We start from the raw sequence: 144,179 nt of genomic DNA on the forward strand, positions 1-144,179 counted from the left end.
ACATAAACGTACTGTAAGAAAAAGAAAAAGAACAGAAAGAGAAGATGAAAATAGAAAAAGAAAGTGACAGATTAAAAACCCTCACTAAATTAAATTAAAAATTTGCCATCAGCCAGACAGAAATTGTAATCAAAATTATCATTAATTTAAGAAATGAAATTATCAAAATTATTAAATTATTATTCAGATATTAAATCATTAAACTATTATGCAAAATTATTATAATGAATTGTAACACTAAACTAAAATTTTTAAAAGTCTAGGATTTTTATTTCAGAGGTAAAGTTTAAAGAATATATGAGAGATTATGAAAGGAGATTACATCCAAGGTGTCTAAATTTGAGCTGGCAGGGAAAGAAGAAAAAAATAATGGGAAAATTAAAACAGAGATCGCAATTTGAACTGTACAAGGGAAAGTAATCATTGCTGAAACTATGATGGTAACATTGATAATCTGTAGGTGAATTAACTAAAGCAAAATCAAATGGAAAATAGCATAAAATTAAAATAATATTTAGAAAGAAAATGACAGATATGAAAATCAGATAATGGAAATCAATAAAATGAGAGTGTCACTGAAGAGTACTGAACAGAAAGAATAGGGAGATACATACATGATAAAAAGGCAGATGATAAACGTTAGATGAGTATAAAATATATTTAAGTAAACTATCTCAAGAAAATGTTTTCAGAAATATAAAACAACTTAAAACTATATGTGTACTGGATATAGTGTTGAAATTAAAATGGGAAAATGAACATCAATACCAAAATTATTCAAAATTGAAAGAAATTTTTGAGAAAGAATGTCTATTCCATTTTTCCCCCCTTTGAGACAGGGTCTTCCTCTGTGGCCCAGGCTGGATTGCAGTGATGTGAACACAACTCCCTTCAGCCTTGACTTCCTGGGCTCAAGAGATCCTCCTACCTCAGTCTCCCAAGTAGCTGGGACTACAAGTGCACACCACCATGCCCAACTAATTTCTTTATTTTTTTATAGAGATGACGTCTTGCCATGTTGCCCAGGCTGGTCTTCAACTCTTGTGCTCAAGTAATCCTTCTGCCTCAGCCTCCCAAAGTGCTGGAATTACAGGCATGAGCCACCCTGCCTGACCCAAATAATTTTAAACATAGATAAATTCTCATTCTAGTAAAAAAGAAACAAACATTTTCTTAACACACTATAATTTATAAAAGAGTTCCCAAGAACTCTTCTGGAAGAAACTTCTATAACAAAATCTTTTGGCAAGCAAGAGATAAATTAATAAATTATAGGAAAGAGACAGATTGTAAACATTGAGTTATGATTATCACATATAATGTATTTGTTTTATACCTGAAAATGTAGAAGTAACATAACAATTAAATTTGGAAATGAATGAAAGAGAGAAACAGGGGTAACATGCATCGATCAATTTTGATATCTTAATCTTTCATAGCAAAGGTTCAAAAGATGGTATTTATACCTGACAAATTGAATAATACAGATATAACTAAGTACACAGGTACAAGTAATCATTAAGAAAAACAATGTAACCAGTTAACAGTTGGCGGCAGAGAGAAGGGAAAGGAAGTTGAAATGTATACATTTTTATTGCCCTTACTTTGTAATTAGAGAACATAGTGGATTATTGTGTTAAAATATTGTCACAAGTGTGAAACATTGTATAAAAATACACTGCAGTGCTGTTTCTAATTACAAATGGACATCAGGCATCAAAGGAGGGTGATTTCCAGACAAATGGAAAGACAACAAGGTGAGTCCTATGATCGCACAAAGTTTCTACCTTGAAAAAGTTTCCAGGTCATAGTGCAGGGATGGTGAACCCAGGTGAAGCCTGTAGGATTCCTCTGAGGCAAGAGACAAAGTTGGGAAAGCAGGGAAGCTACTGTTCACAGGAGTAGCGGAAAGGAGAGAACTACACAGGGAGAAAACTCCAGAATCCTAAAACAAGAGAATAAGTATTTCTCAATTTATCCAAAAGAAGACAAAATTTTAAAAAGAGAAAAATAGGAACAAAAAATAGATGAGACAAATAGAAGCAAATAAGATGACAGATATAAGTCAAATGACATCAGTGATCACATTAAATAAAAAATGTTTTCAGTGTCCCCAAAAAGCAGAATATCAGATGATTTTAGAACTGTTTTTCCTCGGGTATTCTGCAGAGTACCAATCAGCACAAGCCTGTGAGAAAACTAACTGAGGGTGGGGACAGGATCTTACTAAAGGATTAACACTATGTGAGACACAGGACTGGGAATAGTGCTTGTGTCACTTTAATGGTCAGATTTGAAAACCTCTTAATTCACGGGAAAATGGGTAGTATTCTCAGAAGTGTTTTGCCTAGTAATGAAGAAAATTAGGAGGACAAAAGGTGAAAAATAAAAAAGGAAAACAATCAATCAATGGAGAGGGATCCAAATGAACACAGATGTTAGAAAGTACAATCAATAACATTAAAACATTTATTTAAACTGCATTGTATGTGTTCAAAAGGATAAGTATAGACATGGAAAATATTAAAAAGACCCAAATCAATCTTCTGGGGATAAAACAATACCTGAAATGAAAAATACACTGCATGGGATTAAATGTCAATTAGAATTTGCAAAAGAAAAAAAAAAACACATAGTGACCTTGAAGACCTAGCAATGAAAACTATCCACAATGGAATGTGAAGTGATAAAATAAAAAACAAATTCAACATCAGTAATTTGTGGAACAAATTACTAATATATGTGTAACTGGAGTTCAATAAATCAGCAGGAAGGACCAGAAACATTTTTTAAGATATAATTATTAAAATGTTTCTGAATTTGGTGAAACTGTAAATGTAAACAATCCAAGATTCTAAGACTAAGAACTATAAATAAAACTATACCTATGCACATAGTAATCAAATTTCTCAAAACAAGTGATCAAGTGACACTCTTGTAAGCATTTAGAAAAGACACATTGTATACAGAGGAACTTAAACAATAATCACAGCACATTTCTCATGGAAAATGGTACAACTGAGAAGACAGTGAAGCAATATCTTTAAAGTAATTTTTAAAAACTGTTAACCTAGATTTCTACTCTCAGCAGAATAATATTTCAAAACTGTTGGTGAAATAAAAAATATTTCAAAAATATGTATGCTGAAGGGATTTATCACCAGCATACTCACACTTCAAAAAATGAATGCAAAAATGTTTACACAGAAAGTGGTATCACGTGCAAATAAAGAGCTACACACACACACAAAAATGAGCACCAGAAATGGCAAACACGTTGGTATATTTATGTATACTTATGTATGTAAGTTTTTTATTATTTCAATTTCTTTAAAAATTATTAACAGGCTGGGTGCAGTGGCTCATGCCTATAATCCTTGTAATTTGGGAGGCCAAGGCCTGTAGATCAGTCGAGCCCAGGAGTCAAGACCAGCTTGGGGAACATGGCAGAACCCCATCTCTACAAAAAAAAAAAAAAAAAAAAAAAAAAAAAAAAAAAAAAAAAAAAAAAGAGCCAAGTGTAAAGTAACCACTAAAATGACAAAACAAAGAACTATAGCATACAAGTAAAATATGGACATAAAGTGGAATTTTAAAATTTACTCACTTTATTGAAAAGACAAAATAAAAAAGAGAAAGGAACAAAGAACAGATAACACAAACATTCACCAAAATATATTCTGGGGCACAAAGCACAACTTAATAATTTAAAAAATATACACATTATAAAATGGCTGTTCATATACAACAATGGAATTCAATTAGAAATCAATAACAGTAGATTGAAAGTCCGAAAATACTTGGAGACTACACAACACACTTCTAAATACATGAGTCAAAGAAAAACTCTCAAGAGAAATACAAAATTATGTTGAACTAAGTAAAATAAAAATACAACTTATTAAAATGTGTTGGATTCAGCAAAAACAGTCAGTAGAGTGAAACTTATATCATAGAATGCATATACTAAAACATGAAAGGAATAAAATCAGTCATCTACGTCTTGCCTTAGGCAACTAGAAAAAGGAGAACAAATTAGGTCTAAAGTTACCAGAAAAAAAAATACAAAACTTAGAGCAAAAGTCAATAAAATTGGAAACAGAAAATTAACAGTGAAAAATCAATGAAACCAAAAGCTGATACTTTTAAAAGGTAAATAAATTGATGAATTTCTAGTCAGACTAACAGAAAAAAGCAAGAAAAAAAGACACAGAATAGTAATATCACTAACGGAAGAGGGGCCATCACCACTTATTCAATGAACATTAAAAGAATAATGGAGTATGACAAACTGTATGCTCACCTATTTACTATCTTAGATGAAATAAACAAATTTAGTGAAAGATACAATCTAATCAAACTCACACAAGGAGATATAGACAAACAGACCATCTGAATAGGCCTAATAGTGAATCAGTTTCAAATAACCTTCTAAAGGGGATAACACCAGGCCTAGAAGATTTCCCTGTTAAATTCTACTAAATATTTAGGAAGAAATTACTCCAATTCTACACAATCTGTTCCAGGAAAGCAGAGGGAAGACTTCCTAACTCATTTTGAGGCTAGTATTATCCTAATACCAAAACCAGGCAAAGACATTAAAAGAAAGAAAAATTACAGACCAATATCTTTCTTGAAAATAAATGTAAGTATCCTCAACAAAATATTAGCAAATCAAACCTAATAATATAGTAAAGAATTATAATCACAGCTTAGTTGTGAGAGGATTGCTTGAGCCTGTGGAAGTCAAGGCTGCAGTGAGCAGCCAAGAATTGTCTTGGCATTTTTGTTGAAAGTAAGTTCATTTATGTAAGGCTCTCGTCTGAGCTCTTCATGCCACTCCATTTGTCTAATCATCTATGTTAATACTACATTGTCTTAATTTCTGTGGCTTTATAATAAGTCTTTAATCAGACAGAATTAGTTCTCCATCTCTATTTTTTAATTCAAAGCTGGTTCCAGGTATTCAAAGCTAGTTCAACATTCATCAATGAATATAATTAATCACATCAATAAGCTAAAGAACAAAAGTTATATGATAATATCAATAGATGTAGAAAAAGATTTGACATTTTTATAACAATCATTAGCAAAGTAGGAATAAACAGAAACTTCTGCAACAGAGAAAATCTGAAAAAAAGATATATTTAATGGTGAGAAAGAGATACTTTATCAAGAACAAAGTAGAGATGCCCCTGTTTTCTCTCTTATTCAACATCTTACTGGAAATTTCAGCTTATGCAGTAAGACAAGGAAAGAAGAAAAAACATACAGATTGGGAAAGGAAGAAATAAAACTGTTTTTGCTTGTAGATGACATGATTGCCTACATAGAAATTTCTAAAGACTATACAACAGCAATCCTGGGACTAGTAATCAATTATAGCAAAGTTGCAAGTTACTAGGTAATATAGAAAAGTCAATTGTGTTCTTGTATGTAAGCAACAAACAACTGAAATTTGAATTAAACTATGCTGCTATTTACATTAACACAAAAAAGAAATATGTATAATCTTATAAAATATGTGTAAGATTTACATGAGAAAAACTACAAAGCTCTCATGAAAGAAAGCAAAAAAATTTAAGTAAATGGAGAGATACTTATGTACACAGATACAAATACTCAATATTGTTATGATGTTAGTTCTTCCCAATATGGTCTACAGATTTGATACAATTCCAACAAATATCTCAGATTGGTTAAGAAGGCTATGGGACCTGGTATACAATTGACTGGACCAAGCTGAGCCAATAAGATATAATTACTCACTCATTGTCAGTATAGACAAAGACATGGAAATGACAGTCATGCAACATTGGAACCCTGACATATATGGTGGTAACAAAGCTGGCCACAGAGCTCAAACCATGGCAACTCAATGCTATTCTGTCCTGGGCAGAAAGAGTCACAAGGGAAGCAAAAAGAGATGACAGAGGAAATACAGATTTTTAAAGGGAAGAGAATGGAGCACATGTGCAGGGAGAAGCAGAGGTGCCAAGAGAGATATACACAATTGAACTATTTTGTTGATACCAAAATACTGACTCTAAAGTTTACATAGAAAAGCAATGGACTCACAATAGCCAACACAATACTGAAGGAGAACAAAATCAGGGGCTGATATCATCGAACTTTAGGTTTTACTATGAAGCTACAGTAATCAAAACAATGTAGTATTGTTGAGAGAATAGACAAACAGATCAATGAAACTTAACGGAGAGCCCAGAAATTGATATGTTACAAAGATGATCAACTGATGAAAGGAGCAAAGTCCAGTTACTTAGGCACAATTTCTTAAAAAGACTAAGTAATTGGACACCCACATGCAATAAAAATTAACCTAGACATACACTTTAAATCTTTTAACAAAAATAATTAAAAGAGATCATGGACTTTAAGACAGAAAATTAGAGAACTTCTAAAATATGGCTTAGGAAAAAATCTAGGTGACCTTGTGTTTGGCAACGACTTTCTATATACAATACCAAAACCACAACTCATGAAAAAAAATAAATAAGCTAGACTTTATTAAAATTAAAAATTTCTACTCTGTAGAAGAATTGTTAAGAGAACACAAAGACAAGACATCAACTGGGAGAAAACATTTGCAAAAGATATATCTGATAATGGCTATTATCCAAAATACAAGAAGAACTCTCAAACATATATGTCCACTATATATAGATGGTAAATAAGCACATGAAATAATGATCAACACCATATTTGCTTAGGGAATTACAAATTAAAACAATGAGATACTATTAGATACGTATTAGAATGACTAAAATCTAAAACACTAATACCAAATGAGAGCAATTATGTGGGTCAACAGGCACGCTTTTCATTGCTGGTGTGACTGTACAGCGATATAGCCACTTTGGACATTAGTTGTTTGTTCAGTTTTTTGTTTGCCTCTTTTTTGTTTCTTTTTTTGTTTGTTTTTGAGACGGAGTCTCACTCTGCTGCGAGGCTGGAGTGCAGTAGCGCGATCTCGGCTCACTGCCACCTCCGCCTCCCAGATTCAAGCGATTCTTCTGCCGCAGGCTCCCGAGTATCTGGGAATACAGGCACCCGCCACCACGTCCGGCTAATTTTTGTATTTTTAGTAGAGACAGGGTTTCACTATATTGGCCAGGCTGGTCTCGAATTCCTGACCTCGTGATCTGCCTGCCTTGGCCTCCCAAAGTGCTGGGATTATAGGCGTGAGCCACTGTACTCAGCCCAGTTTTTATCAAAGCCAAAGACAGCCTTGCCAAATAATTCAGCAATTGTACTACTAATAACCTACATAAGTAAGTTGAAAACTATGTCCACACAAATACCTGCAAATAAATGTTTATAGCAACTTTATTAATAATTGCCAAAACATGGAAGTAACCAAGATGTCCTTCAATAGGTAAATATATAAGTAAACTCTGATTCATCCAGACAATGAAATATTACTCTGCAACAAAAAAAAAAGAAATTAGCTATCAAGCCATAAAAAGATGTGGAAGAAATTTAAATATATATTTTTAAGTGAAAGAGGCCAATCTGGAAAAAACTATATACTGTATGATTTCAACTTTATGACAGTCTGGAAAAGGCAAAACTATAGAGAGAGTAAGCAGCTCAATGTTTGTCTGGGGAATGGAGGGAAAGATAAAAGGATAAATAAATTGGTGGAACACAGGGAATTTTCAGTGCAGTGAAACTATTCTGTATGAAACTATAACAGCAGAGACAGGACATTTTTCATTTCTCTAAACTGATAGAACAATACAACCCACAGACTGAACACTAAAGTATTGACCTTCATTAATAATAATGGATCTCTATTGGTTTACCAATTATAACAAATGTACCCCACTAGTGGAAGATGTTAATAATAGGGTAAACTGTGTGCTGGGGGAGAGCCAGCATATAAGGACTTTCTGTACATATTGCCCACTTTTGTAACAAGAAAACTTCTCCAAAGAACAAGGTATATTTTTAAGAAAGAGAATAATTCATTAGACCAACTAGAATTTACTACACAAATTCAAAGTGGGGCTTATCATTCAAAACCCAATGTAACTGACCATATTAAAAATGTTAATAAACCATATAATCATTTTAGTAGAAGCAGATAATCTCATCCACAAAATTCAGAATCCATTACTGATTTAAAATAAACACTTAGGAAGCTAGGAAACATCCTCAATTTGATAAACAGCATATATGAAAAACAGACAGATAATATCATACTTAATGTTGAAATACTGAATAATTTCATGCTAAAATCAGAAATAAGACAAGGATGTCTGCTTTCACCACTGTTCAGCATTTTAGTGGAGGTTCTAGACAGGGAAATAAAGCAAGAAAGAGAAATAAAAGGCTTCTCAATTGAAAAGGAACAAATCAAGTCTTTTTATTCCCAAATGATATGATCATGTATGTGTAAAATCAGATGGATTCTACTTGAACTAATAAGTGAGTTTAACCACTATTAGGATATAAAATCAATGTAAAACACAAACTATATTTCTATAGATTAATAAGGAATAATTGAAATTTGTGAAATATATTAACATAAAAATATAAAAAAATTAGTGATAAATTTGACAAAAGAGGTACAAGTCCTTTTACACTAAAAATCATAAAATATCTCAACAAAAATAAAAGACTTAAGTAAAGGGAGAATGTATTATATCCTATCAAGGTAATAGGCCAGAATACTCAATATTGAGTAAGATATCAATTCTTCTCAAATTATTTATAGTCTACTGGAACCCCAATAAAAATCATACATCTTTTTAATTGAAATTGATAAACAGAGTCTATAATTCATATGGAACTGCAAATTTCATATATTAGCTAGCCAGCTTTGAATTAAAAAATAGAGATGGAGAACTAATTCTATCTGATTAAAGACTTATTATAAAGCCACAGAAATTAAGACAATGTAGTATTAACATAGACGATTAGACAAATGGAGTGGCATGAAGAGCTCAGACGAGAGCCTTACATAAATGAACTTATTTTCAACAAAGATGCCAAGACAATTCATTGGGGAAACGTTAGTCTTTCCAACAAATGGTACTGAAACAATTCCATATTCGTATTTCTTAAAAAATCTTTGATTCATATCTTGTACCATAAAGGTTAACTCAAAATTGATCATAGAGCTAAGTATAAAATCTAAAACTCTCAAATTCCTAGAAGAAAACTTGGGAGCAAATCCTTGTGAACTTATTTTATGGGAGTATTATTTAGATATAACAATAAAATGTACTCTGTCAAAAAAGATTGACATACTGAACTTCAGCAAAACCAAGCACATAACCATAGCAAGTGTTGGTAAGGATGTGGAGTAGCTGGAGCTCTCAAATAGTTCTGGTGGAAATACTAAATTGGGAAATCACTTAAAAAAATTATTTGATGTTTCTTAAGAAGTTAGAGATAAACCTACTATATGATACAGTCATTCAAATCTTAGCTAATATAACATATGTCTATAGAAAGAGTTTTATGTAAATGTTCATAGAACACTTATCTGTAAGAGCCACAAACTGGAAACAGTTCAGATGTCCATTAATAAATGAATGGAAAAAAACATTGTGATAAAGCCATAACCATGGAATACTGACATCAAAAGAGTAAAGTATTGATAATTGCTAGGACATGAATGAATAGCTAAGTAAAAATGCTGAAGCAAAGAACATAGGCAAAAAATAGTATATACTGTCTGCTTCAGTTTATATGAAACCCTATACACTTCATACCAATCTATAGTAACATAAAGCAGAAGAGTGATTGACAAGTGGGAGTAAGAATACTCAGAGACTTGAAGGGAAAGATTATCAGAGAACAACAGAAAATTTTTTCAGTGATGAATAATTTCATTATCTTGATTGTGACAATAATTTCAAAGGTACATACAAATGTTAAAACTTATCAAATTGAACCCTTTAAGTAACTGCAGTTAATTGTTAATGTAGCTCAACGCAGCTGTTTGGTTTCTTTTTAAAGACAGGTAATTTAGATGACAATCAGGATTTAACTAGCTATCCTTTCTCCCAGAGCAAGGGATAAAACTAACAATACATATTTTTAAAATTAATACGAGCGCCTTCATTTAGATATAAACTCAGTTGCACAAATACTTAGTCTTCAAAGCTTTGCTTACAACAAATTTCAAAAAGATAGTTAATCGGTTTCTATTAGGTACCCTTTAGAAAGCTAAGAAAATTTTCTTCAACTCTTACTTTGCTAATCCTATATTTTAGGTGAAAAATAAATGTTAAATATTATGAAATATCCTTTCAGTATCTTTTAAAATTATCAACTGCATTTGTTTATTTATTTATTTTTAGACAGGGAGTCTGTCACCTGGAGTGCAGTGGCGTGACCACGGCTCACTGCAACTTTGACTTCCACAGGCTCAAGCAATCCTCTCACCTGAACCTCTCAAATAGATTGGACCACAGGTGTGCACCACTACCTCTGGCTAATTTTTCTTATTTTTTGTAGAGACAGGTTTTTGCCATTTGCCCAGGCTGGTCTTGAAATTCTGTGCTCAAGCAATCTGCCCACCAGCCTTCTGAAGTGCTGACACTACAGGTGTGAGCAACCACACGTGGCCATTAACTGCGTTTATTTAGTAAATCACATTAATAATTTCCAAATGTTAACAAGGTAAGATTTTGTTTTTTGCTTGTTTATATAAGGAGAGTCAAGAAAGAAAAGAATAAATTGATAAGGAGGAACACTACAGAGGAACAAAATTACACCATCTCAACAAGATTCTTCCCCCGTATTCTTCTCTGAATCTCCTGAACGTGCATGAAACATCAATACAAACCAAATACTTGATGACAAAATTGACATATAAAGACTAAATCTAAATCTGATGCCCAGAATATCCTAAGTATTCTAATAGACTAAGTAAAATTTATTTAACTATTCTATACTGCATTCCCCTTATCAGTAAAATAAAGATAATTGTATGTGTTTCACAGGTGATTTTAGCATGTAATTAATACATGTAAAATACTTAAAATGGCACATAATATGTAGTTAATCCTCACCAGTTTCAGATAGTTGGCACCTATGGAGTATATCCAGTTCTCAGGTTTTAAGAACAAGGTATTTTTGATATAGCTTTTCTCTCTGCTTCTGTGTCTGTCTCTTCCTCTTTCTCTCTCTTGCTCTCTCTCCATTTTCTCTCTCTCCATCTCTCTCTTTTCCTCTTTCTAACACACACACCACATACAGCAATGATAGAGATTTATCATTTTACACTGAAAAAAAGTGGACTATCAGAAATAAAATTTTTCCAAGGCTACTTTAACACAGAACTGAGCCAGGAATATAGTTAAACCTGCAGACTCCAAGTCTTTTACTTTTTGACTACAGTTTTGAAAAACAAATATTTTATTATATTTTTATAGGAAAAGAAAGGATGAACTCGGAAATCCCAACAGTCTCACTGCTTATTTGCCATTTGTATATTGTCTTTGGTAAAGCGTCTGCTCAAATTTTTCACAATTTTTCGTGGGTTTATTTTCTTGCTGTGGAGTTTTCAGGGTTCTTATGTTCTATATACAAGTCCTTGTGAGATATGAGATTTTTCACATGGTTTCTTCTGTTTTGTAACTTGTTTTTTCATTTTCTTAACAGTGTTTTTCACAGAGCAAAAGCCATTTTTTTTTTTTTTTTTTTTTTGGCGATGGAGTCTTTCTCTGTCTCCCAGGCTGCAGCTGCAGTGCAGTGGAGCTATCTTGGCTCACGGCAACCTCCGCCTCCCGAGTTCATGTGATTCTCCTGCCTCAGCCTCCTCAGTAGCTAGGCTTACAGGTGTGTGCCACCACAGCCGGCTAATTTTTTGTATTTTTAGTAGAGACAGGGTTTCACCATGTTGGCCAGGCTGGTCTTAAACTCCTGACCTCAAGCAATCCACCTCCCTCAGCCTCCCAAAGTGCTGGAATTACAGGCATGAGCCACCGCACTCAACCAAGACTTTCTGTCTATATACGTGTGCTCCTCAAAATTGAAAAAAAAAATGAACTAAATAACAAGAGGAATTTATAATCAATTATTACACAGTTATTTAAGACAAACAGCAAGAAAACATTGAAGCTTTAAAGAAATGGCAATGCCACAGAAAAATTATATTAAGTGTAAATATCTCAAAATACAAAATTTTACTTGCATGTTTATATTAAGTGAAACGATTTCTGTTCAAAAAAGTAAGCATCATATAAAAGTCCTGATGATGGCTAGTTATTTGATTTGAGTGGTTTTACATCTACTTTTAAAATGTGTTTACTTTTAAAATTTTATATTATGAACAATTATTCATTCTGCCAACCCAATCTGTTACAAAATTTCTTGTGAGAATTCCACAAATTTAACTGCTATAGAGGAATTCAAGTTCACTGAAGACAGAAATTCAGTAAGATGCATTTTTGAAATACAGTGCGTAAAAGAATGTCCCACACTTGAATGAAACTTGATAAATGTTTATGGAATTGAATTAGCTTTACGTTATGTGTGTTCTCATTGAATTTTATTTTCAATGCAACAATATTTGTTTTACTATACTTTATATTTTAATATGACCATTTTGCTCACAGACCACTATAGTCTAGAATGCAAGGAGCCTGCTATTTATAGATACTTCATGTCTCCAGCAAAACACATATATTTTATTTATTGTAGGTTCTCAATAAATAGAGTCAATTTTAAAGCACCATTTTAAAAATGATTTAAATAATGAAGTGATTTCAAAATTTCCATTGGATTCAAAAATGTACTCCAAAATACTATTTTATTTATATGTTTTAAAATTCATTTTTAGTCATTTTAACGTGTGGAACAAACATTTTCTCTGACTGGACATAGCTCATCTGCTACTATGCAAAAAGACTATTTTAACCTGCAAAACATAATATAAACATTTGTTATCACCTATTCTTATAACTGCGTGACTGTATAGTCTAATGACTGCTTCCTTTTACAAAAAACTCTTCCTCACTGTCCTAAGTCAGCAGCAAATTAAAAGAAAAGAAAGGTTGGAGGGAATAATTGGTGAGTATGCAATGTTGCTATTGCCCTCTGTAACAACAGAGAAGCTACTTAACTCAAATGTGTCGTAGTGCTATTAAACTATGGCGCATTCATTATTCTTCACAACAACAAAATCCCCTTGTAATCAGGTCAGAGTTGAGAGAATGTGGTTGTATTCTAAACATGAAGCATTTTTAATGTGGTTGACTTGGCCAGATTTACTATGCATTTCATCACTAGATGTTGTCATGCATATTAATTTTTCTTTTTTTCATATATCAGTTCACTCTTTTCTAATTAATTCACATTTAGAGCATCTGACTGATCACAGGAGACAACTTTGTAATTAATTCAGCCTGCTCATAGAGGCAAGTATTTTCAATTAAAAAAAAAAAGAAAGAAAAGAAAAGAAATACTATTGATGATTTTCTCAAGAACTATAATGGACCCAGTACTATCATTTTACCACTACACGAAATTGCCCTCTTCAAAGACACTAATGACCTCAGTGTTGCTGAATCCAATGTTAGTTCATCAACCAAAATTCTTTTGACTTTTTTGCAGTGTTCTGTATCATATCTCCCTTTTTGAAAATTCTTTCACCTTGGTTTCAATGTATACTTTCTTGGTATAGTTTCTTCTCACCTTGCTGTGTGTAACTTCCCCAAATATTTTTGGGATTCTTTCATTTATTTACCCATTTCTTATTATTTTTCTAATAGTTCTGCTATTAGCCATCTTCCCCTTTAACTCTAGTGGTTAGTCTTGCCCTCTCCCACGGCTTCATAACCATTTATACACAAATGATTCTGGAATCTACATTTACAGGCAGAACTGCAAAAAGCATGCATACCAACTAAGGAGAAGGCAAGCCCAACCCTTCAGAGTGAAAACTCACCATAAACAATAGGCAAGGCTAGGCTATTGAGTACTGAGAAGCAGCCTTGTCTGCAAACCAGATCCTTCTTCTGAGTTCCAACCCTGATCTTATACCTCTCAAGAATAGAACCTTCAAACTAAGTGTATCAGTGATCTATTGCAGTGTTACAAACCACTCCAAGACTTTGTGGTTTGAAGCAAACACTTATGAGTGTGCGGGCAATTATGCAGATTTACACCAGGCTCACCTTATCACAAGTGGACTTCCTCATGTGTCAGCATATGAGCCGGGATGGGGCCTGGCTGGACTAGGATAGGCTCACATGAAATAAGTCAAGTTGATCTGCTTTTCTCTCAAATCTCTCTAGCAGGCTAGTCCAGGTTTATTGCGATGGTAGCAGTGGGGATCCAAGAAAGGAAGTAGATTGCACAAATACATTGTCAAGCCTCCGCTTTTGCCACTATCCCAAAATGAATCACATCACCAAGCCCAAAGGGATTAATTGAGGACACTAATGTAATCTATCGACCCAACTCAACATGTCAATATCACTACTTACTATTTGTTGCTTTACCTCTTCTTCCACTCTGGACTGCCTATGTTATTTTCCAACTGGATCAACTGCCTACATTTAATAAGTCACAAAATTCTGTTGATTCTACCTCACAGACATTCACTGCTTTCTCAAGTTTCTTCCACATATACTGCTGCTATGGTGAGTTCCCATCTTTCACCTCAATACTCTAATTGGCCATGTCATCCCCAAACGTGACCCCCGAAATCTATCTTTTACATAGAAACCACTTTGGTTCAGATATTTCTGAAATATAAATGCTATCAGGAAACAGCATACAAGAAGCAGTTTTTTCTTACCCTTAGCATAAACTTCATATATGACTAATACGAACTTTGATGATTGGGTGCTTACATTCCCACCTTTATTTCTAGCTCCTTCTCTTCTCAAATTTTATGATCCAGCTATAATGAATTACATTTAGTTGTTTTGGATAAACCACACACTTATTTGCACGTGCTTTTTGGCTAGAACTCACCCTTACATGACTAATAAAGAAAAGAGGGGATTAGCTGTGTTCTGTATACATAGCCAAGAAGTTAATCCAGGATTTGAAATTTTCTGAATGTAAGCAAGAAATAAAGTAATTTTACCTAGAGTTAACTACTGTAGGTAAATGGTGTTCCACTATCAATTGTTGAGTAACAACCAATCCAAACTCAGTGGCATAAAATAATTTTAATTTATTATGCTAACAGAATCCATGGGTCAGATATTTGGACAGAATAAAACAGAGACGGCTTATTTCTGCTCTGGAACCTCAGCTGAAAGCTTCAAATGCATACAAAGCTCCCAAATCCTAGCTACTCTACCTTACTTGCCATATATATGCTGCAGCATGTATAAATGTCCCTGTCCGTGCGCCCAACTCCCTTTGTAGCCCTGCATAACAGCTTTCTCTCCTTTGTAGCTATAAATAGCAAAGGGTTCTGCCTTTCATCTCTCCCAGTATAATTGTGTTGTATTCCACCATCAAAATGATGGCAGTGTGACCCATCTAGAGTGGCTGCTGCCATGACACCCCTTCTGAATTAGCAGGGTGGGAGCCTCTTGCTCCCCAGCTACAGCTGTGGCTACCCAGTCATGGCTACAGACCGGGGCATCCCTGTGATCTTGGGGGCTGGGAGCAGGCAGGAGACCTACCCTTCTGGGTGCAGCTATAGCCATCCAGCTGCAGCTGTGGACCTAGGCATCTCTGCACTCTTGGGGGCCCAGGAAGGCCCCCTCCGCATGCAGGCTCAGAGGTGCCTGCTTCCACTGCCTGGCCTCTCCCCACTCTTGGCACCTGCTCCAATCTTGGAGCAGAATTGGGGCCCAGTCTAGGCACCGTTGCAACCTGGCCGGGTGTGTGCATACCTGGGGCAGCAGTAACATGCCACCCCTCTGCTTCCCCAGCCCCCTCCAGACTTTGGCCACCAATGAGCATGGAAGGGAGGTTAAGGGGGGCTGAGGGCAGCTCAGCCCTGACCTGCAGGTGCCCTCGACATGAACAGCCTGGGCACCATGAACACTGGCAAGATGCAGACAGACTCCTGGACAGAAGGAGTGGGTCCCCAGTAAAGCCCCACTCAGGCCCAGAGAAGGCCTGAAGCCTGCCTGGGGCCAGGCTTCCAGCCCCCATGGACTAAAGTGGAAACCTATGGTGCTTTTTCTGGGCCTACCCGTAGCCACCCATGGACTAATCAGCATGAGCTTTCTCCCCTCTAAAGCCTATAAAAACCCTGGACTCAGCCAAACTTGAGGAAGCAATGGGACAACCTGTCTATGGAGAGGAGTCCCCCTCCACAGGGTCCCCTCTCTGCTGAGAGCTGAGATGATGGATTGAACAGCTGCAAAGAGGACCAACTCACCCCAGGGTCTCTTCTATGCTGAGAGCTGAACACCCATCAGGACACCCTGGCCACGGAGAGGAGCTGCCATCTGCAGGTCTCCTCTGAGCTGTTCTATTGCTCAGTAAAGCTCCTCTTCACCTTGCTCACCCTCCACTTGTCCACTCACCTCATTCTTCCTGGACACAGGAAAATAACTCGGGACCCGCCGAATGGCAAGGCTGAAACAGCCATAATACAAACAAGGCTGAAATATGCCCCATGCTCGCCATGTTGTGGGTGACAAGAAGGAGAGAAGAGAGAAGGAGGGAAGAGCTGTGGCCCTCTGGGGAGCCCAGACCTAGGAGCTCCACAAGCTAGGGCTGTGATACCCTCTTTGGGGCTCTGTGGTTCCTGGCATCTCCAAGCTTCCAGGTGCCACCTCATTACCCAATGCCAGCCATGGAAGCTGCTTGTGGTACGCCTGGTGCAGCCAAAGACTCACAGGGTGCTGGCGTCCCTGCTGGCACTTGGAGCTGCCTGCCCTACGACAGCCAGTGTTCCTGGCTGTACACAGTGGTTGGACCCCACACTCACTCACTAACACACACGCTTCACTGCTCTGCTCTCCCTTGGAGGCATGGGATCCAGGCTGGTAGCACAAGCTGTGCACAGCCTGTTCAGGCTGAGTGAGCCTGAGAAAAACTCGGCAATGGTGCCACTGGCCACAGAGGTTTTCCAACCCGAAAAGCAACACCTCAAATATCCTGTAATGAAAAGCATCTTTAAATCATACAAAATACCAAGTCTTTCCTCATTTTCAACACAGTAAATATTAAATACACACACAAACACATATACACATATGCAAATATATACTATACTTAATTATATGTTAGCTTTCTCATATATGTTTAGATATATATGTTTAGAGATATATATATATATATATATATATATCTCTAAACATATAAGTATATAAGCACAGTTTTAAAATATGACTATTCCTCAATCAGTAGAATGGGCTTGACAGAGCAGAAGCACCATCATCTTGGACAAATACCACCACTTAAGGTTCCAGCTCCCTTTCTAATCTCATGCATTTCAAGGAAATCACTTCTCTTCTAACAACAAACAGCCAGAAAAAAACAGACAATAAAACAGTTAAGATAGTTCCAGCACAGAGGGAGGGGGGAAAGTCTCTTGGGTAACCATCAAACTTCACACTCATACAATGGGCCCCAGTAAAACAGCGGGCCCTAATAAGCACATTCCTTTCCCTTCAGGTGCAGTAAGATAGCGAAGCTAAAAGGAGACTTGGGGTATATGCCTGCAGCTGCAGGAAAATGTATGGAAAGAGACACAAAACTCTCCCTCCCAGATAAGTAAGACAAAGAGACACAAACATTCTGATCCTGTGATAAGCCCCCTGCCCTGAACCCTTAAAAACTCTTAGTCTGTAACACAGAGTACCTCTGACCTAACTCGGCCAGAAGCCCCTCTGAGGTTTATTCTCCAAAACAAACCTGTCTTTGACTGTTGAACCACTTTTTGTGTTTCTTTCCTCTTTCTTTCTTTAAGAATTCAAGAGAGTTCCTGAAAACCTATTTATTAAAGTTTGAGTAAAGAATTAGCATATTAATGCTTCAATTCAGCCATAAATAATAAAACTCGAGTGATAGTAGAATAAAATAATGAAAGTATGAACCCATTCCTGTTTATATTTTTACTTGAAAGTGGGAAATACAGACATAACAGTTTACTACATATTGTGAGATTATTAGAAAATACTTAAGTGACAATATTTTATTATTTTTTCAAAACTTAACTTTAAATATTGAAATCTATGTTTTGCCAGAATTTTTTTTTAAAGAATACTTTTTGTTTCTAGAAACCTCAATTCATGTAAGTTGTAACTTTGCTGAGCCTATGTTTTATCACTTCTAGATAAGGCTTAAATAAAAGATGACCTATAGGACCTCTGAAGTACCACTGAGCTATGAACTATTTTATTACATTTGATCAAAACTGGATGTATCATCTCATAACTAACCCACATGCTCTTCCACTGTTGGTATATGAAAATCTAGACCACACACATGAGCTTATTCTAGGCTAGTAATTTCCAAATTATGCTTTCTAAGGCTCTAGTGGTTCTTTCAGGAGGCCCACAGGCCTACTGGGGGAATGAATGTGTAGCACTTGAGGCTTGTCTATCAGTTATTTGTTGCTACAATAACATTGCATAAAAACCAGCCATAAAACTCAGTGGCATAAAATATTGTTTATTGCACATGTGTCTGGAGTCAGTTATAGTCAGTTAGGTAGATCTATTCATTAGTGCTGTGCCAGTTCATGTGTGTCCAGAATTACTGGTTGTTGACTGATCTGAGCTGGCCTTGTCTCTACTTTTTTGTATATTCCTCATCCTCCTCTAGTATTTAGCAAGCTACTTCAGATATATCCTGCTGTGATGACGTAAGTGTAGGCAGAACACCAAGCTTCACTGCATAAGCCCATTTCAATCATCTGCTATCATCCAGTTGGTCAATACAAATCATATGACTGACTGACATACAAAAGGTTGCTGCAGGTCACACCATCTAAGGTGGGAGGACATTGCAAAGTTCTATGACAACAAGTGCTGATAAATGGAGAAGAAAAATTAGAAGATCATCATTTCAACATCTCTATAGTGCCTTAATCCAAAGTACTTTTACTTTTATCTATTTCATATATTGGACTACATGGCAAAATGGCAATTGAAAGAGTAAGACATTCTCTTATTAAAAAAAATGAAAATATTGTACACAATTGTGCCAAATTCCTCAGACTCTCCCCACCTAACCTGAACCTGCTTGTGCTGATTTCACTTTACAGGTAATAATTTTGATAGCAAACTACATCTACCACATAGAGAGCTGGCACTTTGCCTGACGCCTATCCTATAATTTTGTAACTCTACACTTGCAAAAATGTCTGTTTGTTCTATTTTTTTCTTACTCATCTGCCTTCTTTAGGCTTTCAATGCCTGTACTATGATAGACTCCTCAAACCTAAATCCAAAAGGAAAACACCATTTTTTTGTATTTCTAAATCAATGCTGGGCTGGCCTCAATTCTCTCACAGTGGAATGAGCAGAAGAGATTAGGATGTTATGTTTCTTTAATTCTTTTCTTGTGTGTGAACTGGTCCCCATTTGTGCTATTTACTGCTTTGCCTTTAAACCGCTTGGGTCTATCAGTTGCTTCCATATGCTATAGGGTTTCAGTGGTACAACACATATTGCAACAACGAGGAACAAAGTGCTATTCTACTTGAGAAACCGAATTTGTATAGCCCACCACAGTGCCAATTACCATTTCTACTTCTTTCTAATTTCTTTGACTCGTCATTGATTCACATGTGCATTCAATAATAATTGATTGAACTACAGTAAGTAGTTCTACCTTGATGAGAATTTCAGTGCCCCACAAGAATGACATAGAAAACAACTGCAATTATATTGATTACCTACCATGTGCTGTTTTTCAATATCATTTCTCTATTCTTAAAATACTGTAAAACATGATTATTATTTTACCTTTTTGACAGATGATAAAATGGTGATTTTGGGGGATGAAATAACTGGGGCAATTTTATAGAAGTAGTAAATTTTGGAGATGAGAAACAAACATAATTTTGTTTTATTTCTTCCTTAGGCTTATGATTCAGATTTACAATAGAGTTGTCAAAAATTATCAGTTTCTTCCTGTGTGGCCAAGGGCAAGTACACAAATATAGTCAAGTATATACATTTGATCCAAAAAACTGTGTACGTTGGTTTCTGGTGGTGTGCCAAGTGTAGTCGGAGATGCTGGAGAGCAACACATGATAGAAGAATGGCCCTGCCACCCACAGCTTACAGACAACCTAAAAAACCTGTTGACATACACTTGCTCCAAGCTGGACCACCTACGAATATTCTGCTCATCCACAAACAGAGAAAATATTCACGAAAACTATAAAAATGTTACTGTTGCTGAGATGGCCAAAAGAAAGCTACTAGAAAAAGTAAGATAAAAATCCAATGTAACACCATACCCATGATGAAGAAGGATACCTACAATTGTTTTCTAATTTTCAGTGTTTTAAACTCTGCTTATTGCTCTAGTTTAAGAGTATTGTTTTTTCTTACTTAAACTTTACAAAGTGCCCCACGAAAGTCTTACTCTTTTCCCTAAAGGACTGAAATCTTAAACCTGGAGACACGATTCAAAAAGGCTGAAAACTATTGTTGTAGCAAGTCTTCAGGGATTCTCTGTTGTGCTGAAGCATAAACATTAAATATAATTTTTGCCCCATCACTACAAATGTTAACAATTTTTCTATAACTAGCATTTGATTTTCTCAATCTAGTATAAATTTGTATTATTTTTACATAAATGATATATAAATCAGTATATAAGAAGAGGATTGGCTAGTATTCTCAAAAAAAAAAAGAAAAAGAATGTGGGTGCTCTGATCTTTTGATAAACTATTTAAAATATTTCAAATGGCATTCAATTGAAGAGTTATCCATTATGTCACAACACATTACATGAAATGATTATCACAAAATTAAAAAAATAGAAAGCCAGACAAACACGCATAAAAACAAAGAAATCTGTGGGAAAAATCAATTTAAATCTTTGTGAGAAATATGGGGGAGGGGAGTCACACAAAAAGGAGGGAAAAAAACCATGCTGCTTTTCATTGACTTTAAACAGCTGCCATTGAGCGATTACAGTGTAGGCAGCCTTGAGCTGCAGATGAAAATTTCCACGTGTAAATTGGGTGGTTGCAAATTCTTTCAGTACTGCTACTGTTATTTTGTAACCTCAAACTCACATAGTCTAATTGTTTGCAGTATGATGTTAGGCAAATGATTGAGTTTTATTGGCGATAAAGTTCAGAAACAAAGAGGTCAAGGACTTACTGAGTTACTTAACAAAAAACAAGGAGAGCTCCAGAGAACCCCCCTCTTTAAATTGCACTTGAAGGTACTTCAAAGAAACATAAAAGGGGGAAAAAAGGGAACAAAAACATCGAGAGTAGAAGAGGAAGGCCTGCATCCACATGCCAATTATGTTCCACTTAAAATAACTATGCCTACTAATATCCTGAAAATGTAGCAAATTGTATTTGCTATTAAACACCTAATTTGGCTTAATATTATCCTCAGAAATGTAAAACACTTTCTTTCAAAGACAATGGTTTGTAAACTTTATACAATAATTGAAATCAACTCAAGAAGCTTTAAGGAAAACAGGCTTTATCCCCACTTTCATTCATTATTTCTTCCATTTGTTCATTCAGTAAACTGCAATTATTTGGGAGGAAACTTAGTAGGCACTCATAGTTTTTGAACCATTAAATTAATGAAAGGTAAATGCTTCAAAGAGACATCTCTAGGGAGTCATTTCCTAGACTTCACTGCAGCCACAATGAAATTTGAAACAGGAGACTAAAAATTATTCTCTTAAGCAAATCCAATATATAAAAATCCAAATGTTAGTAAGAATAAATAAATGGTGATTATTTGTGCTAGAAAGGAATTCTTCATTACACAAATGGTTTCCCATAGAAATCACTGTAATGGTGAACTGCTTGTCTATCTTAAATAATAAGAATTTATATAAATGAAAAAAAATTATTTTTTTCTTTGTGGCATAATTTCCCTAATCCCTTTCCCCAGAAGACTCATTTTGCTACGTTAATACTTAAATGGGACTGGACAACAAAATTTACCCACTCTTACCAGACTATTACTAATATCAGCAGCAAATCCACACGAGTCTACTACATCAACTCAATCCTTGCCTCTTTAGAAGAAAGAATTTGACTGAGGAGCATGGGGCAGATGTAGAGACCTAAGCAAGTTTTAGAACAGGGGTGAACGTTTGCTAAAAAGTTTTAGAGCAGGAACAAAACGAAGAAAGTACACTTGGAAGAGGGCCAAACAGCCGACTTGAAAGATCCAAATGCCTCTCCCAACCCTGGACTTAGGGTTTTTCATACCTTGGCATGACTCTGGGGTTTGCATTTCTTCTCTCCTGATTCTTCCCGTGGGTCCACATGTGCAGTGGCCTGCCAGCACTTGGGAGAGGCCGCATGTCCAGCGTGTTTGCTGGAGTTGTGCACATGCTCATTTGAGGCATTTTTCTCTTAAGCAGTCGAGCGTTCCAGAGGAAAGTCGGAAACCAGTTTAACTGCCATTTTGCCTCTCTTAGTGCGCATGCTTAAACTCACCCGCCCAACTCCTGAGATCTTATTGGGAAACTGCTCGTTACCAGCTTCAGGTGTTTTCTATCTGCTGGGAGACTGACTTTTCCTGGTACTGGCTGCAACTAATTATTATCTTAGAGAGACAGTTTAACAACTGCCTGACCATCACCTGATGGTTGCCTGATATTCTTGGAGTGAAGCCCTCTCCTGCTCTGATCATATCAACCTAGCTACATACTCTAACAAGACTATTTTAATAACTGCTTTTAAAAGATTCATCTTCTGAAGTCTTTGCTCTGCCGCCTGAGATAGGTATGAACAAAAGCAGAGCCAGATTACTTAACACAATATGAGGGATTAGAGAGGCTTTGGGAGAGAATAATATAGAGGATGAAAGAGAATGAAGAGTGGAAAATAATTGTTGAAATAGGAACCAAATGCCTACAATGGGGATTTAATGCAATGATTGTGCAGTGTGTCATTACTTCTAGGTCTTCTTTTGCGGATGCTGGAAACTAAACCCTGAGCCTGCCCCTCAATGTGGATACAGAAGAAAGTAGACTATTCACAGGGAGATTCAATGTAAAATGCGTACATTAGCCGTAATTAATGCTCTGATCAATTCATGAAATATTATTAAACACTAATGGCAGACATAGAGAGGTTTTACAATTACATAGGTAAATATAATAGAGCCCTTCCCTACCTTTGTATGAATAACAGGCATGAATATAACAGAGGGAGTTTAGGATACATGACCTCAAAATATTTTAAGCTGAAGGAATTTATGCAAAGGAGGAGATGTCTCTCTAACCTTCCCACTGCCCTTCCTTCCTGAAGCAGTTCATAAAAGCTGGGAAGGGTTTTCTAGCGTTCTCTTAAAATAGGTTATAAAAGCTTCATGTGAGAGGTGCTCTCCCTATATCCAGAGAAATGAGCATTTTTGTCTTTGAAGACTCAAGGGCATAGAGAAGCATCTGAGTCAGCAGACTCTGATATGTTTCCCTCAGTTTACTCCCACTAGATCATATTCCATTTTATCATATTTCTCCGTGACTCTGCATTTTACATCAAACATAGCATAAAAATATGCAGGTTTGACTGTTTCTTTTGGTCTTTCCTTACAAAGGCTCCAATGTCACTTAAAACTTATAATAAATACAATCATCCCTCAATATCCATGGGAGATTGGTTCCAGAACACCTAAGAATACCAAAACTTAAGGGTGCTCAAATCCCTGTTATAAAATGGCACATAATCTATGTACATCCTCTCATACACCTTAAATAATCTCTAGATTACTTATAGTTTCTAATACAATATAAATGCTATACAAATAGTTGTTATACTGTATTGTTTTTATATACATTATTTTTATTGTTGCATTGCTTTTTATGCATTTTGAATATTTTTGATTCATGGTTGATTCAATCTGTGGGTATGAAACCCACAGATATGGAGGGTAGACTGTAAATCTGCTTGCTTTTCTCTTGTTAACCTGTCTTTTGTTGTAGAAGCCTCAGTCATGAACCTAAAATCTTTTACCTGGGTAAAAGAAAAGCAATTGTCCTCCTTTATATCATCATAAACTGACCTGGTTTTGAAGATAGACAAATATACAAGGTTATGGAAAGACAGAAAAAAAGCAACTCAGACTTACTGAGGAGATCAGGAAAATATCATAGAAGGCTGCAGGGGAGGAACAAATTCCTCTATGCTTTTATTAATGGCTGGAGGATCAGTGTATTAAACTAACAAGCAGATAAACAAAAGAAAAGGCTTACATATTTAATTTTTAATTTTACATGCACTATGGCATCATTAAAAAAAAGTGAATACCAAAATGAGAAGCAAGATTTGGAAACTTGTATGCTACCTTAATAGCGGAAAGGGTAGGGGATAAAAGCCACTTATGGGAGAGAAAAATAAATTTTAGGAAATACAAATGGGCCCTTATGAGAATAAATGGGAGACAGAGTTTGTGGCAATGACTGTCTAGGTTTGGTGCAAACTTCTCATCTCTTTTCCTATGACAAGAGTCAATTTTCCCTGGTCAATGAAACTTCCAGGGAGGGAATTTGGACAGTTTAAATTTTTTTTTTTTTGGAGGATATATTTTCAGGCAGATAAGGGGAGTTCGCAGAAAGCCTCTTCCTGCGTTTGTTGATTCTCAAATGTCTTCAGCTCAAGATAATCCTTACGGCACTGTGGCATATTCTGTACCCTTTCAAGGTCAGATTAAGTTCACTTGTAGTAAGAGAACTGTAGACCAGATGAGTTAAAGAAACAAAGATAGAGAAATGGATATGGTGCATGTAGAAGGATTCCAAAAAATGAGAAAGACATAAGAATGAATGTGTGAAAGCCTTCACAAAGTTAAATTTCATAGAGTGATTATGCAAGCTTTGAGCACATAACACAAGCATCAAACTGTCAGAAGATGAGAAAAAGTCAAATAAGAATAGATTACTAAAGGCTTTGTGCAGCGTGCTTCACAGTCTGGACTTCAATTCTTCATAAACAGACATAATAATGAAACAAAATGAGTTGTGGATCATGGGCTAAACCTATGACCACAAACAGGAGAGAGAATCTTGAGCAATGCCCTCCTGCCAATGCATGTAGAAGAAGGAAGTATCTTGATGAGGTTCAGGACACACTGTTCCAAAAGATGGCACCTTGACATACTGAATAGGTGAAGGAATTTGAGGAAATCACAGAAGCAGGAAGGTGATTCAGATCTTTTCTTGTTCACCTTCCCTGCAGCCGGTCATAAAAAGTAGGGAGGATTTTCTGAGCTTCTCTTGAAACAGTTTATGAGACCCTCGTTTGAGAGGTGACCTCTCTATAACTGGATAAATGGGTATAGGCAGAAATACCCATTTTTGTCCTGTTACATTTTTCTGAGAGTCTCTGAGATTCTTCATCAAATTTAGCAAAAGAAAAAGAAATTCATCAAATTTAGCAAAAGAAATACTCAGATTTCACTGTTTCTTCAGGACTTTATTTCCTTACATAGGCTCTCATGCATGTAAAACATATTCAATAAATCTGTATGCTTTTCTTTTGTTAACTTGTGTTTTCTTATAGGGGCCTCACTCATGAACCTAACATGGGGAGAGGAAATTATATATTTCCTCCCTGCAGTTTTCCAACGTTCACAACTCAGTGGTTTCCATTTATATTTTTTCTTTATTGAAATGAGAAGAGTTGCTTCTTATCAAACATCCACATGAACAGAACTTCACATATATGAATCTTCACACACATCCAAAGCATGATAGACTATATTAGTAAAGAAACAGACCATGAGAGTTCACAGTATAGTATATTGAGTACTGCTGGATGAAAAAAATGCAGCTTATTCATTACTTCTCCTTTGAACAATTATTTAGTTTGATTATTACCTTCAAAGACCTATTTTAAGATGTTTAATTTTAAATTCTTTTTACTGTCATTTTAATAACCAAGCACTGTTAAAGAAAAAATTACTCTAATACTTTTTAAAACAGTAATGGTGACTTCATTAGAGACTATTGCAACAAGGCAGAGAGATCAGGCTCAACTCTGAATACAATAAGGACAAGTGGGGATTTATGACCAATGTGCAAAGTGAGGGATCTGTGGATGGAAAATTACTAAGAAGAGACATCAAGGGAAGGGGAATTCTTGCTAAAGTGACCCAGTAAGATTCTTGCTAAAGATAAGCCAAGTACTTATAAATCAATGATGGAGATGAGGAACTTGTTCAAATGTCAAGGGTGATTAGATATCAAAGGTAGAGGGACTATTACTAAGCTGATTTGGCAGGATTCTTTCTAAATTTGGGATATGCAGGCCTGGCAAAGACAGGATAAACATGAAAGGCCAAGACCAAGGCCAATTCAACAAGAGGGCTCGAGGGTCTTATCAGTGAGAGACTATTAGTGAAAGAGTCTTTGTCAGCATGCTATTTAAAAATTAAGAAAGGTAAAACGTATTAACAAGGGTGAACTATAATAAGCTTTGCTCTGCCTGTCTACAGAGATGGAATAGACATTGCAGATAAAATGAGATGGAATTTATGTATCTGCTAAAGTGCATGTGCCAGTAGGAATTTAGAAGTTTTTACACAAGACATGTCTTTGCACTTTGTGTAATATTCACAATCAAGCAAAGACAATATAGGATACCTCAACCTTTATGCTACAACTATACAAATATGTTTTTTCTCTTTTCATGTCTACAGTTATTTTTCTGCTTCTTCTTTTTAAATCTCATATTCCAGTTAACATAAAATAATGCTTTATACAAATAAAAACAATTCTTTTTAAGATACTGTGACTACCTGTTATGTTTCCTGACAAAATTAATTATGTCTTTGCTAATCTACTCAAGCTCCAAATAGCATTATGCAGTAACTTATCAATACTTACATCCTACAGGGAATATACTTTATCATCTAGGGTCTATAGACTACTTTTAAAAGAAAACAATCAATAAATTCTTTAGGCAGAAATTTACCATGCCATTCTCTCTTTACAACACAAATTGAAATGAAATCCACTAAACAAGCACAGAACAGTGACAAAGGCCCTATGCAGATTTTTAGATATTATTGGTATGTTCCCTCCTTTCTCTGGAAAAATTTCACTTTTTCCTTATATTCTTCAGGGCATCCTTTTCTAGATTAGCTCTTCGATGTATTTAAACCAGCCCCAGAGAGCTGAACTGAACAAATAATTAAAAGAAAACATAATTAGAGAATTTGGGGCCATATTACAAATATAAAAAGTATTTTAAGTAAATACTAAGTTTGAAGAAATGCAATAAAAAATTATATTAATATACTGCTAACAAAATATTAAATGATCAGTAAACATCAAACATGACGAAAGTATATTGTATTTTGCCTGTGAGGATAAAGAGAAAATGAATACTAAACTAAGCATCCAGCTCAATAATTTAAATAATTATAATCATCCAGAAGAATCCATGAGGAAGTGCATAATGAACATGAATGCATACAGACATTTGTCAGACATTTCTATGATATCCTTACATTAAGCTAAATACAGGTTATCATCGTCTTGGCAGTATTTATAAAAGTAATCCAATTCTGGACCAAATCCTGACAAAATGATTATAATGTTCATCAAGAAGATCAAACTCCTATTTTTTGCGACAGTCTCTTTTCTTAGCTCCCATGTAATAATGTTCTCTTCATTTTTCTTCTTCATCTAGAGGCTTCCTTTTAGTCTCCTTCATCAGATTTCTTCTTTGGTTTTAAATATTGGAGTTCCTCCAGTACATGTACTAGATACTTTCAAGACTCAATATGCAGTTCCTAGAAAATATCCAAATCATTATCCAACATTTTTAAAAAATTCTATGATTTGCTACTGTATTTTTGGGCTAGAACTATATTCTATATAGTCTGTGCGCTCACTATATTCCACAGTCTGCTCAACATCTACATAGACTGAAGAATAAATCACAAAGGCCCCTTAAAGCAATGGATCCGAAATTGAACTCATCTATTTTCTGAACAGGTGCTTCTCTATAGTCTCTTTTCTCCATAGAACTTACCATAATTCCATCCAGTTTCACAAGAGATCCTGAATCACCCATGATACCTCCATCACGTTCAACAGTGTTCAGAAATTCATCTTCAAAGCATTTGGCTTCACCTCCTGAATATATTTCAAATCTATTCAATTTTCTTAATTTTCTCAAAAAACAACTTAGATCAAGTCACTATAATCTTTCACCTGGACTCTGCCATGGTCTTCTGATGGTCTGGTCTCTTATCAGTTTTCTTCCTCTTCCAAAGAATTCTCTATGCCACAGTCCAGAGTGAGATCAGTCTCTAATATCCTCACATTACTTTTAGGAGAAATACAAAAAATTCTTACATTGGCATGTGTAGTTTTATATGGTCAACTTCCTGCCACCCTCTAATATTGTGTCTTAAACTGCATGCCCATGCTATCTGTTTTAGCCATGCTGGCCTTGAATCAGTGATTTGAACAACTCACGTTCCCTTCCATTGCATGGCTATTGCATGTACTCTTTGCTCTGCCCTAAGTATTTGAATGTGCTCTTCCATCATTTTTGCATAATTGACTTTGCATTTTGCTTATTCATAAACTCAATTATTACCACATCAGGAAGATTTCCATGATTATAAAGTGTAGATTTTGTCCATTGCCTAAGTGTTCCTATAAAAGTATAAATTAGTTTCTTCACAGCACTTATCATGATTTGAAATTATGTTTGTTTGATTGATAACTATCTTCTTCACAAGACTGTATAAGAGTCAAGTATTAGAATGCCCACGCCTATTTTGCTCACCATTTCATCCACAGCCTTCAACACAGGATGGGAAATGTGCAATAGGCAGTTTTACAATGAATGTGAGTGAATGGCAAATATATTTGTGGAAAAAAAACTATTGAAGTAAATTTTATGTGTATAAATACTAAAACACTATATTACTGACACGAAAACGGGTGAATATACCAGTGGAGTGAAATAGATATGAAGAAAATAATGTAATATCTGATGAGAAAGATATATTAGAGTAAGAAAGGAAGTTCTATTCAATACTTTTGAAACATCTACCAAACAATTTTTTAAATAAAAAGAGATGGGGTCTCACCTCTTTTTATTGTAAAAATTGTTTTGTAGATATTTCAAAAGTATTAAACATCTCACTGCATGAGTAAGTCAAAATAAATTTTTGATGACACAATTTTGAAAAATACGTAATTATTAAAACATTAAACATTTATTAAGCACTCTGGAAAGGATTGTTAAGATTCATAGTCATAATGGCATAGCAGAAATATTTGGAGTAAGATAGACCTATTTTTAATTCCTAATGGTGTTACTTAGACAAGTTGCTTGCTATTAAAAATAATTAATAAACTTTATTTTTATAGGGGTTTTAGGTTCGAAGGAAAATTTAACAAAAAGTACAGACAGTTTCCATATACTTCTTGTTCCTACACACATACAGTTTCCCACTATTGACATTCTGCACCATATGAATGCATTTGCTACAATCAAAGAATCTAGATTGACACATCCTTATCACTAAAAGTTCATCATTTACATTAGCGTTTACTTTGGGTACATCTGATGGATTTGGGGAAGTGTATAATGACATGTATCCACTATTCTACAGTCATACTGAATACTTTTATTACCCTAAAAATATTCTGTTCTCTACCTATGCATCCCAAACCACTAGCTACCACTAATCCTTTTAATGTCTCTATAGTTTTGCCCTTTTAAGAATGTCATACAGTTGGAATCATACAATATGTAGCTTTTTCAGATTGCTGTCTTTCACTTAGTAATATGCATTTATATTTCCTCTGTTTCTTTTCAGGGATTGATAACTCATTTCTGTTTAATGCTAAATAATATTCCAAACTCTAGCTGTTCCACAGTTTATTTATTTGGCTACTAAAAGACATTTTAGTTGCTTCCAACTTTTGGCATTTATGACTAAAGTTCCTAAAACATCTGTGTGCAGATTTTTGTGTAAATATAAGTTTTCAATTCATTTGGTAAGTAGGATGAAATGCAATTGCTGGACCGTAGGTAAGAGAATATTTTGTTTTGTAAGAAAATGCTGAACCGTCTTCCAAAATGGCTGTACCATTGTGCGTGTCCACCATCAATGAATGAGAATTCCTGTTATTCCACATCCTCATCAGCATTTGGTATTGACAGTGCTTTAGAATGGCCATTTTAATAGATGTGTAGCAGTATGTCCTTTTGATTTAATTTGCAATTTCCTAATGATGTATAATGTTAAACATCTTTCATATACTTAATCACCATCTATAGATCTTTGGTGAGATTTCTGTTCATTTATTTTATCAGGATTGTTCATTTTCTGATTGTTCAGTTTTAAGTAGTCTTTGTATATTTTGGGTAACAGTCCTTTATCAAATGTATCTTTTGCAAGTACTTTCTCCCAGTCTGTGTCTTGTCTTATTCTCTTGACATTGTTCTTTCCAGAGCAAAAGATTTTAATTTTAAGGAAGTCAGCTTAACTATTATTTCTTTCATTGATCTTGCCTTTGATGTTGCATCTAAAAATCATCATCATATGCAAGATGAATTAGGTTTTCTCCAGTTATCTCCTAGGAATTTTAGTGTATGGTGTTTAACATTTAGGTCTATAATTCATTTTGAGTTAATTTGGTGAAGGGTGTAAGGTGTGTATCTTGATTTTTTGCATATGGATGTCCATTTATTTTACCACTGTTAGTTGAAAATACTATCTTTGTTCTACTGCAGTTTTTATTCCTTGGTCTAATATCAGTTGATTATATTTACATGGTTTCTTTCTAGGTTCTCAGTTCTGTTCCACTGATTATTTGTCTGTTTTTTTTCCCCAATACCACATTGTTTTGATTACTGTAGCTTTATAACTAAGTCTTGATGTCTGTTAGTGTCATTCATTTAACTTTGTTCTTCTCTTTTAGTATTGGGTTGGCAATCCTGGGTCTTCATCCACTCTATGTAAATTTTACAATCAATTTGTCAATATCCACAAATTAACTTACTGGAATTTTAACTGAGATTGCACGGACTCTATAGATTAAGTTGGGAAGAAATGACATCGTGAAAATGTTGACTCTTTCTATTCATATGAGCAAGGAATATCTCTGTTATTTTTTCTTTGATAACATTCATCAGTTTTGTAATTTTTCTCATATACATCTTATAGATATTTGGTTAGATATATGAGTAAGTACTTAATTTTGGGGTGCTAATGTAAATAAAAATGTGTTTTGAATTTCAAATTCCAATTTTTTATTACTGCTACATAGGAAAGCAATTGACTTTATATATTAATCTTATATCATGTAACCTTGTAGTAATTGCTTATTAGTTTCAAGAGTTTTTTGGCAATTTTTGATTTTTTTATACAGATGATATTGTCGTCTGAGAACAAGAAATTTGATTCATTCCTTCATAATGTGTATACTTTGTATTTCTTTTTATTGTGTTATTACATAGCTAATGTATCTAGCACAATATTGAAAAGCAATGCTGACAGGGGACACCCTTGTCTTGTTCTTGATCTTCACAAGAAAATTTTGAGTTTCTCACCATTAAGTATGATATTAGCTGGAGAGTTTTCATAGATGCTCTTTATTAAGTTGAGTAAGTTTTTTCTATTTTTAATTTATTGATAATTTTTATCATGAATAAATATCGCATTTGATGAATTTTTTTGCATGTATTGATAAGATCATGTGATTTTTCTTCTTTAGCATGATGTGATGGATGACATTACTTAATTTTCAAAAGTTGAAACAAATTTGCATACCTGGCACAGATTCCACTTGGTCATGGTGCATACTTATCTTTATATATTGCTGGGTATAGTTTGCTAATATTTTGTTGAGGATTTTTGCATTTATGTTCAAGAGAGTTATCAGTCTATTATTTTTTTCTTTCTTCTAATGTATCAAAATCCCAGAAATTTTGGAAGTTGGATTCATTTCATTTTATTTAGTTCAATATATGTTTTAATTTCAAGATTTTTTCCTTAATCCATGTGTTATTTAGAAGCGTGTTATAATCTCCTAATATTTTGGAATTTTCCAGCTATCTTGCTGTTACTGAGTCTTAGTTTAATTCTATTGTGGCGTAACAGCAGAATAGTATAAGTTCAATTCCTTTACATTTGTTGAGTTCATTGAGGTGTATTTTATGTCCCAGAATATGGTCCATCTTGGTGAATGTTTCATGTAAGCTTGAAAAGAACATTTAAACTGATTTTGTTAGATTAAGTAGTCTGTAAATGTCAATAGGTTCAATTGATCAATGCTGCCTTTGAGTTCAACTAAGTTCTTACTGATTATCTGCCTGCTGGATCTCTCCATTTCTGATAGAGAAGGTTTAACATCTTCTACTATAAGAGTAGATTCATCTATTTCCCCTTGAAGTTCTATTAGTAAATTGACCTTTAGTAATGTAGTAGTAAGATGTAAGAGAAAAGAAGAGTTATATATTCCTATGATTAAGTTTCAGTGTTTGGTGAGGCTGTGTTCCTGGACTGTGAACCTTATCAGTGCTTCTGAGTACCCCATATCCCTCATAGATGGGACAGGATGGCTAGAGGAGGCTGGAGTTAGGTATTTCTTTCCTGTAGATAGGTTAGGCTTTGATAAAACCCCAGCATATTAGACTCTGATAAAATATTTTCTCCTGAAAGCAGGCCTTATTAAGAAGAACAGAATGCTTCAGTGTGTTTTGAAATAGTCACTTCCCATAAGTAAGAGAAAACTTTTATCTGATATTAACTATGAGAATCTGGTAGGGCTCCTAGGGGTACCATTAATAAAGCTGTGTGGGTGCGCTGATGACTGGGTCTCCCTGGAGTATTTTTTATTTCCAGACTTGTCTACATTTAACCTCCAGCAATTTTTCAATAACAGTTCAGATTTCCTATCCCTGGCACTGGTTCCTGCAGAAGTTTCTGCTTATGAGTTTCTGCTCTGGTAAATTGTGATTCTCTGTATTTGCCTGTCTGTCTCTCCAATCCGGGGGCAGTGGTTTGCCCTGTGACTTCACTTCTGGGATGGATTTAAAAAGATTTGTTGATTTTTCATTTTGTTTCCCTTTTTATTGTTAGGAGCTGATTTCTAAGTTCCTTACAGGCCTGCCAGACCAGAAACACAAAGACATTATTTGCTTACAAAACTGAGAGCCTCAATTTCCTGATTTTTAAAAGAGATAATTTTAATACTTAACTCATATAGATGAATTTAAGATTAAATTTTGAAATATTTTATATAAATGGATTTAGGTTAAATTATATGATATCTACCCTAATATAATGTCAGTTACATATTTTCTTAAATATTAAGAAACCAGATACCAAGTTCTACCACCTTAGGAATAGCTTTTATTTTTGATAGACCAACTGTGGCCCTGCATACTCCTCCTGGGTGACTGAAGTTTAAATATTCAAGGGTTTCGTTTTGCTTGTTGAACTCTTATAGCTATTGTAAACTTCCCAAGATGCCGATGACTGAACTTCAGATAGCAATTTTACGATTCCCAACTCATCGAAGGTCTTATTTATATTTTTCAGTTGTACTTTTTTTTCTAAGCCAAGGAAAACATTGGCCATCCAGGAAATTTCCTATAACCGAACTATAGTCAGGATGTTCAACATCACTTTACTTGGAGCTGGAAAAATGTGTTTTTGAAGTTGTATATAGTTATGTCCTTGCACATATTGAAAGCTTTCTATAGTACTAAAAGTTTGTTTTATTTAATCAAACATTAAACATTTTTAAGAAAATAATCAGACAGTAAAGCAAACTTATCTTCTTGAAAAAAAATAATACCTTGCATCACAAAATAATATGCAATGCAGAAAGTTAAGCCATATAAAATTTTACATTATGGGTGTTTTAAAAAAAGACATAATATGAAAACAACAAACAGGAAAACTGTAGCATATATAATACATATTTCCTGTCTTTTTTTTTTCTAGGTTTCATTTGTGTTTTTTTATTTTTTTATTTTATTATTATTATACTTTAAGTTTTAGGGTACATGTGCACAATGTGCAGATTAGTTACATATGTATACATGTGCAATGCTGGTGCGCTGCACTCATTAACTCGTCATTTAGCATTAGGTATATAAAGTGTTAATTTTACCCTAAGAATGGAGTGAAAAACCCTTTCAATAGATAAGGTAAAAAAAATCTGAATCTTAGTTTTAAAAAGACCTATTAAGTATATCGAAAAGTATTCAAAATAATAAATAAAAACTTTTTAAAAAACAATAAATATAATACTTTTTGCTCATAAACTTATTAAAATATAAAAAAGTCCAATGTTGATGGATATATGGTAAAACAGGAATTCTAATACAGGACTATTATTTGAAAAGCCATTTGTTTTGGTATCAAAAGTCTTAAAATATTTACTCTTTTTGATTCAACAGTTTTCAGTTTGGAAGCCCTCCTGAATGATATCGTATACTGAAATATATTTGTGCCCGTATTTGTTATTCAAAGTGGCATTTAAGATAACACATTTAGAAATGATTCACATACTCAACAATAATAAACTTTATTATAACATGTTTATATAATAAATATGTATTATAAAACAGAAATTTAATGTTTATCTTCAAGCAATAATTTACAAAAATTTCTATGTTTATTTAAAATGCAAAAGGCAGGATGGGAAAGTGTTTTCATCAAATGATTTAATCTATTTAAGCCATCATCACTAAACCACCAGACACATAAACATCTTTATACAATGCATTGTTTCAGTATGCCACAATTTCTAGTCTTTGCATTGGATTAGAAAATTAGATATAATTTTATTTTTATTTATACGAATTCCCAAAAGAATGAGAGGAATTTCTTCTTTGCATAGAAATTATTATATTTTTGATCACTATGTACTCATATTGGGTGTACGGCAAGTCTACCATAGATTCTATCCAAGAGGTCTTTCAGTTATATATGAGGAAATTGCTTTTGTTTCTGTAAACTAGATACTGGTCCCACATGAGAAAATCATGTTAATTTTAACTTAGTGATGAAGTATCTAGGGACACATATCATAATTTATAGATAATATTATTAATAATTAAAGTGTGTTGAAACTATTGTGCTACATTCCTTCCATGCATTCACTCATTGAATCTGCATACAACCATAAGAGATAGATACTATTATAATCCCCATCTTGTCAATGAAGATACTAAGCCATAGAAAAATTAGGTAACTTATACAGAGTCACGAAACTGGTTCCTGAAATAAATATCTATGATACATCGGAGATGTTCAGCTTTCAGAGCTCATACTTATAAAAATGTTAGTTTTTATTACTTCATGAATGATTTACTTTCAGTTATCAACATCCGCTTAAAACAGATAAATATTCTTGGATTTATTACTGCCTAGAGTGCGAAAATTGGGACCATCAACGTATTTCCTGACGCCTGGTTCTATACTTTACTCACTAGGCTCTGACGAGCTATACAAGCTCTCTTGCAGACTAAGACAAATCCTGCCACGCTGCACAGCTGGTACTTGAAAATGTCACTGTTGATTAGACATTTTTAGTCATTTAATTTTTGCTCTATAAGCTGGATTTCAGTTCTCCTTCATGACTGACACATATTGTTTTTGTCTTTTACTTCTGTCCATATTTTTCTTTAGGGCATTCATTAAAAGAAACAAGACATTATTTTTAATAAGATATCACCTGCAGAAAGGAAGCAATGGGAATAAAGTAGAGTCCTTCCCATGAAAAATATTGCTCCAGTTAACTAGTCTAAATTGAGTTAATTTTGGAAATTGTCTGCTCCAGAATTAAAACAATAAAATCCCTACATTTGAATTCTAAATAGCAATATGGAATAAATGTATTATAACGAAACAGAACCACATGGGAAAGTGTAAAGAAATTCTCAAAATAAGTCTTACAAGAGAATGTTCTATTTTTCAACAAAGAATAGGCACTGTGTGTCAAAGTCATAGCTGAGAGTTTTACTTGTGAGAATATGTGATAGTTTGGGTAGAAGAGGGCACAATTTGGACTTTGATATCAATTTTATTGGAGAAAAAAATCAGTACTTACAATTCTATAATCAAATTTAATATGCATCATACTATAAAACAAGATACTTCTATAAATAGCTATCATAAAGAAGATGACAGAAACTAAATAAAATTTTTGTCCTCTTGAACTGAGTCTTATGTTTTTATACAATGAATATTTACAAATGAATTGTTTTGTAGAAATGACTTAACAACAATCAGTACATTTTTAGAAGGTATTTATAATAGCCAGAAATAATTACTACTCTTGGCTAATCATGGTCATTTTTATATGTAATCTTAAACTATTTTTTAGATAATAAAATAATAAATGCTTTTTGTAAATAAATCAAACATGTATTAACATAGGATATAAAGCTTGTTAGTATCTTAAGACCAAAATAAACCCACTTTTATACTATTATTTGTATATGTGTTTATTTCCATGTATAATATAAATATATAAACATTTGTTTTATAAGGATATGGCAGATACTGAATTAAGAGTTTACATTCATTATCTATTTTAACCCTCACAAGAACCAAAAAACCCTATGAGTTTGGAAATATTACTTTCCACATTTTACAGACACATATATGAAATTATTAATTTTTTAAAAGAGAATGAGAGTTTATTAAAACTTTAGTTCATGCTGTGCATGCTGGTTCACACCTGTAATCCTAGCACTTTGGGAAGCCAAGGCGAGCGGATCACCTCAGGTTAGGAGTTCGAGACCAGCCTGGCCAACATGGTGAAACCCCGTCTCTACTAAAAATACAAAAATTAGCCAGGCATGGTGGCAGGTGCCAGTAATCCCAGCTACTTGGGAGTCTGAGGCAGGAGAATCTCTCGAACCTGGAAGGAGGAGGTTGCAGTCAGCCCAGATCACGCCACTGCACTTGAGTGTGGGTGACAGAGCGAGACTCCATTTCAAAAACAAAACAAAACAAAACAAAACTTCAGTTCATATAGCAAGGCAACCTGAGTTTCAATAGTGTTTCTGCTAATTACTAAATGTATGATTCCTGGCAAATTATCTAATCTGTTTTTACCTCAATTTCTTTTGTAAAATGAGAGCAATAATAGTACCTACCTTATAGGCATAATGTGAAGATTAAATATTTCCATGAATTTAAAATGCTTAGATGGTTACCTGAAACATAGAAAAGACTCCATAAATGTTAATAAACATTTATCTATTGATATCTATTGGTTCCTCAATGTTATCTATGTCTTTGTGAGTATATACAGAGCTATCCCATCTTTTGAAAGAGTTGTATAGTGTCTGTTTTTATTTTCTCTATCCCCTTCTGTTTGACTTTTTAGTTTTTTTTTTTAATTGCAAACTGCTACAGTAAATATAATTGTGGGGGTGAGTGTAAATATATATAGTCTTACAGTTGAATAAATATGTCTACATTGTATACATTTTTCAAGTGTAATTTCTGAATCAACAGCCATGAATATTTAAAATGTGTAGATAATGTTTGTTACCCACTGAAACACTGACACCAACTTATGTTCCTTCCTATAGGTAGTGTTAATTTCCTCTTGTGTCACTATTACTAGATTTATTCATTTGTTTGTCCACTAATTCAACAAAATTTATTTGCCAGTTATTATATTTCACATAATTTGTTAAGAACTGCAGACATCTTGTCCCTGTTCATGGAACTCACACTCTTTGGAGAAGACTGATTTTAAATATCTAATTGAACGTTGGGAAGATGTCCAGCTGAAATGATGTCAGTATTCCATAACAGATGAAAAAGATAGGTCGTGAAACAAAGCAGCATGTTCAGAACAAGTCAGAATAAGTAACTTAATACATTAATAAAATGAAATTATTTAATAAATATAATTTTCATAAATATTATATTTATTATATATATTTATAGGAAGGTTTTGATAAGTGAAGTCTCAAAGATGGGCTAAGAAATCTATAGATGGGGTCATCCATCATCTTTTTTCAGTCAAGATAGCAAATTATCTGAAACATTTCAGTGAATTTTATTCTATTGATATACTGAGCAGATAAAAATGAAAATTAAATGCTTATCATGCATTATGAGGTAAAAAAATTTGTTGCATTTTTTAGATATTTAAAAAATGGTTTATAATTTGTGATTTTCATTTTATACTTCAGTCTTCATCATAACCATCAGCAAGGAGTAAATGACAGCTCATAATTTAGCTGCTAGACTTTCAGTGTGGAGCAGGGAGTTGAGGCGGAAACTAGATGTTCTAGTATTTTACAACGAGGTATCTGAATATGCGTTTCCATTTATATTCAGTAAGTACCTTATCACAGAGAACATTGTCTCTTCCAGCTCCCACTCCTCCCAAAAGCCACTTAATCAAATTAAATATGCTCAAAGTCTAACCTTTTAAATCACACTGAAACCAAGCTAGATCCCATGGCGATTTCTCTTTAACACCAGTAATTATATGCTTCCATTGCCCTCTGACTCCTGCAGGATCCAGGGCAGTTCAGTGTGGAAATGAGCCTCTTTAATTCCCATTTCTGCAATTCAGTCCAAAAACTGTAGGGTGGGAACATTTTTTTCCCTCTCTTAACTAAAGCAAATGGTACAGAGGCTCTGATCCATTTCATCATTTAGACGATCTACTACTGCCAAAATAAATCAATTAGAGAAACATTCATCAATTGTATTCAGCACCACCACCTAATCTTCCGACAGTTTCCAGTCATAGAGATTCGTCTACTCCCTCTGGCTGGGTAGCAGAAAAATCTCAAAACTTAGGAGCATGGATACTCAGTCCTTGATCTAGATTTATCCAACACTGCACTGAACATTGTGCTTAGAATAAAGTACCTGAGCTACTCTTGCCAAAGAAATGTTTAATGATGTTACAAATGAAGTGTTAAATTTGATTCACTGCATTTTATATATCAGTGCTATGCAGTAGAAATATAACGTGACCCACCACATAATGTAATTTTTTATTTTCTAGTATCCACGTTAAAAATAGTAAAAGGAAAAAGGTGAAATTAATTTTCATAATATATTTTATTTAAATCAATATATCCAAAATACTAACATTTCAACATATAATCAATATAAAAATTGTTAATGAGATATTTTACAATTTTTTTATATAAAGTATTTGAAATATGATGCATATTTTACACTTACAGCACATGTCAATTCAGACTTGCCACATTTTAAGTACTCAATAGCCACATGTGGCCAATAGCTGCCATGTTACACTGTGTGTGTGTGTGTGTGTGTGTGTGTGTGTACATATATATGTAACTTTAAATTCTCTCTGAAATAGGATGGAACAAAATTTTAAAGTTAAAAAGAGCAATAGTTAACATTTTTATGGCAGTTAATAGTTTGCTAAGCACTCTAATACACAGAATTGTAGTTGACTTGCATATCAGACCCATTTTCTTCTGCTATATCAAAGCAATTCCTAAAGTAGAAAGCATGACATGTGTAAGAGAGAGAAAAATAAAAGTTTACTTAGAACTAAACTCACAGCAGCAATTTTTACATTCAAAGCTCAGGCCACAAAAGCAAAAATAAATACATGGGACTATATCAAACTGAAAAGCTTCTTCATAGCAAAGGAAACAATCAACAAAACGAAAGAGCAGCCTATGGATTGGAAAAAATATTTACAAACCATATATCTGATAACAGGTTAATATCTAACATGTGTAAATAACTCATATAACTCAAAAGTAGAAGAACAATCTGATTAAAAAATAGGTGAGAGACCTGAATAGGCATTTCTCCAAAGAAAACATAAAAATCACCAAAAAGTATAGGAAAATATGTTCGACATTATTAATCATCAGGGAAATGTAAATCAAAACCACTGTGAGATACCATCCCACACCTGTTAAAATAACTATTGACAGAAAGTCAAAAGGAAGCAAATGTTGGCAACGGTGTAGAGAAAAGGGAACTCCTGCACATTGTTAGTGGGAACATAGATTGGTACAGCCATGAGGGAAAAACAGTATGGAGGTTTCTAAAGTAATTACAAATAGAACTACGATATGACCCAGCAATCCCTCTGGGCTCCAAAGGAAATGAAGTTACTACCTAATAAATATATCTGCACTCTCATGTTCATTACAGCATTATTCACAATAGCCAAAATATGGAAACAATCTGTGTCTGTAAGTGGACAAATGAATAAAGAAATAATATGGAATATTATTTGGCCTTAAAATTAATGAGATCTTGCCATTTGCTACAACATAGATGAGGCTGGAAGATACTATGCTAAGTGAAATAAGCCAGACACAGAAGAAAAATATTGCAGAATCTTACTTATATGTATAATCTGGAAAAAAAATCAAATATACAGACACAGTGGTTACTGGTGGTAGGCACGGAGAGAAAATGGGGAGGTAGAACAGAGGATACAAAGTAGCAGATATAAGGCACTGTGGCTCATGCCTATAATCCCATCACTTTGCTGCCAAGAGGCCAAGATAGGACGATCACTTGGGCCCAGGAGTTTGAAACCAGACTGGGCAACAAAGCTAGACCCTCCCCTCTACAAAACATAAAAAATTAGCCAGGTGTGGTAGTACATGTCTGTGCTCCCAGCTACATGGGAGACTGAGGCAGAACAATTGCTTGAGGCCAGGAGCTTGAGGCTTCAGTGAGCATGACTATGCCATTAAACTCCAGCCTGGGTGACAGAGCAAGGTCCTGTCTCAAACAAACAAACAAATAAACAAAAGTGTTTAAAAGTAACAGATACATAGGATAAACAAGTCCAGAGATCTAACGTACAATATGAGGTCTATAGGTAATAAAATTGTACTGAATTTGGGATTCCTGCTAAAAAAGTAGATTTTAGCTGCTCTTGTCACAAAAAAAATCTAAATGAGTAACTATGAGAAATGATGAATGCATTAATTTGCTTCACTATCATAGCCTTTTTTATCTTTAAGTATGCCATAATATCATGTTGTATGCCTTAAATGTACACACTCAATTTTTTAAAGTAAGTTACATAAGGCACATTAGAAGGTAAATAAATGTAAATAAATCTTTATACCAAGCCCACCCCTTAGGAAATCTTATTAGGGAGACATAAAAATAAAATCTCAAGTAGATGTTTCTTTGTTCAGTGAGGCTGTATTGGTTCATTCTCACGCTGCTAATAAAGACATTCCTGAGACTGGGTAATTTGTAAAGGAAAGAGAATTAATTGACTCACAGTTCAGCATGGCTGGGAAGGCCTCAGGAAACTTACAATCATGGCAGAAGGGAAAGCAAACACATCCTTCTTCACATGGCAGCAGAAAGGAGAAGTGCCAAGCAAAAGGGGAAAAAGCCCCTTATAAAACCATCAAATCTCATGATAACTCACTCATTATCAGAGAACAGCATGAGGAAAACTGCCTCCATGATTAAAGTATCTCCCACTGAGTTCCTCCCGGGACATGTGGGGACAATAGGAACTGCAATTCAAGATGAGATTTCGATGAAGAAACAGTCAAACCATATCAGAAGCATAGGAAGAAGTTCGAGATCACACAAATAGACTCAGCTAAGTCTGGAGGCTGGAGTTAGAGAGGGATGGCTTGTTTCACATCAGAATGTGTATTTGTGGTTAGCTGACTTGGTTGAGGCAGGGTTTGAGAGAACTGCTCAGTAGAAGGGATAGGGGATAATGACATGGCCACAGGGTAAATTTCATTTTGTCAAAATTACCCAAGGGGATTCTCAGAACCAGCCCTTTTAGCCTTCTCTCCTTGACCTTATTAATAAAAGTAAATTTTTCCACCACTCTTACAAGAAATAAGTCCTTTTTATAAAATTTTAATTTCAACCAATATTAGAATGTCTCTGTATACTACTTGCCACATATCTTTCTGCCTTTATCCTCGCCTATTTTTCTGGCCTTTTTAAAAAAATATTTTTCTGTAGTCAGAACTGTAGAGTTAATATGCTTCACCAATTATTGGCCACTACTGTGCTGTTTACAATATTAATTTATAATCTATCTCATGAACTGTTCTAAGTATGGTTGTGTGGTTGCTTTGAGTATCCAACTTAAAAGCAGTTATTCATGTGGGCAGAAATAAAATATTTTAATAAAAAACTGTAACTGTGTTGTTGTCATCCCTTTTATAAATTTGTGTTGAGGATAAATCAGTTTTAGCAGTAGGGAACAGCAACTCAGCTCTGGAGCTTACTAGTCTTATGGAAGCCTCGCTGGTATTTCTTACTTCATCTCTTCCCTTTATTTAATGTCTTGCTTTTTACTATAATATCACCTCCTTTTTATATAGACAGGGTCTCGCTATGTTGCCCAGGCTCCACTCAAATTTCTGGGCTCAAGTGATCCGATCTTCCTTCCTCAGTCTCTCAAGTAGCTGGGACTGCACGCAAGCACCACAGTACCCAGCTGTTATCACTTCCTTCAGCTCTGCTCTTAACATCGGAACTATAGAGAAGCAGTGGTCTAGTTAAAAAAACAAACAGTTGTTTGCTATTTCTCCAGGCTGGGTGCCCAGTCCCACTTTCTCTGTGACAACCTAACAATCTTAAGACGGGTCTTTAAAACCAGGCAATATCCCAGCACTTTGGGAGGCTGAGGCGGGCGGATCACGAGGTCAGGAGATCGAGACCATCCTGGCTAACAAGGTGAAACCCCGTCTCTACTTAAAATACAAAAAATTAGCCGAGCATGGTGGCGGGCGCCTGTAGTCCCGGCTACCTGGGAGGCTGAGGCAGGAGAATGGCGTGAACCCGGGAGGCGGAGCTTGCAGTGAGCAGAGATCACGCCACTGCACTCCAGCCTGGGGGATAGAGCGAGACTCCGTCTCAAAAACAAAACAAAACAAAACAAAAAACAGACAACGCTAGCAAACTCTGTGAAGAAACAGGTAGATTTCAGATTGATCTTGCTGGGTTTTATTGCACAGTAGGGCTGGTTGGGAATTTAAGCCTTCCTCCTAATACCTCATTTTGGAAGGTGAAGGTATGACAGCACTATAATTCACCTTGGTTATTGATCCATCCCTTGAGAAACTATGCTAATTGTATCAAAAACACAGCTGTTGGCGAAGAAACACAAACTGGCTCTATGGGTTTAGGAGATAATTTGAAGTTAGAGCATCAGTCTTCAAAGTATAGGCTACCCTGTCCAGGGAAAGTGTAAGGCAAGTACTTGGGGAAAACAAAAGAACATCAGAACTTGGATTTTTAAAAATCTAAAATTAGAACAAAATTAGACTTTAGATTTAACACATAGAGAGACATACATGTATATAATAATATACATAAACATATATGTATAATTTATAAACAAATATGCATATTTTAAAAACATAGGCTCGAAATTTTTTAACTGATGCGATTCATAAAAATGTCTGAATTTTTTATGTTTCATAAAAAACATTTACAAGATTGGTAAAATTCAAGGCCAGTCCAATGTGACAGGCACAATGTACCCAAATTTTCAAAGCTGTGAAGGAGTGAATGAAAATATCCTTTTAGGACTGCTTAGGCCCAGTGTGGGCTGGAGATTTTTCTCAAACATAAGTAATTCAATTAAGACAAAAGCTTTATTTGGCCATTTGTTATTTTCCCATAAACATATAACTGAGTTGTCTAAATCATTAGCAATTTTTTGTCCTTATAAAATTAAGTCAACACACAACTTGGAGCAATATTTAAAGAAACAAAAAGAGCCAAAGATAAGTTAAGCAATCTAGTCTCAATAAAGTTAACTATTAATCTTTGACTCATTAAAGTTTGCTTTTCTTTCTACACGGGGAAAAACCTTCACTTTTTCTCACTTCTAAGCTGCTCTAGACCTTTACCTTCCTCTGTTTCCTAAGGAGCATTTTGTTTCTGATTTTAAGAAGTTCTATAACTTGTTTACCCTCCTGTATTAAAGAAAAGTCACTGATGATCTAATTTGGGTGAGTTAGTGTTTCCATCAAAAAGCATTTCATCTCCTTTAGGGGTGCAATTTTTCTAATCTCTGGGGGACTGAGGGGACACCTTATCACCTTTGCAAGAAATAGATTCCATGATCCTCCTTCAAGATCCATAAATTGGAAAAGGTACTTGGCTCGAATCACCCGAAATCATGAAAAACTATTATAATTTGTGATAAAATTCTAGTTCTGAAAAAAATCTTAAGCCAAAAAAAGGCTGTCTAGTTTTTATTTTCATTAAAACAAATGTATATATGTGGTATACAAAGACAATGAAATTGTTTGGTTTGATTGTTTTTAAGTATTATGAAATGGAATCATACTATGTATATCCTTTTACAAGGTGATGTTTTTCAATGGGCCATTAGGTTTCTAAGATTCACTCTTGTTTCTATGTGAAGCTGCTGATCATTGTTTCACTGCTGAATAGTATTTCATTGTGTCAGTATACCACAATTTATTTAGCTATTATCTCATTGTGTCAATTTATTTAGCTATTCTTCCTTCAACAGATATTTTTGTTATTTGTAGGTAATTTGATTGTTTTGCTCTTAATAGCAATGCTATCATGAACATTCCCGCTGCTGCATTTTGTTAACACATGTAATGACCTTAGTAGGCAGTAGATTTCAAATCTTTAGGCCACAATAGACAGTGAGGTACACATTTTAACACAGGTAACAGACACAGGCACACATATAAATAAAACTGAAGCAAATTCCTTCAATCTTTACCAATTTAAATGGCACTCTACCATCCATTTTCTAATTCCATATTTTGCTTTATTACATATATTAGTTATATGTATTGTTTTGTAGTCTATATTGTTCCATTTAATTTTTTAAAATGCTGGTAAGATCATTGAAACTGAGATTCATAGTTTAAAAATACAGCTTTCTATCCATCATACACCTGATAGAAAAATGCTGTTTCAAATATTTACTTTCTCAATAAGACAATAACAATTATTTTCAAAATATGATTGAGTCAAATCAAATTTCAACTACTACCATAAAACAATTCATTCCTCTCCACATTCCACAGACATTAGTATTATCAGACTTCCAGTTTTTTTAAAAAAATCAATGCAAATCACATAAAACAACATCTAGTTGTCATTTGTATTTTAATCCCTCTGATTAATAAGTTGAACATCATTTCCTCTTATTCAAAATACTATTTGAGTTTTTAATATGATTTCTAGTAGTGCTATTTACATATTGGTTTGTAAGAAAGTTTGTTATACCACTGATGCTAATTCAATTCTATTTAATTATAGTGTCCAGTGTCTTATCTCACTTTAGGCTTGCCTTTAATATTACATATTGTGTCTTTTAATGAAAATAAAATTTTCAGATTACCTGTATTCTTTTCTTTTTCTTTTCTTTTTTTTTTTGTTTGTTTGTTTGTTTGTTTGTTTGAGATGGAGTCTTGCTCTGTCACCTGTCACTAGGCTGGAGTGCAGTGGCACAATCACAGCTAACTGAATCCTCGACTTCCCAGGCTGAAGTGTATTTCCTTCCTCGCCTCCCGAGTAGCTGGGACAACAGGCTTGCACCACCACGCCTGGCTAATATTTTGGGTATTTTTTGTAGAGACAGGGTTTCACCATGTTGCCCATGCTGGTCTCAAACTCCTGGACTCAAGCAATCCTCCCTCCTTGGCCTTCCAAAGTGCAGGGCTTATGGGCATGAGCCACTATGCCCAGCCTGGATATTCTTTTGACTAGTGCTGCTGATTTTCCTTATGTGCTTACAGATCCTTGGTTGTTCATTTATATTAAAACAAAAGACCCAGGCATCTATTTTGCATTTCTTATGCTGTTGGGTTAGTATGTATATTCCCAACTGGATCTCTCTCTTGAGGGGATATTCTCACTACGATTTCTATATTAGGTAGGATGACGCTTTCTTAATAACAAGCTTCACTTCAGGGTGAACAGGCCTGGAATTCTCTAAGGGTACAATCCCAAACCTATGTGTGTATGTGTGTATCAGGGTGCACAGAGGAGTGAGTTTGGCATCAGTAACTTCCAAAGTTGTCATAGATAGAAGCTTTTCTTATTCCAAACCTTCACTAAATCAGTGCCTCTAAGCCCAGAATCTCTTTGAAATTTTGCTGGGCAAATTGCTCCAAGACTTTTCTGCAGATTCCTTAATAAATGCTACTATCTCTTCACCTCTCTCATTTTCAACCCGTACATTAACACTTCCTATCTTCAAGAAACTTTAGAAATCTTTTATTCTGTTGTAATTTTCCTCTGTTCTTCTGCTATGGTCTTATTATCTTATTTATTACACTTTTTATTTCTAGTTCAGTTTTAACTTTAGAAGGACATGAAACAAATCCGTAAACTGATCTTTCATCTTGAACTAGATGACACATGAGTCATGTAGCTTTACCCCTTCCTCAGTGGTTGGTTAGTATGCAGTTGTGTTAGCTTGAAATAAGGGAAGGAATGAAAAGCAAAATCTCATGGGAGATCCATTTCTTCATTCAGCAAATACAGAGCATCTTATAGAAAACCTGGTTGAGAAAGAATGGCCAGATTATAAAAAGAAACAGGAGAAAGCAAAGTCAGTTATGTAAAGGCAGGGAGTAGTTTCAGGAGTTACTAATGGTTAATGCTATCTATTGCTGTAAAATATTTTATAAGCAGGGGAAGGACTCTAACGTGATTTTTTTCCTGGTGTTTTAATCTGAGGGATATCACTAGTCTGCAGGGATCCAAGCTTGTCCAGACTTACAATCCACTACCTCTTCTCTGTCAACTCAAATTTAACCTTTCTCCATATGATGCTACAGTTGTAGTTTTGCCTTAGAACTTTAAAAAAAAAAAAAAGACTATCTGAACTCTTTCAAATTGAAAGTATTTGTTTACAATTGTATGTCCAAATACTTCTAATCTTCTGTATTTCACATAGTTAGTTGCACTTGCTTTAAAATGCTTGAGCTATGAACTATTTCTATGTTTTAAACTCAATCAATCAATAACACAACACACTTTACAACTGATTTCTCTGTACTATAAGGCATAAAAAGAAGGATAAGAACTGGCTTCTTCTAAACAAGATTTTATGACAATACAGTAAAGAAATTACACTAATGCTATTTAGACTTCCACTGAACTGGACATAATAGAATATAATTTTCTTCCAAATCTTAACTATAAATCCCTGAATATCCCCAATAATCAGCTCAGGCCCAGACAAGGAAATGCTAAGAACATTTATCTCACAAATTTGAGCTTCAAAGGGTTATCTTGAACTCTTTCACTGTCAGAGAAGTATCCAAGCAAAGGTCAGGCACTCATTAAAGCTTATCTGAAGCCACAGTTATATGTTATGGTTTATTGCCTCAAGTACCAATTAATACAGAATTAAAGAAATGAAAAACCAGTGATTCATACCTTTGCAGACAAATCTTCATACTTCAGCATAATATTAAAATATTGTCATTTTAGTCATGCAGTATTTTATTAGGCACTTAACTCTGTAGGTTTTACCAAAAGATATATAACATTCATTTTTAACAAAATGCAGAGGAGATTTGGGGAACATTTATCCAAAAGCTAATAAAGTAAAATCTTAGAGGTATTTTCTAACCAGCGACTTAAACACGGACATCAATTATTAATGAAGTTGAAATGCTTAATAATAGGGGACTGGAAAGATGTTACAAAGAATTGCTGAAATATCACCATGATATCAAGGGCGATTGTCTTCTTAGGAGGCATACAAAAAACAATAAAAAGCATAATTGCACACTATAACATTAATGAATTTTGCCTACAAGGCTATTGGTTGGGAGACGAGAAAGAGGATACTGAAGAACCACGGGAGAGATTACAGAAGCATGCATTCCCCATTTCATTACTATATTTTATGTAACTTGGAAGCATTCTTACCCTTCCTGTAGATAAATGCTAACCCAGTAATACTGATAATCTCCTTCAAATACCTGTAGGCACATTTTGCATGTACGATTGACTGCTGAACAAAGCAGGAGTTGGGGCACACACCCCCACACAGTTGGAATCTGAATATAAGTTTAAACTCTTTCCAAAAGCTTCACTGGTAACAGCCTACTGTTGACCAGAAGTCTTACTAATAACATAAACAGCCTATTAACATGTTTTGTATGTTATATATATTAGATACTGCATTTCTACAGAAAGGGTAGAAAAAAAGTTCTTAAGAAAATCATAAGAGAAAATACATTTACTAAGTGAAAGTGGATACTCATGAAGGTTTTATCCTCATCATCTTCACATTGAGTAAGCTGAGAAGGAGGAGGAAGCAGAGGAGTCAGTCTTGCTGTCTCAGTGGTGGCAGAGGTAAGAGTAAATCCACATATAAGTGAACCTATGCAGTTCAAACCTGTGTTGTTCAAGGGTCAACTGTATATTCGTTTCATGATAAGCAAATGCTTCATCCTACCAAGAGCCCTAAGCCAGTACTGTCAAGCAGGCTAAACTTACGCTTTTGCTCCTAGAGCTCTCCAAACTTTGCATCCTACTTTCATCATTATCTGTGATGTCGTCCTCTAGAAAATGAAAGCTGTCCTTCCAAATGCTTAACAACATTGTAGCAATTGAGTCTGGAGAAAACCTCAAAGATATAATAAATAAAAAAAAAATTCCCTGTGAACAGCAAGCAAACAAGGTTTTAGGTAGAAAATTATCCTTGATAAATTGAGTCTTCTTAGGATGTGCATAGATACAGATGGGTTCTTATGTTATTACTGCCATTTAAAAGACAGCTGAAGTTTTAAGACGTTTTGTGACTGAGACACTATTGTCCATTTTTGGAAATTGAGCCTTGTAAATACTTTTACATTGGCACTAGCTTAAAATCTATCGTACACTTTCTATCTCAATAACGTGATTAAAAGTTGATGTCTTCTGTCCATTACTTTACTCAAAAGACACATTTGTTACAATAATTTGTTTGCTTCTGTGATTGTACTGCTTAGCTCTTTCTTACTCTAGATCTCGTCTTATTATCTTCTTTTGCAACAAATACAATGAATGAATCCTGGAATAAAATGACGTAAATAAAGTTACCCCAAAAGTATCAAATATCTCTTCTGTAAGAATTAACAAACTCATTTCCTCAGGGTTTGGACTACACATTTTGTCTGAACACCTAGGGGTTCATGCTGTTATTTCATTTACTCTGTAAAAATGTATAAATATATCAAGATATTCTAAATATAAATATAAGTAGAAACATATTAATATATATCAATATATAATCAAACATATTAAATTATTTTGCTTAATATGTAATACATTTACCTCTAAATTTTCTGAGAGTATATCTTCATACTTTGAAAAGGCTGATTTGTGTCAAATAACTTTTGCAGATTCAAGATGAGTGAAACTGCACTGTAACTTAAACAGAAAACTATGGTGTAAATATAAATACTGTGAAGAACATTACAATTTTACCCAAAAGTCTTTATCGAAATGGCATTGGTATTCAAATTCTGCATATCAGTTCCACATCCAGTAATCTCATTTTCTTTACTGTTTTCATCTGTAAAGCAAGAATATGAGATTGCCAACATAGCAGAAATATTATAATTAAGTGAAGATTTTTTAAAAGATAAAGAATGATACTAGTAATGACAAGAATGATAATGATAATGGTTTGTTCTATTGTCATTGCCTAGACAGGCTCCTGTCTAAAAATGTTTTCTAGTTGTTGTCATTGTTGCTATTTTTCATGTTAATTTTTTTGACAGAAAAAATAATGGCAGAACAGACTAATAGGTTTGCTTGAATTAATCTAAAAATGAAAAACATTGCCACGAATGTTTCCTCCTACTTTGAGGCTATGCTAATTTCCAGGATACTATCCACCCCTTCTCTCCAGTTTCCAAGTTGAAAATCCCTGATATTTGACCAGTTTTATCTCCTTTATCTTTACTCTCACAAAACTTGCTACTGGATCTCTTTAAAATCTCTGATGCCTTGGGTTTCTAATTATCCTATTTCATAGTACTGTTCTTTGGATTTATTAGCACCGGCATACGTGAAAAATGCTACCTCCTTCCCTTCACCTGCCACTGTTTCCTCAGTCAGTCCCTCTTCCTAAGGCAAATCAACTTCCAGTTTTCCCTGATTCCCATTGCTGAACACCTAAACACTGCTAGACAAATTGTTCAAAGATGCCAATTGGCTCTGTTACAAATTTAGGTATTCCAGACTTATTTGTGTCTTTGAAGTTGTTTGACAGCAATTATTTGGCTCATTTCTTTTTTTTAATAGTAACTATTTTTTTTTTTTTTTTTTGAGACGGAGTCTCGCTCTGTCGCCCAGGCTGGAGTGCAGTGGCAGGATCTCGGCTCACTGCAAACTCCGCCTCCCGGGTTCACGCCATTCTCCTGCCTCAGCCTCCCAAGTAGCTGGGACTACAGGCGCCCGCCACTACGCCCGGCTAATTTTTTGTATTTTTAGTAGAGACGGGGTCTCACCGTTTTAGCCGGGATGGTCTCGATCTCCTGACCTCATGATCCGCCCGCCTCGGCCTCCCAAAGTGCTGGGATTACAGGCGTGAGCCACCGCGCCCTGCCAATAACTATTTTTTTAAGACAGAGTTTCACTATTATCACCCAGGCTAGACTGAAGGCATGATCTCCACTCACTGCCACCTCCGCCTCCCAGGTTCAAGTGATTCTCCTGCCTCAGTCTCCCAAGTAGCTGGGATTACAGGCGTACACTACTACGCCCCACTAATTTTTGTATTTTTAGTAGATACAGGGTTTTGCCATTTTGGCCAGGCTGGTCTCAAACTCCTGACCTCAAGTGATCCACCTGCCTCGGCCTCTCAAAGTACTGGGATTACAGGTGTGAGCCACTGCGCCCAGCTGGCTCATTTCTATTAGACATCACATACATTCAGCATAGAGGTTATTGCAAGCTTCTGCCATTCTCTTAAGCCCCCTTTCACATAGACCAACATATGTCCTTGAGTTAATTGACCTAGTTTCTTATTATATTATGAAGATGGAGGCAAATGAATAGAAACACTCCAATTTACTCCTTTCCCACTTTCAAAAAAAGTTCTTAGATTCTTCTGTACTGCCTTTGAGGTGGATATAGCATCCTCTTTCAAGTGTCAGCCTTTCAATGATGTTCATTATGACAGTCATTTCTTCATTCTATTTCCTTGGCCTGTCATTTTCCCTGTTCGTGTGTCTCTAACTTCTCACTGACTTCATTCTCTTTCTCTTAGACAAAAACAAAACAAACAAACAAAAAAAACAAACAAAAAAACCCCTGAAGTAAACATTAGCTCAACCCTGTCTCCCATGAAGTTACTGAATTCTCCTCTTTTTACTGGATTAACATCTTGAGAAAAATATTATGAATGGAAATTTGGGGGGCATCTGTAGAGATCGTGTCACCTTTTTTTTTTTTTTTGGAGACAGAGTTTTGCTCTTGTCGCCCAGGTTGGAGTGCAATGGCGCAATCTTGGCTCACTGTAACCTCTGCCTCCTGGGTTCAAGCAATTCACATGCCTCAGGCTCCCAAGTAGCTGGGATTACAGGCACCTGCCACCATGCCTGGATAATTTTTGTATTTTTAGTAGAGATGGGGTTTCACCATGTTGGCTAGGCGGGTCTCGATCTCCTGACCTCAGGTGATACACCCACCTCAGCCTCCCAAATTGCTGGGATTACAGGCCTGAGCCACCACGCCAGGCCCAGATTGTGTCACTTTTAATGGTAGCTCATTATCCACTTTAGTCTCTTTTATCTCTCTCAGGGTTCATTCAGGTTTCCCCATAGCTTTGGTTACAAAATATATAAATGGCTTTAATCTCTTGAGGGTGTAAATATAAATTATAATCTTCTACTTAATATCTTTATTTGAAGTGCTGTATCTGCAATTTATAGTGTAACAAAGTAAAATTTTGTTGCTCTTTCTTGAATTTGCCTCTTCAATAGAATTTTGTTAGCCACTGTTTTGAATTAGGTTTCTTTTTTAACTTGGACCCTCAAACTGTAGAACTCCTAAAGACCTTTCAAGATCCAACTCTGTCACTTATTCACTATTCAATTAATTCGTTATTACATTTGATTACTCAACTACTCAGCCCTCATATTAAACTCTTAACAGGAATATAAGGTAACATAGGAAACACAGTAGTAAACCAAATAGATACATTTCCCTGGCTTTACAGAGATTTGGTGAAGTCTTCCTTATTTTAAATGAATGAGTTCGTCTCTCCTTAAGATCTTCATGAAATATTGTGCAGGTACATAATGTAGCAATTATCACTTTGTTTTTATTTATATGGTTATTTTAATGGCTTCCATAGATCAGCCAGGCTCTCTTAAAAAGACTAGTTTTGTATAGGTGTCTCTGAACAGGTGTGCAGGTATTGTCGCTTTTATTTTTTCTGTAGTAGATTGAATCTCATAGTTATTTCATTAATATTTGTTGTTCCCTGAGTAAAGTAAATGTGGAGTCTGAGGGGACAAGGTAAAATTATGGATCCGAATGTTTAAGAATATGTGCTCTGAGAAATTATATTTCCATAGGCTGGTTCCCCTTGTAAAGAGTGGCCCTTTTCTGAATTTGGTAAAACGGTTTCATAATTCTGTTCAATATATAAGGAGTGGTAAAAAGAAAATTAAAACCGTCAAATAATTTTCTTTTACTTAGGGTTACTAAGTTACAATTTTTTGGTCAAAATATTGTGGACAACAAATGATACATCCCTTAACTCAATTCCTTAAAAATGTCTCATTATTTTTACTTTTCGGTACAGTCTGAGAAAAAAAAATTGAACTACATTTAGTTTAACTCTAGAATATAATAAAAAGAATTAGCTTCAGGCTATAGAGACACAACCACAACTAAGAAATTGCCTTAGAACACAGATTAAAGAGAAAGTTCTTATTGGGGCATATTCAACATAGTGATTTGGAGAGAAGAGTCAGAGACAAAGACAATGATAGGCCTTGCAGTAATAGTTATTGAAAAAAATGTCAATAAAATACACCTATTACATCGAAAGATGTTGAGTCTATCTGTAACTCAGACTTCCCATCTTTGATATGGTAGATGCAACTCACCCAATTGCAGGCTCGCTAATATAACACTTCATGATAGTTAATAAAATATTCATTAAATGTTTTAATGATTTTAATCTTCTCTGCTTTCTACCCTTTTCTATGAGAATTAAGCGAAAGCCAGACTGTACTGCAACACTTTTCTGGAAACTTCCTTCTAATTGCCCATACCCAAATAGCAAAATGTTTCAAATCAAAATATAGTGAAATCCTTGATTATTAAGCTATTAAATTATTGAATTATATGTATCACATCTCAATTGAGTAAATATTCATGTTTTGCAATCAAATTGTTCTATACCAAACAGGCACAGATATAGCTATGTAATCTGCTTATATGACTATGCTGGCATGTATTTAATAGCCTTTGGAGGAAAAACATGTAAAATTGAATGATTTTAAAATAAGTTAATTTTGCTCATTAATTTTTTTTTTTTTTTTTTTGAGATGGAGTTTCGCTTTTGTTGCCCAGGATGGAGTGCAATGGCGTGATCTTGGCTCACCGCAACCTCCACTTCCTGGGAATGCGTCACCACACCCGGCTAATTTTGTATTTCAAGTAGAGGCAGTGTTTCTCCATGTTGGTCAGGCTGGTCTGGAACTCCCAACCACAGATGATACACCTGACTTAGCCTCCCAAAGGGTTGGGATTACAGGCATGAGTCACCGCACCTGGCTTCATTAAAAATTTTTGTGGAAGTTTTGTTTCCTTTTCAAACACTTAATCCCTGAAGTCACAGCAAGCAAAATAGAACATGAGTGGTAGTAAATGTATAATCATGGGATGCTAGGTACTTGTGGCATAAATAGGTTGTATTATATCTAGTGGACCTGTCTCAGTTTTCTTTGCTGAATCCTAAGTTAGAACATTATTTTCCTCTCTCAACATGAAAAAGTAGAAGAAAAAATATACAAGGAAGGGAGAATGAGAGGAAATAAAGAGGAGAAGAGGAAGGCCAAGTGCTTCTTCCTTATAGCAGAACTTTAAGACTTTACAGCCTCTTGAGTCTTTTTTTGTCTAATTTTTAAATTTTCTTTACCTTCTCATTACATTCCGAGTCTCTTCATATTCTGTTAATTTATTTCTTTCTTTCCTTCTCTCTCTCTCCTCTTTCTGTCTCTCTCCCTTTCCTTCCTTCCTTTCTCTTTCTTTTCTTTTTCTTTCTTTCTCTCTCCCTTTCTTTTTTTCTTTCTTTCTTCTTTCTTTTTTCCTTTCTTTCTTCTTTCCTTTCTTTCTTCCTTCTTCTTTCTTTTTTTTCAAAGACAAATCCTCACTATGTTGCCCGTGCTGGTCTTGAACTCCTGAGCTCAGGTGATCCTCTGCCTCAACCTCCCTGGTAGCCAGGCCTACAGGGGAATGTCACCATGCCTCCCTATATTTTCATGAAGTTATTTCAATAGTCCAAATTTCTCTTAAAATGTTACATGGTGAAACCGTGTCTCTACTAAAAATACAGAAATTATCCACGTGTGGTGGCAGGTGCCTGTAATCAGAGCTACTCGGGAGGATGAGGCAGGAGAATCGCTTGAACCTGGGAGGTGCAAGTTGCAGTAAGCCGAGATCCCACCACTGCACTCCAGTCTGGGTGACAGAGTGAGACTCCATTTCAAAAAAAAAAAAAAAAGCGATGCCTATAACTAAACAAAATATTTGAGGAATGAATCTATCTTTAAAACTTTTGAATCTTCTTTATTGTCTCCACATATGTTTCTTCTATAAAATTTAAGCAGTGCAAGTGCACTTTTGTTACATGGATATAGTGTGCAGTGGTGAAGTCTGGGATTTTATCACCAGAATAATGTACATTGTACTCACTAAATAATTTTTCATCCCTCAACCCTCTCTTACTCTCCCACCCTTCTGAGTCTCCAGTGTCTATTATCACACACTCTATGTCCATGCTCTCACTTCTAAGTGAGAATATGTGGTATTTGACTTTCAGTTTCTGAGTTGTTTCACTTAAGACAATGGCCTCCGGTTCTATCCATGTTGCTGCAACAGACATGATTTCTTTTTTTATTTTTTATTTTATTTATTTATTTATTTATTTATTTTGTGGCTGGGTAGTATTCCATGGTGACTGTATGTGTGTGTGTCACATTTTCTTTACCCAATCATTATTGGACACTTAGGTTGAGTCTGTATATTTGCTATTTTGAATAGTGCTACAATAAACATAGAAGTGCAGGTATCGTTTTTATATAATGATTTCTGTTCCTTTGTTAGATACCTAGTAGTTGGATTGCTGGATCAAATGGTAGTTCCATTTTTAGTTCTTTGGGAAATCTCCATACTGTTTTCCACAGAGGTTGTACTAATTTACATTCCCACTAATGGGGCATAAACATTTCCTTTTTTCTGAATCCTTGCCAATATCTGGTGTCAGATGATATCTCATTGAGGTTTTAATTTGCATTTCTTTGAGGATTAGCAATACTAAGCATTTTTTCATAGCTTCTTGGCCATTTGCATGTCTTCTTTGGAAAAATGTCCATTCATGTCTTTTGCCCACATTATCTATTTTTTCCTTTTCTTTTTTTTCTTTTAGAAACAGGGTCTCACTTTGTTTTTCAGCCTAGCTGGGGCCACAGGCGCATGCCACCATGCCTAGCTAATGTTTTCATTTTTGTAGAGATGAGATGTCCCAATGTTGCCCAGGCAGGCTTGTCTCCAACTCCTGAGCTCAAGGAATCTTTCTGCCTCAGCCCCACCAAGTGCTGAGAATACAGGGATGGGCCACCATGCTCAGCCTTGGCTACTTTTTAAAGGGTTTGTTTTTATTGTTGTTGTTGTTATGAGTTCCTTGTAAATTCTAGATATTAGTACCGTGTTGGATTCTTAGTTTACAAATATTTTCTCCCAGTCTTCAGGTTGTTTGTTCACTCTGTTAATTATTTATTTGGCTATGTGGAAGTTTTTCAGTTTAATTATGTCCCATTTTTCTGTTTTTGTTTTTGTTGCCTGTGATGTTGAAGTCTTAGTCAAAAATTCTTTGGCTAGATCAATTGTCCAGAGTTTTTCCTAGGTTTTCTTTTAGTATTTTTTACGGTTTCAGGTCTTACATTTAGGTCTTTTACCCAATTTGAGTTGATTTTTGTATGTGGTAAGAGATAGGGATCCAGTTTCATTCTTCTGCATATGGCAATTCAATTTTCCCAGCACCATTTATTGTAGAGGTATCCTTCTCCACTATATGTTATTGTTGATTTTATCAATGATCAGTTGGCTGTAGATATATAGCTTTATTTTGGGGTTTTTAAAATTCTGTTCCACTGAACTATTTGTCTATTTTTTATACCAGTAACATGCTTTTTTAATTATTATAGACTTGTAGTATAATCTGAGGTCAGGTAACGTGATGCCTCCACTTTTGTTCTTATTATATCTCTCTCTCTTTTTTAATGTTGGAATTCTTCAAGAGTCTAACCTCGGTCTCTTCTTACACTATTTTCTCTCCCTGGGAAATTATACCTATTTCATGATTACATTTGCACTAATTACAAATTCTATATCAATTGTACTGATATCATTCTTTCGCTCAAGACTTTGATTTCCAGTCATCTGAAGCTCAAACACTAAAAGTAAACTGAGCACATTGTATATCCTTTGAAGTATTTTCTCTTACTTTGAGGCAATTTCTCATAATACGAATGTGATCAATATCTTACACTCTTCATACTTTTCATAATCTTGTGTAATGGACAACAATTTCTATTACTGGGCTACATCTGCCTTTCTCATTTACTCATCCTCAGCCTATTAATGGAACCTCCTGATAGATGATCATGCCTTCACCACAACCGTCACATGCTGGAGTCACTCTTGTAAAGCTGCTTTTATAATATCACAGCTGCCTTCTTCAAAATAGATTTTCCAATTAACAATCAATTTACAGTGAGGTTAGCAAAACTTTCAATTCTTTCCATAACATGTGGCCACAAACTATGGCTCCAACTTGATCTTAAACTACATAATAATAACATATTGCTGATATAATTGAAGTTACCATAAATGACTATTAGACACAGTATTTGTATATTTTATATACATTATATAGAGTATCTCAATAAAGCCTTTATAACAAACCTATTATATAGGTTTTACACTTGATATATTTTACAGTTGAAGCTTGGAGATGCTAAGAAATGCTCCTGTGGGTGAGAGGAATAGGCAAGATATGAATCAAAGTTTATGTCGCATCGTCTCCCAAAATGCATTTTAACCACTAGGCATAGTGTGCTTTAATTTGGAATTTATTGACATCTATTTTCTAATAAACTCAAGCTGAATCGTTTTCACCACTATCATGTTATTATTTCCATGCATTCTATAATTCAGCCTTTGTAAGCTGTAGTGTGAGCTTTAATAACTAGTTGCTTTTGCTCGTGATTTCTTTCACTTTAAGGACATTCTGACCACTGTTTCAGGCTTAACTCAAAGGCCAATTTCCTCATAAAGCTTTCTAAAATTAAACCAGTTGAAATTAATGTTCTTTCCTTTGGTTAGTAACTTTCCATTGCATGCTACCTTTGCCACGATTTATTGAACAAAATGCATTCTACCTTTCAATATGCTATTTATTACATGCCTGGAAGAGATCAGATCTTCATTCTAGTGTCTAACAAATATTCTTTGACATAATATATGCTCAATAAATGCCTATTGAACAAATGTTAAACAATTTTATTTACAACCAGTTACACAATAGGAAAAGCGTATTTCAGATAGAAATATTAGGTGACTTTTTATTATTCAATACATAACGCAGACTTATGGGCCCTAAATGGAATACTGTAGCAATGTTAGATTTCTTTTAAAGGCAACCATCACTCAATATTCTGCAGTTCAGGAGCATGTCATCTCCATTCACACATTCGCTGCCTTGATGTCAAGGGAGAGGAATCTGAAGCACTTGTGTCTTTTGTGTTCCTTCTCCTTTCCTTAGCCTTGAGAACTGTAAAGTAACCAAATGGTAGAGGCTTCCCACAATGCCCAATTCTGCTAATTCAGTTACTAGAAAACATGTTGCCAGTGCCCAGTAGTTCACATTCTTTTGGAAGCCATGCATTTGAATATTTACAAGATGACGAAAACATCTAAAATGTTGGCTACCCAGACCTAATTTATATTCACCATGCATAGCATAGACACTGTGTCAAAATCAATTTGACAAATTGTAGAAAAAAATAAGTATGATAGCTTAAAAAGTCAAAATTTATTGATAAGCTGACACATTAAAATGTATTTTTCTTAAACATCCTCTTTTGTTTCCAAGGCTAAAGTAGCAGTGCAGGGTTTACATTGATACTATTTTTTTGAATTTAAAATGTTTAGAAATTGAAAAACACAGTGACAGCAAAAAATGAAAGGCACCTTTCTATCTAAATGACACAATTGTGCTGACAAATGTTATAATACTAAGAAGCATTGTTTTTACGACCTTTGACTAATTGCTGTTCATTATTCTATTATCCTGTGAAATAGCCTAAAATCTCTCCCTTTCAATGGGAAATAAGTGGGCAATTTAAAAATGTACTAATGGAGTTCCTGCCATTTCTTCTTCGCAGCAAGAAGAAAGCCATGTGAAAGCCTATGCCAAATCTCACTCTCCTGAACATGCTGCTGCAAAGAAACAGCAAATCAGAGCTCTCCCAGAAACAGAAACGCAGCTGCTAGTATTATGCTTGGCCAAGCCCCTCTTCTTTCTATTGCTATTTCCTACATCCAGTTTCCTTCTTCTGAATAGTGCTGGAAAATTAGCAGGGAGAGAGCATGTGCTGGATTTGGAGTATGTGCCTTCAGGGCTTGGAGCCATAGTCTTCAGGAGCCATGCTGTGTAGCCCATTAAACAAATGACAAAGAAAGAAGAAAATAGTCCTTCTTAGCATAAATATCCAATGATTGATAGCAGTCTTGTTTGTTTATTCCTGCCCAGTGTGTTTGCCAGTCTACTCAAAGAGTCAAATCCTGTCTATAATACAAATCACAAGGAAAACATTTTCTATTCCACTTACTAGTTAAGTCATTCCTCTGAAGTATATTTTTTCTCTAGTATGCATAAAACAGTATCACCCTTGCTACGCTCAGCATTGCCCTATGCTTATTTTGATGCTTCAGTTGATTTTTGCTATTAAACCGCAATCTTCCCTGTCACTCTTATTTTCTTTTAATAGATTTTAATAAGTGGCATGATTTAGTAGTGTAAAGAAAGAGACATGTATGCCATCAGTTCAGAATTCAGTGACAAAATCTTAATTTTTGTGGAAGACGGGAGTGTGTAAACCATGGAGGTTAAATATATGATGAAGAGAGAGAGAGTGAAACTCAATATGTATGGGATACTTTACTTTCTCCAAAAAGCAAAACCTGTTTAGCAAGCAATAGTCTACACAGCGGAACAGTGTCACCCATACAGTGTAGTAGCAGCAGAATTCTGTTCCTGTTCCCTTATTCTCTAATTCCCAGCACATTCAGTGGATTACATACTGTTTATGCATCATGCAGCCTCCCTGAGCCCTGTTTCTTTACAGTACTTACTCCTGCTGCTAAAAGGAAAATAAGCTCTGACAATCCTCTTTGGCTGCCAAAGCTGCTGCCTCTGAATGAATACATCCTGCTTCCAAGAGTCAAGCTGATCCCTGTGATCCCTGAATCCAACAGGAGTTCAAAAGAATTCTGCACGTCTCAAAGAGCAAAAATTGCTATTCCTTTAGGATTTAAACAGGAACCAGAGCTTCATCACGTGAGAGCTGATGCTATCATACCTCCAGACTTCAGGGCTGCTGCTGAACCAGCTCAAACTGCAGATGAACCGGAAGGCCCAATCTGCCTCTGACTCTGGCTTCCCTCCTGCGTGACACAGTTCAGTTCAGACACAATAATGAGGCCATTGAATTTCCCTCTGCAGCTGGGAGCTGACTATAAATGCAAAAGCTAAGTTGTTGAAATAACTGTGTCAGGGGACTTGCAAATGAATATACTGTCATTCCAATGTAACCCAATTTACCCTGTGTTCATAGTGAATGGTTTTAGATGCTTAGTTTAAAGCCCTACTATGATGTTCTGCAAAAACATCTTTAGAACACCTTCCCAGAGGAAAATTGACAACTAAGATGACAGCTTAGAAAGAGATAAAAGGACCACATTTTTATGACACTTTTCCTAGAAAGACTTAAAGATGTTAAAAAGTGAATGATTTTACAATATTTATGAGATACGTGGTAAATATTCTTCAAGTTAAAAATAATAATAAAATAATTCTTGTAGGGCATTATTATTCTATAATTCTCCTTTTAAATATAAAAGGAAGAAAGTGTCCCACTCTGAGCAAACAATAAATAAAATTCAGTTTTTATAAAGCTCGTATATCTGTTCATTTGAACAAACAGGTACCATTCTAGGAGGAGGGATCAAAATAAATGCAGCATGTAGAACTATCCTCCATAGACTTGAAAGCCCCGTTCGAGTTATTTATTTTATATACTTTGATACATTAAAAAATTGTCAGAAACATGTATCTTGAGCTTGGTATTCATAAAATGGTTTTGCTAAGATATTTTAGAACCAGACTGTTAGTAGGCTTAAATATTTTAAATATAGTAAAATTATGTTTGTATAAGCATTCCATGATAGATGATGATGATCTGCAGTTGATTATGTCTTCCTCTGGGTAGTATCTGAGATCTATGTTATACAATGGTGTGAATATGTGATTGAATGAAGAAAGAAGATCATTAGCAAGGATTTTATCACCTAGGTAAAAAATTTTAAAGCAGGGTGTCTTAGTTCATTTCTGCTACCAGAGGCTGGGGAATTTATAAACAGAAACTTATTTCTCTCAGTTCTGAAGGCCGTGAAGTCCACTATCAAGGCACTGTCAAGTTTGATGCCTGGTAAGGGCCTGGTCTCTGCTTCCAAGATGATGCCTTGAATGCTGCTTCCTCTGGAAGGGATGAACTCTGTGTCCTCACACGCAGAAGGAGTGTGACAGGTAAACTCACTCCCTCAAGCCCTTTTATAAGGCATTAATCCCATTCTAAGGGTGAGCCCTCATGGCCTAATTACCTCCTAAAAGGTCCCACTTTTTAATATAGTACAGTTGTCCATTGATGTATGCGGAGGATTTGTTCCTGGACCTCCTGCTTATATCCATGCATACTCAAGTCCTGCAGTCAGCCCCGAGAAACCTGCATATATGAAGAGTTAGCCTTCTGTATATGTGGATCTCATATCCTGTGAATATTGTGTTTTCAGTCTGCATTTGTTTGAAAAATATCAGCATATAGGTGGACTCACACAGTTCAAACCTATGTTGTTCAAGGGTAAAATGTAGTTTCCCCCTTGTTCTTGAGGGTTACATTCCCAGACTCCAGTGGATGCCTGAAACCATAGATAGTACTAAACTCTCTATAAACTTTGTTTTTTTCTAAACATATATACCTATAATAAACTTCAATTTAAAAATTAGGCACAGTAAGAGGTTAACAATAACTAATAATACAATAAAACAATTATAAAAATATACTGTAATAAAAGTCAGATGAATGTGGCCTCCCTCTCTCTCTCCCAATGTGTCTTATACTGTACTTACCCTTCTTCTTGTGATCTGTTGTTCTGACAACCAAGACAGCTACTAAGTGACTAATGGGCAGGTAGTGTATACAGTGTCTGCCCAAACGGCTGCCCACTTTTGTGCTTGAAACCCAGGGTCCTGGAGGTGTAGGCACCTGAGGGAATCTCCTGGTCTGTGGTTTGCAAAGACCGTGGGAAAAGCATAGTATCTCAGTCACAATGCACTGTTCCTCACAGCACAGTCCCTCACGGCTTCCCTTGGCTAGGGGAGGGAGCTCCCTGACCCTTTGTGCTTCCCAGGTGAGGCAACGCCCCACCCTGCTTCCACTTGCCCTCTGTGGGCTTCACCCACTGTCTAACAAGTCTTAATGAGATGAGCCAGGTACCTCAGTTGGAAATGCAGAAATCACCCACCTTCTGCTTTGATCTTGCTGGGAGCTGCAGACCAGAACTGTTCCTATTCAGCCATCTTGCCAGCCACCCTACAATGGTTCTTGGCCATATGTTGCTTAATGGATACCACCAGAGACCATTGTAACATAAAGAACACTGATGATAGGAAACAAATTAATAGAATCATGAAAGGAATGATTTCCGCAAATTTGTCTCAGGATATGCTTACCCAGATTATAAATAAAATTTATGTAATCAAAATTCCACAGGTGTATCAGAAAGTCACAAACAAAGAGAAAAAGGACCTATGATTTGACTACACATGTTCACAATGCATTATTTGATAAATACAACTAAATATTTCTCATTTTTCACTTAAAAAACACAGCATAAATTTAAAAACCATAGAAATTATTTTAGTGCAAAATATTTGAGTATTATAATTAAAATCAGTTTATATTTTGTTTTGAAACAAGTAGTCAAATTTTAATCTACATTTAATCTCCAAATCAAACCTGAGATAAAATATAATTTTTTATATCTATGTTTACAAATGAGGCTTTAAATAAACAAAGCATTTTGCAGCACCTATTGGAGAAAAGTCAGTTACTTTTCTATATGTTTATTATTAAAAATAAAAGTAAAAGGAAACATATATAATAAAAGTCTTTCCCAAAACCGAAAATTTTGCTTGCAAATTATTTCTTTTCACTTCTTTATTATATAGCATATATAAAAGTTGGATTTTCTTTTAATTTCTAAAAAAATTTTATAAAATATCTTTGTAGTGTTACAGGACTTCTAAAAATAATTTGAAATTACCTGAAAACAAATAATAGAAATTATTTAATTTAATTTAATTTAAAGGAATTTTTTGCAAATGCATTGACATGCTAATGCAATAAGATTTTACAAACCACATAAACAATTAAAGTTTTCCTTCTCTGTCAATTCAAATTTTAAAAGGCCAACCATTTACCTCTCAAGATTATATTTGCTTAAGAATTCTGGACAGTTGTCCACGTTAGACAATTGTTCCTCTTCAGAGTCCAGTACTATCTGCAGGAGATATCTGTTGTTTTATTTTGTTTTGGTTGGCAAAACAACTGGAAGGCACTATTGCCATTTATTTAGTTGGGCCAGGGTTTGTCTATGTCTGAGGATGTTAGATATTTTCTCATGAGAAAGAAAGTCTTTCTGAACAAAGATTTTTCCAGATGTCATTTGACTTTCTAAGTTCTCACCAGATAACAGATGGCATAATAGTGAAAGGTGTGTGTACTTGAGTGGAGCCAAGTCGGATCTCACTCACACATTCTCATACCTACACAAAGTAGTTTTGGCCTGGTTTTAATTACATTTAGCCCTGTAAATGTACTACCATGTATCTAGAAGAAGCATTGTGTGTTTTCTTTCATTTGAAACTTTACCAGGAATTCTTTACTATGCCAACCATGTCAGAAAATCATGTTGCTGAGTGCAATGCTGTTTTAGCCATTAAAATCATCACAGGTACACACTTGGATCAATTCACATTCACTTTTATATTTGTAGTGCATCTCTTTATAGGTGTACCTCTGTCTAATTCATTGTGTCTTCTAACATAATCATGACCAAGCATTTATCTCACGCTTCTTCAATTCATCATCACAGTAATGAGGGCAGTGTGTATAAATTACGTGCATAAGTAGGGTCTATTATCTTGAAATTTTATTCCACTTTTAAAAAACGAATATTATAAAACATTTGTGATAGGAGAGGGCATTGGGCGCAATCAGGGCTCAAAACCATTGTTCTCAATACACCGTCCTGAGCCTCTCTGGGAATAGACTCCAGTCCCATACAGACCTCAGAATATCCCAGAATTCCCAGTAGACTTCCAGCTTGAGGATTTCATTGAAGCTACATCTTTTATACAAGGAATTACAAATGGAATGCTTAGAGGGCCAGGCAGGTACTAAATAAACGAACTCAGTCAACTGTAAAAACAGTAAGGAATGGAGCGGCTTATGGCAAATTTAGTAATGTATATTCTAGCTAAGGAAAGCAAGACCCAGTTGGTCTCAGCAAATACTGCCTTGGCGAAATGAGAATCCAGTATTACTGTCACTTAGTTTTCAAGTAACGCAGAATATGTAAATAAAGTGGTACAATTTCCTAAATTTTAATACATTGTGTGTGACAAACAAACAAACCTTATTATAGACTATCCATGGGGTGTCACACCGCAGTCTCTAAGTTTTTAATGGAAGAAAATAATATCTGAACATAGAACCCTAAAGTGTGAGATATGCCCCTGAATTTTGTTTTCAGGTAGCTTTTACTTAGAGTTAAAACAAAATGTTCATTGCACAGATGTGAAAAAGAATAATACTGCATTATCAGTTATATTATAATGGTTTACACATTTTACCTATTGACAAACCCATGGCAAAACAAGATGTTTTGTAGGTTTTAGTGTATTGTGATCTTAAAACTCTTTTTCAATTTGTATCCATTAATTTTACCTCTGATCACTATAGTTTTAAAAAGCAATTGACTCATATATATTGGGTACATAATGAGTACCCAAAACAGCTTTTTTTCTTATCAGTCAAATTAAGGGACTTTATACGATTTTCTTTGTATAATTTGAATGTGTACATATTATACATTTGAACTATTGTTAACACAGAAAGTTACTTAAAGCAATGTGAAAAAGTCTTAATGTAAAAAAAGAGGATATACGTTTTCAACTCCTTTGTTCATTTTTCCACTTTCTTTCTAGAAATTGTTTCTGTCCATTTTAATTTTCTCTGAGTTGAGTGGGAAAAGGATGTAGGAGACAGTTACCTCCAACTGCAAATAGCAATCAAAGATTAGTAAATGTTTTCAGCAGTTCCAAGTTTCATTGAATCTGTCTTGAGAGGTATGTGGCCAAATAAAATATGCATTTCTGGAAAGGCAGTAAGAGACATCTTGGTGTTTTAAATTAATGAATTGAAAACCAACTCAGAAAAGACCTAAAAATTACAATGTAGAAGAGGTAAAAAGGAATTGCCATATATGAGAAGAATCACAGACCCTGCTTAGCACAAAGATGTTAGGGAAGAACAGTCTTTATAAAAATAGAAGAAAAGCTAATACAAATCTCACAAGTGCATTTTAATGGTTCTATTTGCAATGGCACACACTAACAGGGACATCACCATTGTTTCTCCAAGTTTCCTGTATCTTCAGCAGTTGTGAACAAATCATTAGTAATTCTGAAACTTCTGTTTTTGCTTTAGAGGTCATTCCCATTCCTCAATTAAAAACAAAGCAAAAAAAAAAAAATCCAATAACATTACCCAAGAACCAAAGAATCTTAAAATATAATTTCTTAAGAGTCATCTATAGAAATGATGTGAAATAAGGTAAGAAGAACCTGTTTGTAAAATAACAAGGTTATGTGCCCCAAATCAAATGAAATATATATATTTTATTATGTGATCATGGTTCACTGCAGTATATATATATATATGTGTGTGTGTGTCTACGTATATATGTGTGTATATACATATATACATAAATACACACACACACACACACACACAGATATATATATATATATAAACACATTTAAGAGAAGTCAAAGGCAGCCTGTCAACTTCTTTTAACTTCCTCAGACCTTGGCCTATCTTGACTTCTTTACTTCAAATTCAAACGTTAAAGAAGCCAAGTGGTACTTGCATGTATATTCTTTCTAGAGGGATTGAAAGAATAGTTTAGAAATTGATTTTGGAAATCCTATACCATAGTCCATTCACAGCAGATCTGAGAATATGCTATTTTTAAGAGGCATAGCCAGTTTGAGGAAAACTCAGCTAAATGCTTAGATGAAACTACCCTGTGCCAGGGATGCCCCCTGGTGGGACTGAATGTCTAATGATCACTAATGATTATTTTTTTCTTATCTCAGAAATATATTTACTAACTACAATCTTATTGATTCTAGATTTTTATTGTCCCTAAAGATAAAAATGTATTTTTAGATAAAACAATATCTGTCTTCTGAAAAAATATTAGACAAGATAAAATACTTCAGGGTACATTGGTGAGAAAATTAGAAAAATGACATCTCTGTTATACAAATGAAAACGAGCCCTTGAATGCTGTTTTGATGGCCTGTAACAAACCTCTTCTGCAGAAATCTGCAAAATGGTTTCGCAGTTGGAAATTCACAGCAATAGAAAAGATGCTCTGGATTGCTATATTCGCAGGTAAGATGGCTCTTTTTAGACAAAAAAAAATAAAAAATGCTATTGCCATCAACAGAATGAGACTATTTTGATCACTGAGTATATGCTGGGTACTCTAATAGAATTGCAAGTAAGTCCCAGAAGAAAAAAAGAAACAACGATGAAAATGGGTTGGTTGAGTAGAAGTAGTCTTAGCAGAGGCTTGAGTATATGATGACAAGTAGTCTTTTCAACCATACTGAAAACCATTCTTTTGCTGATGGTGTTTTGAGAATTAAAATATGTGTGTGTATATATATATATATACACACACACACACAAAGTAAGATTGATTATGTTTATGAACTTACTTAAAGTTGCCACTACATTAAATTCAATATAGATATAAAATTTAGGTCACATAGTTTTTACAAATCATATTATTGCTTATACTTTCCAAAGTAGGTAAATGTGACAAAAATGATGTTTTCCAAAAGTATCGACATAAAAATTAATTAAACTTCTATTTAAAAGGTTTTATTTTATAAATGCTGGTGCATTCAGCATATATTTGGAAAGGCTGCATTTCACTACTATTAAAACCAATAGATTATGTCTAAAACAATATCAACACAGCTATGCATAATGTGTACCCTTAAAATTTCTGTCTCCTTCCTTAATAATAAAAGTGTTATTGATATAGCAAACGCTACATCGATTTTCTAAAAATAAACACTGTTTTATTACACATAAAACTTCTAGAAGAGTTAAATCTTGGCTTGAAATGAAACTTCAAATATCAACAGGAAAAAGCATAAAGCCAAATGTTTTCTTAGTTGCAAACCAAATTAAAATATTTTAATTTGGATTTACCATAAATTATGCAAGATCTGTAGAACAAAGGTAACTGAGGAAGCTTTTTTAAAGAAAACTCCAGACATTTGGAAAATTAGAGATACTCAATAAACCCAAAATATGGCAAGGCTCATCCATCCCTAAAAGTAATTAATAGATAGTTTTAATCCTTTTATTTGATTTAATATCCTATTGAGGTTAATCCATATTTCTCCTTTCCCTTAAAAAATTCGCAAAAATCCTCATGACTGCAAATGAAACATATACCATTGTGCTTTTTCTTTCTTATCTCTCTCATCATTGACAGAGGCAGCCTTAGATTCCATTTCCCAGGGTATCCCGTTGTTGGTCTAGTGAGCCTTATACTACTGTCAGTTCGCTCAGTCTAGCAGAACACTGATTTTTAAATGGGGAACCTGGAAGAAAATAATTCAATATTCTATTAGACAATGAATACTGATAGTCAAAGAGGTAGGAGAGGGTCCTTCACTCCATGTTAATGTATATTCATGAAGGAAGGGCTTTTTATGTTCTTACTAGAATGTATGCCTGTGGGTATATTTAAGGTGTGATTCAGCAGGGGAATCCTGTATTTATGGGAAGAAGGGAGAAGAGGTGAAACAATCAAAGGAGGAAATCAAAGGAGGATAAATGACATACAGAAAAACTGCTACGTGGCATTCGAGTTTGTTTTTATTGTTGTTTTTGTTTTGTTTTATTTTGAGACAGAGTCTCCCTTTGCCTCCCAGGCTTGAGTGCAGTGGCGTGATCGTGGTTCTCTGCAGCTTTGACTGACTCAAGCCGTCCTCCCACCTCAGCCTCCAAAGTAGCTGTAACTACAGATGCATACCACCACAGCCAGCTAAATTTCCTTTGAATTTTTTTGCAGAGACAGGGTCTCACTTTGTTGCCCAGTCTGAGCTCAAACTCCTGGACTCAAGCAATCCTTCTGCTTTGGCCTCTGGCCTCCCAAAGTGCTGGGATTACAGGCATGAGCCACAGTGCCTTGCCTTGTTGTTGTTTTTAATCGTAAAACTCTTGGTAAGATCAATAAGAGTCTGTCCTCAATAGTTCACCTAGTATTTGTTTGAAGCTCAGCACAATTCCATGAACACTAACTCCCCAAATCAGGTAAGTTAGATCAGAAGAACAATTTTTCGTACCATATGCTTTAAACATTTTTTTGAATTTTAAAGTAATAATGTAGTTTGCAGCTATTCCTTGGAGCCTTCACACGATTTTGACTCAGATCCAAAAAATGCAAAACAAAAGTAATCAGGAAAAATTTATCAAAGAATAAGGCAGTCTATGATTTAGAAAAGGAATGGAATGGACTGAATTTTTAAGTCTCAAATATTTAGGTGATATATATATAAATGTAAATGGCAAGTGTGGATGATATGATAAGCAAGAAATGAGCTAAAGTTATGCTATATAAAGTACCTATAAAATTTAACTTAAAAAGCCAAGATATTTTATAACAAAATAAATAACATATGCCTGCAATATTTTCCCGGAATTCAACTCTTCTCTCTTTTTTTTTTTTTTTCTTTTTGAGATGGAGTGATGGAGTCTCGCTCTGTCACCAGGCTGGAGTGCAGTGGTATAATCTTGGCTCACTGCAACCTCTGACTCCCTGGTTCAAGCGATTCTCCTGCCTCAGCCTCCTGAGTAGCTGGGATTACAGGCACACGCCACCACGCCCAGCTAATTTTTCTATTTTTAGTAGAGACAGGGTTTCATCATGTTGGCCAGGATGGTCTTGATCTCCTGACCTCGTGATCTGCCCGCCTCGGACTCTGAAAGTGCTGGGTTTACATGCATGAGCCACCGCACCAAGCTGTCTTCTCTTTTTTAACTCTTGAAAAATTGATGACCTCATAGGGTGGGGAAGGATATAGATGAGGCTACTCTCTGGCTGCCTATTGATCAGACTTCCAGACACATATACCTGCTGCAATCCTTCTATTTTTGGTGGAAAAGTGTGAAAAAACAAAAGTTGAACCACCACACAACCCTCTGGTATCTTTCATGTTTATTTATGGGAATTGGTCTATCAAAGTGTAAGACATTTAAATTATGTTTATAAATTGGTTTAACTTTAAACTGTTTGAAATGGTGAATACCTGCAAGCAATCAGTCATCCGGATCTACTTGTCATCACCTATTATTTCTATGAATAAGTTCAATGATAATAAGTAAGAGTGTTTCTAAATTTAACATATAAAAGTCACATTAAATGACAAAGGATTGAAACACACTATAAGATAGAGCATCACTTAATTACTTTAGACTTTGTTTTCTTATTTTGTAAAATTATAGTGTTGGGTTACAAAATATAAAGTCATTCCCAGACTCATGAGAATATGTTAATATCATGGTCAAGTCCTCTTGTCTAACACACATTGTTTAACAACCATCGAAATCCTACATAGAGATAGCCAAAGTCTATGTAGTGGTTACAGCAAGGATTTGTCAACCTAGGTTCAACAGACAAGGTTGCAATCTTATATTGACTGTAGACTTTGGAGAAATTATTCAATCTTTTAAAGTCTCAGTTCTTTATCTATAAAACTGGGAAAATAATAGCACCTACCACCAGGACTGATATTCAGGTGGCACAAACCTGTACAGTGCTATGAATTCTTAATGGCCAAAATCATTTCTGGTAAATTAGTGCCTATAATATGCCTGTTGCTAAGTATTTTGAATATTAACCCTTAGAATAATGTTGACATTTCTTGATCAATATATGTTCTTAACAACCTATAGTAACAATAGCTGTAGCAGTATGGACATAGTGACTCCACTCTTTTACATGTCAGAAGGAGTGAACAAAATTTATTTCTGGGCTTTCCTCATCAATTTCAGCTCTGAATATAAGCCTAGCATCCTTTACATTGAACAATGAATAGAATATGGCAAATAGGAATTATAAAAATTGATTTGGTTGGGCGCAGTGGCTCACACCTGTAATCCCAGCACTTTGGGTGGCCGAGGTGGGTGGATCACCTGAGTTTGGGAGTTCAAGACCAGCCTGACCAACATGGAGAAACCCTGTCTCTACTAAAAAAAATTACAAAATTAGCTGGGCATGGTGGCGCATGCCTGTAATCCCAGCTACTCAGGAGGCTGAGGCAGGAGAACCACTTGAACCCAGAAGGCAGAGGTTGTGGTGAGCTGAGATCTCCCCATTGCACAACAGCCTGGGCAACAAAAGTGAAACTCCATCTCAAAAAAAACAAAAACAAAAACAAATTAATTTAATATATTCCTTTAAAGAATTAAAGACTTATTTTATACTGGATTATGGCCAAAGGAGCCACGTTTCTTGCAGGAATCCTAAAATATTATTATTCATTGTTTCTTACTCTAATAAGACCTGCAGAATTATAGACACAACTTCCTTCTCTACAGGAAAATTAGCTGACATCAAAGAATGGTGTTAAAGGATTAGCACAAGTGAAGGCTCTTTCCATATACAAAATAAATTTAACTAAAAATAAACTTTGATATTTTGTTAAAAACCAATGCTTAAAAGCTTTTAAATTACAAGAAACACAAAACTTCTTACCAAGAAAAATACAAATATTCAGAAATAGTTATTTATCTATACAAATGCCTGGAATCTAGCCTCAGATCATACTGAGAGTTTTCTGCTTAACAGTTGGGTGTGACCAGGAAAACACAAGCTATTTACAACAAAAAGTTGTGACAGTGCAGGTCTTGATTGGCATGACAAAACTGAAGAGGCAACATCATTAAACAAAATTAGCAGGGACTCATGTTATACAGACTTTAACCCATTATTACATATGCACATCAGTGGGTAGATGACATGATTTGGATTTGTGTCCCTGCCCAAATCTCATGTTGAATTATAATCCCCAGTTTTGGAGGAGGGGCCTTGTGGGAGGTGATTGAATCATGGGGCAGATTCCTTCTTGCTGTTCTCTTAATAGTGAGTGAGTTCTCGTGAGATCTGGCTGTTTAAAAGTGAGTGGCACCTCCTCCTTCACTCCCTTGCTCCTTCTCCAGCCATGTAAGATGTGCCTGCTTCCCCTTGTCTTCCACCATAATTGAAAGTTTCCTGACGCCTCCCAGCCATGCTTCCTGTACAGCCTGTGGAACCACGAGTCAATTAAATCTTTTCTTATAAATTGCCCAGTTTCAGGTATTTCTTTATAGCAGTGCGAGAACAGACTAATACAGTAGATATCACTTCAAATCTCCCTTTTCAATTTAATACTTTCTTCTCATTTCAGATATCTTGGAATTTGCTAATGGACTACTTCCAAATGCTGTTCTCCAACTAACGCAGGTTCTTATCACAAAATGAGCTCATTTGCACGTGTTTAATGCTCTGCAAGGAGTACAGTAACTGTGTCAGTAGTGCTTTTGCTTATCAAATTTACATTTCAAAGTGGCTAAATTGTTTTGAAAGTGTATCCCAATGTGGAGTCTTTTGCAGTCACTGCTTGATGTTTAAAATGCCTGATAGCTACAGAAAAAAGGGAGAGAGGGAGAGAGAGAGTGTGTGGAGGGGGAGACACAGAAATATGTATTTCTTGGCATTTGTTCAAGAACAAAGGAAGAATAAAATTGCTTCCAAATAGAGCAAATATACAGGTGGCTATTTCTATAGATACATTTGGCTTATATCACTATATTTAGTATAAAATTGAATTGAGTGTTAGTGATTGAAGGAATTTTAGGTAGATTCTACTTCATCCTCCTCATTTTATAAATGCAAAATTCAAAATCCAGAGAGCTATGACATGGGTTTAATCATATAGTTTTGGGGTAAGATGTGGCTCGATTTGATCCCTGACTCTGGCTCTTAAGCTATGGGAATACTAAGCATCAGCTTCCTCATCTGCTAAAGATTTGATAAAACAATTTTTAAAATTAATTGAATAAACTATGAAAGAAATTCCAGTGGGAAAGACCTGAGTCCACTTATTTATGGCTGGAATGCTGACTGATATAGTACCTGACAGCAGAGTTTCACTGCAACTTCCTAAAAGGTAGGAAATAGCTCAAGTTTTGTGATTCCAAATTATCCCTCTGATTTTTATTTCGACAAATTGCTATGGGGAACTGTCATTCTGATTATACTTCTGAACCAGTGTCTTAGAGCAGCTTTATGACTGACACACATGCCAGTTTTGAGAGAGTATTAGGATTAATGAAATGAAATAAAGAAAATGTCTGTTTACTGCTAATATGAGTTTCTTAAGAAGTTCTGTTAAAAGACCTCATTTCCTCTATTATGATCTATTATATTAGAATAAATACATTCTCTTGGGTTCAATAAAACATTTGTTTATTTCTAATTATATCTATAAGAACAAAGTTAAAAATATAGATTGGATTCAATAGCTGGTTTAATATCTATATTCCGAAACTGTCAATCAGTAGATTGATTTCAATATGGAAAAATGTCTCTAGAGACACCTCCTGCTCTCCACACCAATCAAAGACACGGAAAATGCCATGGGATGCATGGTATATAGTTTTAGGAGACAACATTGAAAGAAATAGCTAATATGTGTAAATTACAACTATGTTTCTCATAATATTAAAAGAAAGGCTAAAATTTAGGAACATAATTTAGTGAAAATACAGAAAACCTTTTTAATTTCAGTTACAGAAAAAAATACTAGTTTTATAAATATCCTTTGTTTTAGACTTAGTTTAGCAGTAGTTTCTGTTAAACATATTGTAGTTATTTTAGTTGGCCACAAGTTCAAACTAAGTGTATAAAATGATTGACAAAAACTAAACTTTTAATATTTTGGATGGCTTTGTTCTGAGCTTGTCTGATAATAGCATTTTCATTTCTCAGTGGCACATTTTGAGAGGAAGCATTCTATATGGAAAAACATCTAGGGAGTAAAGGAAATACATTGAGACATGATTGAAAGTGCTGCTGTGGTCTAAGTGTTTGTGTCCTCCCCAAAGTTTGTGTGTTAAAATCCTGATTCCCCAGGATAATAATGTTGTGAGGTGGGGCCTTCAGGAGATAATTAAGTCATGAGGGCAGAGGCCTCATGAATGGGATTGATGTCCTTTTAAAAAAGGCCCAAAAGAAACCCCTTGCCCTTTCTGCTATGTGAGGACAGAGCAAAAAGACTGCAGTCTTTGAACTAGGAAGAGGGCCCTCAACAGAGCTCAACCATGCTGCATCCTAATCACAGACTTGTAGCCTCCAAAAGAGTGAGAAATAAATTTCTGTTGTTTATAAGCCACTCTGTCTATGCTAATTCTTTAGCAACCCAAACAGACTAAGACAAGTGCTTTGTATTATCAAAACATACAGAGTCAAACTATACAAATTGATTAACTAAAATGTAGATTTGAAGGACAGTCTATAGGGCGACAAAGGAAAGCTGCTCTGTTTTGTGTCAATGAGCCAGGACCAATGGGCAAAGTTACAGAGTCCAATTTCAGCTTAGTGCAGTAAAAACAGCAGTTACAGCTGCCCAACAATATACCAGTTCCACTCTCAGAATAGCAACTGAATGATCACAGAGCATGGAAGAAGGAATCTGTGATCTGGAAAAGAAGTCAGACTCGAGTGCTGGAAGTTCTATGCCTTCTGGGAACTAGATCTATTAGAGTAAAATATCAGATCTGTACTCAATTATAACTATATTCTTGAACTTCAAGGTGAGACTTGAGATATATGTATATGTGTCTATTATTTTTTTCACCAAGTTAGACAATATTTTGTATTTAACCTTGCCACGTGTCTAGTATTTTTCTAGACCTATTACTTTTATATTTCTTCTCTGTACAGTATAATTTGTTCACTTTATCTTAAGTTTTAGAGTTTTTTACTGCCGCATTCAATTTATATATTTCATAACCACCAAATATAAAACTGCTTCACTTTTGACAACAAATTCATACCTATTCAGCTTAATTTTAAAAAATAAAATTAAACCCCTAAAGCTAGGATTTTACTTTGTAGAACTCTTATAAATCACAATTTTTTCCTTTTTTGTAGGATAACAGTTGATATATTTGTCAAGCTTTTTTTGTTGAGAATGAGTCTTGCTCTGTCGCCCAGGTTGGAGTGCAGTGACGCAATCTCGGCTCACTGCAAGCTCTGCCTCCTGGGTTCACACCATTCTCCTGCCTCAGCCTCCTGAGTAGCTGGGACTACAGGCACCTGCCACCACGCCCAGCTAATTTTTTGTATTTTTAGTAGAGACGGGGTTTCACTGTGTTGGCCAGGATGGTCTGAATCTCCTGACCTCGTTATCCACCCTCCTCAGCCTCCCAAAGTGCTGGGATTACATGCGTGAGCCACCGCGCCCGGCCTATATTTGTCAAGTTTTACAATCTCATCAAAGGCATATTTACTTTTAAGCTTTTAAGAACGTTCTATATGGTTAAGATTAACATAACTCTACTTATAATATTTGTGGGGAAAATAATTATAAAACAATTTTATAAAATTGCTGAAAAGAGAATGTGTTTTTCATTCAACAGAAACATGCAGTGAATTTGACTCACAATTCCTGCCTCTCCTCAATTAAAAACCTCTTCTTACATTTCCAGCCTACAAAGCTTCTCCTCCTTTACTTGTCGTTAATTATACCAGCATTTTCTCCTAGACTCTATTAATTGGTAGGTTCTAGGCTAGTAAAAGACCTCTGTCTATCCATTCACTTACTGTAACAGAGAGCTGACACAGAAAATTCAGATTAACATTCTAGTAAAAATGTTATTTAAACCAATACTTAAATTATTTTTTGGACAAAATTATCTACATAATTTTATTAATCCTATACTTCACAGAGCCAAGCAAAGTTATTGAATTGATTGGGAATGCATAGCTAAAAACAAAATGGAATTTGATTACCTATGAACCTCATTTAAAAAATAATAGCAGTGTTAACCCTATTTTGACTTTTACATGCTGAATATTTGTGTTCTCCCAAAATTTATGTTGACTGTAACCCCCAACGTGATGGTATTTGCAGGTGGGGTCTTTAGGAGGTAACTAGGTTGAGATGAGTTCCTGAAGGTGGAACCCCCATGATGGGATTAGCGTCATCTCAGTGTGCTGTCACTAAGAAAAGGCCATGTGAGGAGGTAACTGTCTGCAAGCCAGAAGCAGGGTCCTGACTAAGAGCCAAATCTGCCTGCACACTGATCATAGACTTCCCAGCCTCCAGAACCAAGAGAAATAAATGTCTGTTGTGTAAGCCAAGATAAGCGTTCTTTAGTTGGAAAGATTTTAGTCAGGCTTCTGAAACTTCTCCTAGGCCCATATATGCCCTTCCTTATAAAATCCAGTTTTAGCAAAAGAACCTGGCTAAATCAGTTTAGCCAGGACTCCCCATCCTCGATATCTGATTATCTTCAATATCTGATCAGATTCCTCCTCCTCTACCATCCCCCAGCTGATGTCTGATCATTGTGGCTTGTCTTTAGTAAAAATCCTGTTAACTTAATTTAGCCAGAACACCCCTGACCTCTGACATTTCCTCTTAGTAATTTTCCATCCACTGACTCTCACACTGCTCCTTGGCTAAAATTCCCACTTGTTCATACAGTATGCAGAGTTCAATCTCTCTCCTCAGCTTCAAGACTCTGTTGCAGTATTCCTTATAACTATCACAATGGTCCTGAATACAGTCTTCCTTACCATGCTTTAACAATTGTCATTGAATAAGTTTTTTCTATAACAACCATCCAGTCTATGATATTTCGTTTTAGCAGCCTGAGCTGACTAGGACACCGCGCAAGCCAACTCTAACATAGGAAAGTATCTTAAATTGATTGACTAAAGTTGCAAAAGAAAACGTGGAACAGATACTATCATAGTGCATTAGGATTAGTTTCAAGTTCACTTTGATAGAAAAAAAGGGCTTATAACGTTATTAGAGTTTTAGACCCTCATGAAAATCTCCAAAACTGGATTCTTTTGAAAAATGAACACACTCAGATGCAGACTAAAACTGAACGTCGTATGCTTACTGTCAAACTGACCACACTATTTTCTCTTTGGAGTTAGAAAACTAAATCTAATCAAACCAGTTAAAAAGATAAAAGCATCGTAAAATGTATTTTAAGCTACTGAAAATGTAGCCACTACAAAAGTATGTTTCACAAGAAACCTAAGTAAGACTCAAATCTATTCAATTAGTATAGAAAAAAAGCACTAATAGTTTCCAATATAATTCCACATTTGTTATATAGTTTCATTCTGCCAGGTAGATATGGGCAAAAGAACAGTGCTCCTTTCAGGTAAAGAATAAATTGGGTTATGCATAGATATTCATAATTTCTTTAGCATCCTCCCCACAATATAGTTCATGCTAGGAGCGAAATTTTTCCCATAAGCAAAGTCCTAAACAAAGTGCATTTCCCCCAGACAAAAAACAACCATGAGTGTCGTACAATGCTAAGAATCACACTTTCACCCTTCCTCTGCTCCTTTTTTTTTTTCACCTTGTCAGGAACAATCCTATCTTTGCCCATTTGAGGAAATACATATTTTGGGAAAGGAGGAAACTATTAGTTTAAGTATACAACCAATGATAGTATCTAATGGCTAAAATCTTGAACATCAAACAGAACCAGGGAAAATGAAAAGAAATTAATAAAATTAGGAGAGATGACATTGTTAATATCCAGCCCTTTTTCTCTCATAAATTATAAACCTATAGCTCAGAAAGTTTTAATTTTTCAAGATGCAAGGCCAAACCTATGGCTAATGGCCAGATGAGGTGAGTACAGACCTAAAAATAATGAAATATATTGCTAGTCCTGCTTTTAACTGACTAACAAAGCTCAGGTAGCTAAAATGTTATCCCTCTAAGAGTGGCTCCTAGGATTTGCCTCCTAAGTAACTGAGCTAACTAGTCATAGATTTTATGAATTTACATGTAGTCTTTCCAAACTTGGGTAACAGCATTCAAGTTCATCCTAGGATATTTTATATCCGAAGGCCCATTTTGGTGGTAGCCAGAATCTTTGTATGCACATGCAAATTGAGCATTAAAAACTTGGCATTTCATATAGAAATAGTTAGAACTCATAAAGAGCAAATCACAGATATTGGAATGTTTTTTTGAACAGAGATAAGCAAGCAGTATGCTACATTAATTTTTAAGTCTCTGCATATTAATTTCCTCAAACAATTGCATTTCTCATGCTTGCTTTAGTTTTGAACACATTGTGATAGAGCATCTTTATTTAATATTTGATCATGCAAAATTAAACACATTAGAGTTTAATCTTTCTGATAATAAACTAATGACAACTTAAGATTTATTTTCCTCGAGATTGTTTCAAAAGTCCCTGAGATGTTGATTTCTGAACACCTATTAAAAAACTGTAACCTATAGGGACATCTCCTAAATATTGCTGAATCAAGTTACTTTCTCAATTTGAAACTCTATTGATTCGTTCTAGGTTGCTTTCTTATAACTTCAATGGTCTGAGAAGAAATAGTAGTCACCAAATCCTATTCTTGGTTTCATAAAACTATTTGAAACTGAAAAATGGAGTCTATTTCAGCTTACTTTAAAAAAGATAATTGTCTTTAAAATGAAAAGGAAAAAAAAAAAACCCTGTGAGAGAAACAAAACTAGCAGCTTATATGTTAACATAATGTTTCTTTTCTTCTAATTTGGATAAATTATATAAACCCTTTATGGTTGCTCATTACTGGTCTACTTCATCTTTTCTTGCATTTCTCTTTCCTATAGTCTACCTCCAGACCTATCGAACTGCTTGCCATTTCCTAAAATTGCTATGCTGCTTTCTCCCTGGATGCCTTTGAATACAGTTTCTTGTAAATGCACAGCCTTCTCTGTCAAATTCCTCAGTGTAAATCATCCTTCAGGAACAAAATCAAGAATTGCCTTCTCATGGAGATGTTGCCTGGCAGTCCTCAAAGTTGTAAAAATTTTTGTTACTTTTTGTATAACTCCATCAGTAATTATTGTTCTGTGTTGAGATCATGGATTTTATTATCTATGTCTTTTAGTATCTGCAAACACTTTCAGTCAACAGGTTGTGTCTGGTTTATTGAACATTGACTGCAATAGGACTGGAATAGACGTTGTAGAATTGAGAAAACAGGTGAATGAACAAATGAAGAAATGAGAGCAAACTTCGGTGACTCAGTGCATTGCCATGTAATTTAGCAGAACCTCAAAGGATATATACATAGTAACCTAAAAAGGAAATTTCTAAGCAAGTAATTCAGTCCGTCGATTCATTTGGTTGTAACTATTGCCATTATATCACAGACCAGTAATTTCAGTTATTTTAATAACCAAATCAGTTTGATCACTGATTTCTTCACTACATATTTCAGCCCCTGCTCTGGGGTTAAAACTGGCCAGGAAACTTGGAGCTACTTCTTGAGAGCTGAAACTACCTCTGGATAAGGTACAGATTAATAAGACCACTGATAAAAATCATTAAAAAGGTGCAGCATGCGTTGCCTTTTTTCAGCAGTGAGATGTGCTGCAAGGTTTAAGTTTTGGAGTCAGATGAGTATGTCTTCAATTCCTTTACCCTCTAAATGAGTGACCTTGTTAACTTTATCCATAAGAGTGTTACCTTGATACATTTCTTAGCCCTCTGTGTATTTATTTTTATTTTTAAAAGAATATCCACATCTACCTTCATGAGTGGGGGTAGAGAAATGGCACAAGACTGATGAGGTAACATATGAAAAATGTCTACTTCCGTATTTGACACATAGTAACTGATGAATATTAGTTTATTCTTTTTACTACCATTTTTTGTTTACTAACTCTTTTCATTGATCTTTGCCCTGCCTAGACAAACCTTCTGAATTGCTGAGGCTATTTTGTGGAGAATTACAGAGGCCACTAAACTCTTCCTTAACTCTTAGAGTGCAGCAGAAGTTGTAATAGCATCACTGAACTGAACATAATGATTACTGGGCAATCTCTCCCTCCCTCTCTGGTTGTCTTCCTTCCTCCCTCCCTTCCTCGCTTTTCTTTTTCCCTTTTTTCTGCTTTTCTTTCTGTCTTCTTCCTTTTTTCTTTTTCTCTTCTTTCTTCTCTTTCTCCTCTTCTTAAATATGAACAAATGTAAGAAATACAAATATGTTTTAAAAGTAAAAGTTCAACTTTATAAATATTAATCAGTGAATATATGCTCTAATTTTATCTGAGGGTACTCAGTCATCTCTAACCTTTAATTTTATATGAGTTATTTTCCAGAATTATTTTTTTGCTTGGCTCATAGTAAAATCCTTAAAACCCATCACAAACTGGTTAAAATATTTTGTGTTCTCCTTGCATCAAAAGGTACTTACTGCTGTATCTTTACAAGTTTGTTGTTTTTTATTCAGCTTACTAAAAAAAATTAATTTGTTTAATTTTGTGTAAACAAAATAATCAGTCAATTGGTGAATTTTTAACTTTTTAACCAATTGTTTGAACATTAGGTAGGTAGATGTAAGTTGTTATTCCACTGGAGCAAGCATGATAGGGAGGCATTTTCTTGCACTAGCAGAGATTATAGCTGCTGAAATAGACTTTTAAGGTATTAGACAAGTATTTGGTGGAGAATGGTTAATAAACACTAATTAAGTCAGCTCCAAAGAAACCCTTGGAGGAAGATCAATATTATTAAGTGTTTAAACTAGCTTTTCACATTTACCGAATCTATATGGAACTGGGCAAGCTGCAATGCCTCCTTCACTTTCTTACTTTCTGCTCCCCTTTCATTTAAACTGATTGTTGGCTTGCAGCTCACACTTGTAATCATCTTTTTCTCTCTAGGAACTTATTTAAGTTGCCATATATACATCATATATTATATATATACTGCATAACATTCCTTAATGTTGAGTTACTGAGCTTGGCTGATATGAAAAGCTGCAGAATCTGCTAGTGCTAGATTAAAAATGTATATGAACAAGGCAAAAAATAAAAAAAGGATCCCACTCGCTTCCTCCAAGTTAAAAGAAGATAAAACTGTACTTGATTGAGAAAGAAAATAAGAATAGTTCTGATTTTGGCATTAACTTCCATAATCTAGAGCTAAGTAATGACTACTTGCCCACAAGCAAAATAAATCACCAGGTACACAGGATATGAAGTACATTATGAATACGAGCTGCTGTCAATTAATTATTGGTTAATTAACATACATCCTAGATTAATAATAATCATAATTAATAATGATAACAGCTAGCATAAATAGAATTATCTTACTTAGTGGCAGGTGCTCTACACTTTACATTTCATCTTCATGGCCATTGCACATGATAGGCACCATTATGATCCTCACTTTACAATGAGTAATCTGAAGTCTAGAGAATTTGGATAATTGCTAAGAATCACATAGCTATTAGATCATGGATTTGGGATCTGAATCCAGATAACACACTTCTACAGTCTATGTTCTATCTAAAACAATTTTTCATTTCTCACAATGTGCCAAATTCTAATCTTACTGAGGCTAAGTCCAGGACTGCAGAGTTGATAGAAAGACCACCAACAGATCTTTAGGCAATCCTTCATAGCAGGTAATTAAAATATTTGCATAGGAAAGTATTAGAAATAGAAAAAACTAAAATGATCAGAGACGACTCACTTAGGGGCCAGCGTATTAGAAACTCTATCAGAACAGTATTTGCCATTTTATGAGATAATTGATTTTCTAGTTTTATTCCTTTCTCACAATAACTGCAACAATATTTACAGTTTTCAACAACACACTAACACTACAAATAAGAAGGCATTATATTTATTAAATGCTTCAAATGCATCAAGCATTAAAAAAGGGCATTATATACATTATTTCATTTATTTCTTGCAACCTTGTAGAAGAGATATTGTTTTATTTTAAAATTGAATATACTGGTACTTAGGAAGTTTACTATATAAATTAATAAACTACAAAATTAAGAAAATAAGTCACAAAAACACACATTCCAACAAACATGTATTTTATAAGCATCCTACTGGCAAAATTAAAATAGTATCTGCTGGTGTGGATGTAGGAACTCTGATACAGGTCACTTCATGCACTGCTAGTGAGAGTATCGACTGGTGCATTTAACCTGGAAATCACAGTGGAAGGCAGTTAAATTGCTCATGGCCCAGAAATTCTCATTTTGCATATATATATTCCCAAGATATACATCACAAAATTCTACAAGGATATTAATTACAGCATTGTTTGTGATAATGGTTAGTCAGAGGTGTCCATCATATGAGGAAAAACTAGATAATGTGTGGTAGAAAGTCAACATGAGGTATCATGCAACAGTGAGAGGCAAATGAGTGTGTGAATATGTGTTTGTATGAACAGGTCTCAAAACCATTGCATAGAGTGGTATAAAATACTTGCAAATTACATATCTAAAAAGAAACTTGCATCCTGAATATACAAGATAATTTAAAACTAAAAACTAATAGAAGAAATAGTCCAGTTGGAAGTAAGCTAAGGATATGAATTGATATTTCTCTAAGAAATATATACAAATGGCCAATAAGCACATGAAAAGATGCAGAACATCATTAGTTATTAAGGAAATACAAATCAAAACCACAATGAGGTACCACTTCACACCCACTAAAATGCATACAATAAAAAAGACAATAACATTATAATATTCAAATATTCAGTTCTCAGCAAAAAATTATGAAGCACACAAAGAAATAGGAAAGCATGACCCATTTAAATTTGACACAAATCAGCCCTAAAAAAGTTCAGACATTAGAAATATAGGACAGCCATTTTAAAACAACTCTATTAAGTATGTTCAAAAAGCTAAACAGACATAGCTCTCCCTAGCCTTTTCTCCTAGGCCTTAGTTCATCTGTTGTGTGTCTCAACCATAATCTTTTGCCCCAGCCATCTGATGCTTTTCTGGCCAGAATAAGTTCCAAGACAGGCAAAAAAGGGAAAAGTGACTTGAGTCCTTCAGGCAGTTCTCAGCCAGACATTAGAAATATAAGACAGACACTTTAAAACAACTCTATTAAGTATGTTCAAAAAACTAAAGGAAAATATGGACAAAGAACTAAAGGAAATCAGAAAACATGTATAAACAAAATAATATCAGCAAAGAAATACAAATTTGAAAAGAACTAAACAGAACTCCTGGAGCCAGAAAGTACAATAACTAGAATAAAAAATTTGCTGAGGAGAATCAATAGCAGATTTGGCAGGCAGAAGACAGAAGCAGGAACATGAGGATAGGATAACTGATATTTTCCTGTCTGCAAAGCAGAAAAAAAAAAAGAAATGAGAAAAATGAACTGAGTGTAATAGACCAGTGGGACACAATCAAGTAGCCTAATGTCTGCTTAATGGGAATTGTAGAAGAAAGTAAAAAATAGAAAATTTATGTGAGTGTTAATGGCTAAAAACTTCACAGCTAAACTGACATATGTATAGTCATCCTAATCCTAAGCGAATTCAAAGTCCACTAGAATTATTTATACAAAAACTCACTCTTTTAATTCTCTGATCTCATTATCTCCATGAACTTCATTCTTACTCCACTTTGGTTACTTGCTCCAATTGCTTCCCTACAGCTTTTCACATCACTCAAAATTGCTTTTTCTCTGAAATAAGAAATTCAATTGCCCACTTTCTCAATGCAATCCAAATCCTTATGGCTAGCTTACTTAGTTTCCTCCATTACAAGTATTCTTCAGCTTCATCAAGATCTGCAGCCTTCTGACTTCTCCCACATTCTTAGTCCTGTAATCCTATCCTTTGTTTCCTTCCTAAACTGATTCTGATTCTGTACCATTTTAAAATCGATTGAGTCCTCTCCTATAGCATCCCAGCTTTCTAAACCCCAACCTTTTCTTATGCCTGTACCTTGACTGTAGGTAGCTACTACTCCATATTTTTACCCTCTAACATGTCATTAACACAACGTAGTTTTACCCTCTGCACACCCAAAATCTGTTCTTTCCAATTTGATTCTTGAACTATATGTGTTTAAATTCAACAGATACTTCACGCATCTTACGTTACTTAATTGTCTTTAGTATTTGCACTATTTACCAGTCCCACTTTAAAACACTCTCTTTCCGTGGCTTTCATGACACTCAATGCTACTGGGATTGAGTAGCATCAAGAAAATATTTTCTTGAGTTTTCTGTTCAACTTTTAAATATTGAGAATCTAAGAGATAATTTTGTATACTTTTCTTTCACTCAATGTCAACAACCCTCATATGTTTTGGGGACTGTCTTCGTCTGTTTGTGTTGCTATAAAGGAATACCTGATGCTGGGTAATTTTTTTTTTAAAGGCTTATTTGGCTCAGGGTTCTGCAGGCTGTTCAAGAAGCGTGGTGCCAGCATCTGCTTCTGGCTAGGGACTCACTATTTCCACTCATGAAGGAATGTGAAGAAGAGATGGCATGTGAATATCACATGGTGAGAGAGAAAGGAAGAGAGGAGGGGGAGATGCCAGATTTTATGTATTTATTTATTTAACAACCAGATTGCATGGGAACTAACAGTGAGAACTAACTCACTCCCATGAGAATGGTGCCAAACCATTCATGAGGGATCTGCCTCCAGGACCCAAATACCTCCCAATAGGCCCTAATTCCAACACTGGGGATCAAATATCAACATGAAACTTGGAAAGGCCAAACAAACCATATCCAAACCACGGCAGAGACTTTCAGTAAAAACCATGCCTTGGTTAGTAGTAGATTTGCGGCGGCAGCAAATCTCTATATTTTTTGTGAATTACAATGACACGTTCACTTAGCTTTATCATCGGTGTGGGGTGACAACACTTCAGACCAATAACAGATTCAACTCCACTGAGCTGGTGGGGGCATGTAGAATAAAGAGGAAAAAAATAGTGATTTTTAAATCTAAATTCAAAGACCATAGGATGTCTTCATTCACTGCAAGGTGATAATTTGTGAACATATTGAAAGACCCATGGAAGTTAATACCCATATTTTCTGAAGAAGACTTTTGCCGAAGGAGATTTCTGCTTCAGGTGGTGAAGGAGTTTAGAACACACCACTGCAAAATATGCCATTCTGGCAAATTTTACTTACATATTTTACTTACTTTTCCACAACTGCCTTTCTTGGTTTAACCTAGTATAAAAGCATTTAAGTTTTATCAGTTCTTTCAGTAATCATTTCCTTATGAGGGCTCACTTGTCACATAAACCCATATTAAATAAATGTGTATATGTTTTCCTAGTGTTAAATCTGCCTTATGTCAAGTTAGGTCTCAGGCACAACCAGAGACCCTAAGAAAAGAGAGGTAGAGTTTTGCCTCTTCTACAGTGGGAAATAAAAGCTGTTAGATTTAGATTTATTTATAAAGACTAGTAAAGTTTAGAACACATTGATGCAACATGAGATTGGATAAGTACAAATTTCCTATAAAAACAGAAGTGCTTTGGGCATTTGGCATTAAGTAATGAGAAATAAATGTCAGGGTAAACCTCAATTCTTCCCCAGTATAACTCCCATTAAAATTATATGTTCAGAGGAAACATTTTATTTTATAAATACATTTACCCCTTTCCCAGACCTATTCTGTAAATAATTACTCACTTTACCTGTTGGAGCCTTTTTTTTTTCTTTTTCTTTTATTTTTATTTTTTTGAGACGGAGTCTCGCTCTGTCGCCCAGGCTGGAGTGCAGTGGTGTGATCCCGGCTCACTGCAAGCTCCGCCTCCCGCGTTCACGCCATTCTCCTGCCTCAGCCTCCCCAGCAGTTGGGACTACAGGCGCCTGTTGGAGCTTTTGAGGCTCAGAATACAACATTACATTGAGAAGGCCTCAAAAGCAGCATCAGAAGCAAAGTTTATCTCTGACGTTTTCCTGCTCTCCTGTCACTCACCTCTCATTCTCCCAGAGGCAAGACATAGAAACTCAAAGCTCTCTTTCCTAAGGCAGGTCATAGAAATAAAAACTCCCTTTCCCCAAAGCCAGCCATAAAACCTAAACATAGTATTATAACTTTCTGACATATTTTTGTGTAAGAACTGGCCATAAAGAAATTCTATGACCTACGTTTGATTGTGGGTCGTAATACCCCCATTCCAGGGAGATCCCTGCCCCAGAACTGGAAGAAAGAAAGGCTGCACAGAAAGGCCAAGAGGAATCTGAATAAACAGCCCTTTTTGGGTTTTCCTCTCAATCTATTACTATTAGATCCTACTCTTTTTATCCAGTCACATTTCTACCTGGCTGTTCCTGCTTCATCAAACCTGAATATGAAACCAGACATCTTACTGTGTACCTTTGGGTTTTCATTTCCGATGGCTTTCATGTCACACAAAACTATGATTAAATGTGTTACGCTTTTCTCTTGTTACCCTGTCTTTTGTTATAGGAGTGTCAGCCATAACCCTTATAAAGAAGAAGAAAGGGATGACACCCTTCGCATCCCTACAGGGCCTCCCTTACTGCTCCGAGGGCAGAAAACCAGGTTGGATACAGCCCTGTCCCATGTATTTCAATTTTTTAAATCTGTAATTTTTCTCCAATTAAAGAAATAGTTACATTACTAAAGCATCTTTTTTAGGTGAAATCTTCATAGATTTAATGTTTTTGTGCTAAGAAGAAAATGGATATGGTTTTAAAATCAACCAAGGAAAGTTTCTTAAAGAAAGGTGATGGTTAGACTGCAAGTTGGAGAATTGTGTAGAAAGAGATTCGTCATGCTGTGGCATAACGATGCTCACAGTAAATACTTGCTCAAATCAATTAATTGCATCCAGAACGGTTTCAAACTTCTATCAGTGGGTAATCGAGGTTCTCCAAGAGTGTTGCCTCAATGTGTATTTTTAGCCTTCTCTCTCACAGAATTTATTAAACAAAGAAATAAATACAGCCTTGCTTTATAGCTAGGTAAATACATTCATTGTGATCTAAACATATCTTCTCATTTCTAACTCTGTGATTATATTTCTTGCACTGCTTCTCTCACCTGGAAAGCCCACCTTAGCTTTTTTATCTGTTTACATGCTATACTTACCTAAAGTATAAATAGATGCTCTTTAAAAAAAAGTTTTTGACTGATAATTTAGCCCACTGTGATCTATTTCTTTCTAGACTCCTTTTCATGTAATGAGGTTGTTTTCAACAAGTTAATATATAAAATGGGTTACACCTAAGCACATATGTTTTCTGTTTATACTTGGAGGATGTCACCACTGCATTTATTGATATTTGACTATTCCCATAATAGTATATGCTGGTTTTTACTGTTATTTTACTGCTGTTTCTCAATGTTTTATCCAGTAGTTCATAATACTTTATTACCCAGGGGACATAACTTTACTTCTTCACATTGAATGAAGCTGTTAACACACACTGCAAGTTCAATTAATAACTGAAGACATAAATATTCAAGAAAGGTAAAGGAAAGAGGGAGAAATAGAAGGCAGACAAGAAAGGTAGAAACAAACAATGAAAAAGGAGAACATGGAACAACTAAAGTTGTCCTCATTGGTCACTAACCCCTTAATGACTTTATAAACACATTTTGAAAACAGCCTGAAGAGTTAAGTCTGTGAGTTCACATTTGTAAAACTGATTAAATATTATACAGTTCTCTGTAGATATAAGGCATTAAAAATCATCTAAATCTAAAACCAGGGTAGCTTTTGCTCTCAATATTGTTGTATTGTATTTTAAATTTGTTTCACACTGCTCTGTCCCTTTGTTAATTTAATGAAAATTGTTAAATACTTTTGGAACTTGGAACGTACAGAGTATATTCCAATGAAATTCTGTGACGAGTCATCATCCTTTTACTAAGACATACTTGTCTTGTTTTTTTTTTTCCAGAGAGTCAAAAGCCCTTAACTATAGACAATAAATCTGCTATGTAACAGGAATTTTAAAACTCATTTTAAATCTCTTCATCACTTTAAATGTACACTAAAGAAATCAAGTTATACTTGATAAAGGCATCATTTGATTTTATGGTCATTTAAAAGTCTCTATTATATATTTTACAATTGGCATTTTCAAATATATAAATATATATTTACACATAATATCATATGGTTTCCAAATATGCTATTAAAATCTAGTACAAGTTTTTGAGCAAGATTCCTACAGTTAATTGTTTACCATAAAAATAAACTACAGTTTCTATGCATCCTGAGATTTTATTTATTTTGGTTTAAAATTTTTAAAAAATTATTTCTAAAAATTTTGTGGGTACATAATAGTTGTATATATTTATTGGGTATGTGAGATGTTTTGATAGAGACACACAATGTTAAATAAGCATATCAAGGAAAATGGAGTATCCATCCCATCAATTATTTATCTTTCATGTTACAAACAATCTAATTGCACTATTTATTTTTAAAAATACAATTAAGTTATTATTGACTATAGTCACCCTATTGTGCTATCAATTTGCATGTCTTATTTTTTCTTTTTTTTTTTTGTACCCATTAGCCATCCTCACCTCCCACGCCAAACCCCTATTACTCTTCCCAGCCTCTAGTAATCATCCTTCCACTTTATATGTTCATGAGTTCTAGATTCCATGAATAAGTGAGAACATGTGATTTCTATGCCTGGCTTATTTCACTTAACATAATAATCTCCAGTTGCATTCATATTGTTGCAAATGACAGGATCTCATTTGCTGAGTATGTGACTAAAAAAGTAAAAAAAAAAGTTGGTTGCTAAATAATTTTTAATACAAGAGGCGTTCAATTAGTTAAAAGGAGATACCTTTAAATAGAATAAAGGTGATATGGCTATATGTTTCTAAAATATTAACAACATTTTACACCTATAGGTAAAATTTTAAATTTCCTCTGTTACCTATTGAATGTCTATAAAATGTGTCTCTTGTTTGCATTTCCTAGTTGACAGTTTTTGTTGTTGTTGTTGTTTTGTTTTGTTTTGAGACAGAGTCTTGCTCTGTTGCCCAGGCTGGAGTGCAGTGGTGTGATGGCGGCTCACTGCAACCTCTGCCTCCCGAGTTCAAGAGATTCTCCTGCCTCAGCCCCCTGAGTAGCTGGGATTACAGGCGCACTCTGCCACACCGGGCTAATTTTTGTATTTTTAGTAGAGACAGGGTTTCACCATGTTGGTGAGGCTGGTCTCAAACTCCTAACCTTGTGAACCACCCGCCTCGGCCTCCCAAAGTGCTGGCATTACAGGCAGGAGCCACCGCACCTGACCAGCTGACAGTTTTTCTATTTGAAATATTTTGAATTTATTTGTAGAAGGCATTTAAATTTAAATATTGTAGATAAGGTATTAGTTTGGAACTATTCAAACAATAATGCTAAAATCAAATATGCTAAAAATGCATGATCAACAGAATTTTGCTTTCTGCAGTGTATTGGGCAAGATACTCTTAAAAAACCTCCTGTTACAGAACTACTATATTCTGGATAAAACATATTTTCAATATTGCTGGCTCACAAAGAGTCACTGTGTTTCCAAGGATGCTCCATCCTGCTCCCAAAAGAACAATAAAATAAAATGCCATGAACTGAAATAAGAAGTGCGAGCAATGACTAATAAATCAACTAAAGCAGGAACACTTCCCTGAAAGATAAATGCTTAAATGTGTGCAAGTTTGAAGACTAAATCTGGGACCAGTGCATATGAAGACTTAAATTAACCAGAGTCATTCACATTGAATCCACATCCTTTGGAGCTAAGTTATTCCCAGCTTTGCAGTATCTCTTGTATCTTGGCAAATATAAATGCTAATTTTCTCTGAAGAAAATTATTCACGATTAGGGCCAAGAGTAATGTCACTGATTGAGATGATTGTCAAAGATTCCCAAGCCACCATGGACAAGTCAGAAGAAACACAGACATAGGTGCATAAGGACTATGAATTCAAATGATCACACAAGGAATTTTTTTAAATATATGAAAAAAGTTCAAATTAATAAGATTTTACCTAAAACACATACTGAAAATAAACAGGAAGTTTTGGAAAAGAAACAACTCCTTTTGAATTAAGAAAATATAAATGATAAATCAAAATCTCTGTAACAGATAGCAGTATAATAAAATTAGGGGACTTCAACATGTCACCAACAGCACTAGACAGATAATTGTGATGGAAAATCAAAAGAAACTGAATTTAAACTGGACTGTAGATCAAAGGGACCTAGTAGACATTAACAGAACATTATACGCAACAAATGTAGAATATATATTTTTTTGTCATCTGTGCATGAAATATTCCCCAAGATAGACCACATGCTTAGTTGTGAAGCAAGTCTCAATAAATTTTTAAAAAGTAGAAATCACATCAAGTATCTTTTTGGAGCACAGTGGAATAAAATTAGAAATCAATACCAAGAGCAACTCTCAAAACTATACAAATATATGGAAAATAAACAACTTGTTCCTCAATAATCATTTGTTAAATAATGAAATTAAGGCCAAGATTCAAAAAATTTTTAAGTAAATGAAAATACACACAACACATCAAAACCTCTGAGGTACAGCAAAAGCAATGCTAAGAGGAAAGCTTATATCACTAAATGCCTACATCAAAAGGATATAAAGTTCTCAAGTTAACAACCTAATGCCACACTTCAAGGAACTAAAAAACAAGAACAAACTCAAAACTACCAGAAGAAAAAAAATAACAGAGATCAGAGCAGAACTAGATTGGGACCAAAAAAAAAAAAAAAAAAGATACAAAGGATCAATGAAATGACAAGTTAGTTTTTTGAAAAGATAAATAAAATTGATAGAATGCTAACTAGACCAACCAAGAAAAAAAGAGGGAAAATTCAAATAAACACAATCAGAAATGATAAGGGTGATATCACAACTGGTACCACAAAAATGAAAAAGATAATCAGAGACTACAATGAGAATCTCTACACACACAGACTAGAAAATCTAGAGGAAATGGATAAATTCTTGGAAACATACGATCTCCTAATATTGAGCCAGGAAGAAATAGAGACCCTGAACAGACCAATGATAAGAAATGAAATTGAGTCAGTAATTAATAATCTCCTAACAAATAAAAACCCAGAACCAGACAGATTCACAGCCCAATTTTACCAGATGCATTACACAAAGAAGAGCTGGTACCTATCTTACTAAAAATTATTCCAAAAAAATCAAGGAATAGGGATTCCTCCCTAACTCATTCTATGAAACAAGTATCACCCTGATACCAAAATCAGGCAAGAACACAACAACAAAAATAACCTACAGGCTAATATCATTGATGAACATAGTAGCAAAATTCTCAATAAAATACTAGCAAACTGAATTTAACAGCACATCAAAAAGTTACTACATCACAGTCAAGTCGGTTGTCTGTTACTACATCACAGTCAAATGGGTTGTCTGTTACTACATCACAGTCAAGTGGGTTGTCTGTTAATACATCACAGTCAAGTGGGTTGTCTTTCAGGAATGCAATATATCCAAATCAATAGGTGTAATTCACCACATAAACAGAATTAAAACCAACAATCATAGATCATCTCAATAGATGCAGAAAAGCATTTAATAAAATCCAACGTCCCTTTATGATAAAAAGAAAATCTTCATCAAACTGGTCATTGAAGGAACATACATCAAAATAATAAAAGCCATATACAACAAACCCAAAGTAATATCATACTTAATGAGGAAAAGATGAAAAGTACTGGAAAAATACAAGTATATCCACTTTCACCACTCCTGTTTAACATAGTACTGGAAGTCCTAGCCAGAGAAATCAGGCAAGAGAAAGAAATAAAAGCCTCTAAATTGGAAAAAAAAAATGAAATCAAATTATTTCTGTTTGCTGATGACATGGTATTTTACAAATAGAAAACCCTAAAGACTCTTCCAAAAGACTCCTAGAATTGAGAAATGACTTTAGTAAAGTTCCAGCATACAAAAATCAATGTACAAAAATTAGTAGTATTTCTATACATTCTATACAGAGTGTTCAAGTTGCAAACCAAATGAAGAACCCAATTCAATTTACAATGACCACAAAAATATAAAAAAGAATACATCAAACCAAGAAGGTGAAAAATTTCTAAGAGCAGAACTACAGTAGTAATAAAAGAAATTATAGATGACACAATCAAATGGAAAAACATCCCATGTTCATAGATTGAAAGAATCAATATAGTTAAAATGACCATATCGCTCAAAGCATATACAGATTCAATGAAACTCCTATTGAATTACCAACATCATTTTTCACAAAATTAGGAAAAAAAATTCTGAAATTCTTGTGGAACCAAAAAAGAACCTCAATAGCCAAAGCAGTCCTAAGCAAAAAGAACAAAGCTGGAAGTGTCAAATTACCCAACTTCAAATTATGCTACAAGGCTATAGTAACAAAAATAACATGGTATTGGTACAGAAACAGACACAAAGACCATTGGAGCAGAGTACAGAACCTGGAAATAAAGCTGCATATCTATAGCCAACTGATTTTTACAAAGTTGATAAAAACATACAATGGGAAAAGGGTACTGTCTTCAACAAATGGTGCTGAGAGAATTGGATAGCCATATGCAGAAGAATGAAGCTGGAACCTGTCTCTCATCATGTGCAAAAATTAACTCAAGATGGATTAAATACTTAAATCTAAGACCCAAAACTATAAAAAAAAACTTGAAAAAAGCTGAGAAATAACTCTTCTGGACTCTGCCCTAGGCAAAGAATTTATGACTAAGACCTAAAAAGCAGAGGCAACAAAAACAAAAATAGACAAATGGGACTTAATTAAACTTGAAAGCATCTGCACAGCAAAAGACTTAACAGAGTGAACAGACAACCTGAGGAATGGGAGAAAATATTTGTAAACTATGCATCCAACAAAGGACAAATATCCACAGTCTACAAGGAACTCAAAACAATTCAACATACAAAAAACAACCCTAAGAAAAAGCGGGCGAAGGTTATGACCAGACAGTTCTCTAAAGAAGACATACAAGGAGCCAACAAACATGAACAAATGCTCAATATCACTAGTCATAAGAGAAATGCAAATTAAAACCTCAATGAGATACTATCTCACACCAGTTAGAATGGGTGTTACTAAAAAGTAAAAAAATTAAAAAAAAAATCAACAGATGTTGTTGGTAACAATGTGGAGAAAAAAATATTTATACACTGTTGGTGGGAATGTAAGTTAGTCCAACCTCTATGAAAAACAGTATGGAAATTTCTCAAAGAACTAAAGATAGAATTACCATTTAACTCAGCAATTGCACTACTGGTAACTACCCAAAAGAAAATAAATTGTTACGTAAAAAAGACACCTGCACTATATGTATGTTTATCTCATTGTTTAGCAAAGTCATGGAATCAACCTATATATCCGTCAGTGGTGCACTGGATGAAGAAAATGTGGTACAGATACACCAGGAGCTACTACACAGCCATAAAAAGATTAAATCATGTCTTTTGTCCCAACATGGATGGAACTGGAGGCCATAATTCTAAGTGAAATAAGTCAGAAACAGAAAATCAAATACTGCCTGTTAACACTTATAAGTTAGAGCTAAACAATAGGTATACATGGACATACAGACTGAAATAAAGACACAGGGCACTTCAAAAAGGGGGAGTTTTGAAGGAAGGTGAAGGTTAAAAAAATTACCTATAAGGTACAATGTTTACTTTTTGGGTGAGAGGAACCCTGGAAGCCCAAACCTCACCATTACACAATATATCCATGTAACAACATATATCCATGTAACAAACCTGACATGTACCCCCTGAATCTATAAAAATGAGTAAATAATAATAACAATAATTAAGTCTTTAGATAGTTTAAACAATAGACAGATTCACCTGAAAGAGATATTTGTGAACTAGAAGTTAGATTTGAAGCTATTACTCTGAAAACAGCAAAAAACATGTTCTTTTCCCATTTTCTCTTTTATGTAGAGAAAAAATGAGGAAGAGATATTGAGGATAAAAGGTTAAGGGTGACTGTAAATCCAGGTGTAACTCCCAATAGAAAAAAAAATAGAGAAAATGGAATCTTGACATATTTGAAAAAACAGTAGATGAAGATTATTTGGAAAGGACAAAACACTTGAATGTACAGACATCAAAAGCAGAATATATTTGAAACAAAGTAAATAAAAATATTTCCAAAAATAAAAACTTCAGAAAAGCAAATATAAAGAAAAGGTATTTCAATGTACCCAAAAGAAAAAAATGTAAAAAATAAAGACTATTAGGCAATATTCTCAACAGCAACAACAGAGACCAGAAGACATAAACTACACAAGAGAAAATGATTGCTTCTTAAGGATTGTTTTCCAAGAATATGATGAGCTCTAAAACTGTTGTATTATTTGCAAGTGTATTACACTGATTGACCCTTATGCTTTGATAAGTTGTTACGCATTATAGAATTCCAGAGGTAATTAAGAAGAAAACTTAAAATATACAAATATCTTTATTAAGTATTATATCAGTGTAACAATTCTGCACATGCACCCCCAATCCAAAATTATATATATATGTATGTAAATATGAAATAAAAATAAAATATACAAGCAAGTAGAAAAAATAAAATAATCCAAAAACTTCTGGGCAATATAAATGAAAAGGTAAGATTAATAATTCTAAGAATACAAAATAGCAATAATTCTAAAAATGCAAAAATAGCAAAATAGAGACAAATTTTAAGTTAGAGATTTCAGAATAAAATTGAAATAAATTAAAAGAAATTTAAAAAGAATAAAAATATAGGCTATTTATGAGATGGCGCAGTGACCCCTCTTAGGCACCTGCCAGTTACCTCTCTGCCTCAAAGCATGGAATAAAAGGAAAATCTTGAGTTCTTCCAGCGGAATTTTCAGGCACCCGGCTAGCCATGAGAAGTAAATCAGCAATCTGATAAACAAGAAGATAATAATACCTTAAAATAATATCCAAGGAAATTAGAGCCACAAAATGTTTGGTTCTCAATAGAAACTAAAGACAGCATCGTAACATGGGTCCCTGAATGGTTTCTCAGAAACCTAGACTCCTACCAAACAAAAATTGCTGCCTGCTGACATGTAGACCTCAGATAAGGAAACTGAGGACTGAACTCTGACTTCCTTTCTTTGTTCTAAATTTCCTTCTGAGAAGCCTAGAGGTATTCATGCCGCAGGCCAAAGCCAACATTCCTTTCTGTTGACCCAAATTTTTAGACAAATCTTTTCCTCCTTTACCAATCACAGATCAGAAAATTTATGTATTATTTAGCATTTGTCTTTTTGTGCTTGGTTTATTTCACCTAGCATAATGTCTTATGTTGATCCACTTTGTTACGAATGACAGAATTTCCCTTTTCTAAGGCTGAATAATATTCTCTGTGTGTGTGTGTGTGTGTGTGTGTGTGTTGTGTGTTACATTCCTTTATCCATTTATCCACAGGTGCTGTAGTTTTCCTGTACTTTTCCTTTTCTAGATTAAGTAAATTCATTTCTATACTATTTAGCATATAATTGTTATGAATAAATGTTGTTTGTTCATTAAATGCTTTTTTTGCATCTACTTGTGTGATTTGTCTTTTATTTCCTCAATGTGATAAAGTACATTAACTGATATCTAATGTTTAACAAATCTTGCATTTCTTAAATAAAATTAATTTGGTTATAAGGCATTATCCTCATTAGATATTAGTAGATTTAGGTTGCCAAAATTTCTTTAATATCTTTGTCTCTATGTTTAGCAGTAAAATTGATCTGTAAATTTCCTTTTTATGTACTTCCTTGTTAAGTTTTGGCATGAAGATTAGGCTAATCTCATAAAAGAGCTGGTCAGTATCTGCCAGTTGTTTTGTTTTGTTTCAGAAAGAAAAACCATAAAAATGATGACATATGCCGGGTACAGTGGCTCATGTCTGTAATCCCACCACTTTGGGAGGCTGAAGCGGGCGGATCACTTGAGGTCAGAAGTTGAAGACCAGCCTGGCCAACATGGTGAAACCCCCGTCTCTACTTAAAAATACAAAAATTAGCTGGGCGTGGTGGCGGGTGCCTGTAGTCCCAGCTACTGGGTAGGCTAAGGCAGGAGAATTGCTTGAACCCGGGAAGCTAAGGTAGCAGTGAGCCGAGATCGCGCCACTGCACTCCAGCCTGGGAAACAGAGCAAGACTCTGTCTCAAAGAAATAAAAACAACATATACACCTGCAAAAATCATCACATATTAATTTATGCAAAGGACAGTATTTCTTAGGGCCATATGGATTTGAATTGTTCTAGGCAAGATTTTGTTATAATATCATAATTGTAGGTATCAGATCCTCCAAACAGTATAAAAATCCTCAAGGTGATGACGTTCTTATTGTTGTTATTTTTACCCAAGACCTCACAAAAATGTCAGGACTCCTTTTGCTCAAAACTGGTCATTTGGCTGGATGCTCTTGGGTAAAGTAGAACATATATTTTATTTTATCAATCATTATCTCTAAATTTAATTTTTATATTATTTGTAGCATACTATGAGTAATGAGAAAGTACACAAAGCAATAAATTTTTGAGTCCTCCATGAATTTATCATAATGTTATAATCTTACAATAATTATAGTAACCATTATTGAGTAACTATTGTGTAGCTGGGATTATATGGGCATAATAAATATATGGGCATTTTATATATATAATATACATATATAACATATATATGTGTCTATAAATATATAACAGATATGTGTATACATAACATATACAGTTTATATATATAACATATATGTGTATATGTAACATATATAGTTTATATATAAAACATATATGTGTATATATATATAAAGCATATATATGTGTGTGTGTATATATATAAAATCCTTTTATGCCATTCAACAATCTGTGAGGTGAGAATTAATATGTCCATTTGATAGCTGAAGAGATGTCCTCTCAGAAGTGTTACATAACCTGCTCATCAAATATGTTGCAGATACAGGATTTGAATCTAGATCTGACACTGAAGTCCTCATTTTTCCATTGTGTTGCGACTTCTCCTACTATATGTGTATCCAGACGTATTCATTTTTTCTTCCATTCAAGCAATGTAGGAGGTACTGTACTGGAGACCAGATAAAAAGACGAACGAGATAGACATGGCCCCCGTCTGAAGTTCTAGTGCAAGGACCAATAATTACAAAAGCATTTACAGCTAATGGCTAAGTACTGTGGAAGAAGAAGGGCAGGGGCATCTATTTAAGTCTGGGAAAAGTGAACTCAGCCAGTACTGGAAGAGTGAGTATTATAAATGCTAGGAATGTGAGTAAAGTTAACTCCAAGAAACTGCACTGGATGGTCTTAAAACTTTTCAGTTATAAATTATAAAAGCTTGGGCTGGGCGCGGTGGTTCAAGCCTGTTATACTAGCACTTTGGGAGGCTGAGGCAGGCAGATCACTTGAGGCCAGGAGTTTGACACCTGCCTAGCCAACATGGTGAAACTCCGAAACTTCATCTCTACTAAAAATAAAAAAATTAGCCAGGCTTCTTGGTGCAGGCCTGTAATCCCAGCTACTTGAGAGGCCGAGGCATGAGAATCGCTGGAGTCTGGTAGACAGAGGTTGCAGTGAGCGGAGACACTGCACTCCAGCCTGGGCAACAGAGCGAGACTCTATCTCAGAAAACAAAATAAAATAAAATAAAATAATTAAAAATTAAAAAATTATAAAAGCTTAAGAGTCAGTGAATACTTTCAAGTGTCTCTGTTTATGAAGCCAATTAATATACACATTAAAAAATTAAATTTTTTATTTTTTTTTAATTATTCACCCAGAAATTTACTTGAGGTTGGAAAGCAACTACATTAAGATGCATGTATGTCAATATGCCTAGGTATCCTTAATATTTACATTACTTCTAAAATGACTGTATCACAAAAGGTGCATAACTTTTGTGAGTGCCTTAAAAAATACTTTCTGGTAATAAACTAAGTGCATAAAGAGTTCATCATCTCTTTCAAGCTAGGAAGTCAAGGCAGGAAGAAAATATTCAAGTAAAAACACACTGAATTAGTAAAACACAATGTGGATCCCAGAAAATTAAAATTCTAAGTGCATAGTAAGTAATCGTGATGTCTCCATTAGTTTATAATAATTTGTTTTAATTTAAAGGATTTTGGTTTCTCAAGAAATCCTTCTTTAATTATACACATTTGGGGAAGATATAGTTGTAGAAATGAGTACATATTAGATGCAGATTGGGATAGAAATGCACATGGAAGTCAAGGTGAAGTAGAGAGATATGATACAAAATAGATGATGTAACAAGCATAACTTCACTATATGTAGTATTTTTTAACTGCTGCCATAGCAAAGCATCAGAAACCAAGTAGCTTCAACAACAGACATTCATTTTCTTATAGTTTTGGAGGCTCAAAACCCAGAATCAAGGTGTTGGCAGGGTTGTCTCCTAATAGCTACGAGAAATAATCTGTTCCATGCCTCTCTCCAATTTCTGGCAGTTTGCTGATATCTTGGACATTTCTTGGCTTGTAGAGGTTCACTCTCATCTCTGCCTTCATGTTCACGTAGCATTGTCTCTGTTTGTGTGCCTTCCCCTCTATCCAAATTTTCTATTTTTTTAAGGACACAGTCATATCGGATTAGGGGCTACCCTAACCAACTAATCTTAACTTGATCATCTGAAAAGACCCTTTTTCTAACTAAGGTCACATTCATAGGTGCTAGGGCTTAGAATGTCAGCATCTTTTGGGAGACGATTCAGCCTATACCACTACATGCAATATTAAACAACTGTAATTTTATGAAACAATCTTCAGGTGACTAATTTGAATATCACATAGATATACAGTAGTATCTCTTAAAACTCCCATCAACTTATTTTAAAGTTTACATATTTAAAAATAGTTTCCATTTATTAATATGACAGACCATATACTTGAAGATAGAATTATGAGTGGAAAAATAAGAAGAAAAAAATTTTGAAAACCTATAATGAGAAATGAATTACATTTTCACTTTGTAGAGCTGTGATATGCATTTTCCTTTTTATCCTTTTTACTTTGTCATTAAATTAACATAGATTCACAAGAAATGTCATACTAATTGGGATATCTTTGAATCTGGTGTAGAAAAAGGTCACACTTAATCAAAGCAGGCCAGAATATTCACGAAGTCTTGGTCTTGGCCATACCTCAGCATCATAGGTTTCATACCGAATTTATACTGTGTATACATTGCATAAGTTCATTAAGTTATTTAAAGGTAACATGATTTTAAACATCACATTTCAGAACCCTGAAAGTTAAAAAGGAAAGCCCTCTTCACGTAGTTATATAAATAATAAAAATCCAAAATAATAAACAGCTTTTGTAGTCTTAGATGTATAAATTTTTAAATCAATCTTTATTATAATTACTAAGATGGGCTAATTTAAAAACACAAAATTAAAATTGGGTAATACAGTAAAAATATTTTATATTTTTAAGTAGAAGAAGAACTTGAATCAACTGCCATCGAATAATTTCCCCAAATATATTAGGCTTTAGATAAAAAGTAGTCATAATAGCAGTGACAAAACAAATCTATGTAGGTTTTACCTATATTAATTCCATAAAAACTTGACTCCCTCAACATTCTTATTTAAAGTTCTGAAATCCTTTGTGATTTTATTCTTTTTGATATGATTATATGAGCGATTACCTGATAATGTTCCTCTGGGCTTGTTCCATGTATGATATAGGGTAACCGATTTCTGTATTACGAAGAAACCAAATCAGTCAGATTCCTACCAAGAATGTAAACTCTGCTCAAAGAAGCAAAATCTATAATCTACTCAAAGAAGCAAAAAGTAAAAGGGATTGCTTACAGAGGTAATAGATGTAATGAGAAGCCAAACAAAGTAGCGACGTAACAGGAAAATTTGCTATAGCAGGAAGTTGTGCTACGAACCCTAGGCTGGATTTACAAAGGGAAAAGTGGTTTTGGCACAGCCCAGCCGCGTGATTGCCCAGGTGGAATCATTGTGGGTCTCTCTGTCTGGAGGCAGTGTCATTAAGAAGATGCACCTGTTGCTCATACGACCTGATGCTGGGAGAATGAGAAATACCTTGGCTTCTCTCTTGCTCCTTACCTCCTATTGACTGAAAAATTAGTGAAATGAAGATTGAGTCTGTCAAATATAGACAAGCCAAAAAAGAAGAAACACTCAACAAAGGGAGATTTTCGTACAGGGAACTGGTCACACTACTAGCAAGAAAACTGAAAGGCACTAAAGTCAATGACTTTAAAAATAGGATAACATCATTCAGCAGGGCAGATGCTTTCTAAGTTTTGCTCGGTTTGACAAAATTGGAGAGGAACCTAATTGACTTATTAACTGATGAAAAATGTTTGATGGCAAGTCACAATGTGACTTTTGGCATGAAATCTGCAAAACAGTTAAGGAATTAAACAACCTGGCTGTAAAAGCGTCCTTTATTTTCCTATGCTACTTTTTGTGAACATGATTTCTCTCAATGACTATTTATAAACATACACACACAAAGCAAAATTTCTGCTAAAACTAGCCTCATTTTGAAATGTCCACCAACATATGTATAGAATAATTGTGAAAATATTCAGCTGCCTCATCCATCCTAGTAAGAGACGCATTTTACAGTAGTATTTTACTTAACGTTATTTTCAAATGTCATATTTATATTTTTAAAAAACTGTAAATTAGAAATAATTTCAATTATAATTCAATCTAGAATAACAATTTTATTTCTTTGAATATTGTGGTTCCAAGACATTTTAACATAAATTTATATTTATATTTATATAAATATAAAATAAATATATTTATATTTATATAAATATAAAATAAATATATTTATTTTATATAAATATAAAATAAATATATTTATTTTATATAAATATAAAATAAATATATTTATATTTATATAAATATAAAATAAATATATTTATTTTATATAAATATAAAATAAATATATTTATATTTATATAAATATAAAATAAAATTTTAATTTATTAAATATAAAATAAATTTTTATATTTATATGTATATTAAAAATAAATGTAAATTTAAAGACATACTTATTGCAGCATAGTATATTAGTTATAAAATGCTTTCAAACATAAAATATGTTACAGTAATATATTACAGTAATTTTCTGTGGATAAGTAGAAAAACTATGAGTTCTAACAGAAAAAGCAAGCATTAAAAATTTTTAACTATTAAAAAAGAGATTAATGCCATAATGTATTTTAATGAATTATGAGGGATATCAAATTGCTGTGGTATTCGTAGTCTTTAAAATAGATCTTTAAAAGTAATATAATTTCATTTAGCAATATCAATACTCATAAAAATCAGTTTGTACACTCAGTTTTGAAAATTACATTATTTGCAGAAACTTCAACTTAAGCAAAATATAAAATGTAGATAGTAACAATAATGTGCAAAGGGGTTCATAGTTATTTAAAATTACTTTCTGGAAGAGTGATCAAAACGTTTGAAGGTCACTAATCTAATCTGCCACCTTGATGGATATGTCTCTTATTTAAATTCATTGTAACTTTATAGAGATAAATTAATGTCCAAAATTACACATTGGGTAAGTAATTCAGCCAGATGAGCTGATGTTCTCTGTTTTCCTTTTCAGAAGCATCCTACACGTACACAGTGCTATCATAAACATAATTCTATTTATCCCCAGCTAATAAAATTTCTGATTTTTCTCTTTTAGTTAAAACTTAAAAAGCCGCTAAAGTTACTAACCCAAGATCAAATGACTGATTTACCTATGACCTATTCATTGACGCATGCTATTAAAACTTATGTGTGGAAATAAAAAAGTTCAACTTGTACATTAAAAAAGTGCGGAAATAAAGTTCAAATTGTAGATTAAAAAATTCAAACTTGTAGATAAAAAATTGCTATAATGTGTCGTAGGCAGCTAGACTAGTAAGTTGAGTTTAATTTGAAAAAAGAGACATGCTTATCTAATGCAATATGTGAATAGCTAATACAATATAAAAATATTTAAATCATTAATTTCTTTTGTCAACAAGCATGTTGAACACAATATATTTTAGGCATTCATCTAAGCACTGGGGGAAATGAGTAAGATAAGGACTTAGACTATATAAATCTCATAATTCAATAATAGAGGCAGGAACAGATGAATTGTACCAAAAATTCAATGCATTTTGAAAATAATCAATCATAGAGTTATTAGAATTAAAAAGAGATATTACTAGTGGAGCATAAAGTCCACTAGCGATGAATGAAAAAAACATTAAATAAATACAAAACAAAGTCTATGAAACAAATGTAAAAAAGACAGTGCCCCAGATAAGAACTCTGGGAGAGGTAGAAGTAATGTGAGCAGGTGTGCTCCATGTCGAAACTGACTTTTTTGAAGGAAATTATTGATACTTCATCTGTAATTTCTCACTGTGAGCAGTTTACTAGCTAAAAATTAGATTGAGAAGAAAAATTGAATAAATTTTTCACACTAGATTTTTTTATCAGATACCTGATTTATTCTTTAGCAAATGCTATTTAATTACTTGTCAGTATCATCCTCTCTTGTGGTAACAAAAAAAGGGCAAAAAATAAACCCCACCTACTTCAGATTCTTCAGCTTGGCTAGGTGTATTCTCACTGTGAAAATAATCTATTATAGAGAGGTTTTAAAAATGGCAACCAGACTGAATCAGAACTGCATCTTTCATCTCAGCTGTATAATAACTCTTACCTGTGATCATGTCAATTAAATCCAGTTATATAACATGAATTAAAATTTTCTGTAGCTCACAAATATCAGAAGCATACACTGGGTTTTAACTGAATATTTGATGTTATAAGTCTCCAAAAGCTTTGCAAGTTCTCCGGTGCTCCCAAGTAACCCTATGCAAAATTGAAAAGAAACTATAAGAAATGTGTTTTTACCCACCATATAATTATAGGTCAGTCTTCCTTGACATGCATATTTTCTACCACCAGGATGGCCTATTTGATCACAGTCGTATTATTCATGAAAGGAAATATTTGAGTCCTAATGCCTTCTGCTTTTAGGATACATATTAGTAGACTTATTGACTAAAAAAAGATAAGTTATATAATATTAAGCCACTTTTTGTTTTTCCTTCTTCACTTGCTGCTTATTCTGAGTCTAGAGAAATAAAAAGACTTTTTGCTTACATATTTCTAGCAAGGAGAAATGACTGAAAATTTTTAATTAATATTATGACATTATTATATATATGTGTCAAATTCTGCATTGACTATGTGTTTTATTCCATCAGGTTTTCTTCAAACCATGTCAGAAAGAGATTATGATATATTTACTATATTTTCTTTGATTTTTTTGAATATATGCTGAATTTAATATTGGAAAGATTTTACATTTTATTAGTTTCCTTTGGCTCTACTCTATGATCTCAATTTCATCAACTCACCTTATAACACTACAAACAAGTTTTTAGCCCCTGGTTATTGATATAGCTTCAGTAGACATCTAAGGTTTCTAGCTATCATTTCTCAAACATATACATTATACATATGCACACGCACACACACACACACAATTTTTATAGCCCTCAAATTTATGTAACAATAAAAAAACTCACAATTTTAAACAATAAAAGCCAGACACAGAGGTGAACCTACTATATGATCCTATCTTTATAATGTATGAACACAAGCAAAACTGTTCTAAATCAACCGAGTGAATCTTCTTGGAAGGAGCAAAGTAGTTAGGGGATGATAGAAACTGGAAGGAAAAAAAGAAAGCTTCTAGAGTGGTGGCAAACTGTATCTGGGTTCTAAGTGAATAGTTATATTCCCTTTCTGTAAATTCTATAAACTGTACATATATGATATTTCTATATATACTGTGTCTACATTGATATTATAGGCATAAAAAGTTTTAGAAATATGTTACATTTAAGCAAATGTCACTTAGTGTCATGATATGTGCTTAAACAGTCAAGTCCAAAAATAAGGGTTGGTCCAAAGACTTACTTCTTCTTCTGTGTTGCCACAACATCTTACATAACCACAGCATCAAATAGAGCTTTAATTATTTGTTTACATTATTTTCTCTACTATTGGAAATGCAGCTATATGAAACCAGGCACTATGTCTGGCTTGTTGCTTGGCATAAATATTTTTAAAACTTTACCGAATGACAAAAACAATATTTAAATTTTTTTTTTTAATTATACTTTAAGTTTTAGGGTACATGTGCACATTGTGCAGGTTAGTTACATATGTATACATGTGCCATGCTGGTGCGCTGCACCCACTAACTCGTCATCTAGCATTAGGTATATCTCCCAATGCTATCCCTCCCCCCTACCCCCTCCCCACCACAGTCCCCAGAGCGTGATATTCCCCTTCCTGTGTCCATGTGATCTCATTGTTCAATTCCCACCTATGAGTGAGAATATGCGGTGTTTGGTTTTTTGTTCTTGTGATAGTTTACTGAGAATGATGGTTTCCAATTTCATCCATGTCCCTACAAAGGACATGAACTCATCATTTTTTATGGCTGCATAGTATTCCATGGTGTATATGTGCCACATTTTCTTAATCCAGTCTATCATTGTTGGATATTTGGGTTGGTTCCAAGTCTTTGCTATTGTGAATAGTGCCGCAATAAACATACGTGTGCATGTGTCTTTATAGCAGCATGATTTATAGTCATTTGGGTATATACCCAGTAATGGGATGGCTGGGTCAAATGGTATTTCTAGTTCTAGATCCCTGAGAAATCGCCACACTGACTTCCACAATGGTTGAACTAGTTTACAGTCCCACCAACAGTGTAAAAGTGTTCCTATTTCTCCACATCCTCTCCAGCACCTGTTGTTTCCTGACTTTTTAATGATTGCCATTCTAACTGGTGTGAGATGATATCTCATAGTGGTTTTGATTTGCATTTCTCTGATAGCCAGTGATGATGAGCATTTTTTCATGTGTTTTTTGGCTGCATAAACGTCTTCTTTTGAGAAGGGTCTGTTCATGTCCCTCACCCACTTTTTGATGGGATTGTTTGTTTTTTTCTTGTAAATTTGTTTGAGTTCATTGTAGATTCTGGATATTAGCCCTTTGTCAGATGAGTAGGTTGCGAAAATTTTCTCCCATGTTGTAGGTTGCCTGTTCACTCTGATGGTAGTTTCTTTTGCTGTGCAGAAGCTCTTTAGTTTAATTAGATCCCATTTGTCAATTTTGGCTTTTGTTGCCATTGCTTTTGGTGTTTTGGACATGAAGTCCTTGCCCATGCCTATGTCCTGAATGGTAATGCCTAGGTTTTCTTCTAGGGTTTTTATGGTTTTAGGTCTAACGTTTAAATCTTTATTCCATCTTGAATTGATTTTTGTATAAGGTGTAAGGAAGGGATCCAGTTTCAGCTTTCTACATATGGCTAGCCAGTTTTCCCAGCACCATTTATTAAATAGGGAATCCTTTCCCCATTGCTTGTTTTTCTCAGGTTTGTCAAAGATCAGATAGATGTAGGTATGCGGCATTATTTCTGAGGGCTCTGTTCTGTTCCATTGATCTATATCTCTGTTTTGGTACCAGTACCATGCTGTTTTGGTTACTGTAGCCTTGTAGTATAGTTTGAAGTCAGGTAGTGTGATGCCTCCAGCTTTGTTCTTTTGGCTTAGGATTGACTTGGCGATGCGGGCTCTTTTTTGGTTCCATATGAACTTTAAAGTAGTTTTTTCCAATTCTGTGAAGAAAGTCATTGGTAGCTTGATGGGGATGGCATTGAATCTGTAAATTACCTTGGGCAGTATGGCCATTTTCACAATATTGATTCTTCCTACCCATGAGCATGGAATGTTCTTCCATTTGTTTGTATCCTCTTTTATTTCCTTGAGCAGTGGTTTGTAGTTCTCCTTGAAGAGGTCCTTCACATCCCTTGTAAGTTGGATTCCTAGGTATTTTATTCTCTTTGAAGCAATTGTGAATGGGAGTTCACTCATGATTTGGCTCTCTGTTTGTCTGTTGGTGTATAGGAATGCTTGTGATTTTTGTACATTGATTTTGTATCCTGAGACTTTGCTGAAGTTCCTTATCAGCTCAAGGAGATTTTGGGCTGAGACGATGGGGTTTTCTAGATAAACTATCATGTCGTCTGTAAACAGGGACAATTTGACTTCCTCTTTTCCTAATTGAATACCCTTTATTTCCTTCTCCTGCCTGATTGCCCTGGCCAGAACTTCCAACACTATGTTGAATAGGAGCGGTGAGAGAGGGCATCCCTGTCTTGTGCCAGTTTTCAAAGGGAATACTTCCAGTTTTTGCCCATTCAGTATGATATTGGCTGTGGGTTTGTCATAGATAGCTCTTATTATTTTGAAATACGTCCCAAACAGAAAGGACATCCACACCGAAAACCCATCTGTACATCACCATCATCAAAGACCAAAAGTAGATAAAACCACAAAGATGGGGAAAAAACAGAACAGAGAAACTGGAAACTCTAAAACGCAGAGCGCCTCTCCTCCTCCAAAGGAACGCAGTTCCTCACCAGCAATGGAACAAAGCTGGATGGAGAATGATTTTGATGAGCTGAGAGAGGAAGGCCTCAGACGATCGAATTACTCTGAGCTACGGGAGGACATTCAAACCAAAGGCGAAAACTTTGAAAAAAATTTAGAAGAATGTATAACTAGAATAACCAATACAGAGAAGTGCTTAAAGGAGCTAATGGAGCTGAAAACCAAGGCTCGAGAACTACGTGAAGAATGCAGAAGCCTCAGGAGCCGATGCGATCAACTGGAAGAAAGGGTATCAGCAATGGAAGATGAAATGAATGAAATGAAGCGAGAAGGGAAGTTTAGAGAAAAAAGAATAAAAAGAAATGAGCAAAGCCTCCAAGAAATATGGGACTATGTGAAAAGACCAAATCTACGTCTGATTGGTGTACCTGAAAGTGATGTGGAGAATGCAACCAAGTTGGAAAACACTCTGCAGGATATTATCCAGGAGAACTTCCCCAATCTAGCAAGGCAGGCCGATGTTCAGATTCAGGAAATACAGAGAACGCCACAAAGATACTCCTCGAGAAGAGCAACTCCAAGACACATAATTGTCACATTCACCAAAGTTGAAATGAAGGAAAAAATGTTAAGGGCAGCCAGAGAGAAAGGTCGGGTTACCCTCAAAGGGAAGCCCATCAGACTAACAGCGGATCTCTCGGCAGAAACCCTACAAGCCAGAAGAGAGTGGGGGCCAATATTCAACATTCTTACAGAAAAGAATTTTCAACCCAGAATTTCATATCCAGCCAAACTAAGCTTCATAAGTGAAGGAGAAATAAAATACTTTACAGACATGCAAATGCTGAGAGATTTTGTCACCACCAGGCCTGCCCTAAAAGAGCTCCTGAAGGAAGTGCTAAACATGGAAAGGAACAACCGGTACCAGCCACTGCAAAATCATGCCAAAATGTAAAGACCATCGAGACTAGGAAGAAACTGCATCAACTAACGAGCAAAATCACCAGCTAACATCATAATGACAGGATCAAATTCACACATAACAATATTAACTTTAAATGTAAATGGACTAAATTCTCCAATTAAAAGACACAGACTGGCAAGTTGGATAAAGAGTCAAGACCCATCAGTGTGCTGTATTCAGGAAACCCATCTCATGTGCAGAGACACACATAGGCTCAAAATAAAAGGATGGAGGAAGATCTACCAAGCAAATGGAAAACAAAAAAGGGCAGGGGTTGCAATCCTAGTCTCTGATAAAACAGACTTTAAACCAACAAAGATCAAAAGAGACAAAGAAGGTCATTACATAATGGTAAAGGGATCAATTCAACAAGAGGAGCTAACTATCCTAAATATATATGCACCCAATACAGGAGCACCCAAATTCATGAAGCAAGTCCTGAGTGACCTACAAAGAGACTTAGACTCCCACACATTAATAATGGGAGACTTTAACACCCCACTGTCAACATTAGACAGATCAACGAGACAGAAAATCAACAAGGATACCCAGGAATTGAACTCAGCTCTGCACCAAGCGGACCTAATAGACATCTACAGAACTCTCCACCCCAAATCAACAGAATATACATTTTTTTCAGCACCACACCACACCTATTCCAAAATTGACCACATACTTGGAAGTAAAGCTCTCCTCAGCAAATGTAAAACAACAGAAATTATAACAAACTATCTCTCAGACCACAGTGCAATCAAACTAGAACTCAGGATTAAGAATCTCACTCAAAACCGCTCAACTACATGGTAACTGAACAACCTGCTCCTGAATGACTACTGGGTGCATAACGAAATGAAGGCAGAAATAAAGATGTTCTTTCAAACCAACGAGAACAAAGACACAACATACCAGAATCTCTGGGACGCATTCAAAGCAGTGTGTAGAGGGAAATTTATAGCACTAAATGCCCACAAGAGAAAGCAGGAAAGATCCAAAATTGACACCCTAACATCACAATTAAAAGAACTAGAAAAGCAAGAGCAAACACATTCAAAAGCTAGCAGAAGGCAAGAAATAACTAAAATCAGAGCAGAACTGAAGGAAATAGAGACACAAAAAACCCTTCAAAAAATCAATGAATCCAGGAGCTGGTTTTTTGAAAGGATCAACAAAATTGATAGACCGCTAGCAAGACTAATAAAGAAAAAAAGAGAGAAGAATCAAATAGATGCAATAAAAAATGATAAAGGGGATATCACCACCGATCCCACAGAAATACAAACTACCATCAGAGAATACTACAAACACCTCTACGCAAATAAACTAGAAAATCTAGAAGAAATGGATACATTCCTCGACACATACACTCTCCCAAGACTAAACCAGGAAGAAGTTGAATCTCTGAATAGACCAATAACAGGAGCTGAAATTGTGGCAATAATCAATAGTTTACCAACCAAAAAGAGTCCAGGACCAGATGGATTCACAGCCGAATTCTACCAGAGGTACAAGGAGGAACTGGTACCATTCCTTCTGAAACTATTCCAATCAATAGAAAAAGAGGGAATCCTCCCTAACTCATTTTATGAGGCCAGCATCATTCTGATACCAAAGCCGGGCAGAGACACAACCAAAAAAGAGAATTTTAGACCAATATCCTTGATGAACATTGATGCAAAAATCCTCAATAAAATACTGACAAACCGAATCCAGCAGCACATCAAAAAGCTTATCCACCATGATCAAGTGGGCTTCATCCCTGGGATGCAAGGCTGGTTCAATATACGCAAATCAATAAATGTAATCCAGCATATAAACAGAGCCAAAGACAAAAACCACATGATTATCTCAATAGATGCAGAAAAAGCCTTTGACAAAATTCAACAACCCTTCATGCTAAATATTTTAATTTTTGCTCTTCTTTATTTGCATGCCAATATAGAAAGAAAAGACACTGTGTTTTAAAATTAAGCAATAATAATAACTTCAAGAGAGATTTGGAGACAGGTTGTTATAATAATTCATTACGCTGGTTGATAAAGTGATGTTAGGTGTGCGGAGAGCCTTATTTAGGGAGTTAATCTTAGAATACGTCTATTGTACTCTATGTGTGTACATAACTACAAACGATTTCTGCTATGCTTTGAGACGGGCTTCATTGGGCTAATAAAATGTGGCACTCATATTACTCAATAACATTGCAGTTATCTTAGTAAAAGATGCATGAGAAAGCGAATGTGTGGCTAGCTGTTCCCTTTCCTCTACTAAAGGCTATGTATAGAATATGTTTCTTTTATATCACATGAAACCTAGGTATCTGTTTAAAAAGCAAGGAAGTTGAGTCTACACAGATAAATTGAAATAATGATTTATATTTTGATTTCAGTTAAAATAATTACATATTAAGTTTTAAATGTTGAGCCATACCGAATTAATATAATGATGAAGCAGAGCAATTATCATTTCATTATCTATATTAGTGGAAGTTCCCAATACTTACCCCCACACTCCCATAAAACCATTTTTTTCAAACAATTTATAAAGCCATATTGCTGTACTCTGACTAAAGGAGTCCTAAGCCTTGAGCCATCACTTGAGTTCTTGATAGTCCCTGAAGCCTCTCACACACTGCTGAGTAGACCTGAGGTTCCGTGAAGCATAAGCCGAAAACTACTGAGAGTAATTTAGCATCAATGTTTAGGTCTGTGAACTACAGTATGACTAATTTGCTTTCATATTTGCTCTGCACATCTACTTATATACTGTGTGTCTCATCTCATCTTTCCAAACTGAATATTCTATATCATAACCCATCTGTCTACTTGGTAAAATATTTTTTCTTCATTAAAAATAGAGTTGCCTCCTTAACATATTTACTTTTTTCTCTTTGACCAAAATTTCAGTCATTGCATTTTATTCCATTATTTTGGAGATGCACAGAGGATATTTACTTCCTAAACCTCGATTCAGGAAATATCTAATAATACGATAAAGATAATTTTGAAATTTCTGTAATTTTTCCTTATTACCTTCTAATACAAGAACAAATATCAACACCCTTACTAGCTGGGTAATTTTGGACACATTACTTCATCTGCCTGGGTCTCAGTTTTCTCAGCAAAGAAGTGGGACAAGAGCTGTATTTGCCTGACAGGGTTGTTGTGAAAATTACATAAACTAAGACAGGATAATTTCTCCCAACACATAAGAAATTCTCAGTGTGTTAGTTTTTAGCATTAGGCATTATCAAAAGATATTAGTTATTATCACTTGGATTTCTAATTTCTGGAAATAAGAAAAAGATGAAAAAGAGGTAATCGTGAGTGGTAGAAGGAGATTGTATGGGAGAACATGTGAGAAAGCAGTACCTATTTCCTCAAGACTGGCCCGGTTGAGCAGAGAAATAATGTTGACTTTGAAGTTTGAGAATCAATTACTTTAAGAGTATGCTAGAAACACCTTCTCCATGGGTAATCCCATGGACTATTATATTATGTGATTAGCTCAAGGTCTCAAAATGCCTATTAATAAAGTCGATTAAGAATTTTTTTAAATTTTTCCTTAATATCTTGTATTTTTGTACATTTTTTTCTTTATCATTCCCAACATTCCCATGAGTGACAGAAATGTTATAATCTTTATTTACCTGGTAAAAATTTATAGACATGTCTCTGTCATATAATGGTAAACCTGAAACTCAGATTCAGTCTGTTTTCCTTGCCACAACTCTAGATCTGCTTCCCATGCCCTTTTTTCCATTCATTGTGTTTCCAAACATATGTGTGAGACATACATAGAGAAAAAAAAAACTGTATGTGATTTCATGGTGTGAATATATCATACTTTATTCCACTGCTGTTGAGCATTAGGTAACCATTTTTTTTTTTTACTGTCTTTTGATTGGTGGCCAGTTTCCAACTACTACAAATGATATGGCAATGAATATTTTAGAGCATCTCGTTTGGTACACAAATGTACCCAGGTCTGTTGGAACTGTTAGCACAGAAGTTTGCATGTGTACATCTTTAGTAGTGACAGTTTTCCCAAGTATACAAGTTTTCTTGCATTTTTTGCCAATATTTACCTTTGTCTGTATTTTTAATTTTTACCATGGGGAAGGGAGTGGTAGTGTTACCTCATTCTGGTTTTAATTGCTTTTACGTGCTCCTTAATGAATTTTAATGCCTTTTCATATTTATCTTTTTATATATATTTTCTTACCCTATATCATTAAAATATACTCTTGTTTTCTAAGAATTTTATAATTTTAGCTTTATATTTAAAATACAGTTAAATTTGAATACATGCATGTTATACTAACATACAGTGTAAGAATTGAAATTTTTTTGCTAACATAATTTATTAAAATGACTCTTATTTGTCTCCTAAATTACCTTCGCGTTTTTGTTGAAAATCAATTGATCCTATGTGTATGCCTCTATTTTTTAACTCTCTGGTATGTACCATTGATCTATTTGTTTGCCTTTATACCAAAACATAATGCCAAAATATGGTTATGGTCATTTCATGTTATAATACATCCTGAAATCAAGTATTATAAATCCTTCAACTTTCTTCTTCTTTTTTTTTTTTGAGATGGAGTTTTGCTATTTTTGACCAGGCTGGAGTGCTATGGCGCGATCTCAGCTCACCGCAACCTTCGCCTCCCAGGTTCAAGCAATTCTCCTGCCTCAGCCTCCTGAGTAGCTGGGATTACAGGCATACGCCACCACACCTGGCAAATTTTGTATTTTTAGTAGAGACGGGGTTTCTCCATGTTGGTCAGGCTGGTCTCAAACTCCCAACTTCAGGTGATCCGCCTGCCTCAGCCTCCCAAAGTGCTGGGATTACAGGCGTGAGCCATGGCACCCGGCCTGTCCTTTTAAAAATCTGCTATATTTTACTACCTTTGCTTTTTAATTTAAATTTTAAAGTCACTTTATTGGTATATATAAAAATTCATGCTGAAATTTTGATTGGGATTGTGGTGAGTCTAAAAATCAAATTGGAGAAAATTGATTATAATAATCATATTGCATATTTTTATCTGTGAACAATTGTGTATATATATGTGTGTGTGTCTTAATTTCTTTCGGCAAAATTGTATAATTCTTTGTATACATATCTTACATATCTTTTGTCAGATTTATACATAAAAATTCACATATTTGATGATATTTTTTATATTACTTTTTAATTTCAATTTTTAATTATTACTGATATATAAAAGTGCAATTGAATTTTATGTAGTCATCGTGAATACTGTAAACTTGGTAAACTCACTCATTATTTCCAGAAACTGTTTTGTAGATTCCATAAGTTTAGTACAGACTATTATGTCATCTGTAAATACAGACACTTTTACTTTTCTTTTCAGTCCGAAAGCCTTTTATTTCTGTCACCTTATTGAGCAGGCTAGAACGTCAATTACATTGTTGAATAAAAGAGTGAGAAAGGACATGTAGTTTTTAACCATTAAGTAGGAGACTAGCTTTAGGATTTACACAGATGTACTTTATCAGATTGAGGAATTCCCCCGAATTCCCCCTATATTACAAGTTTACTCAGTTATGTCAAGAATAAATTGGGATTTTTCAAACATTTTTTTTCTGTATCTCTTGTAATGGCCATGTGGGTTTTCTTGTTTAGTCTGTTAATATTGTAAATTATATTTATTGATTTTCAAATGTTAAACCAACCTTGTATTTCTAAGAAAAACTAACTTGGCCTTGCTGTGGTATCGTTTTGTATACCATTAGGTTTAATTTTCTAAAACACTCTTAAGGATTATTTGCATCCATAAGAAATACTGAACTCTAATTCCCTTTTCTTGTAATATCTCTATCTGGTTTTAATTCTAAAGCTGGCTTTAGAGAATTGGTTGAAAATAGAATTCACCTACTTTGTAGGAAGGATTTTGACTACAAACTCAACATCTTTAATACATATATGGCTATTCAGTTTATTACTTTTTGAGTGAGCTATGGTAGTCCGTCTTTCAAGTAATTTGTCCATTTCATAAGTTGTAAATGTATAGGCATAAAGTTGCTCATGTTTTTTCATTATTCCTTTAATATCTGTAAGATCTATAGTGATGTCAGCTCTTTATTCCTGATATTGGTAATTTTCTCACTTCTCTCTCTCTTTTATCAGGTCAGCCTAAGTAGAATTTTATCAGTCTTATTGGTGTTCTCAAATAACTGCTTTACATTTTACTGATATTCTTTTATTTTGAATTTTTCATTTTTTATTATTTACAATCTGATTTTTATCACTTTCCCATACTTAATTTGAGTTTAATTCTTTTTTAGTTTCAGAAATTGTTTTATGATTTTAAACATATTATTAAAATGTTGAGTTCCAGTTTTCAAGCTGACATAGAAAGAGCTTGGAAGCCATCGCCACTGTCCTCAAAACAAGAAAAAAGCTGAGCAAACTGAAAGTCAATCTGTCTTCTTAGATCCATTGGAGAAACGAGGTCATAGGGCAAACTGCTGTCCTGAAAACTCGAAAAACAAACAGACAGATACAAAAATTACAGTTCACTGAGAATAGAAGTCCTGGAGCAAAAACTTCCAACTGAATCCTGTATTAGTAGGAGTACTTCAAACTGAAATTGACAAATTCTGGATGTTCAATATGGGCTAGTTTGATAGTTAAAAACTGTGAGAGACCAGTCTTAGCATCTCTGCCTTATTCAATTTTCATAAGTTTTACATCTAAGAGCCCTACCAGGTTCTCACTGTGAGAAGATCAGTGAAAAATCACCTCATGCTCTGGCAGACGGAAGAGAAGAGTAATCATCTAGAAATATGCCCAAAGCTCTCTGTTTTTCTTAAAGATGGCCTGTCCTCAGTGGAAACTATTTTAACGAGGTATAACTGACTGTGGTTTTACCAAACCCTAACAATCTAGGGAAAGGAAAATACTAACTCAGGCTCACTGTCAAAGTGAGACCTAATCACGGAACAATACAATATCTCCCTTCCCTCCACAACTTACCACCATATCAATAGAGTTTCTGTAAAATAACAAGGAAGTAAATCGAGAAGGACTGAAGGCATCAGGCTTTATTTAAAGAGTCTCTAGGAAAACTTAAAGACAACAAGGAAGACGAAACAAGGAAATGAGGAGATTTCAGCTTCTGATGCCGCAGCTACAGCAAACAGTACCCACCGCCTAACTTCCTAGCCAGGCAATTATGCAAGGTAACAACTTGCACTGTGTCTGAAAATAAATCCGTTGTTATCACTCTCTTTTTTTTCCTTTATATGCAATGTATCTTTGCTCTTCTGGACACTTTTAATGGTTTTCTTTATAACTATTTTAAATTATTTAATTATGATATACTTGATGTATCAAACTGTGCATGTGATTTTCTTTTTTTTCAAATTTCCTAGTTTATTTCCCTTTTCATCTAATATTCTTAAATTTTTCTTTCTTTGTACTTTTAAAAACCTTAATTCTATTGCATTCTCATAGAAGCTGAGACTTTTTGGTTTATTAAAATGTTAAAAAATATTACAGATCTTGATGTTGTGATGAATTAGTTTTGTAGATTTTCTCAATAAATATAATTAAAGCAGCATTGGAGTGTAACACAAATATAAAATAAATATTAGTGAGTAAAAACTTCTATGAAAAAATGATCAAATTAATATATGGGAGAGAAGAGACAAATCTTCCATGTAGAATTCCAAATAATTATTTAGATACTCTGTCTTTGAGGAAGTGATGTATAACTCCCCACTGTTTAAGTATGAGCTGTTCATAGTGACTTCCTTTTAAAGTACAATACAGAAAAGAGGGGGAAATAACATTTTAGTGGAGAAAAATTGGTCAGCATTAACATGACAAATCACATTGTAGCAAGTACTCTTGCCACAATGTGATTAACCTGAAAATTTACTTATTTGTTTTTTCTCATCAAAATGCATAACTTCAGTTGTATTATAATTTTTTAAATAGATAATAAAGAAAGCAGGAAGAGTGATAAAAATCAGAGGTCTAATAGACAAAAATCAAAAGACACAAAATTTATGCTTCCACTCAAAACAATCTTTTCGAATAATTCCGTTTTACTGTACCACCTAATGACAGCATTTTTGAACTTGGAAATTTAACAAGCCTCCCAAATACTTCACCTTTGGCAGTGATAAAGAAATATTTAAGTCACTTAAAAGTAAGCAAAATATGACAGGACACTTTCTGCAACCATAAAAAAAGAAAAGATTTCAAATAATTTAAAATAAAACATGCAACAAAGGATTAAAATATAACCAAAAACCAATGTGAGTTAATTATGGTAAGTGCCTGAATACATTAAAAATTTCAAGATAGAATTTCATAATTCAGAACTTAAGTAGGCCAAAGAAAAACATAGATATAAAAAAAGCACAAATTTAGGGGAAAAAATTAAAAATTCTGCCAAAAATGAAGACTAAATTACATTACGCATAGTAGGCTAAATGTTATTTAAAGTGAATTAGTGATGCTAAGAAAAGAAAGAAAACTGCTGAGAGAATAAATATGATAAAAATAGAAAGCATGAAGGATCAGAAAGTGATAGCTAATTTCTAAACAGAAAAACTTTTACATCCAAATACTAAAGGAATTGATTATGTGCCTATGGAAATTAATTAGGAATAGTAAACTCCAAGGCATATCAAAATTATTAGACTTGAAAGATAAATAAAATATACTCCAAATACTCGCTGTCTTGTTTAATGACATTATAGTTCTTCAATCATAGACAAAATATCTGAGCCTTTTTGATGTATTTGCTTCTTTTCTCATTCCAGAATACAATATATCTTTTATATAATTGCGCTGGAAAATATTTTAATATTCCCGATGAGGAAATAGAAATAAATAGGTTATAGATGATAGATAATTAACATATGTAGAAAATTGATATACATATATATACACACACACATAAATATGTATAGTTACTTAAATTTATGTTATTCAAGAATGTTAGGATTTCTTTATATAAATTTGCGAATAATGTACCTAAATATTAGAAGTGAAGTATATGAGTTTGAGAATAACATTATGCATTCATTTACTTGATGCAGAATTAAAACCTTCAAAATTATACCATACCTTGAATATTTTCTAGCACATAATGGTTATTTAATAAATATGTGTTGGAGAACAAAAATTCTTGAAAGAATTGGACAAAAAAAAATTTGGACTTCTCACATGACAAAGGTAAAAAATAGACACTGAAAGCAAACCTAAAATTTCACAGTAAATTTACAAATCTCCATAGATATAAGTTGTTATTGTTTTGGCAATTTATACCAGATCAAGTTCCAATTAAGGTAACTAGATTCAATGAAATCAAATGATACCTAAAGTAAGAATAATTATTGAATAGGGTTAAATTAGGCCACAATAAAGTGTTAAATAAATTATGCAAAGAAGAGAAAGCTTTCTAAAAGTTTTCTAAGACTAAATATCAGAAAGCCTGTTATTACTAGTATTTTAATCATTACTGAATAATAAATTGACTTTTGATATAATTTTCAGCCTTGTTTTATCAAAATATGTATATTTTTGTTTGTTAGGCATTAACAAACATATTCAAGAAGAAGGAGGACAATAGTGACAATATTCTTTAAATTTAAACAACATTTAAAAGTGTGCTACTTGTATGTAATGTTAAGTACCTTAGCGATAAACAATAGTAGAGATGCAGTACTAAGATATTTTTCAAAGGCTAAAATGACTTAAGGAAGTCTAGGAAAACTTACTAAACTGTACTTTATATTTATTAATAATTCCCTTAAATTTTTTGAAATTTGTCAAATTAAATCCTATTTTATCAGTATGTTGTTCTATGTCAAAAATAAAAATAAAAACTGTTTTATCTTCCAAGTAGCATGACTTGAGTTTCTGAGACTCATTTTTTTTCACTGTCTGTTGAATGGAAATAAAATACAACTATTAGGAGTATCAAATATGTTACAAAAGGAAAAATTACTTGGGAAAGCTTAGAATATTCTTATCCTATGTTTATTATACACCCATTTGATAATCTACTGAAAAGTAAGAAGTCTTCTTTAACATGCAAGATATACTATCCAGTTTTGTAAACAAATGTGTCTCATGAGGGGGAGAGAAACAAACAAATAAAAACCCATCCATAAGGCAGAACTTAGGAAAAGCTCAGAAATCAGAGTCACTTTCCACCTTAGAAGGCAATAGTGTGAGGGAAGAGGATAAAAATGAGTTTAGCTTGAAAGTCTGTGTAAGATGTAAGCCCATATATCCTCTTCCACCTTGACTGCACTATAACTTCCCTTCTGGCAGGAAATATAGTGATATAACAAGAGAAACTACAAAAGCATAAGGCACATCCAAAATAGGGGTAAAAATTCTGTAGCTAAGCATGGGAATTAAATGACAGGCTGAATACTGAATGGTAAGACACCTTATCTCTCCTTTTCTACTCACTTCCTAGAAAACCCGCATATAAGTTTATGCTGCTTCTTGCACCCTGGGCAGAAATTTAGAGTTCTGCTCCAAAGGGACTGGCCAAATAGAAAAGAGTTAGAGAAACTCACTTAACACTTGAAGATGCCCCTCCCAAAATGTTTTGATTCCTATCAGGAAACTCACCAGTCAACAGCCACCTACGTACATATGGTTTTTCTACTTACCATTATACTCTTTTTCATTTGAATTAGAACAGACAACCACAATCTTCAAGCATTTTAAGAAAGCATTTACTATGAAATATAGAACCTAAAGCAGAAATAAACAACAGAAACTTGAAGGAAACTAACAATGCAAAAAACAATCAAATAAATTTAAAATATTTTCAATGCAACAAGAAAAGGAAATTATTCATGAAACAAGACAGGATAGTGTTAAAAATAAATATCCAGACACCAAAAAATAAAAAGAAATTAAAAGTTCAATATGAATATGAGAAACTAAATTTGTTGAAGTTACTCTGAGGGCACAAACAAACTTAACAAATGACAAAGAGTAGAAACATAGAATCATGAATAAAATTAAATGATCCACCTGAGAGCTTAATACCTAGTAAATAAAAATTCTAAAAAGAAGAGTGAAAAGATACATAGAATTTTAAAAGATAATGACCAAATCACATCAACAACAAATCACATCATTTCAAAATAGACATAGAGAAGATTCTACAAATTTTTAGAATTAAAAACAGAAACAATAGTCAGTTTCAATTAAATGGTGATCGAATGCTATTTTATTTCCCAAACAACAATGAAAGATACTAGAACAATATCTCTTACAAACTGATGGAACATTGCTTCCAATTGTAATTTCACACATAACTCAATTATAAACCAACTATGACAGTATGATAAACACATGACACTTAGGCGTCCTCTCAAAATTTATCTTCACTACATCTTTTCCCTGACGACACCAAAGAATACTGGGAAATGTGAATGTGTGAAAAAATAATTTAAAAAGAGGGAAATACGTGCTTCAAAATGTATAGAACCCAAAACAGAAAAAAGTGAAAGGAATTTCTAGGATGATAATAAACAGAAAGTACCAGAGTAGTACTCAGAGAACAGGTGTTGGAACAACCAGTCAAGATTAGAGCAGGAAGAAGGGCCTCCCTGACTGGGCGCCGTGGCTCACGCCTGTAATCCTAGCACTTTGGGAGGCTGAGGTGGGCTGATCACCTTAGGTCAGGAGTTTGAGACCAGCCTGACCAACATGGCAAAACCCTGTCTCTACTAAAAATACAAAATTGGCCAGGGGTGGTGGAACATGCCTGTAATCCCAGCTACTTGGGAGGTGAGGCAGAACAATCGCTTGAACCCAAGAGATGGAGGTTGCAGTGAGCCGAGATCGGACCATTGCACTCCAGCTTGGATAAAAAAGAGCAAAACTCTGTTAAGAAAAAAAAAAGGGCACCCGTAAACAGAAAAATGAAAACCATAGATTATTTGAGGTGTTTGGCTGTAGAAATAAGTTTTAAGAGTTTAGGGTAAGGTAGGGGAATAGCAGTAGGTACATAGAAAATGTCAAAGGCTATAATATATACAATGAAGATTCTTAAATTTCATTAAAATTGATGATACCCTGAGCTCAATTTATACAGGGCTGTAAAAATCTTACAAGCAGCAAATTGTGTATTATTTGAATGAAATATGTTGCCATGCTTTAGAAGACCAATCAGATAAGATGAAACTGGAGAAGTAAGTATAATGAGGAAAATGAAGACATTACTATGCACATTCTTATGAGGATATTTAACATTTCGTGATGACGAACTTTTGTGAAACGTGGAAAGAGATCCCAAATTTCCTTAAAGTAGTCAAATCTTTGAACAACATTTACATATATTTACAAAATATTGACACATATCTAAGACATTTATAAACTAAGTGGAGGAATAACTGTTGGGAAGCAGTCTTCCAAGGCCCTGATCCCACATCTCTTAATGAGTAGTCCACCGCTGCTTCTCATAATTGTTTAATCAGCTGGCAATTCTGACAAGTAATGGCCCTTCAGAATGCATTAAATAAGCATGTATTGTTCCTGTTAACCCTCTGGACAAAGAAAAGGCTCGCTTACTGCTTAGTATATAAGTGGCAAAGGTCCTAGGTTCAGGATTCCCCTGCTGTGGTTTGCCCACTGCATGAGCCAACACCACCTGGCTCTTCATGCTACTGTGTGTAACTTGGCTTTTAGGGAACTAACATAGTGATGTTACTCTACCCACTGTTATTGCTATGAGTAATAAATTATTTTTTGGTCTATGACCCGGAAGTCTTGTGTCTTTTGTCACCATTTATGGAATTGAATCAGCTCATATCTCATTGGCCTATATAGTTGTTGCAGTGGGAGATCTCCTGATTCTAGTTCTTCACATTGTCAAACATATTTAAATAAGATAAAATTCCAACAGTTTCATGTAGCAAGCTATGCAGTTTGTTAAAAACTGGTTTATCACACCATTTGTGATTTGGAAATCCTTGGAGATTATTAAAACATCAGAAAATGGATCAAAGATTCTTTAGGTAAATGACTGGCCACTACATTTGCTTTAATATTTGACTTAATTTTTTATTTAAAATTATTTATCAAATGACTAGGGTTAGAGAAATTGGTCTAAAAACTTATCATCTTTTCTTTATCATCAGAAGTAGATACAATCAATCATTGTATACCATCCAGGAGAAACATTAGCTATTTCAAAACAATTTAGAATGGGTGAGAGGAATGTTTTTAAAAATAATATCAAGATTTCATGGCCAAACATATCTTAAGGGAAGAAAAAGTCCAGAAAAAATACATTGACAATTTTGATACATAGTCATAGACTATTTTCCCTACCTTATCCAAAGATGCAAATAAAATTAATATTTCATACCAATAAATGTATATTTCATTCATTTCATAAAATTACAACATAATGAAAAACAATTAAAGTTATTGATTTGTTAAAAGCAAAAGGAGCAATAATGTGGAGATTTGGCTGAAAACAAAGAAAAGGTGTGGAAGTATTCTCTGATTGGCGCAGTGGCTCACGCCTGTAATCCCAGCACTTTGGGAGGCCGAGGGGGGTGGATCACGAGGTCAGGAGATCGAGACCATCCTGGCTAACACAGTGAAACCCCGTCTCTACTAAAAATACAAAAAATTAGCCAGGCGTGGTGGCGGGCGCCTGTAGTCCCAGCTACTCGGGAGGCTGAGCCAGGAGAATGGCGTGAACCCGGGAGGCGGAGCTTGCGGTGAGCCGAGATTGTGCCACTGCACTCCAGCCTGGGCGACAGAGCGAGACTCCGTCTCAAAAAAAAAAAAAAAAAAAAAAAAAAAAAAAGTTTTATAGATGGGCAACTTAAGGTTGAGGAAAAAATGGAAGTGTTTAGAATGCCATAATTTCATGGGAATAATAAAAAATAGGAACTAATCAGCTAGATTTTAGACAGGTCATAAACATGGACACTTTCGTCACCTCCAACTACGTGCAGCTTTAGAGCAAGGAGAATGATTGTGGACCAGTGGCTAAAACCTCAGTGAACAAAGGAAGTGATGAGAATGGGCAGTAGAGTCTAGAACAAGAATAGCAAAGCGTAATGCAGCCATAGGGCATAACCTCAAATGAGCAGGGATCTTTACCCACAGAAGAAGGGAGGTGGTCTAGAAGTATCAAAGGGATTTAAAACATGTAAGCCTGGCCCCCTCAGCCTCATTCTGTACCCTCATACCAAAAGGGGAATTAATGAAGATTGGGCACCATACTCTCAATAATTCTGCCAGAAAGTAATATCTTCAGGGAAATTCAAGTTTCCATCAAAATCAGTAAATGTCATTAGAATATTATTAGTAGGTTAAAATTGTATGGAATCTGTTTACCATAAAACACGGCATCCAAAAGCACAGTGGGAGGAAGGAACCATAGTCAGAGAAGTCAGATAAAAAGCCCAGAGGCATATGAAGATGAGAATGAGTGAATAAATGGCCATTTGATGAGCCTACATTTTAAATTATAATGTAAGACAGGTTAGCCTTAGCAGGCTTAAACTCAATGGTAGGGGGAGAGGGTGGTCTCAGGTCTCTTTTAGAACTATATATTGCATATTTTCATTTGAAATGTAGATTTCTTATATGAATATGAATATTTGACTCTAACTGCATTTTATTTATTCACACTGAATTTTAAAAAGTGCATTGATTATAACTGGAAATAATGAAGTTGTTTTCAAACATGTTTTTAAAGTATGAATATAGACAGGCTGAGAAAGAACACTCTTTTTTTTTCCCCTTTATACTATTTTAATGTTTCTCATTTTTCAAAGAGCACCCTCAGGCAAAATCTTGTATCCGTTACAGAGACATTTAAAAGAAATCTCAGTTCCCATTAGACATTTTAGAAAAGAGTCTTTTTCTGCATTTCATTAGTATCATCAATAAAAAGGATGGCAGAAAAGATATAGTAATTAATGTATATTAAATACATCATATTTTACTTTATTCTATGCTTAAAGAGAAAAATTATGTTAAATATTTATATTTTGATTTCTCTTGCTTCAAGTATAAGTGAACCTTATAGTTCTAATGTTTTAGTTAAACTAAACTATTTTATGCTAGTTATCAAACCCATAGGAAGTAACACTGATGACGTTTAGAATCTAATTCTAACTCTTCAACTTCATTACTAACTTTATTTCACATAATTCTTACTTCTATACTTAATGGCTCTAATAAAAAATTTTATTAATGTATTTTACCATACTATCAGATCACTAGAAACAAATATGTTTATCTTCATAGAAAAAAATGATTCAGTGCACTATAACATTCATATGGCAAAAAGCCTTAACCAAATAGGATCTATAAGGAAACTCCTTTATAAAGATATATAAAAGAAGAAGAGGAGGAGGAAGAAGAAGAAAAAAAGAGAAGAAAAATAGGCAAACATTTTACTTAACAGTGAATAGATATAAGCCTTTCCTTTAAAATCAAAGGAGAGACATTGATGACTTCCATTCTGTCTTTTATTTTATACCATACTATAGGGCATAGGCAATGTATTTCAGGTTAAGGAATTGAAATTATAGGAATAAGAATTGGAATAAAACAAAATTTGTAGTACTGGAAGCTGATATAATAGTCTATATTAGTCTGTTTGGGCTGTTGTAACAAAATATTATACTTTGGGTAGCTTACGAACAACGGAAATTTATTTTTCATATTTCTAGAGCCTGGGAAGTCCAAGGTCAAGGCACTAACATATTTGGTGTCTGGTGAGGGCCCTCTTCCAGACTGCAGATGACAGACTTCTTGCTGTGTCCTCATATAATGAAAGGGTGAAAAAACTCTCTCAGGTTTCTTTCTTACAGCCACTAATCCCATTCATGAGCATTGTGCCCTCATGACCTAATCACCTCCTAAAGGCCCTACTATCTAATATGATTACTTTGTAGGTTAGGATTTTGCCATATGCGTTTTTGAGAGGACACAAACATTCAGCTCATTGCTTTGTTTATTTGAAATACTCAAAATAATTTTCAAGGCAAATCATTAAAATTAAAACTTTTTTTGGCAAAATATTATACTCTTTTAAATTAATTGTAAAAGCTAAAGTGAAATTAAAATGCAAAGATGGCATTCAAAACTATTACAGAGAGACAATTTTTTATTTTTTACAAAAAGTATGCTTAAACTTTGTGGAGAAAAACTGTATTAATCTTTACTGAAGGCATTAAGAGATCTAGATAAATAGAGAATTATGCCATGGTAATGAAATTGATAACCCATGAGAGTCAACATGCCATTTTTTCCTAAAGTGATCTTTAATTTCAATGAGAAGAAAGAAAAATCCTATTATATCTTTCAATGGACATTAACAAGCTAATTATAAAACTTATATGGAAATGCTAAATGCCCTAAATAGTCAAGAAAATTTTGAAGAAAAAAGAATATTGTTGTAATATTTGCCTTAGTGTGTGGCAAGACTTATGAAACACTAATTAACAAAACGTGATGCCGGAGCAAATACAAATAGACTTGCAACACAGTGTGGAGCAAACATCCCAACCGGTATGCCATGAATGGGTTATGCATATTTAAGGATATTAATTCCCTTAACTTACTGGACTCTTCGGAGGATCCCAAGTTTGCCAGAGCCATCTGGCTGTAAGTATCCTTGCTGATTCTCCTCAGGCTCCTGAGAACTCACTATTAAATTCTACATGTGCATGACAGAGAATAAAATTTTAAAAGTAATATGATGGAGATTTCAGAAATATAATCATAGGTATATGGAAACTTAACACATGACAGAGCTGGATTGAATTCTAGATAAATAAGGAACAGTAATACAGATCTGTGAAGAAAAGAAATAGTGAGGGACTGCGTATAGTGGCTCAGGTCTGTAATCCCAGTGCCTTGGGAGGCCCAGCAGGGAGGATCACTTGAGCCTAGGAGTTCAAGATTGCAGCAAGCTATGATTGCACCACTACATTCCAGCCTGAGCCACAGTAAGTCTCTATCTCTAAGAAAAAGGAAATACTGTTTGAAAAATTAGTTATTATATTGAAAATACAGAATTGGATTCTCACACCACATCAAATGTAAAATAATACCTCGGTATAATTTGAAAATTAAATATTAAAAAGCAAAATGTAAAACTTTAGGAAGAAAACAGAATATTTTTATGAAGTCAGTATGAATTAATGATTGATAGGATTAAAGACACACTACCTCAAAATATGTCATTCTGGTGTTTCAGAAAAGAGCAGAAGCAGAAAGGTCACTCTCAATTTCCTCTTACCCTTTCCTTCCTGAAGCAGGACATGAAACATAGAAAGAATTATCTGACCTCCTTGAGGAAGGACATAAAATCTAGCTGACCTTCTCCTGAAGTAGGTCATGAGGTCCTCCTACAAGAATTGCCCTCTCTATACCTGGAAAAAAGAAGGTCTCTGAATGCACTGGGAATCAGAGAAAAGGCTGAACAAACAGGACTTGCTAAGTGTATTACAATTAGATCATACCCCTTTGTCCGATTATCCTTCTCCATGACTATCCACTCTTTAAGAAACCTAACCATAAAAATACACAGATTTCTCTGCTTCTTTGGGCCTTCATTTCTGAAGGCTCCTGTGTTGTATAAAACTTAAATTAAATAAATGTGTATGCTTTTCTCTTGTTAAGTTGTCTTTTATTATAGATACCTCAGCCATTAATCTTGTGATGGAAGAAAAAGTTTTCTCCCCTACATATGCTATCATATATTGTTTAAAAACTCATGGAGACAGAGAGTAGACTGATGGTTACCAGAAGCTGGGAAGAATAGTCGGAGTGAGGAGGAAGTGGGCATAGTTAATGGCTACAAATATATAATTAGATAGAATTAATAAGATCTAGAATTTGATAACATAACATTGTGATTACAGTCAACAAAGCTTCACTGCACATCTAAAAACAACAAAAAGAGTATAATTGGAACATGAAGAAATTATCAGTTACCCTATTTACCCTGATATGATTATTATGCATTTATGTCTGTATCAAAATATCTCATGTACCCCGTAAATATATATTGTATATATGGTATATATAGATATGCAATATACAATATGTAGTATATATAAAATTATACATATATACAATATACTATATATACTATATACTATATATACAATACAATACTATATATATACTATACTATATATACAATATACATACTATATATTGTATACATACTATATTGTATATATACTATAAATAGTATATATAGTACAATATTATATATAGTACTATATATAGTGTATACATAGTATATATAGTATGTATATATACAAATACACTATATTGTGTATATTGTATATATACAATGTATAGTATATATACAATACATAGTGTATATACACTATATAGTGTATATATACAATATATGCAGTATATATACAATATGCACAATATATAGTATATACAATATATACAATATAAAATTGTACATATATACAATATACAATATATAGTATATATAAAATATATAATGTACTATTTACCCAGAAAAATTAAAAACTAAAATAAAAAAATACAGAAATATGTAGTATGAGTAAAATAAAATTTATAGGCATATAAACACCAAATTTATCATAATGCTTACTATTAAGGGAAAAAAATGGAAAGTAACAAGACAAGAGTGAAAACGGGAGTTTTAATTAAATTATTGCCAACTTTTTATATTTTTTAAGCTAGGAATTAAAAATTCCTAGTTTAACTTCAGCACAATTAAGAAAAATACTTAATTGTGTTGTTATTTGCATGTTGTATGTCTTAAATATTTTATTTAAAAAATATTTAAAAATATATGCAATAATAATCAGGACTTGAAAAGTATAGAAAGAATTAAAATATCTTGTTTCAAGGTTATTTTACTGAAAAATTGTGTAGATGGAAAGAAAATTAATCTCAAGGACATGTAAGTTCTGTGATTTCTGAAGTCATCCTAAAAGGATATGTTAAAAAGTACTGTAAGCAATTGTACTAAGTGGTTATAATTATCATTTCTGGGATTTATTTGAAATGGTAAGGAGACAACACATAAGAAAAAATTTGCAACTTAGGTAACTGTTGTTACCTAAGTTGTAAATTTACAACTGAGTAACTGTTGTGCTCTAAGAAACTTTGATTTACTTTATATTTGTAGCATCACTGTAGCATCTCTTTCTAATGTCCTTGCTGTAGTATTAAAAGCCTGTGGTGGTCAATTTGTCTTCCCCAGGAGGCCGTAACTCTTTAGACTACATGATATTGGACAATCCTTTACTCCAAAATATATCTTAAGCTGACTATTCTCCCCTTAACAGAGTTGCAAAATGTTACCACATTTTATTCACATCAAGAATTTCTGGAAGAAATATAATTAATTAGTTTTCTCATAGAAAATAATCTGCCTGTTCATTATCGGATAATTGGAAAATAAATTAAAAATAGAAAAAAAAAGGAAAAAAGTACTTGTATAGCTTCTTCTTGGAACCAGCCAGTGAAAATATCTTAGTACCCCCTCCTTTGTTGGTACATGTGCTGTTATATGACTGTGATCTTACGGTCTTCAAAAATATATTTATCAATTTAATGCTTTTATCATTATAAAAGTGACAGATAAATATTGAACATCAACAAAATGCTTCAAGGAAAGGAAACTAAATCACCTTTTAACAGATTTGTCTGGCTGTCAATCCAATACGTATTCTTCTCTTCTTTATTGTTATTAATAAAGTAATATTTTAGTAATATTAGTATATTACTGATATCCGCTTAAGCAGTGTGGAATATTTTCTTTAAATACCTGGCTTTGATATTCTTAACTAGCAAAGATGTGGAAATTGCACTAATCCTTCCATCAATTCCTTGATTCTCTGTTGCCACAATCTTAGGTGAATTTTTACTAATTTTGATGACAATTAAATAGAACTAAAAATAAAATTAGTTGACCATTAATGATTTCCTCTCTGGAAACAGAGTTATCCTGCCAGCAACAGAGCAGTTAGAAACCCTTTATTCTTCCAACAGTCACTGTATCCACAAATACAAAGATTGTATCAACCAGAAAAGAAGAAGAAAAAAAGAAGAAAGGTGTTTGTATATGTGTTGACTGTGCTGAAGCTAGACTTTGAAACATATAAAAAGAAAGAAAAAGGTGATAAGATAGCACTCCATTTCCTGGAAGAACATTCACATTCTCTGACCCTTCTCCTGATAGCCAGAAAAAACTTTAAACAAGAAGCACTTGTTTTTAACTATCTTTCCAATTTTCCTTTGCTTAAAGAATGAAGCCAGGTAGAAGAGAATGCTGACATTTTCTGATTGCTTTTTGGTTTTCCATTAAGCTTCTTAGCACAGATTAGATACATAACAGGTGACAGAGTGGAATTTTTCTTGTTGTTCCAGAATTATCAGGGCTCAGAGCTAGGAAAAAACAACAACACCCACCCCAAAACCCAAACAAACAAAAAAACAAGGGAAAAACAGTACACCACAAACTGCTTATCACGGCCAAAAATTGACACAGGCTCAGTTTTCCACTGTTCATTATGAGCTGAAGACACCCTCTCATCCCCACTACAAGTTTCGTGACATTACAAGACTGTGAGGAAGCTGGAGGGGAGTCATCAGACTCACAGACAAGGCCACACAGAGTTCTTGCTAAACAATCGTTTAACTCATTACTCTGTTCATGAGAGAAAGGAGAGTGCTTCCATTCCACCTCAAGAAAACAGTTTAGAGGTTCCAAGAAAATAGCTTCTGGAGAAAAGAACTTTGGAGTGACTGAAAGAAAGAGAGGTAAACATTTCACTCCCTACCTGGATGTCTGATTAGGCATCCAAAGCCTTCAGCTTTCTGAGCAGAGGAGAAAACAATAGTGGGTCAGAAAGAAATGGTGGTGGGAGAGCTACCCACACCCTGTAATGTGGTATAGAAAGGAGTGCATCAGTTTCCCTTCAAAAGTCAGGTGAATATCACAAAAACATACACCCTCTTGCTGGGATTCCACCAAAGAGTGCTGCCTGCTGGTGGGAGGACAGTAGTGGGAGCTTATATGCTGATGGCAGGTGATGAATGATGAATAAGAACTTGGAAGGGATTGAGCCAAAGCTGGACCTTCTGCAATAGGGAATTAGAGAGTAGAGAGACTCCAAAAGCTCCCCAAAGAGTTCACAGAGGTGTTGCTCTGAGAATCATCCTTTAAACACTTGCCAGGAAAAGGAAGTGAGAGACCAGAATATGTCTTGGCATAAGGACGGTTTTGAGCTGAAAGCAATTGAGAAGAAGCAGATGAGAGAAACCTCTTGGCTCTTCCTCTCTTCATCTAAACACAAGGCATAAATTTACAAACAGTATCCTCCTTTTTTCCCTACCAGGGAGGACAAAGGTTAAGCACTGAAGACAACTTTAGCTCTTATGCCCCTGGAGGTGGCACCGGAAGGATCTATATCAGCAAGCTTTACTAATTAGCCTCTATCTGCCATGCGTTCATCTCCTCACAATCTGCTGCCCCTAAAGACTCAAAGTCCTTTTCTTTTGTCTTGTCACTTCTCTAAAAATTCACTATTCTTTATCAAAGACGCTATCTATATAAGCTGGAATTTAAAGGCACCTCTTTTAGAATTACTCATTCCGTGTGTATCTCCCATGTACACATAAAATATTATGTTAATAGACTTCCTTTTATTTGTTAATGTGTCTTTTGTTATAGGGATCTGTTCCTACTAAGAACTTATGAGAATTGAAGAAAACAATTATTTTTTCTCCCCTACAAAAATATCAATATCTTATCAGGGTAAGTTTAAGAAATAGTGACACCCAATGGAGTACAACTATGATCACTTAAATTATTTTCCTCCTTCTCCTCACTTCTACGCTGGAGGACACAAGCTTCAAAAGAGGGGGAGAGGGACCCAAGCCTATGCAACAGACAGGGGAAGAGATGAGTTTGAAACCAAGATTACAAATTAAAGTTACAAAGTACACTATGTTTTAATGACTATAGTGTCTGGACCACTTTTAAAATCTACTCAAAATTCCATGAAGGGACAAAAAAGGAAAATATATTAAGGCTCTAGCAAAAGTTATGATTGCAGAAAAATAATCTTCAAGTTTATATTCCACTGATTGAGGCTCCTTATAAATATGAAATAGGGACAAGACCAAGGCAAAGTTCTCTTAACATTTTTTATTATTGCAAACACAGAGCGAGATTAAAACAATGAACTACATTTTGCTGTAACTTAACTGGTCTGAGGAGAGTCTACTTCTAATAATTTTCAATTAAAGAAGCTTAACAGTTATTTAAAAAGTGGGCAGAGAGGAAGAAACCAAGTAGAAGAGAAAACAAACAATGAAGGTGTTATAAAGCAATCTGCCAACCTGTTTTCCCATCATCCTTTGCACAGCTACCTTCCTACTCACTCTTGTTTCATTAGCAATTTAGTGTTTAGCATGTTGGTTACAGTAGCTAAATGTTAATTGGCTATTTGGCATGTTATGCCAAGATGAACCTGATTAATTAAGAGAGGAAGCACTATCCTTTGAGCAACATGACTAGGGCACTGATGTTGATGCCTCAGGTTCAGTATATAATGAGACTTGTAGCTTCAGGCATGGGGGAGCCTGTATGCGCTCAGTCTCTGGCATAGCACCGAATTAAGTATTCGCTCTGTAGTGGACCCCTGCTTATCAGCAACCTTGCTATTACTCTACTGACCTGATGTGCATAAGCAATATTTTCATCCTTTTCCCAAGAGATTTATTTGGCTGTTGAAGTAGAAAATGAATATTTTACAGTTCACTTGTCTGATCAATTACCTACAAGCTGCTGCAGTATTTTATAGCCAGTGGGAGAGCTGTGTAGGTGATGATAGAGAAATCTGGAGGGAATCTCCTAGCCAACTACACAAAAGGGACTAAAACTGTGAATGAGCCATCAGTAACTATTCTTTGTTCATATGGGTCTAGCCAGAAATTACACTGTAACCAATTAATGTACTTAAATGATAATCAGCAAATGTGAATTCTAGAGGTGAGCAAACCTGACTGCTTGATTGGAGTATAATGCAGTGCAGCATGGTTCAAAGCCAATCTTTCTCAAGGCTACACCTCCCATAGTCCTGCCATTTTTGTCTTTAATAATTTAATGAAAATTATTTTTCAGTGATACTTTGGAATTTTTTAAAAAAGTAAGTGGAATGTACTTACCTGAAGAAGCATTTTGTTTCCAGCCTTGAAGGAGAATATGTTTGCAATGTCAACTTTCATAGAAATTTGTTTTCAAATGAGTATCTTGATTTGTATAATGTTTATAATTTAATACATTTTTGTATGATCTTCATTGAACAATTTAAAATCATCTTTTCAAAAAATAAACATTAAAATAATGACTTCTTTTGTCCCTTAAAAGAAATATTCTAAAAGACTCTCATATACATTAAAGTTAATTTAGTCTTTAATGTTTTAGGATTTTTTCTTTAATATTTATAAACCACACTGTTGGAATGATATTTATGTTATTACACATAATTTATTCCAACTTTTACATAAGTATATAGTTGAAATATGATAAAAATATTAAATAAATTGTACAGTACCTGGGATCCGCCATCTATTTAGCGAAGTCCGCTATTATCTTCAAAATATAAATCTGGCTTTGACAGACTAAAAAATTATGCATTGCTCCGAAACTTGTAAAAATAAAAGATCTAAGACTTCATTTTGTTTAACAGAGAGAAATCAGAGTAGGCTTTATTTAGTTACAGTGATAACATAAGACATTTTCAGTGACTAAATGAAAACATGATTTTAAAGGAAGAAACAAATATTTTCTTAAGTATACCTTAGTAGGGGGGTATTTTATTTCTATTTGAGAAGCCATATTTAACATTCTTTATAATGAAATTTTACTTTGCCCATCCAACAAAATATTCCATTAGACAATAACTTCAAATTGAAAAAAATAAACTAAGGCTTCTCCTCCCCCATTCAAAAATATATATACACTCAAGGTTTGACATTTTTATTTCCTCATCCTATTACAGTTTCCTTTCTGTTTTTTTCCCCATTCATCATAGCTATTTAATGGCAAAATAAATCTGTGTCAAGGAATAGAAATGTTAACATATATATGTGTGTGTGTGTATATACATATCTTAAATCAAGTGTTTAAATTTTAAAATATTCTGTGTTTGCAATTGTGCTAAAATCTTCTTACACTGTGTAGGGATTAAAATATATTTTATTAGGATATTGGAATTCCCTTATACAGAAACTTTAATGACCAAGATTAACCTTCACCACAGATTGCCAAGTGTTTGAACATGACGCAAATTGATAAACGATGTGTGAAAATAATTGTTAAAACTATCTGAATCTCTTGAAATAATGCACTTAACTCAAAAGTATTTGAGCAACTATAACAATCATGGAGATTTTTATTTTACTATATATTTTCAAAACAATTCTACCAACTAGCTGATTCCTTTTGTTGTTACTTTTAGTCTACCTTCTCATTTACTGCTTTTGGCAAAGAACAAAAAGAGAGTCCATCAATCTTTGCTTTACTAATTTTGTGACCAGGTTATTTTTATTTCATTAGTTTTTGCTACTTCTGTCATTTTTTTCTGAATATTTTAACTCCCTCCATTTCTTCTTTATTTTCTTTTCCTTTTTCCTTTAAATAATATATTGATAATGAGTTTAGTGTAGAATAGCTTATTGCTTCTCTTCCAGGAGTATACAGGGATGATGTAAAGCTCTCAAACTTCCATTCTTTTAAGGCATTTAATTTATAATAAAATACATCATGAAATTAATATCTGGTAGATGTGTTACATTAAGATTTTGAGTCATATGTCATTACATATATACACACACACATTGTATATTTATATATTATATATACATTACATATAGTTTCCTAAACTAAAATCTCTCTCTCATTAAAGGATATTTGAGAAACTACATAAATAACACAGCGGTCAAGAGTTCAGCTCTGGAGACCAAATGCCTGGTGAGGCATAGAAACATAGAGACCGTGGCTCTATGTTTCATTTGCTGTGAACCAGAGCAAGATACCGAACTTCCCTATGCTTCCGTTTCCTCATTGCTGCAACAGGATAAAGATGATTTTAATTAGCATTTCCCTCATAGTTTGTTGTAAGGATAAGTCAATACATGAAAACACTTGGAAAATTGCCTGGCACATAGTAAGCAGACATAAAAGTTAGCAATTAAAGAGTAGGTTGAATATATTTTCTATTTCTTCTTTTTTTTTTATGAGAAAGGGTCTTGCTCTGTCACCCAGGCTGGGGTGAAGTGGCACTGTCATGGCACACTGCAGCCTTGGCCTCCTGGGCTCAATTGATCCTCCTGCCTCAGCCTCCCAAGTAGCTGGGGCCACAGACATGTGCCACCAAGCCTGCCTAATTTTTTTAAATTTTTTGTAGAGACAGCATATGGACAAGTTGCCCAGGCTGGTCTTGAACTCCTGGGATCAAGCAATTCTCCCGCCTCAGCCTCCCAAAATGCTGGGATTACATGGGTGAACCACTGTGCCTGACCTACATTTTCTATTTCAAAAGGATGCTTTATGGTATATAAGCTTTATTAGAAAATAATCCCTAATTAATGCTTCTTTGTGCACATTGATACTTTTTAGATTGGAAACCATAGATTGTGCCAAGTTCATCTTCACCTGTTGATCCTGTTGCCAAAATGGCCTTTGCTTCTGGGTCTCCCTCCCACTAATGGTCTCCCTGAATGAAGTTTGTAGACAGCCCATATCAGTGTTACCCAAGGAGTTCATTTGTTAATTATGAAGACTTTTGGAACCCCATTCAGTATAATACAGCAGGACAATTGAAGATGTAATTCAGAAATCTGTATTTTGTGAAGCTTACAACAGAAGCACACCTGTCTCTTTCTTTTTTTTCTCTCACCCCAAAATTGTCTTCATGCTATCAGTTTTCTTCTCCATTAAAGCTTAATGAGATACTAAGGCAAATTATTACCTTTTCCAGAGTTATTTACTTTTATGTACATCACTTTGATGGTAAAATAAAAGGATTTCTTTTCCTATAAGGAATTTTAGACATATGCAAAATGTGGGGGCCTTTACCTCAGTGTTAAACCATCTCACTGCAGCCAATTATTGCCAAATTGGTTCAATTAGCCCCTCTTTTGGGGTCAGGGCCTATAAGGTCAAAAAGACCTATATATTACAATGATTCTAACGCCTACATATTTCATCTTCAAAGGGTTGTACTAGTTCTCCAAATAAGAACAATAGAAGGTTAGACTATGCATAATCAATGGGACAAAACATCAGAATTGGAAGATCAGGTTCACAATTTTAGTTCTGCTTCTAACATAGTATGGTTTATGTAAACCATATTTATGGAAAAGTAAAGCTTTTCCATAAATTCCCTGAAATATAAAAGAAAATTCCTAGTCTATGGAAAGCATATTTCTTCAGATTTCACAAAGCATTTATCAAAGATGAATGTTTCCAGCATAGTCACGTCAAAAATTCTTCTGAGTATTATACTTTATTTTACTATGGTGAACTAGTATAATTTTTTAAGCAATGGATAATTTTTTTTGTCTTGACTGCTAGAATGTATGGAATTATATTTGGTTTTCAGTTGCAGTAGTATTTCTTAACCTATATTTTTGGGCAAAACTATCTGATTTGTATTCTCTTATTTTTTCCACAGGAATTGAAAAATACAATGTTTTTACTATACTGCCTTTCTGATAAAAGGAAAAAAATGTATAAGTAAATAAATGGGTAGACAATAAAAAGAGATGTTTTCACCTTCAAAATGGTGATGAACAAATAATAAATCACCTCCCACACAACTTCAAAGAAAGGATGCACTATATGAATCCAGAAGTATGGTAAACATACTGATGATAATATGACTTTTTCAATTTTCAGATAGTTTTTATTTGTTGCCAATGAAAATTCACTCACACAAAATGGGGACTTTATACTCCATTACAAACTAGAACAACCTTAAGAAGTCATGATTGCATTGTTACTGTGTTTATGACTAGTGGTTTTTCATATAATTTAATACTTGAGTATGATTTTATAGATTTTATAATAACATCGTTACCCAGTTGACAAAAAATTTCATGAGACTACATGAATGCAGTTTTACTTTGGAAAATTTTCATAAAACTAATTGTATAAGCTTCTTAGACACTAGCACCAGCAGAACAATTGGTAATGGTGCCAACATGCAAGAAACAAATTGAAAGGAAGAAAGCTTTAAAAAAAAATGTCTGGTCTCTCTTTAGCAAAGAAAACAAAACTGTTTTCATTTCACTTTTTTGCCATTGTGAATAACGGAAAAATGTTTTTAAAAAGTAGGCAAATCACAGAAAGCCTAAAGAGAGTCAAAGAGCTGTCACCAGGACACTAGAATTATTATTGTTTTTACATGTTTCCATTGGAAGTCAGGTCCCACTTTAAGTGCTCTGATGCACTTTGGTAAAAGGAAATCTGCAAAGGCAGGCGAGATTTTAAGACTATGGCTTTATTTCCAAAGATTGTTTTTCTTATTTTAGATTAGAGCCTATTATGTTATGAGGCAAAAAAGCATCCTTATGAAACGAGGTCCCGCTTAGAGCTCCACTTCACCTTTACAGCTTTCAGCAGCCCAACTGAAGAAGCAGCACTTTGGAAAAAGCACAAAGACATTTCTACAAATGAAAAAAAAAAATAAAAGTTTGGGATATGAGCATATTTTCTTTGTAAGACAGGATCCTTGCTGTGTCACTTCTCCAGATTTGTCTATTTTGAATAAAAAGAGAGCTTTTTTGACTGAGAAGGTTATAATGGTTTAAAGTGTTTATTATTAGAACCATTGGTTCTTTTTCCTGTAATTTAAAAAAAATTATTTCTACAGGTTTTTGAGGAACAGGTGGTATTTGATTACATGAGTAAATTCTTTGGTGTTGTTAAGATTCTGGTACACCCATCACCCTAGCAGTATACGCTGAACCAAATTTTTAGTTTTTTATCCCTCCCCCTCCTCCACCCTTTCCCCTGAGTCCCCAAAGTCCATTAGTCCATTGTATCATTCTTATGCCTTTGCACTCTCATAGCTTAGTTCCCACTTATGAGTGAGAACATACGATGTTTGGTTTTCCCTTCCTTTGTTACTTCACTTCGAGTAATAGTCTCCAGTTCCATCCAAGTTGCTGTGAATGCCATTAATTGATTCCTTTTTATGGCTTAGTAGTATTCCATCACCTCTCTCTCTCTCTCTCTCTCTCTCTCTCTCTCTCTCTCTCTCTCTCTCTATATATATATATATATATATATATATATATATATATATATATATATATATATATACCCACATGTGTGTTCAAATATCTTTTTCCTGTAATGACTTCTTTTCCTCTGGGTAGATACCAGTAGTGGGATTGCTGGATCAAATGGTAGTTCTACTTTTAGTTCTTTAAGGAATCTCCACACTGTTTTTCATAGTGTTGTACTAGCTTACATTCCCTCCAGCAGTGTAGAAGTGTTCCCTTTTCACCGCATCCACTCCAACATCTATTTTTTTTTTATTATGGCCATTCTTGCAGGAGTAGGTAGTATTGCATTGTGGTTTTGATTTGCATTTTCCTGATCATTAGTGATGTTGAGCATGTTTTTAAATGTTTGTTGACCATTTGTATATCTTCTTTTGAGAATTGTCTACTCATGTACAGAGGAATAGTTAAATGACTCTCCATTAACCAAATATACCTATGCCTGACTCAAGTATCTTTTGTTTTTGTTTATTTCTTATTTTATTTATTTTGAAAATACTCAAGAAAACTAAATATAGATGATAGCTCTTACTGGAAAACATATATTGTTCTTTTTTATAGATGCAAGTTCTATCACACAATTGTTGACATTTACATTTCTAAGGTGAAAATCTTATTGAATCAGATGCTGAGAAAAACAAAGAAATAATCATTACTGATGAACAAATTCTGGCAGAAAATAATTTGCTAAAACTTCAGGACCTGAGCAGTTGAACTCTTAAGTCCCTGACTCAGATAAATAAATATTCAGTCTATCACAGTATAGTTGTCCTGCACAATTAAAAATCAGCTGTTGGTTATATGTTACTGTTTGCATGTGGCTATCAGGCAAAGCCTCAAAGTCATTTGGATTGAATTCAAGTTTTAAAAATATGGGAGACAAGTAATTTTGTTTGTCTGAATGCTTTTCTTTCTCCTTTTTCGAACTAAACTTCTTGAGGTAATTGAAAATTCATATGTAGTTGTAAGAAATAATATAGAGCAATCTCATTGTAATCTTTACCTCATTTGTCCCATGGGTAACATTTTGCAAAACTATGGTAAAATATTATGACAAGGATGTTGACATTAATAGAGTTAACATAGAACATGTCTATCAAGACAAAGACCTCTCATGTTGTTGTTTTACAGAATACAAGATCCTTCCAGCCCACACCCCTTCTAAAATCATAGGCAATAACTAATTTGTTCTCCCTTTCTATAATTTTATCCTTTCAAAAATATTTTATAAATGGACTCATAAAATATGTATTGCATGGGGGATTGTCATTTCTAATTCAGCTTAGTTTTCTAAAGATTTATTCAAGTTGTTGCTTGTAAAAATAGTTGGCTCATTTTTAGTGTTGAGATGTATTCCATTATATGAACATATCACAGTTTGTTTAAGGCATCTGGGTTGTTCCCAGTTTTGGACTATTATGAATAAGGATTCTATAAATATTTGTGTATAGGTTGTTGTATGAACATAAGTTTTTATTTCTCTGGGATGGATGCCCAAGAGTGCAATTGCTGGGTCATATGGCAAAGGTATGTTTAGTTTTGTAAGAAATAGACAAAATTTGCTTTGCCTGTAATGTATGAGTGATTTGGCATTTGGTGTTGTCGCTACTTTTTATTTTAATGAATCATCCTGACAGGTATATAGTCATACCACAGTGTGGTATTAATTTGCATTTCCTTAATAGCTAATAATGCCAAACAACTTTTCATATGCTTATCGGCCATCTCTATATTCTCTTTAATGAAATAGTTCTTGGCTTTTGCCAATTTTCTAATTGGATTATTTGATTTATAATGTCAAGTTTTGAGAGTTCTTTATATATTCTAGACATTAGTCCTTTTTGGGATAAATAGTTGATAATATTTTCTCTCACTTTGTTGCTTGGGCTTGTATTTGTATCCTCTTGATCTCTTACAAATCAAAAGTTTTTGTTTTGTTTTGATGAAGTTCAGTTTATCATTTTTTTAATGTAGTGTGTTATTTTTGTAAATTCTAATGAACTTGTTTTCAATCTAGATGCCAAGATTTTCTCATATGTTTTTCTCTAAAAGTTTTATAGCTTTATGTTTTACTTTGAAGTCCATGAAGGATTTTGAGTTAATATTCTTAAGAGTGTGAGATTTTATTTTTCTGTCTATGGATGTCCAGTTGCTCTAGCACCAATTATTCATTTATTTAAATGGTTATCTCTTTTCTAGTGAATAACTCTTGCACTTTTACAGAATCAGTTGGTCATATTTGTGTGGGTTCATTCTTTTCCATTGATCTACGTATGTATCTCTATGACAAGACAACACAATCTTTATTACTGTAGCTATATAAATTATGAACTAGAGTAGTTCCCACTTCATTATTCTTCCACAAAATTATCTTGGCTGTTCTGATTCCTTTGATTTTCCATGCAAATTTTAGAGTGATGTTTTTCTATATCTACAAAATTCTTGCTTGGGTTTTGAGAGGTGTTATGTTAAACCTCTACATCAATTTAATGCGATCAATATCTTTACTATGTTTATTTAGTCTTCTAGTCCATGAAAATGGCATATATCTAAATTAATTTTGATCTCCTTTTCTTTCATCAGCATTTTGTAATTTTCAGCATACAATCTCCTTATATGCATTGATAGATTTACACTTGAGTGCTTCTTATATTTTCAACAACTCTAAATGGTATTGTATTTTTAATTCTTATATTCATGTAGACATTGCTAATATTTAGAAATAAAGTTACCTTTTGCATGTTTATTGAATTAATTTATTAGTTGTAGGTGTTTTTTGGTAGATTACTTGGGATTCCCTATATAGACAATCCATCACGTCTTCTTCAAAGAGGGATAGTTTTATTTCTTCCTTTATTATCTGTATGCTTTCTATTTTCTTCTATCTTTTCTTTTTGCCTTACTGCACTGGCTAGAACTTGCAGCAGCATGCCGAATGAGCAGTGAAGCAAACATCTTTGTCTTGTTCTCACCCTTTGTAAAAAAGCATTCAGTGTTTCACCATTAAGTATAATGTCAGTTGTAAGTTTTACGATTAATGCTTTTTACCAAGTTGAGGAAGTTCCTTTCTATTCCCAAATAGTTCTATTTTTCTGAAATTATTTAAATTATTATTGATGTTAAAATTTATGAAATCCTTTTACTCTGCTGGTAGATATTATGTGATTTTCTACTTTAGCTTGCTGAAATAATAGGTTATATTGACTGATATTCAATTATGGCACCAGTCTTGCATTCACGGAATAAACCTTAGTTGGTAATGATGTATTTTTCTTAATATACTGTAGAATTCTATTTGCTAACATCTTGCTAAAACATTTTGTATCTATATTAATGATAGATTTTGGTCTATCGTTTTTTATTTTATATTGCTTTTCTTTGGTTTTGGCATCAGGGCAATACTAGCTTCAAAAATGAATGACAAGTTTTCCTTCCTTTTCTATTTTCTGGAAGATGGAGTGTAGAATTGATGTAAGTTATTCTTTAAATGTTGAATTGAGTTCTTCAGTGAAATAATCTGGGCCTGGAAACTATTTTGGGGAAGTTTTAAATTATGAATTAAATTACTTAAGAGATATAGAAATATAAGTCTATTCAAATTATCTATTTCATATTGGGTGAATTGTGGTAGTTTAATTTTGAGGAATTGACACATTTCTTCAAAGTTTTAAAATTTATGTTTGTAGAGTTGTTTGCCATATTCTCTTGTTATCATTTTGATTTTGGCAGGATCTATTTTATTTTTTGTATTGATAATTTGTGTCTTCTCTTTTTTTCTTTTACAGTCTTGTGTTAGGTTTTTCAGCTTCATCAATCATTTTGAAGAACCAGATGTTTGGTTCACTGATTTTCTCTATTATTTTTCCATTATCAATTTCGTTGATTTCTGCTCTTATCTTTATTATTTTCTCTTCTACAGGCATACCCATTTTCTTCCAGCCCACATTCCTACTTACTTTTTATATGTGTCTTATGTTTATTTTGCTTTTCTTTTTATATCTTCTTGTGGTGGAAGTTTAAATTATTAATTTCAGACTTTTATTATTTTTTTTGAGATGGAGTCTCACGCTGTTGCCCAGGCTGGAGTGCAGTGTCACAGTCTCAGGTCACCGTAACCTCCACCTCCTGGGTTCAAGCAATTCTCCTACCTCAGCTTCCCGAGTAGCTGCGATTACAGGCTTATGCCACGTAGACCGGCTAATTTTTGTATTTTTTTAGTAGAGACAGGGTTTCACCATGCTGGCCTGGCTGGTCTCGAACTCCTGACCTCAGGTGATCTGCCCGCGTTAGGCTCCCAAACTGCTGGGATTACAGGCTTGAGCCACCGCGCCCGGCTGAGACTTTTCTTCTTTTACGTATGCATCTACTGCTATAAATTTTATCTCAGCACTACTTTAGGTATGTCCTACAATTTTTTGGACTACATTTTTATATTCCTTCTAGCAAGGCAATGTATATTTTTTTATTTTTCTTGAGGCTATCTGTTTTATGCATAGATTATTTAGAAGCATGTGGTTAGGTTTTAAAGTGTTTGGAAGAGAGCTAAATGATAAGAACTTATGAACACAAAGAAGGAAACAACAGACACTGGGATTTACCTCAGGGGGAAGGGTGGGAGGAAGAGGGGAAGCAGAAAAGATAACTACTGGTTACTGAGTTGAATACCTGGGTGATATGCTAATATGCACAACCAACCCTCATGTCACATGTTTATCTATGTAACTAACCTTCACATGTACCCTCAAATCTAAAATGAAAATTTAAATATATATATATATATATATAAAATGTTTGGAGACGGATGGAGTTGGGATGACCAGCCCCCACTAGAAACGTATGATACCTCCCTCGCTGGGAGGCGTAGGAGTGCCTATTTCCTGTTTCCCATGTGGTCCCCACTGACACTTGGGGTAGGGGGTTGATCTCATTACCACTGAGAAGTGTTAAAAGTCCTGACTCTCCCCTGGTCTTCTGACATCACTCGAACATGTGGGAGGATGCCTTATTACTGTTGAGTTGGAGTGGACATCCAGCTTTCCCACCTGGTCTCCACTGACACTACAGGGACTTGCTGTTACTCAGAGAGGAAAGATGTCTTTCTTTGATATGACTTTTGTGGAGGGTGGGGGAAATGGGGGGCGTTTGTCATTACCACCTGGTGATGGTGAAAGCCCAGGATTCTGGCTTGGTTGGCTGGTGTGGGCTGGACTCAGGCCACAGTAATTTATGTGATAAATAACTAAAATGTAGCTGTTATTTTATTTTTCGAGACAGAGTCTCACTCTGTCACCCAGGCTGGAGTGCAATGGCACGATCTCAGCTCACTGCAACCTCCGCCTCCTGGGTTCAAGTGATTCTCCTGCCTCTGCCTCCTGAGTAGCTGGGACTACAGGCACACACCACCATGCCCAGCTACTTTTTATATTTTTAGTAGAGACAGGGTTTCACCATGTTGGCCAGGATGGTCTCGAACTCCTGACTTCATGATCCACCCACCTCAGCCTCCCAAAGTGCTGGGATTACAGGCGTGAGCCACCACGCCCAGCCATATAGCTGTTATTTTCTAAAATCTTCTGTCTTGTTAGGCTTCCACTTTCCTTATCCTTTGGCTTAAGAGAGCAAAATTTTTTTGGAGGGGAGGGAGGAGTTGTCTGTGCCGACTGGTATCTTGAGGTTGCCAGCTTCTTTAGCTCCATGTGTGGGATATATGAGGTAAAAATAAGCCCATCGTGTCATTCTTTGGGTGTCATCAACCTGTCTGCCTTCTTCTTGCTATATTTCACAGTCTTCTTATCTATATAATAGCAGGGTTTTTGTCTTCTTATTTTGCACATAATATCCAGGGTTATTAGTTGAAATTAGCAGAAGAAAGAGGGAAGCACAGGTTCTCCAGCTTCTTGGAAGACCCAGACTCCAAATTATGAATGTGATTGTGATTCTTGGCATGAAATGTTTTTTGCTGCAAAATTATTTTCTGTCTTTTACTTCTGAAAGATTCTCTTTTGAGAGTCTTTCAACATCACAGTTTTCTTTCCATGGATTTTTTTTTCATTAAAAAGAGAACATGTCATACTAGGTCATGTAAAAGTTGTACTTTCTATTCCTTATTCTGAGACTTATAATGGCTCCAATGACAGTTAGCAGTTGACTTCCTTATGATGTTACAAAAGTTGCCTATAATGCCCTACAGCAACAGTTCTACCATCAATCACCTGTTATTAACCCATGTTCCATACATTTATTAAAACTTTTACCAGTCTATTTCTGGTCAGAGACATAAATGTCCTTTTCATGCAATAAAGTTTTTAATAGCAGCAATCAAATTGCCACTACTCATAAATTACCACCTACTTTGTGCTAGATATTATACTTTGTGGAAACAAAGATGAACACATTTCTATGAATTTATGCTCCTGTGGAGGAGACTAAAATGCAAACAAATAATTATAATTCTGGAGTAACACAAAATATAACTGAGAAACATCTCAAACAAATGAGAGAATTAACTTTAATATGTAACAAGAAATCTAGAAGTGCAGCATCTTAAAATGACACCAGGGAACTAGATTCTATGTATTTTTATCCTACTCTCCTCAGCATGTGACCTTGCTTTGTAGTCACAAAGGAAAGGTAAGGTAAGGTAAGGTAAGTCACAAAGGAAAGGAAAGGTAAAAAGACCCTGAAAGTCCCCCCAGATGACTTCCACTTATATCTCATTGTCTATTCTGGGCCACACATAATTATAAAAGAGTCTGGGCAATGTCTCTTTTTTCTTAAGAGGGGTACATGGCTACTATGGGAAAAGTGTGGTCCTGTTAATATGGACAACGCAGAGAATAAATATTGCTACAGAAAAAGTAAGGTTGTTAATATAGGTGAAGACTAGGGAGAACACTTACTCTCCTGACACAATGTCATTTGGTGTTGAATGAGGTGCTAAAGTCTAACTGGTAGAAAAGGGGCTGGGCGCAGTAGCTCACTCCTGTAATTCCAGCAACTTGGGAGGCCGAGGCAGGCAGATAACTTGAGGTCAGGAGTTCGAGACCAGCCTGGTTAACATGGGGAAACCCTGTCTCTACTAAAAGTACAAAAATTAGCCGGGTATAGTGGCGCACACCTGTAATCCCAGCTACTCGGGAGGCTGAGGCAGGAGAATTGCTTGAACCCAGGGGGCAGAGGTTGCAGTGAGCTGAGATGGCATGACTGCACTTGAGCCTGGGAGATAGACCGAGACTCCGTCTAAGAAAGAAAGAGAGAAAGACAGCAAAGAAAGAAAGAGAAAGAGAGAAAGAGAGAGAGAAAGGGAGAAAGGGAAGGGAAAGGAAGGGAAGGGAAGGGAAGGGAAGGGAAGGGAAGGGAAGGGAAGGGAAGGGAAGGGAAGGGAAGGGAAGGGAAGGGAAGGGAACGGAGAAAGAAGGTGTTCTGCGAGAGGGAATAATAGCATAGTAAAATTTCAAGGAGTTTTGGGGGAATAATGGATATTCCTGAATAGACTAAACGTGAGGGGATCGAATATGAGTGGAATTACAGGTAAAACCTTACCTTGCAGCTTAATTGTGGTGGACCTGACATGGCATGTTGAAGAAAGTAGGCTTTATCTCATAGGAATTCAAAAGTTCCTAAATGGCTAATAGATGGGCAAAAGCAGATTTGTGGTTTGGAAAGAGAGCTCTAGTCAGCGATGAGAAAGTGAGTAAAGAGAAGACTGAAAGCTCACTAGTTCATCTTAATCTGTCACTAAAATCTAAAGGTGTTAATCTTTTATTACTTGATAGAAGCTTCTCCACCTGTTTGAATTTTTAAACATATCCTTCCTGAGGTGGAAAAATTATAATTTGTATACAATATTCTGTGTCAGGCTTACCCTGGTTTCAAATAAGGTAGGCTACCATTTTCTAATTTGTTTCCTTTGCCTGGCTTTGCTGCCAACTATTTTCTTTGGTGTCTTTGCTGCCAACTATTTTCTTTGGTGTCTTTGCTGCCAACTATTTTCTATGGTGTCCTTGGCTCTGGCTCTACACTGGGCCTGCTGGAATTTGTTGGAGCTCTGAAAAATGTAGAGTTGATAAATATTATCTCTCACTCGGTTCATACTATTCTTTTTTCTATATGTTTACACAGCTGACCAGGTTATAAAGAAGCAGAGACTAGCTTCTGTTCCTTATTCTATTCTGATAATTTGGAGTGATCAAAGTTTCAAACTGCTGATTAAGCTCCAAGTTCTCAATAAATGTATAATTTGCATTTATAAAACATTTTATTTAAACATTTTAAAACTATGGGTAAACTACCCAAGCAAATGTGGCTTTTAGCATCTGTTAACATATCAGTGACTATTGTTAATTTTTTATGTCAGTTCAACTCATTTCTGTACAACCCCAATAACATTTTCTGGCCATTTCTGGGCATACATTTGTTTGTAGCTTTGCGTGCATCATTCTTTGAACGTAGGGTTGAGCATGACTTTTCATAATCATTTTTTCAAGCCAGTATTCTTTCATGACAGACATAAAATGGGCTTAATTAAATGCCAGACAAAGCTCCATGCATGCTCCTGAGAGTTATACAATAACAAGTGAACATGTAGCTAAGTCTTGATAATGCTGCATTAGTCATTTTTATAAATGGTTCTGAAGCTTATTCCACTATTAGAGTATGTGAAGTTTATTTTTTGGTAACCATCCTAAATTTACACTTACAAAAGTTATTTCTTTTCAAGTGAGGTACAAATAATTTTTCTTAAATGTAGAACTTTATCACCAGTAATAGCAAGAAATTTTAAAATAAGCTTTGACAATGACTGATATTTTAGGTTTTAGATCAAAGGACAATTTTTAGTATTCCTCAATGACTGTTTCTTCAACCAGTATCAACCACATTGTCAATAATGCATGAATTAAAGGGGTGGCCTAATAATGTTTATGTGAATTCACTGAAAGACAAGAAAGTATAATGTCTTTGCATTTCACAAATATTTGGATAAACACTGCCCAAATTCTTAAAGAATTTTATATTGTGCACTTTTGTACAATAGTTTTGTGGACCCTGCAAAAGTCTATGTGTTATTTTAAGCATAGACTAAAGAACATAAACAAACCTTTAGCTTCCTTTTAGCTTATTGTGAATGGCTTAACAATACTAAAAGAGTTTAAGTAAGTTAATAGGTAAGGTGAATTAAATTCATTGCAATCAAAGGAGCAGCAGATATAATTAGGATAAAATTCCTGGATGACTAACATTGCAACAAGTACAT

General features: G+C 34.5%; 1 long non-coding RNA gene across 1 annotated transcript, besides 3 other annotated features; it reads right to left on the minus strand.

Annotated features, from left to right (window-relative positions):
* Nucleotides 14,084–14,284: a silencer, noted in NCBI's record as "peak6375 fragment used in MPRA reporter construct". NCBI's record gives its function as "represses an SCP1 promoter by STARR-seq MPRAs in K562 erythroleukemia cells {active_cell/tissue: K562}" and the evidence as "EXISTENCE:reporter gene assay evidence [ECO:0000049][PMID:32103011]".
* Nucleotides 17,474–17,674: a silencer, noted in NCBI's record as "peak6376 fragment used in MPRA reporter construct". NCBI's record gives its function as "represses an SCP1 promoter by STARR-seq MPRAs in K562 erythroleukemia cells {active_cell/tissue: K562}" and the evidence as "EXISTENCE:reporter gene assay evidence [ECO:0000049][PMID:32103011]".
* Nucleotides 20,984–21,184: a silencer, noted in NCBI's record as "peak6377 fragment used in MPRA reporter construct". NCBI's record gives its function as "represses an SCP1 promoter by STARR-seq MPRAs in K562 erythroleukemia cells {active_cell/tissue: K562}" and the evidence as "EXISTENCE:reporter gene assay evidence [ECO:0000049][PMID:32103011]".
* Nucleotides 24,305–94,022, minus strand: LOC105375149 (uncharacterized). The gene is made up of 3 exons (XR_001745088.2): nt 93,923–94,022; nt 37,220–37,279; nt 24,305–27,863 (listed from the first exon to the last, which is right to left on the minus strand). It is a non-coding gene; the product is annotated as an uncharacterized LOC105375149 (long non-coding RNA).
* Between the last annotated feature and the right edge of the window lie 50,157 nt (nt 94,023–144,179).

The sequence above is a fragment of the Homo sapiens genome, chromosome 7, assembly GCF_000001405.40.
Source record: "Homo sapiens chromosome 7, GRCh38.p14 Primary Assembly".
Lineage (NCBI taxonomy): Eukaryota > Metazoa > Chordata > Mammalia > Primates > Hominidae > Homo > Homo sapiens.